Raw genomic sequence first — 144,179 nt, forward strand, 5'->3', positions numbered from 1 at the left:
TATATCAGTGTACTACATATCCCATTTGGAACTTTATAGAACGTGTCATTGATAAAACACACTTAAACGATTGTTTATCAATCTAAATTGTTGATTTCTAATCTCTGCGATGTAAAACTGATATTAGCGCTAGGAGGAGTCCAGGTCCTCGCGATGAGGGAAGAGGTGTTGACCCCAGATTTTTCTCTAAATTTACACTCTGGAATCCCCATCATGACCACCTACAGCCTTGACCACCCACAGTGTCACACTCACTTCAGATGCTTTCCATCTCTCTTTCTGCACTTTCAACTGTTCAACTCAAGGTATTTAATAACCAAACAAATCAACGTGCAATCTCATATGCTCCAATTTCTGGACTACAATTCCCCATCAGAAAACAGTTTAGTTATAAACTCTATTCTTACTTTTAATTGCCCAGTAAAGCTTGATTCTGAGCTTAGTGTGTGTCTTGTTTGGTGCCCCAGAGACAGCAGTAAAACAGCAGTTTTATGATCTAGTTTAGGTAACCACTTCTGAAGCGAGGCAAAAAATCGGTGACACCTCCAGACAAGTAAAGTCATTTTTTCCTTATCTTTTTCCCTTTGCATCTTCCATCGTGAGTTACAACTATTGCATTGAGAGATAGCCAGACGGACAAAAGAATCACTGGAAAGTATGAGAACTTGTGAACATGGGTGTAGTTCTCCCACAGCCACAAAAGCCTGCGAGAGGATGGTTATGGGAGAGGGCTGACAAAAGGGGGAGGAAAATTAGGCTGGCCAGCATTCTTCTCATTTAAAGCTGTAACTACACAAAAAAGCACTCACGCAGTCTGGGCTGGGTCTGCTTGCTGCTTACAAGGAGAGGTACTCTTGTACTCATGGTGGTGCAGTGATAACCTGAGTGATTTTAAATTTTCTTCTTTTCATCCTTTTTCCCCTTGCACAAGGAAGGCTCATGTCTTTTTTGTAGACATGATGGGCTCTGTGCATATAAGGACTTTCCTTTTTCTGGTAGTCTCCGTGGCTCAAGTTTTGATTGTTACAAGTCAAGATGTGAACAGTGGTAAGTGAACCCCTGTGCTGTCTCTTTTAACACAGAATTGCTGTTGAGTACAATGTGTGAAGGTGTCTGATGGTTGCCCTTTGAATGGACTGAATATTTTAGCTTGGACTTTTTCTTTGCGAAGAAGTGATGTTCTTCAATTCCCTTTTTTTTGGCAGTGTTTAACAACAGACAGTGCTTTATTAAGAACAGACAGTGGTTTAATAACATAAACTCCTTCAAGTGTGCTTTTGATTAAGGGACAAAGCATTTTTGCTCACTTGATATTGTTAATTTCCTGGATTTTTTTTAAATTGTGAATCCTCCTGGCACATGACCTAATTTGTTTTACTGAAAATGACTGCATGGAACAAGTATGTTAGATCCCTGGTGGGGATGATTGACACAAACATTGTGTGTTTATTGAAGATTATAGCTTAGAGAAGATTTTAAAGATACGAGATCAGTTCCAATGTGGATAATCTGCAATTGCCAAACAAGCCCCGTATGTCAGCAAACAGTCCTGTGGACATCTGTCAGTGATTGCAAGTGATGTCACCCTCAGGCACTGAAAATGTGCAGAGGGGGGAAATGAGCACCTTTTTGCGGTTTTGCATTACCCCTGCACTACCCCACCACTTTGGAACATTCATTAAGTGTTTCCACAACTATCTTTTTCCCTCGAGACTCCGTTGCACATCTGCGAAAAGCATTTCAGCACCAGAGCTTGCGCGCCTCTGAGGGAACACAGACTGCGTGTTAATTCAGGCCAGATGTGAGGAGACGCGAGAAGGTGGAGATGCTGTCGGGTTCTCTAAGTCACTCGGTGTTCTGCAGGACCGCCGGTGTCTTCCAACAGCTGGAACACCTGAGTGTTCTCGTTTTACTTGAACTGTGCTTCCCCCCCTTCTCTTTCAGCCGTGAGTGTTTGATCCCTTGTGTCGTCACGGGGGCCGTGTTGTTCCTACATATGATGTCATGGGGCCACAGTGAGCCCTGGAAAGTTAATTTGATGGGCCCCTGTGGATTTATGCAGTGCAGCACGGACAGTGCTGTTTATTTTATGTTTAAAGCAGTCTTTGCCTCTGGATGATTTAAGTTTTCCTTTTCATTCGGTCATTAACTGATATTAGTTTAGTCTTTAAGTTCAGTTTCACATGAAGCAGAGACAGTTGGGTGATAGCATGGCACCAGGTAGAGCGCCACCCTGTGGTGAATGCAACATAGGGCACACATTTGACAACATTGCAGTTAAAGTCTGTACTGTGGAGACTGCAAAAGAAGAAACAACTGCACCAAACTGTCTGCTGACATCAGGAGGGAATAAAAGGTTTTTTAAAAGTGGTTGAATGTTTGTTTTAAGTATGTCAGAGGCTCTAAGAAACTTGTCTTTGTTCATATGAAACAGCACAGTGATCGTGCAGGCTTCTTTTCCATGGAATAGTGGTGGGTGAGGCAATTGCCTTTTGACCAAATAAAAACAGTGGAAAGTTCATGGTTTTTGTAGACTGAGGGAAAATGTGGTTCACCAGCGCGTTGAGACAATGCACATGTGTGAAGGGTGGGGGGTTGGGTTGGGGGGGTTTCAAGGCTCGTTCCAAACAATGACCAGTTGGTATTGTATGCAATGGTTTTTAATGCCCAGATGTTTTTTGTTTGTTTTTTTGTTGCCATTCTACATTTCACTCTTTAACTCGGCTGAATAGAGAATATGCTCACCCTCTAATACGGTGCTGTGAGGCTCTTCACCTCAAAAACGAATAGCATGTAAAACCATAGCAGCACTGGGAGATCGCATACACCCATGGTTACAATTACCAGTGTTACACCATTTAATTGGGGCTTTTATATGAAAAATAAAACTGAAAAAATTGAGTGTGGTTGGATGTTGATGAAACTACGTAATTGCAAGCAAGTCTCATTCTCCATTTTGAAAGTATCTTCTGAAAAATAAGTCAGCAAGTCTATGTTGAGGCCATGGAGGTTATTGGAAAGATATCTGAGGGATCGCACTTTGTTGGAATTTGCAAAATCAAAGATGGTGCTATGAAGACTTAAAACATGTTTAAAGCAAATGTTGAATTTTTTTTTGTTTAAACATCCATACGGCTCAAAATTAAAGTCACATGGCTGGCTGCACATGTGCGGAAAGTTTGCAAAAAGAACATAAGTTGGCAAACGAGATCAAGGAGCAGACTTTCAGCTGGAAACGGTGACGCCAGTTTGGATTACCAGAGTGAAAGTATCGTACATTCCCCGTACAAAACCTGCAGCCTGTTTTGGAAGATCCAAAAGTGTTCAAATGGTATTTAGGGTAAGGTTTTAAGGGATGTGAACATGGAAAAAGGAAGAAAAACAGCAATGGATCACTCACTCCTTTTACAAAAAAATCACAGCCTGTGCCCACAGTTTGAATCATGCCTCTGCATGTGTGTGTGTGTGTGGATACCACTCCTCCCAGACACTGACATAGCTGTAAAACATCTTCAAAGATGCCACTTAGCGCCTTACATCAAAGAGTATATACACTCAGTCTTTGTGAAACCAGTGGATCACTTCAGTTTGGGAGCAGAGTTGCATTTGTCTCATCATAACCAGGCTTTTGATAGCCGTCGAGCAGAAAAGTAAAAATCCGGTTCTCCGAATCAACAAATCCTACATGAAGTCACTCTGCCTTCCAAATTGTTTCCAGTTGTTGTTGCCACATCACTGACGCTGTTTTCTACCAAAGCTGAATCGTCCAAACATGTGAATTCAACCAGGTCCACAGACGGACATGATTGGAAACACATGCTGCATTTTTGCGCAATGACTTAAGGGGGCCGGGCTCACCGGATTGTTCATTGTCTTGAGTTACACGTTGGAGGAAGACAACGTTTTTAACCGTCGTCTGAAATGTGGCATCTGGTGGTGAACCTGGAATGACTTTGGTGGCATAGACGATTGAGCTGAGAGATTTCCAATGCCGATAGTGCCATGTGAGGAGTGGGACTACTCCATGGGAACTACATAGAAACCAAATAATTTCAGTCAGCAAAATGGAGGCTTGAGTTGGGGGGGAATCACTTCCAGATGTAAAAATACTCTCTTTGGCAGTATTCGGAAAATATAAAACAAATAAAAACGTCTTTGCCTTGAGTTAGTAGGGGAGGATGGTAACTGGCTGATGTAAGACATAACGTGTCAATATTGGTTTAGGGGGACTTGAGCATGGATGGATGTGGGACTTACTCTCTGATGGTTTGCCTAAACAGTTACACTGAACACCTCGGCAGGTTCAAGTTAAAGTGGCTATTTGTTCAAAAGCTATGCAATTATGGCTCCGCTGACGGGCTTCCTGGCCCTTGAATGGCACTTAGTCACCGATCTGCCCTGTCATCCTGTCAGCCTGTCCCTGTGGGAGGATGACAGGACCGAGCCTAAACACACAACGGTTTGGATTCCATGAGTGCTACAATTGTCTTATTTCCATTCTAACAAGGTTCGTTTTTTTTTGTCAAAAGAAGTTGTACTCTTTTTTTTCCCCAAAGTTTGAGAATGATGATGTCATCAACGCTACCTGACCTTGGGCTACAGACTTATACTTTTTGTATTTGGACAGAAACTTGAAGTTGTGCATATGTGAGACAAGTAGGGTCTGAAGGAAGATTATATCCTGTTGCATCATGGGACATGTAGGATCAAGGTTGTTTGTAGCTTGAACCACAGTAAGGATACAAAAGATATGCTGCTTCAATTTTGACCATTCATGTCTCTCTTGTGGGTTTCCCAAGTTTATTGAAGTGCAGTACTAAATTGTTTAATTTAATTTAAATGTTCATAACAGTAGTGTTGATGTTACAAAGATTTTTTGTTAATTTAGGCAAACATGAGCTCATTTAAAAAGTAATATTGGCCATGCCCAAATGCCAGAAAAGCAAACATGGCCTTTGAGAAAGCCTGCTGTGGTACAGTGAGTGTTGATACAGCTGGTTGTAGTTCCTCCAGAATATCAGGGGGACGTTTGCCCTTTGGAGCTTATCCTCTGTGTGTTGGCAGGTCTTAGTGTAATACAGCACTCCCTCTGAACATGTTTTCTATCTCTGCACCGGTAACTATTTCAAAGGCTGCTGTAATTGCTTTAAATCTTCCAATTTCACGAGATGGTATATGTCCCATCTGGGAACCTCTCTCTCTCTGTGGCCAAGTGCTTCTGGCCAGGTAATGATTTGGCAAATTCAGATTAAGTTTGCTGTTGAGTGATTTTTTTTAGTGAAGCAAAGACAAGTGTCATTGTCATGATAACTACCTTGAGTCATCTTTTGTTGTTTCCACATCCTTTCAAAGAGCAATGAACTGTTACTAATTAAAGATATGCAGACATTGATATTGGAATGTTAAACAAACTTAAAAAAATATCCTAAACAAATAAAACGTACAATGCACAAGTCTCATAGTGGTAATAATAAAGTGTTGGTGACAAAGCAGTTGTCGAGGTCAGCAAAAATTACCACGGTCATGTCCAAATAGACAGATAATAGTTGCATAATTTGCTTTACATGTGATGCCATCTAAACAAGTTGCACAACACTTGTTTTCCCAATGTAATCTTTTCCTTGTAAATTCTTAAAAATGTGACAATACTGTCTTTCCGCTTCTGAAGCACTACTTGTTTAAGTCCCACAACATGGTGACCGTCGGCCATAATTGCAGGTCTTGGTCAGACCAAAATTCTAAGTTGTAGCTAGGTTGTGTATATTACAGCTGCAGAGGGTGAACAAGTGGAGATCATGGCTGACGAGAGTTAACAATGTGGTCGAAGTTATGTTCAGGCTCTTAACAACTCGGCGCACGGTTGATTGACTCAATGGTGAAATGGCTCTTTTTTTATCATTTTTCTACCCATGTGGTCTTCTTGTAGTGGAGCTGAAGCAAAGGCAATCACATTACTGCAGTGGGTTAAAAGTAATGACATCAGTCTTCTAGTTAAACAGTGGATTTATTTGACTTCATGTTGATTGTGTATGATGGATGTCTTGACTGAATTGGACTACATATTTTGGGACTCCACTATTCACTGTCACGACTTATGTACTCCTCATTTCTCCACCAGATCAATGGGAAAAAAGTCTTACAACAGAGAGGATCGCTGGCAGAAATCATCATTATAATGAATGTTCAACGGCCTTATATAGTAAAAATAGATTATCTCCAAGGGGCTCATGTTCAGAAGGAAAAAATATTAGGTTTAGTAGAGTTCCAACACACATAGTGCTGGAGTCTTTACCGTGCAACACTGCCAGAACTCAGCAGAGGAGAAGATGTTTCTCGAAACGTCACTTACTATTAAATTCAGTTTATTTGCAAAGTAGATGCATGAACAGCTTCAGTTCTGTGAAGCACAGAGACATTCAGAAGAGTTCTGAAAAGGAGATTCTAGGTACTGGATCATGGTCCGTTGCATCAAAATGGGCATTGCTCCTTCAGTCCTCCATTTGACAAACTCAAAAGATGTCCAGCAGAGAAGTAAGTCATACAGTAAAGAGAAGGGTGCATTCTTTTCACACAATGTGAGTCTGTGCTGTCCCTTGTCCACTGGCTGCAATGTCCAGTCAGGGTTTCCCCGAACAGAGTACGTCTCACACGGAGCCAGACCTATGAGATGTGGAAATGTCTGCTCGGAGCCGGTGACTCATGGCTACCGTTTAACCTCGGACCATTTCACCAAAGGGGGAAAAACCTGCTGCAGAGAAGTGACGGCCTTTGGAGAATAACATCAAGCGCCCTTTTACTGCTTTAAAATCCTATTCGTATGAATTCAATAAAATACATGATATGCACTTTTGTAAATATACTAGAATTAAAGCAAAGCCGCGGGTGTTTACCGAAAGAAAGAGCATCCTGCAGAATAACCTTGTCATTGCTGTGGGTCATGTCAGTCTTTATTTACCTGCACTGAATCAGAGCGGTTAATTATAGGCTTCTAGTCTTGATTTCCATTTAATCTCGTGCCCCCTCTTGTTTCTGAGCCGTTCACTGATGTGGCCTGTTATTCAGTGGGTTGAGCTTCAAACATAGGATAAGACCGGAAAGGAGGGAACTTCATTTAAAAAAAAAAAAAAGCACAGCCCTCAGAGAGGAGGGAGGGGGGTTGAAAGAGAAAGGAGGAGGAAGATGAGGACAGAGGAAGAGCATTAGAGCTGGAATCTATAAAGGAGGAGAAAAGGGAGAGAAAAAAAACCAAGAGCAAGAATGTGAAAGGGTGTGGAAGACGCTGCAATGGGGGAAGCCCAGAGGATTGTTTGGTCTTTAGTCTCATTCTCGACCCCCTGCTCATCGCAATACCCTCAAACTCAGGACACAGGAACAGAAACACAGGAAGTCATGCCACACTGGAATTTCCTCTGGAAAAGCATGTGGCTTTTTTTGATTCATGGTCAAAAGATAAGACCAACATGAGAATGCAACTTTTTAGTTTTTTTTAAAGATTTTTGAAATCTTTGAGTGTGAATGTTTGCCTTCTCCTTGTTCCCATAAGCAAGTATAAACAATACAAGTTCCCTAAAGACATGTAATGGGCATAGGCAAAGGAATTGTGTACTGCTCAAAGCGTAGATGTTGCTTTTCTAAGCCTCACCCAGCTGTTGATGACACGTTGAATAAAGTATGCATCTGTTACTGGTAGACGGGAGGAGTTTCAGCAAATCGACTGCAGCAGATCTGCCAAGACGAAATCCTCTGCTGGCCACTGCTGATATTGTAACAGCCTTCTCAAGGCGCTAGCAGCATCGCTTTGTTGGTTAATGCAGTTTGTTAGAGCGAGAGAGAGAGAGAGAGAGAGAGAGAGAGAGAGAGAGAGAGAGAGAGAGAGCGAGAATCAGAATCGACTAACATACACTAACCCGTTTAATGACCATCCAGCTGCTGGTGGAATTTGTTATCAGTGACAGCACGGTTCCATTGTTATTGCAAAGATGGCCAAAATAAACTTCTTTCCTCTTTTCAAGTACTAAAGTGTGCTTGTTATACTGAGCGGGACATGTTGCAGTTTGCAGAATAAACTTGAAAGGATTCACGGACTCATCAGTGGATATTCACCATCTGCGTACGGGCAAAAAAGGTGACAATCGCGACGGCCATGGTCCGATGTTGGAGTGAGTTTAACAGCAACAACCTTTTCAAAAGCGATCCGTGTGGCCGCTGCTTTGCTTGACCTCGGCGACCTCACTGTGCTAGACAGTACATCGTATCAGTGCCCTTCTGACCTCATTCCCTCTCTCTCTCTCTCTCTCTCTCTCTCTCTCTCTCTCTCTCTCTCTCTCTTTGCCTCCAGCATTTACTAAAAAGATTGCAGGCTGCTTCAAACTTCAAGGGCTCCATTCAGCAATAAAGAGAAAGTGATAAATTCTGTGCGTGTCCCTCCGGGGCTTTGGCCCGAAGTGATGTCCCCACAGTTAGGGAGGTGTTGACCCCCTCTTGAGCTCTTTTCTGTGCTCAGTTATTTTGCCAGTGTTAACCACGGCTATCTCTGGCTACTGGCCCGCAGTCACAGCTCAGTTCCTCTTTAAATAAGGATGAGTCTTCTACAACTAGGGACAGTCCCAGTGGGTTCCCAATCAGTGGAAAATGTTTAAGTTACGATCGGCAGACTTTAACCAACGTGTTGACTTTCCAAGCGGTGATAGTAGATGTCTGCGTGGAGTTTCTAACACGAACAGTTGATGCAGTTCACCTGGAATTGAGTCAAGGTTTCCATTCCTGAGATGATATTGGGCCAACGCCAGGGTCGAACACGTCTCAAAGTGTTTGGAGGAATCTTTGGCCTGAACATCTGCTCACCCACTGTTTGCTTTACAGATTCAGTCTGTGCTTCCAAAAGCCCATCCACAACATTGGCTTTGTGCGTTTGGGTTTCAGGCAGTACTGGATCCCATTTGTGAGATTGCATATCTGTAAATACAATCAACTTACATGACTTTAAAACAAGCATCTTCCAGCAGTGTTTAAAAGAAAGAAAGAAAACATTTGTTGTGGCATTAAACCCTGTATTCACTCCCCTCACCATTTATACCTTAAAATACCTTCAATTATTACAATTATTTATCATTATAATTTTCTTTTTCAATGATAGAATGTAAGGGACATGACATTAAGTTGACTGTGGGTTTAAGGCCTTTTTAAAGGCTGTTTAAGAGGACTTGATCCCATTGTGGTACTCATTGCTCAAAGTGAGAGATTATGGGACATTCACGGTTAAGAGCTCCAACTAAAATGTTAAACATAATTAATGTCAAGCTTTTCACCTCACTCTTTATTTTAAATATTTATGGGAAAACATCCTTTGGCCGAAGGCGCTGCACGTACACGATACAGCATACGCCGGTGTTGTGGCCTCGCGGCGAGGAGTGTGGAGGAAAAGTCCAAAAAGGGGGATAGTGTGCTTTGATAGGGATAAGGAGGAAGGGAGAAGGATAAGGAGGAAGGGAGGGAGATTGGAGCGCTTGACGGGGATATGAGAAAAAGCAGGCTAATGCGAGAGGAAAAGTGGGATTTAAAACCGAGCCCTCCGGCAGCCATTCGGTCTGAGGAGTGGAGGCAGCGTCCTCAAACCGCTGGAGCTGAGGTCAGACAAAATGTGGAGGCAATAAATGTCTCTTGCCTTTGGGGTTGCTCCTCACCACGGATTCAGGACGCCTCATAAAACAACTCAAAGTCCTTCCCAACCCGGAGAACGGGTGCACATGTATATTCCATCAGCGTTACGATCTATAGAAATGTTTCTGAATAATTTATTAAGGCCTCTGTTCGACTTGAAGTTGCAACCACAAGGCAACTATGTTGTCCGATGAGCGTGATGTTGCCGATGGTTGATTTAGGGACAAAAGCCACAAGGCTGAACAGAGGGAAATGGTTAGCAAGACATTGTGTTCATCGCCTGTGACTGCGTTCCTCTGCTCACATATTCAAAGTGAAAGAGGGAGAGAACAGGTAGACGTCTTTCTTTTGTGCCAGCACCTTCGGCCTGCACTTGAAAAGGCAAACAGATGTGATGTGATGGGAGTTGCAGACGGCGTGGCTCGCAGCGCCGAGCATTCGTTTTAATGATTTAAACTGTCGGTCAGCCCAGATGTTTTCTGATTCAGCCCGTGTTTCACCACTCGCGTCATTTCAGAATTCATGCTGAGGTTATGAGATGTGAATCTCTGAGATTACTGCCACCACCGTCAAAAGATGACATTTGAAAAGAAAAAAAGAAAAAAAAGCCGCTGTGATGTATTTCCAAAAGCAGTGTATCCATTTCTCCGGTTAATCTACAAATCACGGCGTCAGCAGTTTTCATATGGGTCTACGTCTTTGTTGGAAAGTAGCTCAAATGGAAACTGTTCACAGTGAGGTCTGTGGCTCATCAACAGTAACTTGGAGTTGTGTCTTTTATCTGATGTCATGTTTTGGGGGGGATTTAAATATGAGCAAAAAATGTAACTCAGCTGCATTTTAATTGGGGTTGCGGCAGATTTTTAAAGACTGATACCGTAAAATCAGTCAATTAGAAAGGGTGTGAGCTTATTTACCGCTAGCATAATATAAGCATTATAAAAAAAGGATGATTATTATAGTCACATTTTTTTCTTTATTTCTCAATTGAACATTTAGTCTATGAATATAAAGTAACAAAACTGATATATTTGCTACTAACAGAGTTTGAATGACTGTCTGGAGCACTTTCCCGAGGTACACGAGGTAGCCTGAGGAACACTAAGTGTAACTGCTGCGTCTAGTCTCCTCGATGGTGTTGTTTTGTTTTTGTTTTTTGTGCAATTTGTCATCAGCTTTAGCTGACTACGTTTAAAATTGAGAGTCATGATTTAAATTTGCACGCAGCATCACATAGCCAGCTGGAGGCAGATGGGGTACGTACGGGGAGTTAAGTAAATACAATTTCAGAAGTTAAAAAATGTTTCTTTATGTCGTCATGTATGAAATGACCCAAAATGAATACTGTAAGCGGAGTACTTAACTGTTATAAGGGAAATGTTTAAACAGCATTTGTATTGGAACGACTCAGTCCCAACCGTTCACAGTTCATATTTTATGACTTTATGACATTTTTTTTTGTGCTGAACTCTCAGTGGAACAAAGATAAGAACATAGATGGCGTGTTGAAATGGAACGTACCGTCCTGATAATGCCTGCATCATTTCACTCTCCATACATCGAAAGTGTGTTGCCATATTGTCTCCAGCCACATCAACAAATGTTATATTTCATTTCCATTTATTTTTTTAAACACAAAGGCCAGAAACCCTACTCTTCATTGTGTTTCTCTGTGTTTCAGCATATTGTGCTGAAAGCAGCTTTCCCCTGAGATCCTCTGCGTACAGAATCCACAGTTTATTCTTTCACATCTGGCTGTGTGCTCAGTTGATGTAAAACACCAGGGCGCTCTGACCCCGTGTATATATTAACGCTCTGCTCTGGGAAACTGGAATGTTTGACGTCACCCATTTTCCTTTGCTGCTTTTACTTGTACATGGACCGGTCCAAAAGTACTGACACAATATGTATAGTTATTGGAACCTGACAATAAGTCAGTGAAGATTAGATGATGACTGTGTGTGTTTCTGCTTTTGCAGTAAACAGTTTTATGTTTGAATATATGGCCAAGCCCTGAAGTTTAATGTGTATTATAGCAAATGTGCATGTTGTTGTTTTTGTCTATGAAGACTAAGTGGTCCTCATAAAGGAAAAGTTGGAGGAAAAGTGTAGCACATTGTTCACATTTAGAGTCAGTGTGTGTTATTTAGCTTGATCAATGCGTGCTGGATCCAGCTTGAGAGGATATGAAAACCAAATGTTTGACAGTTTACCAGAACTTTGCATGTGCTGGTGAAAATCAGAGCATTAGTATAGCAGCAAACAACTATTTGCTATGGAAAAAGAGGATACATGTCTTCCTGAGCAGAGAATGAAATCCTTGTCTCTCTTGGGTGTGTTGTAACTCAGCTACATCCAGCCGTGCGTGCATGTTAGTGCTTTAGAGCTGATTGCACTGTTAGCACCGTTAGCTGCTAGCCGCTTTAGTTCAGACGTCTCCATGTTGAGAGCCGTGTGGAGGTAACAGAAATGCTCTGGATTCGGCATTGAGCACCTCGAAGAATGCTTCACTGTAGATCTAGAACTATAACATAAGGGAACGATCTGTTGATGGTTTAAACACACACATGTTTACGTTCCACGTTTGTTATGATAAAGTACTGCAAAGTATATGCTATTTATTAAACAACCTCTGTACGCGCCATGTGTCTGCAACATTTGTGATGCAGGATGCAAACATAAAGAGCGGATGTGGTCACATTGCAGAACCTTCACATTGTAAAACTTAAAGGCACACAAAGAGGAATAATCCACATTAATTCAACACATGACCTTTTCTTGTCTGGAGTAGAGAGTTCTTCATATAAAGTTTAATGAAGTACATGTCATGCCCGACCAGAAAAAGATTGTCCCGGTGTTGAACTTTGACCCTGACCTTGGCAAAAGAAGGTCCGGCCCTCCGTGTTTGAAGAACATTCACTGTTTAGTCGTGTGTATTTTCATTTTTTAACATATTGCGTTTTCTAGCGCTCTCCAATTACAGCAAACTACTCATTTTAGAGCGCGCCATGTGTCGCACAACACACTATTGTATGACTACACGCTGTAAAAGGCATTTTCCATATGGCATCTAGACCCGTTTGATTGGTACATCAGTAAGAATCTCTCTTTCTGTTCCAATATATCCTGACACTGGCAGTGGGAGTTGCCTGAGAACAAGTGGCCACATGAATGATGCATCCGTTAACGGCTTGGTCCCTCGTTTACAGCTAATGTAATTGATCTCAGGAAAAGGTTATTTTGTAGATTTATAATGTGTCGATGACTCTGAGAGGCAGATTTAGACTTAAAGGACCAGTTGTGCTTTAATACATACAGCCATAAGAATGAGCTGACTCCAACCCAAGGCCACAGAAAGCAGCCAGAGAGATAAAGAGGCGAGGAGAGGGGATGAGTAATTTAGCAGGATCTCACCAGCCACGGCTGGACGTGGGATGGGAAAAGTGCGTCGTAGCTGTGGTCGCCTCTTTAAAGGAAGGCCCACTGGAGACGGGGCCTGATGATGGAAAAGCCGAGACATGTAATCAGCGGGCTACTTATTCATTTCAACTTTTCCTGGCCCGAGTTTCTTACCCCTCCCTCGAGATACAGAGCTTTTGTTTGTGGAAGCCGAGGTGCAGGGCGAGCGTGTTCAAACCAGAGCCTCAATTCAGATTTCCATACAGCAAATCCTCAATGCAGCAGAACATTAAAACAGACACGGGATGGGTGATATTGGGGTTGCTTCACTTTGAAGCGAAACACTGTGTTGACATGACCTCGACCCATTACTACGCAAGGCTTTTGGACTAACATATAAAAAGGCCTCCACTGATGTTTGTGGAGGTCACTTTGCAGAGGGAAGATTTATGTTTGGCCGATACACCAGGGGGTTTCAGAGCAGGAAAGAGCAGCTGCGGCAGAGCTACCCCTCAGCAGCTGTAACTCATTTGCATCTGGACTAGGAATCAGGCCGTACTCTCGTTACTCTCACTGCAGTGAAGAACTGGTTCAGACCAGGACTGGTAACTAACGTCAGGAGTGGTATGCTTTCGTGAACTGACCATCCAGTGGGAACTATCTCTCTGAAGATCGGGGGGCGGGTGTGTGGCCATAAGTTTGGGGGCCGCACTGGGAGACCCACTCGTCTTTTCTTTTCTTTTTTTCGAAAGGAAATGAGAGTTCCAGCTTTATGTGACTCATTGTTTCCATAAGGTCATTTTCTAACCCCTTCCACTTGTGGCTGCCATAGATTCTCCCCAAACACTGCATATTATGAGTGTTTCCATATTAGCCAAGGAAAATCCATAAATTATCTATTTTTATTTATTTATTGTCTCCTCACATTTACCAGCTACAAAACATTTGTGGCACTGCGGCATTGCCAGGTTCTTCTTTTTCTTCTTCTTGACGAGTGCCATGACTTCTTGTGGATTCTGTGTTATCTGTCTGATGTCTGGCGATGGCCACAGAGGACACAAATGAGTCATGTCGAAGAGCTCCAGACTCCCATGTCTCAAACCAAGAGGAGGAAACCGTCTGCCGCAGCTTCTGGCTGACTTGTGGAAAATCAAGCAGTCACCGTCGGAAGGGAGCATGCCTTTTCGCCGTTGTCACGGTTAAACTGTGTTTTTACGGCGTTTAAAGTGTGGAACCTGCAATGAATTAGCTGAGGAGGGGAAAAAGTGAACGTCTCTTTCCTCCTCCTCCTCCTCCTGGAGGACCTCCTTCTGTTCTCAAGGCTTGTGGTGTGTTTTTTGTGTGTGTTTTTAAGACCGCTCTAAAAACCCGACTTCTCTTCCAGTAAATTTCAAACGTTTGAAATACAGGAAAAATCTCCTTCCAGCTATGTGGCCGACAGCTCGGCCAGACATCCCTGGTGGCGTGACGCTTTTATGTCCCAGCCGTGAAAGGCCCTAAAGTTACGCACAGCTTAACTGCTGTACTCACCTGAATGAGATCCCAACAGATAATGTTTGAGGCTGCAGAAGCAATTTAAAGACATGTTCACAATAATTCAAATCCAGTCAGTGTTAAGTACTAAAGCAGAAGAGGACAGACACGCTTGTTCTTGTGAAACAAAAAAAAGAAGGAGGAAAAAAGAAACCAGATCATTTCAGTAAAAAAGAAAGAAAAAGTTTTCCTTCCAAAAATCAAGGTTTATGGTTAAAACGATTCCAAGCGTCTCCACAAATGAAGAGCGATGCACTCTGTGTTCCAGGACGTGCTGTTTTTCATTTGGAAAGGCCACAACCAGTGATATGTTACTGGCTGTTTAATCACAGGACATTTCAATGCTGGACTTTTTGATGGAACAAAGATCTCACGGAACCAAGATGGCTGTAAACATGTGCCTTTGGGTTGTATTTGGAGTATTGATCTTCTAAAATAGATAAAGAGATAAAGTCTGTGCCGCTATTGTGGTTTGTTTCTGTGTGAGTTCATATGTTCACGTGAGTCAGAGCTATAACTGACCTGTAGTCAGACCCCAATACTAGACTAATAAATATATAGATGATTTACCCAACATTGTGTAAACAGTCTTAATGAAGTTAAAACAGAAGTGCTGTTGTTAATCGTCATCATTAGGAGTATATTTAAAGTATTGACTTTTATACATAAGTCTTGACTTTTTAAACTATATTGCAAGATTGCATTACATATATTTACATGTGATTTTCATGATACTAGCATTCCTACAAATAGAATACATTTCATCATGAAAGATAAAAATGGAGAAAAAAAAAGAATAATCAAAACTAGTTGGGAAAAAGAAACAGTCTGTACTTTGTGTGTCTATGTTTCTTCCATGTCATTGTCTGAGGTATTAGACATTAGACTGTCTGATTACATGGTACAGCCTCAAAGCTTGGAGTAATTCTAGGTATTCCAGAGGTCCCAATGATGTCTTGTTAAGGCAAGATTAAATGCAATTTACCAGTCACGCCCTCCATCTATATGTTAGCCTTCTTTGATCTCGTACCAGGAGTCCCTTTGCATCCCACTGTACCTGTTTCATCACATTCTACAGAGGCGGCTCTCCACATTACATAGGAATAGTATTTATGTTGATGAGTGGCTGAAAATATGTTTTTGTTTCATAATCAATCGCTCAAAAACTGAAATGAAAGCAGCTACATGGAATTTAGCCATGATTCTTTAATATTTACACCTTTATTTACACCATTTCTATATATTGCCACTGTTAATGAATATGCATAATATATATATATATATATATATATATATATATATGTGTGTGTGTGTGCTGAGGCATTTCAGCTCAGAGCACTCGTTGTATTTGTATCTTCCTGTACATCTGTCCTGCACATCTGTCCTCTGTGTATATATTCCCAGCTTTGTCTGACACTAATATAAATATGTAAGGGAGACATGTTAAAACATGTTGCCTTTTACATAATGCCTCAGGAGGGGTAGGCCTGCACTTTTACCTGATAGTTCCTGCTCTTTGATTGTTTCCTGGAAACGTTTTTCTGGAACCATCCAGACTTTTTAGTGAGGTAGAATGAAGTCCTTAAATTAGCCTCTCTTGGAATGATACAGAACGGTATGAACACTCCAGCAGTACTCAGGGCTCCTCTCGGCATCTTCCTTTTCTCCTGCAGCTGGCTAACCTGACTTTACCTGCAGTCTGAGGCTCAGAGCTGCCGCCTGCTGTTTATATCAGGAACAGGTGAAGTCTCTGCAGACCTGAGAGAGGTGGGCTCAGATTACAGAGTCCTTCCAAACAGGCTCCGTGTTAAAGAGAGGTCACGACCCGCACACATGTAGTTGTCAATAAAGTATAAGGTACCACATAAGATATATGATGATCTATGTTGAGGTATTTGGGAAGCGCACATTAGAAATATAAAGTCAACTTTCAAAAGTGGGTAATAAGACATCTTAGGAGTTGCTTCATAGGAGGTTGCTGGTTGTTCCTCTTTTGAACACGAGTCAAGCTGCATCTGGAGGAAATGATGTCATGTCTAACGGCTGCAAAGGGGCATGTTACCCACAGCTTTATCTCTATGCCGGTGACCGCAGAGGATAGTGGAAAGCTTTGTTCCGTTTAACACCGTATAATGAATTTAACAGCATTTGTTCCCTTTCCATAATTACTTTTTTTTTTAAACTTTTTTTGTGTTGGATAAATTGTTCCCTGGCGCTGAGAGCAGCTGTTGAACAAGACAACCTGAGATCATGGTTTCATTAGCTTTTAAAATGTGTCATGATTTCTTTTGCAAATATAATCAAACCGGATAGTAACTCAGCTACTGCTCCCACTGAGACAGCCACTCCCAGGATGTAGAAATGCATTTCAGGCCTGATAGAAATAATGCTTCATGTGCTCAAAAGCATCAGGGTCTATGTGGTAGCACCACCCGGCCTCATGACCTTAAATGGAGGGACTGGATAACAGGATGGATCTAAATGGAAGTTCATTTTCTGCTTTCCTGGTTGAATGGGTGAAGAACATGGGAATTATTCCTTGTTATCTACTGTCTTCACTCGTAAAGAACATGTTTATTTTTCAGTTTGATTATTTTTCAAGATGTACACAATATATAAAACATGTTTATCCTGTCTTATCTTCAGTTTTGGGGTAAATGTCTCAAAACAACCGTGAATAAAAAGATTTTTCGCAAACCATCATTTGATGAATACAGGCCCACTTGCTTTTAATTTGACTGACACAAAGTTGATAAACTAACAGTCTCCGTCACCTCTGTGCGTCCCAGGAGATGACATGAGCTGCACGGCGGACGGCCAGGTGTACACCAACAGGGACATCTGGAAGCCAGAGCCATGCCGGATCTGCGTGTGTGACAACGGTCAGGTCCTCTGCGACGAGATCCAGTGCGATGAGCTGACCAACTGCGAGAAGATGGTCATCCCGGACGGGGAGTGCTGCCCGGTCTGTCAGTCGGACCCAGGGACCGGAGGAGGAGGCGGCGGCGGCGGCGGCGGCCAGGACACCTTTGGTGGTGAGCTGCTCTCTGGTGTTGTTTGTCTGGTTGAGAAGTGAAGAACACGTCAGTGTTTGGATGTGTTTTTATTTCATTTGCTACCTTATATTGTGGAGGGCACAATGACACAACCATGTTTCAACACTGGCAAAAAATGTATGATATATATATATATATATATATATATATATATATATATATATATATATATATATATATATATGCATACATATGTATATATATATTTGTATATATATATATGCATATGTATATATATATATATATATATATATATATATATATATATATATATATATATATATATATACACATGTATATATATATATATATATATATATATATATATATATATATATATATATATATATATACATATATATATACATTGAAGAGACCTAGTTAAGGACAAGAAAACAGGAGAAAACATGTTCATATTTGGAATCAATAATGATAAAATCACCATGAATTATGTTTTTGACAGGTCTCTGTGTTGCATGTGAAATATTCAATTCATCTGTCAGAAATAATCAACAAATTATTGCCGTTAACGAGCTGTTGCACGGGAAGAGACGTGTGCTCAGAATAAGTGTTAGTTGATCATGCCGCCTTTGTTTACTTTCTCCCCGGCATGGTGATGATATATGAGTCTCTTTAAGATGTGCTACGTCGCCGACTCAGCATTCTCCGCTTTCATACCAATTATTTTTTCCACACATATTCCTGACATGCAGTCCAAGATTCACAAATAATGTGATACTTTATGTCTTTTTCTTGTTGTAGGTGGAGAAAGGATCTACAAGGTAGGCTACAGTTTGGGCATGTTGTGCTGTTGCTACTTCATCTTATGTTTGCAGCATCCTGGAGTATGAGTTTGAAATGTTTTGTTGTTCATCTGTTTTTCAGGGTCCGAAGGGAGAACCCGGGGAGGTCCCACTTGTGAGTGTTTGCCAAATATAAACTTATTAAACAGGCCTACAGCATTTGTCCCAAAAGGCAGCGTCTCAATGCAGGTTATAAATAGTCTATTTGATATCTTCCCCGCAGATCACTGGTATCAGAGGCCGGCCTGGACCCATGGTGAGCACCTTGGTTGTTTGTTTCCCCCAAACCTCTTCTACAAACTGCATGTGTGTGTAAATGTTCAACTACCTGAGCTGACACTAGATGGCATAAGAGTACAGTAACCTCCTGCATAGCATCACCTTACAAGGACTTCTGCACAGCGGGGTAGTCCTCTAGTCGTATGAGTCACTGTGACATTTTAAGTCACCCTGTGGAAGGTGTTGTTGTGATGTGAATGCAATTGAATCACTCCCAGGACTTATATTGGTTCTCTCTGTTTGTCGCAACAGGGTCCTCCCGGCCATCCAGGAGACAGAGGATCTCGTGGAAACAAAGGAAGGCCTGTATGTCACATCTATAAGTCTCCACACACAAACACTAGGGCCCTGTGTTGGCTAGTGGTCTAATCTGTATTAATATGTATATGATGATGCACATACACTTGCTAAACTCTGATTAGAACTAATCTTAGATTAAATTAAACCTTATTGGTGCAACTCAGCCTTAGAGTACAACTCTGTACTTAATACTCTGAATATCGTACAATCCTAGTTTTGTGTCTCAATAAGGCTGCACGAATAGTTCAAGGCTGCATTCATAACGCTGACATTCACATTTTAAATGGACATTTTTTAGCAATTCTATTCATTGTGTTTAAACCGAGTTTGTCTGCACAGTCGCGGTTGCAGATCAAGCGACACTATTGTCATTGGTATTGTACTATTGGTGAAGTCAGATTCCAGTGGTGCCTGCGTAGGATTGTGTATGACCTGTGCGATCCAAACATTTCCAATAACTCCTGAGCTTTGTTCAGTCCGAAAGTCAAAATATAATGAAAAACGACAGATGTAATCATTTCAAAAGTCAAAGTTCACAGTATGTTTTTATATTCTGCTTCAACCATATTTTTGTATCGCTTTGCCTTTAAAAAAATGTCACTGCTGTCAAAAAAACGGTTTTCTGCACACAAAGAAAGGCTTACATTTGTATTACCGTGGTCTCACAGAATATTGGATTAGCCTGTTGCATGTTTTTATGTTGACTAAACTGACAAGTTACTTTGACTGGTGACCTTATTATTCAGACTGATACTTTGATATTTGTTTTTTCATATTTCTACTTAATGGCTTTGAATATATACATAATCCATTGATCGTTCATTCTGCTCTTTAAAACAGCATTCGCATGACATCTAGTCATGTGACTTCTTCTTGCTGGGGTCATGAGAATGACTCCTCATTATTCCATATTCTGTCAAAAAGTATTCAAAATAAAATTCAAAAATATAGACTGGAGTATAGACATTTTTTGGTTCAAGGGCAAGCGACTAACATTAAAAATATAATGTAATGTGCCAAGCAGTATATGTGCTTTGCAAGCAGAAATGTAGCAGGTTGATGAATGAATGTGCCCCTCTTGCTGGACTTACAATACAGTCCAGGACAGGAGGGTGATTTATTAGTACATAGCATATGGTGTTTCTCCTGTACTCACTTTACAGCTCATGATTCATAAACTAACACAAAGTAAACTGCATCAGCTATATCAAAATGTAAAGACATTTTAGCCCAAAGCTCCACTGATCAATTCAATCAATCTATATTTCAGTGTTTAGACACAACCCTCGGGGAAAAAAAACTATAAAATCAGAAAAGAAACGTATACACAATTTTTTCACAGCCACAAAATAATGACTCAATGTCAGATTGAGCATAGTTATGAAATGGTTTTCAAACGAGTGAATCAGCAACTCTCTCTCTTTCTCTTTACTCTCTAGGGACTGCGAGGCTCTCCGGGTTATGATGGAGAGCCTGGTATACCAGGTCAGCCTGGTGAACCTGGACCTCCCGGACCTCCGTCGCACCCAGGAGTGAGTTGTGCACTGAGGGCTCCCACATGTCATAAACACACATAACCTCAAGCATGTGCTAGCATGTACAGTCAGAGCATACAGGAGACAGATTACCTCAAAGTACTGCTCACACGCCTTAGAAACACATGCAGAATGAACCAATACTACATTTTAAACTCTGTTGTAATGTATTCATCTTCACTCATCCTGACATGAAGTTAGCACCCAACATTGCACATCAGCCGAAACTTAGAGCAAAACATCTGCTGGACCTTTTAGTGTAGATGGAGAGCAAACAATACGGTGAACATGGGGGCATATTCCTGCACAAGAGGACTTCAAACTTCATATACTTGTACTTTCACTCACCTCACTGGTGCAATTTAAATCAATTTGCCATAATTCTACCTGTCCCTCATGTGTGTATTGTTTGTATCCAGATTTCCTTTTTTGTTGTTGCCTAAACTGGAGGTTGTGTGCTTCCCATGCAGGGCCTGGGATCCCAGATGGCCGGAGTGATGGATGGGAAAAACGGACCTCAAGCCATGTTGAGTGGCTCAAGGGTAAGAGGATGCTATCAATATATAGTATGAACTAATCTAATCTGTCAATGTTTTGACCAATAAGCCAAAATGCAGACAGATGCACTATGTATCTTTCAAAATTAGATTTGATTCTGGATTGGAAGAAAACCCTTTTTCTGCTTGTAGCTGTGGTTGAGAATTTTTGCACTGGTTTACCAATACTTATTTGTGCATGAAGAGATCTGTTGCACTGATTGTGAAGCACTCTGAAACATTGCGACATAAATAAAGTTGAATTGATTTGACTAGTTTTTCAGTTGTTTAAAACCTGATATGATGGATTCTCTGCAGCTAACCTTCAGTCAGGATAAGTGGGTTCGGGTTGATGCAGGGCGGGAATTCCACAGTACCCATAGAGTCCAGTAGAGCAAAGAGCCTGTGTGAGTTAGAACAAAGGTTATAATAATAAACCCTAGTTCAATAAGCACAGGCGGAGCCCTCAACCAAGGGGACCCTGCCACTCTCACGCCGCTCGCTGAAGAGGGTACACTTGACAGCGATGTGTGCTGCCTTTTATACTGTGGGATCCAAACGTATTTGGGTAGGCACGCCCTGATTGGCCGGCAACACTTACGCACATTTTCAGGGGGATTGAAGGAAAATATTACCAATAGAGTCCAGTAGAGGGCTCTGCTTGTGCTTATAGTACAAGGGTTACAATATTTTAACCTCCTATTTGTTGAATGGAAACAGAATTTGTACAAGTCCATGGTCTCTATAAAGTAAGGGAACTTAAGAGAGACATTTTTTCTTTAAACAAAGGGCCAACATTTGTGCAGTAGTAGTATACCAAATATTTCCCATGATGCAAGTTGATAATTGTTTTGTTAATTCCTTCCTGTGTAAGCTCTTCTTTAATCATGAATATTATGCAATACATTTTTTTTATTTATTGTTGTTGTGATATTATTGTTCAATATGTTGTAGAAGTAGCTTCCTGCAAAATATTGGAATTATACATACAAACGCACCCTCTCAGACCTTTGAAGCCAATGACTTCAGATTAGGAAGTCTTTACTCTTATTTCAATTATAAAGTAGATTATACATGTTCAATAGCATGTAAACTAGCACACCACTAGCCTGTGCTTGTAATCTAATCAAATTTAAGTGACAATTTCTAAGCTTAAGGGTTTTATTTCTTAATGTGCTTGACCATTAATCAAGTGGGGAATGAACCAGTTACAATTACATAACTATTGTCTGTGCTTTGGCAGCCATTTGCACATGGGTTCATAGAGTTTCTCTATTAAATTTGAATCCATCAAATAAATCCACATTTCCAATGGCTGTGCAAGAGAGCGTAAATCAGTTTTGTTTGCCGGAAGTATTGGATAATTTTTGACTTGGAAGTCAACATTTTTCTTTCATAGGAATGAACGTGGCCCCGCCTCCAACTCAGTATCCATTTCTCTTCCTATATTATTGGATTAAGCTGATTTATGTTAATCATTTGACTGTGCATCATGTTTGTTATAGGGAGAGGCTGGAGCAAGAGGACCTCCTGGGCCAAGTGGGACACCTGTAAGTCCACGACAAGCTTTGACTCTCAATGTGCAGTGAACACTGATAATACTTCAATGGCATTTTATGATTTTGTTTTGTTCCCTGTTTATCTATAATCTAATTGTTTCATTGTTTCCCTCACTCCTCTAAGGGTCAATCTGGACCCCAAGGACCTCCTGGAGATCTCGGCGATTCAGGGCACATGGTATAACATCAATTATCTGTACAATTTGTGCATAAGGCCAAATCACCAAGACACATTGTCTGGTTTCACGTGGGATTTACATGGAATTGATGTTAATTTTGGTATGCTGCTTGCTTCAGCGGCACCCCAAAATTAACATCAAAACGTAGTGTTCATACACAGCTGCGTTGGCCTGGATACATAATAATTGAGCCCTGATGGGTTGTTCCTGGATGTTAACATTCTGGCTGTGACTTTTTCAGGGTCCAAGTGGGCAAAGGGGACCGGATGGCCCTCCAGGGAAACCAGGTGAAGATGTAAGTCGGCTCCGGGACAAAATCACATTGTGTCTAATTGAAGGATGCACCAGTTTTATGTCTGAGTTAAAGTGAAAGGCCACTCTACCAACATTCACTTTAACATGTATATTAGACTTTCTGTAACTCTGTGCATTCAGCTAGAGTAAGGCTAAAATCAGTAAGATGGTTGGAAAAAGGTGTAAATCTATAACAAAAATGGGTCATACAGTGAGATAGGCCTGGCTGCATTTATGATAATGTGAAAGTAGAAGAATCTGGAGAAACAAGGGGGTGGATAGCATACCCACAAGTGTTAATGGAACTGTCAAAGTGTTTTGTTTTATTACACACATTAGGCTATCATCAGTGAGTCCATTTTTTAAACATGTTTTTATAGCATTTTCTATGTTTTCTTTTCATCGGTTAGTATAACAAAATGAAAGACTATATTTTCCTGAAGATGTCTATGTTCCCAAACATCTTGATGAGTAAAAACAACACGATAAGAGAAAAAATAAATAAATCCCTATAACCAGCTCTGCATCTCAGTACAGTATACTTTCAGATGGTCCTTGTACAACACAAAATGTGAGAGAAGAAATGTGATGTGCGGATTTAGTGACATTCACTTTCACCACGAAATGTTTGGCACCCAAACAAGTTTGTAATATGTTAGTGTCATGTTCTCACACAGGGAGAAGCAGGCAAATCAGGAAATAGTGGGGAAGCAGGATTCACTGGATCACAGGTAAATGTTCAGTCCTTTATGCCTCCATCACTTAAATGCACACACTGCACACTCGTACTGTTAGTGCACCTCCAATAGATATAAATGCCAATGCTGTTCTATGTAACATATTTCAGGGAGGCAGAGGATTTCCAGGAACGCCTGGGCCTCCTGGTCTGAAGGGTAACAGGGTGAGTAAACCAAAGTTTACAAATTAAAAGTATTCTTATTCCAGAATACATTTCAACACATTTGTTAAGTGTTTTTCTTCTGTTTCACTAACAGGGCCATGTTGGAATAATTGGCCAAAAGGGTGAAATTGGAACAGTTGGATCCAAGGTAAGTTTGTATGATTGGTTGAAAAGCAATTCTACTATAGTTGGTGAAGTGAAACCTGTTTGACTCATTTACTATATGAATTAACTGCTTTGCTAAATGCCTGTGAAACACCTCGCCATCTTGCAATCATATTTCTAAATCAGTATTTATTGCTGTGGTTTTTGTAGGGTGCTACAGGACCTTCTGGTCCATTGGGAGGGCCTGGACCCATGGTAAGTTATGATCTAATGCTTACTTTTTTTTTAGAGAGGTAGTGAATTCCTAAGCAGGTCTGACACTTGGGAGTTTGTAGCAGCCCATACAGATTATATATTATGCAGAATGTACGTGGACTGCAGTACACAAACTTCTGCATTTTCTGTCTACCCCTATCTTGAATGGGGCAGGGCTATGTACCCGGTGCACTGTAAATAACCCTCTGAACGTAGTAGCTTTATACTTTTGCATTGAATGGAGGGCAGATGTAATTTATCACTGTCTTCGTATAACAGGGTCCTGCTGGGATGCCGGGAGAGAGAGGGCGCTCTGGACCTGGCGGTATAGCAGTAAGGATAATATTTCTTATCACCAGAAACATCTGCTACCATGATCATATGTTGTTGTTTCTGTCACAGATTTTAAAAGTAACTTGTGGTCGTACCGTACTGATATGTGTATCCTTTTTTTTGTCAGTGGCAGTTGTCTATAACCAAAGGGAGGGCCTTACATGAATGTATAACTGTGCTTTATAAGTCAGAGTGATACAATTTGTCTTTTAGGGTAAACGTGGTATGTCTGGTAACCTCGGAAAGCCTGGTCCATTGGTAAGTCAGCATTCACGATGTTGTATTATTGTGGATTTACTGTACACCTCAGTGGCTGTCTTACATAGCTTAGCATAAACATGCATGTACCATTTAGGTGGATGAGAGTGGAAAAAGCCACTCATCACCCTTTTAAAATGTGCATATTTCATTCAATGTGTTTGTACATTTTCTGTGTGGATGCACATTTCCAGCGTTTAGTACTTACGTCTAATTGCCATTATTGTTGGGTTAAAGGGTCCATTGGGTCTCAGTGGTCCAACTGGATATCCAGGAACACCAGGAATGAAGGTATGATCACTAAAACACTCCATATGCTCATGCTGAAGGGCTCTTTCATAACTTTCCGATGGAAAGTGAGTAATTGGTGTCTTACAAATCAATAATTCCTAAATTGTCTCATGCACTCGTACTGTTTTCTATTACATTACTTATTACAAGTACCTGTTTATTTTTGAGACCTATATATGGATGAAACTGATAGTAAATTGTCAATTGTACCAGTGTCAAATTTCTTAATATAAACTGTACTTAATGTAATGATCTTCAACAGGGACAAGCTGGCCCAACTGGAGTACGAGGTCCAGAGGGCCCACAGGGACAGAGAGGAGAGAGCGGCCATTTGGGCCGAGCGGGACCTGTTGGCCTCTCGGTTAATTTCTTACTTTACTTACACATCACAGTTCATCACTATACTTAACATGTCAACATGCTGCTCAGTGCACTGTTTTGATGATCTAATTGTTTTGTTCTAAGGGACCCCTGGGTACAGATGGTGGCCCGGGTAGCAAAGGACCAGTGGTATGTATTGTACAAAGTAATTTCTTTTTAACGATTTGTGATAAGGATATACAAAGGTTACATATCACATGGTTTGCTCTTCACAGGGTAATATTGGACCTCAAGGTCAAGGCGGCCATGCTGGACCATTTGGCCCACCGGGACCTCAAGGAAGCACTGGTCAGCCTGGTATCAAAGGACAACTGGTAAAGTGGTTTTATTTTATTCATTTAAAGATTCTTGCTTTTCATTGCTGGGATCTTATTATTATTTGTATACCAAATAACTAGGGTTGCTAGACATGCAGGAGACTCACATGTTTGCCTTTTGTGTTTCAGGGAGACATTGGTGTAGGAGGATTCAAAGGAGAGGCTGGACCCAAAGGAGAATCTGTAAGCTTCCACGACATCTCTATAGAATAAAACAAATGTTATGGCTGCTCTATGCGACACATTATCTGTATTAGAGTACAAAGGAGACATTAATGCTTGAATAAAACCAATACATGTTTTCCATTGGACATTTATAGACAATGATATGTTTTTAAACGTAAGTAAGGGAATAGGTATGATTTGGAATTACAGCATGTTCTGACTTGTGTATCAACGTTTTAGGGTCCCTCAGGTTCCCAAGGAGTGCTCGGACCTCAGGGTGAAGAAGGAAAGCGAGGACAACGTGGAGACTCTGGCACTCTCGGACCTATCGGTCCCGTCGGAGAGAGAGTGAGTCTGCATGTTGTGTCCTCCAGTAACATTGGTCAGTCAGAGAACTCCACTTTAAGGACAGGGGTCATCTCAGAAAATGTTAAACAGAAAAAGTATTAGGAACACAATCAATCACTTTTGGTAACATTGTCTTTAAAAAAAATGGATGAACAATGGTTTTGCTTTTACATTCTGTAGTATTGGTTTTCTAGAAACACACAGATGCAACCTTTTCTGTTTGGTGAACTTCCTTAAAAGTACAGAATTGATGTGCGCCATTCATCTGGTTATATACTAGTATTCCTCATCTTTTGTGTAAGACTAGCAATGTGAACATGACTAACTCATGATCTGTTTTTCAGGGAGCTCCTGGTAATAGGGGATTCCCCGGTGCTGATGGGTTGCCAGGACCAAAGGTACATAATTGTCTCCTACTGTATTATACTATACTATAGTAATGATTCAAACAAACCACATATACGCTATGTTGATAGTAGCTAATACCAGCAGCTCATTGACAGATTGTGGTGTGGGTGTTTTGCTTGGCATTCACATGTTTCAATCAGCTAACAGACTGACGTATCATTCTTTTTATAGGGTGCTGTAGGAGATCGTGGAACATCTGGCCCACCAGGGCCCAAAGCTTCTGTAGGAGACCCAGGGCGTACAGGAGAACCTGGTCTTCCAGGTGCAAGGGTAACACTGAAGAGCTCCAGTTATGATCCACTATATCATTACATTTACTATGTTTGTCTGTGTCCCACATTTCCATTGCTCATATTCTATTTTTCCTCATCAAAGGGTCTTACTGGTACCCCTGGAGTCCAGGGAGCAGAGGGAAAGCCAGGACCATTGGTAGGTTGAAATTCTCAACCACATTCAAAGTTAGATAACTGAAGTTAGCTTTCAGCTTATGAGAACTACTATGATAATAAGACATGTTTGAGTCAAAGTGTGATTTTCTTTTGTCAAGGGAGCTGCAGGTGAAGATGGTCGTCCAGGCCCCGCAGGGTCCATTGGAAACAGGGGCCCTGCAGGAATCATGGGAGGGCCAGGCCCCAAGGGCTTCAGTGTAAGTCACTCAAAACAGTGCAATAATAGTACTGTCAGGGCAGTCTTTTTATCTCCTGTTCTGTTTCTAATACAAAATATCTATTTTTACACTCAAAGGGTGACCCAGGAAAGACAGGGGAACAAGGATCTGCAGGAGTGTTAGGTCAAAGAGTGAGTACTATTTATGAATGAAAAGTTGCATTTGTTCTACAACGATCTACTTTACCATAGAAGTTAGTATGAAGTAAAAAAATAAATAATCATACAGGTAATCAATCAGTTTGTTAATCGTCTCTTTGCCTTCAGGGTCCTCCTGGAAAAGATGGAGAAGTTGGCCCTGCTGGCCCCGCTGGCCCATCTGTAAGTGTCTGATTATTCTTTGGTTATAATCATTTTGTTTTCTTTCACAATATCACAATTGTCTGAGACATTACTGTGTCCTCTCAAAGGGTGTCGCAGGAGAAAGAGGAGAACAGGGACCTCCTGGTGTAAATGGATTCCAGGTGCGTATTTGTTTTTAGGTGGTAGTGAGACGTGAGAAGTGACGCACACTGGCTGTAAGTGTGAGAATCTCTTGTTTGACTGTCTTGTGTTCGTAGGGTTTGCCCGGAAATCAAGGCCCTCCTGGAGAATCTGGAAAGCCAGGTGACCTAGTGAGTATGACAGATGCTATAAATTCTATTTCGGGCTAAATGACCTTGGACTGAAACACCTTTTGAATCCATTGTGTTACATAAGGAACTTGATCAGGATTCACATTAAACTCAACATAAATGATACCATTGTTTGTTTCCTTCAGGGTATTCCTGGAGAGCTTGGCGTTGTGGGTCAAATTGGACCAAGGGTAGGTGAATTTTCACTCTGCTAAATTATTCAGGCGGTCAGTGAAATTGAAAAGCTCAAACTGATGTTTTGTTCCTCCCCAGGGAGAACGTGGTATTCCTGGGGAGAGAGGAGAGCTGGGTACAACTGGTCTGCAGGGACCTAAGGGTATTCCTGGTGCACCTGGTCCAGATGGACCAAAGGTAATGTAGAGAGGCTTCACCTAAATGTAAAGGGCAGAACCATTCAAAACAATGTCAGACAAATAAGACAAATAAGCCATAAAGAGATATTTTCAAATTAAATGGCTTGTGAAGCTTTTACAGTGGATGGGTGCACTACTAATACAGTAAAACTGTATACTGTATAATTCAATACATGTTTTATTAATGCTCATACGCCATGAGCCTGCTGACATTGGTGTTTGTTTGTCTCTGAAGGGTAGTCCTGGACCCGCTGGTGCACTTGGTGACGCGGGTCCTCCAGGTCTTCAGGGAATGCCAGGAGAGAGGGGAATCTCTGGCGCTCCAGGGCCTAAAGGTGACAGAGTAAGTGCATCATTATCTTCTTTTTTATGCAATCAATACTATTATTATTATCATATGAATATATCTGGACAGCACAATGGTTTTTACAGTATGTGGGTGCAAAGACTGTAACCAATTAGTTCCAGTGGAAAAGTGCTGCAGTCATTTTTTTAATATATTAGGTGTTCATAAGTTACAATCAACTAATCTGTGTTGTCGGTCATATCTGTGTCTTAGTGAAATGAATGCCACTATAGGACATGTTACACTTGAGTGCTGACACCTTTTTTTGCTGTCTTATGTATAGGGATCACTTGGTGAGAAAGGATCAGAAGGTACAGCTGGAAATGATGGTGCAAGAGTAAGCAAAGTATCTTATATTTACAGTTGTGAGACGTAAAAACTCGATAATGTATAAGTGCACATTCTAGACTTGTCACAGCTTGTTCAATAAATGTGACGAGTGGAGTTACCCAAGCATATCTGTTTACTGTCAACAGGGACTCCCAGGTCCTGTTGGCCCGCTAGGACCCGCTGGAACCAGTGGTGAGAAGGTAGAGTCTTTGTCTTATTTCTAACACACATTAAGATGCTGTTACTTCCATCACTGTAATTCAAGGTGATGACACATTTTAGGAAAGCGTTGGTTCCCAGGATGCCGACTATCATACTGTATGTTCTCTGGGCTGCATCTAAGAGCATCTTCCAGTGAAGGACAGTCGTTGCCTCTGCAATCATAAAAATACATGATTTATGGGGCAACACAGGCTCAATCAATGGTTGTAAAAATGGTCAATTTGTAACATATTTGCAGGGAGAACCTGGACCCAAAGGACCACATGGACCCCCAGGATCCAGAGGAATGCCAGTGAGTAGACCTGGTCAAACTAGAAGTACAGGCCATGTTAAAACTGGTGATACAAAATGGGTGTACATCATTAGACCGCTTCAGTTTAATAATCTCTCATCTACAACAGGGATCAAGAGGTGACCCTGGCCCAATTGGTGCTGTTGGATTTGCTGGAACTCCTGTAAGTAGTCATTCATCGTTACATTGTTTATTTTATTTACAAAGAAATATTAAATAATGCTAATTCTGTAAATGTAATAACAGCTTAAACTTGTTTTGATGTATCCTTTGTAATATTACCGACAATTTACAGGGTCCTGATGGCCAACCTGGAGTCAAGGGAGAGCCTGGAGAACCAGGTCAAAAAGGAGATGCTGGATCATCAGGACCTCAAGGCTTATCTGGTGCTCACGGACCTCATGTGAGTTGCACATGTCAAGACAAAAAATTAGTAATACGCTTGAGAAATTAGTTTTTATGTGGTTGTGCAGTGGTATATTTATGCAGGTTACTCCTTGATATTGTAAACAGTATCATCAGTCGTCTTTGTACTTTTATATGGTCGACTTTGGAAGTTTTAATATATTAACTTCTGCAAAAAAACAATTTATCATGGGTGTACTGTGTATCTTTAAGGTTCTAGAGAGCCATGCTTTCACTTGCTGATAAATGCTTCTCTGTTTTCTTTTGAAGGGGCCAACTGGTGTTGCTGGACTGAAAGGCGGAAGAGGAACACAGGGTGCACCAGTAAGATTTTTTCATAATCACAGAAGTTATACAAAAAGGTGAAATTAGATGTAGAGTAGAAAGGATTTTATGAGCACAGGAAGTGTGTCAACCCTGATTCTTCAATTTCTTCAGAGTTTAAGGGTTTGAATAACAACTTCAGAAATGTTGTTCTCTTTGTTACTTCTCCAAAAAGAAGATATTGCAATCTGTTATGAAACTTGTAAAACAATATTTGAGGATCATGTATAACTTTCTGCTTTCAGGGCCCCACTGGTTTTCCTGGATCTGCAGGGCGAGTCGGCCCACCAGGCCCAACCGTAAGTACCGCCCTGAGTTTGTATAAAAAGACAGGTAACAAGATATTACATTATATTTGTCATATGAGTAAAATTGCAAGGCTCACCAATGTGTAATATATCAGAGTGTGATATGAATCCCTTCAACATGGAATAGTGAGGACGACGTTTGTACCTTGAGGTTTAAGTCTCGAATACTGTCATGAGATCTTGGTTGTGGAGGGGCTACAGCTTTTTAACTCTTCAAAACAGACAATCTAACAATCGGTAACACTTGAGGCAGCAGATGGCCAACTGTGAATGGTGTCTCACCCTACTTGGCCATTTTGGATATAGCAGTCGGACAGAATATCGTAAAAACCAGTTCTTGCTGAGACTTAAACTGCATGCATCTATCTTATGACCACTTCCAATCCTGTCAGGGTCCACTTGGAGAAGCCGGGCCCCTTGGACCTCCAGGGAAGGAGGGTCCTGCTGGCCTGCGTGGAGACCATGGATCCCCCGGAAGACAAGGAGAGCGAGGACCAGCAGGACCAACCGGCAGTTTAGGAGACAAAGGGGACTCTGGAGAAGACGGACCCACGGTAAACTCAAGTTATTGTTATGCAATTTTATATTTTAGTTGCATTGTTCATTAAAACAAATGTACAGATTCATATTAGTAATATGTCACTTTATAAACAGAAATCAGTTGCAACTATTTAAGTAATATTGGTAAAATTTCCTGTTGGGTTTGATCAATTCAAATAGTGTTATAATAAAAGCCAAACTTTGCCTCATAGCAATATCGTAGGCTCCTCTTAACACACTGATTTGAAATAAGTTGTGTGGTTGTTATTGTCAACCAGACATATTACACCAGGTAGGAATACACTGGAATCCCAATCAGTGTTTTACGTAAATGTTCTGTTTGTGTGGTGTTATGTGCTTTAGGGTCCCGATGGTCCTCCAGGCCCAGATGGAACTACAGGACAGAGAGGCATTGTGGGTCTTCCTGGTCAGAGAGGGGAGCGTGGGATGCCAGGGCTTCCAGGACCTGGGGTCTGTATTCTACACAATTGAACATGAATCATATTATACCTGTAAAATTGTCTTTAATCAGTAGGTTTTATTTCAGTGCTTCTACAATGAAGAGTTGATATGTATTTTGATCAGTGGGTGTTATGCGGCATCGTCCTTTTAGTGCTGCATTGTAAGTTGCCTGATTATTTTTTTAGGGTCCCCCAGGAAAACAGGGATCCACAGGAACATCTGGAGATAAAGGCCCCTCAGGTCGAGTTGGTTCTCCTGGTGCGAACGGACCTCGTGGTGATCCTGGTCCTGATGTGAGTTCAACTTTTAAATTGGTTGTGGCTCTCAAAGTATATCAGTGTGTCTGTAATGTTTACAGTTATCCTAATGTTCCATGTCTGGTCCTCAGGGTCCTGCAGGATCTGATGGCCCGCCAGGCAAAGATGGTGGTCTAGGACAAAGAGTAAGAGACCGACAGAATGGAAATGTTACCTGTTTTATTGTTTTACACATCGCAAGTGGTTGACGGCTTTTACTTTTCCAGGGAGACCGAGGAGATTCTGGTCCAGAAGGTTTGGTTGGTTCCCAGGGACTTCCGGGCACTCCAGGTCCTGTCGGTGCATCGGGTGATGCTGGAAGGAGAGGAGATGCTGTAAGTGGACTCCTAGAAGTGTTTGTTCTGTGTGTTAGTCCATCATGGAACAAGACTGTGATAACACACATGCTTACATTCTGGGGATAGATATTTTTTAAGCCCAGGGGGCGTGTTGGAACGTGTAGGAAGTTAATGCAACGTGATAGGAATGATGTGTTTGGGTATAACAAAGAGTTGGAGAGGTTTCAGTGCTGGCAGAAAGGTCTGTGTTCCCTTAGGGCCTTCTAATGATCTGGCTCATTTGCAGGGCTCAAGAGGACCTGTTGGTCCACCTGGCTCGGCTGGAAAGAGAGGATTAGGGGTGAGTGTCCAACTCGTATTTATACACTCCACCAACATACACATAATGCATTGTATATTTTTGGCAATGATACATTGATAAGAACCACAATGAAAAATGTACCCATTTCAAAACAATTATCATTAAATGTGTTTACATCTTTCTAATTCAGGGACCCCAAGGACCAAGAGGGGATAAGGGTGACCTGGGAGATCATGGAGAGAGAGGGCAGAAGGGACATCGAGGCTTCACAGGTTTACAGGGTCTTCCAGGACCTCCAGTAAGTTACAGTGGTGTTCAGTAATCTAATTGTGCTGCCTCAACTCGCTCACTTTAACCAACTGTGCATCAAATGCAAAATGTAGTTAATACGGCTTCTGGTTCCTTCAACATTGAAATTTAAACTAAAAGTTCTGGAGATTTAAAATCAGTAATGGAATATGATATTCAGGACAGTTATGGAGTACAGAGATTATGTCGACTAAATTTGTTTGCGAATAATAATCATAAGCATTTTTTAATTTGCGTATAATCACCTGAAACTATGAATCGTTGTGTTTTCGTTGCCTTAGTTAGCCGTTTATACCAACATGTGGAGTTGTTTCTCTCCCACAAAGTTTTTCATGTTGCGCTGCCATGTTTCTACGGAAGCGCCGAATTTACAAACCAAACACTAAGTCTAGAGAAGGCCATCCATTTTTTTTGTTTTGTTTTTTTACTTGAAGGTCATGGTAGTTCTCCAACATGCTTGGAAAGGGAGGGGTGAGTGGAGGGGTTTTTAGTTGCTTGGCGCTAGATCCTATACACTGGATATTTCACACCCAAAGACTGCTGGTCTGCATCACCGGGACTATGCTGGTGTGATTTAATCGATTTAAATTGACAGTGCTGGCAACATCAGTAAAACAGCTGTAATTTGATTAGAATCTAAGTGTTGCTAAATCCTGATTGGTGCAAATGGACAAACTGAAACACAGCTGTTTGTGTCACCTATTTTTAAAACTGAGCATGTTGCTTCTAAAATGGATCCGGATAAAAACATAAATATATTAAATATATGTTTAATATGGATTAGAAACAAAATCGGATTATACTGTAGTCCAGAATAGGCACTGTTTCTAACATGTAAGGACACTACTTGACTATCATTCAATGGGTAATAGTCATCAAGCACAGGTGAACCTGTGCATTGTGGGAGTTCTGGGAAAAATGTGAAATATAATGTGTAAATTATATGTACAAAGAGACTAATACATATTCACCTCTTGCTTTAAGGGTACAACAGGTGAGCAGGGAGCTTCAGGAATCGTTGGACCAAGCGGAGCAAGGGTAAACGCCACAGTTCAATTTGTTTCAAGAGGAAAACATCCATGAATTTTAATCTTTTGTAATAATATAAAGAGTTTAACATGGAGCAAACCCAGAATATACTTTACTGTAATGCTAGCAATCATTTTGGAATAAAGCAAAAATTAACTTTCTTTGATATGAACATGATTCAGGGGCCTCCTGGACCTGTTGGGCCTTCTGGAAAGGAAGGATACATTGGACAGCCAGGACCGATGGGACCTCCTGGAACCCGTGGAATCAGTGGAGAAATTGGACCAGAGGTATTTACTCATTGTGAAGAGCTTTACTGCATGCGAGTTGAAACTAGTAAATAACATTGCAGCAAATGTAGTTAAAACAGCCAGACGCACAGCAAGCTGTCAGGAAAGATCCCTCTGAATTTAAATTGTTGACCATCTTTGCAACAGATGTTCTGTGAGTCAGGAACGAGGGACTGCTATAAGTTTATTATAGCATATTTTTGTCTGTATTGAGTTCTGACCAAAACAGTAAAATACCATAATACTCCTAAATCCGCAGGGCCCTCCAGGAGAGGGTGGACCCGCAGGCCCACCTGGTCCCCCAGGACCTCCCATGGCCGCTATGGACGACCTCTTCGGCAATCAGGATTACGACTTCGGCCCCCCTCCTCCTCCTGAGTTCAACGAGGACGAGGCCATGCCCAACAGCAACTCCTCCACCATTGTGCCGGTGGACCCCGGCGTTCAGGCCACCCTGAAGGCCCTCAGCAGCCAGATCAACAGCATGAAGAGCCCTGACGGCAGCAGGAAGCACCCTGCCAGGACCTGTGACGACCTGAAGAGATGCTACCCCACGAAGAATAGTGGTGAGTGTCAGGGACAGGGCTGATGCAGTCCTTTAGTTTATCATTCTCCTATCTTACCTGTTATTTGTCCGGTTCATCAGTGTGTTTCTTCAACATTATAAACCTAGAAATACTGTCGGGGCTTGATGCAACTCGCTTGTACCCAATACAGCTCATCTGATTGTACCATTGCAGTTGTTTCAGCTGAAGAATATATCAGCGATGTGGTCAAAAGCTACGTGTCCAAAATTCCTGATCACTCTGTTGTGTAGGGGAGTACTGGGTGGATCCAAACCAAGGCAGCGTGGAGGACGCCATCAAAGTGCACTGCAACATGGACACCGGAGAGACCTGCATCTCTGCCAACCCTTCCAGCATACCTCGCAAAGTGTGGTGGAGCTCTTCCAGGAACAAACCTGTGTGGTTCGGAGCCGACATCAACCGTGGAACACATGTGAGCAGTTATATTTGAAAGACTTTTCTTCCCATTGTGTCTTGGATTATTGATGGATTTTTTGTTAAGGCTCTGCACTGACTGCTCTATTTATTTCTCTAGTTCACTTATGGCAACAAGGAACAGCCGGCCAACTCTGTCACTGTTCAGATGACTTTCATCCGCCTGCTCTCCAAAGAGGCATCTCAGACCATCACCTACAACTGCAAGAACTCTGTGGGCCACAAGGACGAGAAGACGGGCAACTATAAGAAAGCCGTAATCCTCAAGGGCTCCAACGACCTGGAGCTCAAAGCAGAGGGGAACAACCGCTTCAGATACACAGTGGTGGAGGACACCTGTGCAGTAAGTTCTCACAGATCAACAGTGGCTTTGCTCATTTTTATACATTCATTATTAACTGTATCATAGGATACAATTGTATCAACAAATCCCATGAAATGACCAAAACCAATAACAGTCACGTTTCCATTGATTGTCAAGTGAATTTCTTGCATGGGTAGCCTACTACTCATTGTTCAATCACCCCATTATTCCATAAACCCAAAACGTCTCACAGGACCGAAAGCCCATGTGTTTGACAGCGCATTACACCTGAATACAAATGCCAATTTCTACAAAAAACACACACTCTTCTTGCTACAAGCAGAAGTACATGGCTAATAATTATTCTGCCGAATGGCATCATCAGAACTTTTTTTCTTACTATGTCAAAGGCATGACCCCATCTACAAAAGAACAATGGTTCGAGGTCTTTAGGAAATTGTTTAAATTAGGCAAGATGTAATTGTTTTAGACAAAGAAAAAATAATGAAATGATTCTAATGCACAAGCAAGGACCACCAACAGTGGAAACAGACGATCAATCGTGTGAGATAAATATTCACAATGTCATACCTTATTGCGTTAATACTTTGCCAGGAATCCATTTAGTGCATCAACTAACAAAAAACACCTAAAGGCAAGCATAAAAAAATACTTATACTAATACCAAGTATAAATACTACAAATGTTCCATTTCCATACACTTTGTCTCCTGCAGGACTTCAAAATGTGCATAAGAAAATGTGAATATAAACTGTCTATTAGTCTGTCACTCGAGCATCTGCATTGTTTGGGTTTCATGACTCATTGGCATCGTTTCCATCCAAAAGATCTGATAAGACGGACAGAGTTAGCGTTAGCTGGTGAACATAGTGGAGCAGCAGCTAAAGATATGTTCTTCAAGATTTGGTGGAAACCAAAAATAGAGAATATTTTACATTCAACATAAACACAATTTAAATGAATGCTTTTCTTGCGTCTGCTGGATGTTTAAATAGGCAACTTTTTCATGACAACTTAAAAAGGTGACACCGTGTCAGTGTTGTGTTTAAAGCTTGTTTTGCTGCCCCCAAGTGGCAAAAGAAATCTAGTAAAGCTGCTTCAAGCAGAATTAAACAATGGCGTGTTTGGGACTATTTTCTGCCATAGAATAAAGCACATTTGGTGCGCTACTGAGCTGTTTTGGCAGGTATATCAGGCGTTGGATAGACAATCAATTCATTGTTTTTTTTTTGCTTTTCATGAAGTTTGTTCAAAAGAAAGAAAAAAAAAGATGTTGTCATAAAAGGCAACATCCAGAACAAGTCATTCACATACTTTGTACAGTTTCATTGAGCCGTATTGCTCATCATTGTCAAGAGCAATTATGTAACAGTAGTCACTGAACTTCTGTTTGTCAATCTTTTACAGAAAGCGAATGGCAAGTGGGGCAAGACAGTGTTTGAGTACAGGACACAGAAAACTGCAAGACTTCCTATTGTGGATATGGCCCCTGTGGACATTGGCGGCCCAGATCAAGAGTTCGGCATCGATATCGGGCCCGTGTGCTTCTTGTAAAATCGTCAGCAGGGATGCGTCGCGATGAATCCTGAGACTATTGAACTGACAGCTGACACGATCAGCCACATTGTACATACGAGTACTGAGGACTACTCTGGCCCTGTGGCAAGATATTTATTGTGCCTTTCAACCCAGTTCAACACTTCGAAGATTTGTAAGTTAGAATGAATATTTGGAATTTACTTAAACAATTGGTAAAAATCTGAATCATTCCTCTGTCTTCTTGTGCATGTTTGACTCCAAGCTTGATGAATTTCAAGGCTCACTGTGGTGTAGTTTGGTCCAAAGATATCGCCCTTTAATTTTATTTCACAAAACCTTATTGCCAAAGTTTTAAATCTCTAAAATTTTAATTTCAACTACTGTCTATAAGCCCAGAGGAGTTCCACGGAAGCTACATCAAATGTCCCTCCACTAGTATGTTTTACAGATTTGTCTACTCATTTTTTGTTTTAAATGTTTTGCATATACAACAACATTGTGGTGCTATTGAGGAAACAAAAACAGCCGACGATGCATTCACTGCGCAGGAATGTTCTTAAGACGGTTTTGATGAACCAATGTCTGTATCCAGTTCTTCCAAACTCTGTACCGACCATGTAGAACATTAAAGACACATTAAGACTGTTGATTCCTCAGTGTTAGCTACCTCGTCACCGAAACTGAGAAACCATGACACTACATGTAAATCTTCTTTCACAGGTGCTGTTTTGTAAGTAGTGTGGTCCGTGTGCACGTCTCCCGGCTGCACGGTACAGGGCAGGGTGTGGGGATACCAATAAAGATCTTTCCATCAACGATGGAGAGGTGAATGAGGTGTCGCGTGAGTGGTGTGTGGTGATTTGTAAAAAAAATATATATATTTACCCCTTTAAGTTCAATATCGTACAGTAAAAGGTAGCAGAGATTATTCTATTTTTTATGCATGCCAGTTCCCCCTTTTCAGTATCCTGGACTTGTATGCTTTTGAAATCCTTTTTATAACCAGTTTTATAGGATAAGGTGGCTGTGATGCCTGTTTGCTTTGTATTTCCTGCTATGCAACACATTAAACAAACTGCTTGTTAATCCCCCCCAAGCTCTTGTCCTATTGATTTAGGTAGTTAGGTCCTTCACACTTGACATTTTGCACACAAAGTCATTTTTTAGGCATATTTTTTAGTATTTAAAGCATTTATGTATTTAACGTAATGTCCGCAGTTGTTTATATTGTGAGCTGTCTTTTTTTTAAATTTCATGAATGTGCCTTTGAGTAAATCTATTGTGACCATTTGGTCTATATTTGAGTATATTTATTATACATTTGTAACATTTGCGAGGCTTGACTACTTGTCTGCTAACACCCCAGAGGCCAGGAGGAGGAGGAGGATGAGGAGGAGGAGGAGGAGAAGGAAGCTTCCACACTGCAAGCAGATGCGTTTCATCCTTGAAAATAAATATTGAAAATACTTCTCTTTGCCTGTTCTTGTTTGAGAAGAATTCAGTTGGTCCTTCGAGAGCGTTTTAAAATTCAGAGGCGAAAAAGACAGAGAAAAAGATGACCGGAACAGGTGGTGGAGAGGACGACACTGACAAATTATTGTCCATATTGGACAACCCGGGCCATCCTCTCCACCACGTACTGCAGGGACAGTGGAGCACTTTGTCCAAAACTCATCCAGCTCCGCGGTCACAAGGACCGTTACAGGAAAACATTCCTGCCCACGGCAATAAGACTTTACAAAGTCACCTCTGGCCAGATCCTCTGTAAATTAATTCATCAACATCAATAGCCCTTGCACCGTTCTTTGTTGTTTGTTACTCACTGTACATGTTTATGTTTATACACACTTCATATACACTATACATACTTTGCATTTTTGCACTTCCTCTATTGTTTAAATTTTATTTCCAAAATGAATACAATCTGCTGTTTCGTTGTTCATATTGTTTTGCTGTATATATTGAGTATCTTTCATCCCTGTTATTTTTATTTTTGTGTCTGTAAGCTGCTACTACAACAAAAAACACAGTTAAATTATATATCTATCTATCGATCGATCTCTAAAAGGTAAGAAAAAAGGGGATGTTGGACCACAAAATGAACATAGATGTAACTGCTACTGAGACAACATTACAGACAACACAAGCACCCACAACAAGAATAAGAGCCATAGTAGTATGTGTTGTGGCTGTATTCTTCTGGATCGATGATGATTAATATTTTTTTTAACCTGATGCTGTATACACTTAGTAGCTATCTCCTATCTGACTGCTGGTGAGAACTCAAGAATGGGACCTCAGTAATCGACCACCCACACAACACAAGAGAGGTTGGATCAGAGTTCAATTCACGTCGATATATTTGTAACACACAGATCACAAATAAACAGAGTTGGGTTCGGTATCAGCGGCAACAACGCCTATGACCACAACTGTTGAACAAACAAACGTTACTACTTATATCTGGTTACCAACTGTTATCACAGCAAATATACAACAATGCCCTTTTATAAGGGTTACATTCTGTCACTTAAGGCAACTGACTTTTCAATGGCAGAATATGCTGTTTTTCTCCAGGTGGTTAGACCTGATAATCAATGCAAGCAAGATTACATATGATTACATATTATGTTCATCACGATCGCCGGGTTTTTAATACCACCCTGATACACTGGCATTACTATTGGCCAATTTGTATCCATGGCTTCTCGTTTGGTTTGAATACAGTTATTTCATACCCTCGCTGTTTGCCTTGGCACCTTGCATTGAAATACACTGCAAAGCGGCCCTGGAGAGGCCTGCGTTCCATCTCTAGGAGTATGCGGGAGAGGGCTAGAAGCCCGCACGATTCATCCATCTTGACTGTGACTCTGGTTTCGGGCAAAGGTGTGGTCTTTGGAGGGCTGGGGGTGGGGGTGCTGGTCGTCTCGTTGACGCGTGCCATAATCTATGGTTTGGCTCTTCCCATTCCTCCCTCGAGCCTCATCATTCCTAGAAGAAGCACAATCCATCTCCACTCTGCCCTCATGGTTGGTCTGGATAGCCTCACTCCTTGTTTCTTTTCGCGTCTATGGTCGCCGTGGCTTTGCCTTGATGGTCTCCTTTCCTTTCTCGTGCTCTGGCCTTCCTTCAGGTGCTTCTGCCTTGGTGCAGTGTGTGAAGTGGAACCAGTGTGTATTTATAACGTAACATTGGGTTTAGGTGCGGCCCACCGTCCAGCCCCTTAGTACATCCCCGTACCTCATATTTCTCGAAACTAGTGCCCACACACCGTTCACGCCGGTTATCTTAAAGTAAGCAGCTGCTTCGCATATCTACCCGCTACTTTGTCATAATACCTCCCTGCTACTTGTCATAATATCTCGTCTCTTCCTTGCTAGCCCTTTGGTCTTCGGTTGCTAGCGACCCGCTGAAGGCTACAGCTCCATCTTTACTGGCCTCGCACTGGAATAGCGCCAGGTCACCGCGACTTTATCTGCTCCAGAATCTTTATCAGCTTCCTGTGTCTTCTCAACTGGTGACATCCCACATAAAGCTAGTCTTCTCAGGCTGACTATGCACTGTTTCTATGTGGGCCGCTTTCCATTCACATGAATGAAACTCATCACAACATGTCATGGATTGTTCTCTAAATTGTGCTCTAACCCGGTTCATGTCCGGGCAGATATGTGGTGTACATGACTTCACAGTTTTACTTAAGAATAAGATGTAAAACAATTTCCTTCCACATAGGCTACTATAATGCTAATGTCAGCATGGTAACATGCTTACAATGACCATGCTAACATGGTGATGTAAGGCAAGTGATATTTCCCGGTCTGCCATCTTGGTTTAGTGTCAGCATGCTAATATAAGCTATCCGAGCAGTAATCACAAAGGAATGGGAACGTGGGAATGTCATTAGTAATGTCATGTTTGCTATAGTCACCAAAGTATTTTAGCGAGGTTAGCATGCTAATATCTGATGATGAGAATGGCATTACCTTTGCACTTATTTGGGTCTTATGGATTGAAAAAAGAGGCGCTGGAGGAGGACAAGTCAGTAGGATTCATCATCTGGGAACCAAGAATGTCTGTAGGAGGTTTTTATGGCCATTGAGATATCTCAATCTGTACCAAAGTGTGCTAACTGTGCTAGTGTGAAATCCTAGAATGAAGAGAACACATTTAAAACACAAAATGACAGAAATAATATAAAATGACAATTTTTTTTGCAGTAAGACTTTCTTTAATATCTGTAACAGCAAAGTCAATGCAACCAAAAGTAAAAATAATGGAAAAGTACTGTATATGGACAGAGGCTGTCAAAAATGATGATAATTCAAATATATGAGAAGTAAATACTAAAAATGGCAACTGAAACCTGCGAAATAAAAAAAATAAAACTCAATGTCAAAAACAAAAGGTTAAAAGATTGGTAAGCCAAAAAAATAATAATCTGATTGTATGAATTAACTACATAATGTTAAGTAAAGCAACATGTGTTTTTATGGGCAAGCTGAAGCTTGTGTTAATGATACTGATTCCATTTATTTTCTTTGCCAGCTTGTGTTTGGCATACAAACAGGAATGTGTTAACAATACAACAATATAGTTCAAATGGTGCATACACACAAATTGTTTCATATGAAAATTCTGCCACAGAGTGTACCATTGGACATATTCGACTATTTACATCTCTCATTGCCTGTGCAAGCAAAAGTACTTCTCTTTCTTTTTACAAAAATAGTTCTTTTCTATAATGGATCTGGGTCTACCTTCAAATATTCCACAAAAAAAAAACAATCTAAATGCAAATGCATATAAACCTCAAGATGAAAACTGTGACATCTTGACTCAACCGTGGAGTGGATTTTGGCACTTCTTCATACAAACAAGTTAAAAGTACGCGACAAAGAGCATCTTCATGGCATCAGCAGCGGCTGTCTAGCGGGTCCAGAGCGAAGACGGTGCCCTCTAAGGTCAGTCCCATTTTGAACCCCTCCTGGAAGACAAGCCAGAGAACAGCTGTGACGCCCAGTGACACTGGTCTCTGTGAGGTCACATGTCCCCATTTAGTTGATAAACAGGAAGTCATGCTTAGATTCAAGGCGATGGGATGTCTCTAAACCAATGAGGGTGAAAAGGGGATGAAATTCTGCACAAAACGGAGATAACACGACTGTTGTGGCCACCATGCTTTTAAACATGCACTGTGTGCAGGATCTTAAACTCAGCACAAACAAGAAGGCATACAGCTAATGAGACGAGCGTCGGCGGAACTCATTTATATCAGATGAAGAAGTCCAAAGCTGGTAATTGTTTTAATGTGCTCTTTGATATATCATTTTAATTCAATGTGACATTTATTCCAAAAGCTATAGCACACTTGCAAGCAATTACTGGCTGGCAAAGCAACATCTTAGATAATAAAAAAGGTTGTTTGCTCATATTAATTAATAAGCCTCAGTCTGGCACCAGCGGCTCATTTACTGCAGAGCAAGAGAGCTGGGAAAACAAACTACTAATTAAAGACAATGAGGCTTGAGCCCAATCTACTAAAATCTCTACTGGGACAAAGAGGAACATTTCAGAGATGATGGAAGAGGTCAATTACATCACGTACATCACGTGGCGTGTGGGAGCATTCGACGTCCTCCACAGGCATGCAAGACAAAGACACAAGCACAGTCACAGCACGGGTAGAGAAGCAGAGCAAAGAGTACAAACCATCTCTGACGCTACAGGTGGAAAGGACAAGAGATGCATTAACTTGTTAGTAGTGAAGAAGAGGAAGACATTGAAGGAAATGTTAAGTGCACTGAAACAAAACAACAGGTGCCAGTGCAACGTCGCCTCCTACTGGCAATAACGTGCTGAAACTCAGCAGATCATTTCAAAAACACAATGACAAAAGTCATTACTTTCTAATCATACTGAGATTCAAAACCATAAACACAGCCCCAAAGAGAACATGGCTGATTGCTGTGGATATGGCCCAAACTGTATTTGTACTGTTTTTGTATTTGACGAGAAAAGAGAGAGCAGTGGTTCTCAAACGTGTTCCCATCCTCCCTTCAGAAGGAGGAAACATTGGCACACTCCCTAAATACCACTGGGAACACACTGGATTTGTCTCAACCATTAACCGTAATGTGAGAGCAGTTACGCATAAAACAGCATGACGGAATTTTGTTTTTTAATGAATAAAACTTATTTTACTTTAACACTTAAATTAAGTTTGATAATAACGCCAATAACATGACCTGCCTGATTCCATTCATGTTGAGATTAGATATTAGATAATCCTTTATTAGTCCTGCAGTGGGGAAATTGCAGGATTACAGCAGCAGACACAGACAGGTAAAGTGCACACAGACGGGTAAAGTGCATGTGGTTTTGTGTTGTTTTTGTGTGTTCCGACCACACAACATAGATTATCCAATTTAATTGTTTCTTTTGCTTTGCCTTGTGTCAATAGTGGATAATAAGCGAAACTCGGCTGTACATTTCTTGCTCCACCAGACCAGAAATATTCATAGAAATAATCATCTGTGATATGAAAATAACTTCCCTGAACACTGAGAATATTTTAATGTGTTGCCTCCATTGAAATGCATGAAGGAACACGGTATCAGAACAGAAGTGATACACAATATTCTTTTTTATTAAATCATTTTCTAAATGAATGTGTGACTGTTTTGATGAACCTAAATAGAGACGTTAGTCGTATTAATATTATATATAATAACCTCTTAATCTTATCCTCCTCAGCCTGTTCAGAAAGAAACAGGACGTCAACCTTCACATGTGCTTTTTCCATTGAACATAACAGTACATCAAACTTAATCTATTCAAACATTATTAATTTTAATAAACAGTGTGCAAGAGCTCGCCAATTAGCAGCCAAACTGTCCAGAAATGACTCAGCAGCGGTATCCACTAAAAAGCCTTTGATCACGTGACCCAAAATCCTCAAAGTGCTGATACAGGTAATAAGACCTGCAATTCTTCCCAACAAAGAGTTGTTCACTCACCTGCATCTCGTCCAGCTTCGACTGAATATCTGGAGGGAAGTCAGCTGACCCGCAGGTGAACGGATCAAACGGCTCCGAGCCGAACAGATCTTTCCCTGCCGACAAACACAGACAGCAGGTAAACTGTACATTCAACAGTGAATTCATGTCTTCTGTGCGTCATGCGACAGATATTAAGTGTCATATATATATAAAGTGTCAATGGCGAAAAAAAGGATGATTATTATGACGGAATCTTCTGATCCCAAAGCGACGGAGTGACTACTCACTTGTGTCTGGGGGTAATGTGGTCGGTGGTGGCGGCGGGCAGCCGTTACTCGCCATCTTGGGAACCAGCGGTGTCACGGCGGAGAAGGGAACCATGTCGAACATGTCCGTAGACAGCGGTTTCGTGGAGATGCTCCCTGCCTGCACGCAAAGTCGTGGAGATGGTTAAGCCGAGGTCACACTCGCGTACGCTCGCACGAGGACAAGCTTTTGGGTGGTTTTTTTTTCATACAAACGCAAGAGAAAAAATAGGGAAGTAAAGTAAAAAAGACAGGCAAAAGCAGGGGAAACAAAAGGACAGGGACACAGCACAGTGCAGACGGAAAGAAGAAGAAGAAGAAGCGTACGCGAGGCCGCGGGATGCTGCATCCCTCGGTAGGCTTAGGAGGAAGCGTAGCAGGTTTGGCAGGCGGAGGAGGAGGAGTTAGTAACCCGCTGGACAAGTTGGACTCCGGCGAGCTCATGGGGGTGAGCGTGATAGAGGAGATCTCCAGACAGGAGAGCGACTTGATGCTGTGGCACCAGAAGAGAGAGGAGGGCCTCTGCAGCATGTACGCTTCATTCGTGGCGTTTATGTGCAGTGGCTGAAAAGAGGAATCGCAGACAGAAAATGACCACAGAGGAACAATATCAGTCAGTCTCGGGGAGCAGGAGAGGTGTGGGTAATTGCATCTCCCTGTACTGGCATTTGGCCTGATAACTTGCAGAATGCATCCCATTCCTCATCAGACCAATCAAGTGTGTAATTGCTTTGCTTCAGACGCAGCTTAGACCCCCACAGATGGGTTTGGTCACCCTGAACTGGAGCTGGAGGCTCTTTCATCACACGAGCAATACATCCACAAATACAAACTCAGCTGTCATTAAAGATACTTGCAAGCTTAAATTTGATAAACTTTTCCTAATTAAAAAGATGGCCATGGCTGTGTACTTTCGACTGATGTGGAACATTTGGATCCCAAAGGATTCCTTGAGAGCCACGTTACATTCTGTCTGACATTGTTATCTGAGTCTGATGTATATAATATATATATATGTCTATATATATATAGATATATATATCTATATATAGATATATATATATATCTATATATATATATATATATATATATATATAGATATATATATATATATGGTATGACCAGTAGCTAATGTTAGCTATAACTTTGGTAACTTTCACTTAATTGTGGCCTGCTGTTCAGACAAAAGTTACATAGATCTTTAATATACAGAATCTAGATTTAGTTCGATCTCTAAACTGAAGGTGTGTGTGTGTGTGTGTGTGTGTGTGTGTGTGTGCCCTTACTGGTGGCACTATCATCAGCTGCTCTTCGAGATCTTGAAGCTGGTGCTTTAGCTCAGAGTTTTCCGTTTCCAGCTCCTGAATCTGCGTGACAAGCAGAGCAGAGGAGTCATTGGAGACGCCACCGTGCATTAAACGACCTGCAGCATGGTGTCTGACATCGAATCATCAACTTTCATAAACTCAAAAGCTACAGAGTTTCCCTGGTTGGCTTCTAGTTCGCTACTCTTACTTGATTTTCTCTGGGCTTTCAGTCTTATAAATTAGTCTTCATCATATTTGTTCGGACTTCTTGTCCGTGTTTGAAGTCTTAACATGTCTGAGCCGTCTTTAACTACTGGTGAAGACCGTGTGATAGAGTTGAAAGCCTCAGAAAATGCAAGTAAGTGAACCTTGCGTTAAGACTGTTATTTTTTTTTAAGTACTATTTCTAAGGTCAAGAGTGGAAGTTGTTAAACTGCCAAGTTTTCCATAGTCTTAAACTCAAAATATGTTTTTTAAAGCTTTTTTATAACAAATATTTTACACCAAATGGAAATCTTTTTAACAACCGTTTCAGAAATATCAGGAAATGAACCGTTAAAATACATTTCTCACTGGTGTTTAGCTCCCATTTACAAATGTTTGAATAAGTGGCCATTTAAAGAAAACCACTGGGCCAGCTCTACAGTTTCAGCCGGGTGAGCAATAATCCAGTTACAGTCTGGGTCTGTCACAACACAGCTCATTAACATTCATTACTGCCATTCTCTGTCAACGACTTAGCCTAATTGTCCACACTGCCTGCTTCCAACCAATCAATAGAAACACGCCATGCATTAATTAATACAAATATCAATGTGTCAGCATGGTGCGACCAGTTTTAAGTGAATTAAAGTTCACGTGGGAGCGAACCAGCGAGACGTACTCTCTTCTGCAGGGTCCCGATCTGTTTCCTGGTTTCCACGTCTTTACCTCCAGACTCCAGGAACTTCTTGTAGGCCAAGTCGAACGCCTGCCCGATGGTGAGCGTTATCTCTTCCGCCTGCAGCAAGGGGAGCAACAAAGACTTGCTCACGACGTACGGCTACATGTCTCACAGTTGAATTCATCATTGATAGTCAGCACAATGTCAAAAATGTAAAAAAAATATATCAAAGAAACGATCGAAATATAAAACATTTTTAATGATTCTGCATTTTGTGTTCGACGTTTCTTTCACCGTTAACATGAGGAAGACGAGGGCACTTACACACTTCTCACTGTCGAACACGTAGCAGAGGTGTTTGTTGGACTCGGAGTCTTTGCAGATGAAGGTAAATATCCTTTTATCAGTTTTGTCATCCGCACAGAAGGATATCCTGTGCAACTGACAGTTATGCTGCACATCCTGGAAAACAAACACAGTGCATTCGTTATTTATACCCATCATGTTGCATGCTGATCTCTCCGTTCTCTGCAGGGTGGTTGTTGTCAGTGGGAACTCCAGGTGTCAGGTACGTACACAAAGCATCTGATCTGTGGACTCACTTTTGTCTTGGTGTCTAGTATCTTCACGCCATAAATGGAGATCTGCAATTCCACTTTAGGGGTCTTCTGTCCCTCTGACTTCTTGATATGTCTCTGAAACTTCCAATGACAAACAGAAAGGGTTAGTCCATCCTACTAATGCATTGATATCCATAAGCACATGATATATACACGACACTACTAACTAAAGAGGGCTGGTAATGTACACGTCTTTACAGGTGTGAAGCAGAACAAGCTAGCCTATGTCAATAGCCTATGTACACAATCATTTGTTTGAGAAAATATATTAATTAATTACATTAAGATTAAGTGTTTAGGAGAAGACTAACATTAATAAATATGTTATTCATTCAGTGGGTAACTCTTTTAAGCACTGCCAAAAAACAAAAGTAGTTAATGGTTATATTGCCAACTGGCAAGATGCAGTTTAGGTCAATTACTAATGGAAATGTTATAAAAGACATAAACACTTCCAGTTAAGGAGACACTGTATCATTAAACATAAAGAACACTTGCAGGAACCACTACATTTGTTTTAATGTACTATACATACAGCTATACGGCATCCACTATCAGTGTTGGGCAAGTAAAGTAAAATGGAAATAGTAAGTTATGTAACAAATGAATTAAGTAAAGTTAAAGTAACAATATAACATTACGTAACAAGCATAACACTCAATGTACTTTAAGTGTCAGATGGAACACAAACAGAGGTTTCCTGGGTGAAAGTCCTGCGTTTAATTCAAAAGTTGCCATCATGTCATTAGTGGACAAAAATATCTGCAAATAAATTATATTATTTTCTACTTCTATTTTTAACCAACTTCAGTCCTGATCATATTCAGGTTTGAATTGCCAAATAATCAATTCAGTTTTAACCCTTCAAAAGGCCATTTTGTTTTCATAATAACACTGCTTGATAAGCAACAATAATAGTTTTGATACATTTCAAATAATGTTGTGCAAAAAACCATGACAATAGTATGTATTTAAATGAGTAAATGTCTCAATCTGTTTATTAAACAGTAAAAACTCCAGATTGAAAGCCTGATATAATAGATGCATGGTTGTATGCTGTGATGGACACCTTTGTCCATAATAATCTGAGTGTCTGTATTTTGGCTACAGAGTTAATTATAGACTCATTAAAGGAGCTGAGCGGAGTTCACTCTTGTGTAAAAAAAAGTATGCCATAAGCATTAATACAGCCAAAATTATAAAATGTAAAGCCAAATGGCCTAGCATCTCCCAACACTATGGCACTTTAAAGCTGACAGTAAAACGATGTATTCAGCTGTAATCAAGCCCTTGTAAGGACTTGAGTTAGGCTTCTATCATTGAAGACATTTTCCTTTCAGGGCCTGCAGACACAAATATGAACAGACTGGGCCAAAAGAAAAGTCATTGTGTGTTTCAAGGAGAGTCATCTTGCTTGAGTAAAACAAACCTGCATGAACTCATCTTAAGTGATGATGAGACTACGGCCATTGACCTAAACCTCGGACATATGTCTTCCAGGGCTGTCTCTCAGTTCCCCTCACATGATCTTTGGAGACAATGACCGAGTCTGTCCTAATGCTCAGTGTATCTGGGAGAGTAACCGTGGAGCCTTGGTCCCCAAACAGGCTTTCAAGATCAAATGTAATTTAACAATAGAGGTATGGGGTTTGGGAAAACAGTCCTCCCCTACAAGTGGCCTCACAGATTCAACTCTTGGCAGGGGAAGACAGAGGAGAGGCCAGCAGGCAGCGAGCACAGCCACACTACCAAGAAGCTGTGGGAAAGGAGAGGCTGTGCTGCACTATAACCTTAACCCTTAAAACCTCAGGCCTACACCCTCTCTAATTAAACTTGATTCAGCACTTAACTATCTGCTATTCCTCAAAGGTCCGGTATCCAAATGTCCAAAATAATAAATAAATAAACATAGTTTATCTAAGAATTGAGGGCACAAAAGCATACTTTGGATTAATTTGGTGTGTATTACTGCTGTATGAGGATGTATTGAACACCATTAGTGATACAAAGTGAAATAAATAGCGTGTTACATGAGAAGATAGATGCTCCATTTTGGAGATTCACCTAAACTTCTGTACTAAATTAATAACTACAAATATTTTACTTCACTTAATCAAAGTCAAACTTTGCAGAGATACTGTTAACATATTGTGCTATTTCATAGTAGAAAACAAAAGCTTTCATATGCATCATTTAAAAGCGGAAATTCATCCTGGAAGTCTTTTTTTTCTTCTCCCCCCCCCCCCCCCCCCCTGTGTAGACCTGATGATGTAAGATGGTGGGCATGAGCCATTCTTCTCTTCCCCAGCATTGCTCACTGTTGGCTGGTCCGGTCTCGATGGTGACCTTGTGTTTTCTTTCCTCACGAGTTGGTGGAGACCAAACCCGGAGCCATAAGTATCTATACTATCGACTTAATGATGCGAAGTGTCAATGTTGTGTTTATAGCTTGTTACTCTGCCCACAAATTACCAAAATAATCATTTAATGCAGGTTGGAAATAATGCGATAAGTAATTTTATGGCCACTTGCCAATTTACGTGATCATTCGCTGTGGGCTAGTGAACCCTTTCACTTGACAGATAGTTATTATAACCATTGTTACATATATGATATGTGCAGCTTTAATCAATGCATTAATTAACAAGCAAATGTGTGTACATGATTGGTATTAACAATATCAACATTATTCTATTGTTTCAATAAATCTATTTGTTCTCCATTAAAAATGCAAATTGGTTGTAGCACTGCAAATATTGGCTGTGACACAATATTAAACATCCGTGCACATTCATAAAGTGACTTATTTAGTGAAAACACTGTGTTGGTGTTTCAAGACAGAACATGTCACGGTTGAAGGATTCACGTTTAAGAAACTGCAGGTTTCATAGCTGGTAAATATCCCTTTTATTGAATTCTGCATCTGCCCGGTGGGAAGGTTGACTGAGCACACCGCTGTGCTTATCCAGCAGTTATAGGCATCCACACTCGGGAGCAGAACAACTCCAAGGGCACCTTGTGGTGACTGATGAGGGAGGGAAGTGGTTGTCACTCACTCACTCACTTCCTCCCTCCCTTCCTTCCTTCCTCCCTCCCAGTCTGCCGCCCAATCCGGTCACTCAAGAACTCTCCTCTGTGCTTCAGGCTACAGCTCACTCTGAGGACTGGCTTTACCTTCAGCTTCCTGACTGCATCCTTTACAACTTCTGTGCCTTTCGGGGCTTCGACCTCTGTGTTTCCGAGGAACTGGAAAGAGAGAGCAAAAAAAAAAAAGAAAGGCACACTGTGATATGACAGCAACACAACAACGACGCACACAGTATGCTGTACACCAGCAGGAGTTTGGTGCATTAACCGCCACATAAAGGAAAACAAAAAATGACTGGTTTTCAGAAGCCGCTTTCATTCGACACGATGAACAAATGAACAATTCAATAATAAATCAGACTGTGGAACAGTCCCTCAGGCATAAACTGTAGAATATCAGATTTCTATGTTCATAAATAATTAACTCCTCTCCATTAGGGTCCGAATCACTGGTGACATTTCAATCGACATCGTCTGGTATTTCTTTCTCGAAGATCAAATAAGTTTAGATAACATTTCTATCAATTCAGTTTAGAGACATATATTTACCACCTTGTACAAAATTATCTTGCTCAGGCACCAAGACGCAAGTACACAAATGCCAAAAAACACACACACGGACATACACACAGGAGCAGCAGTTCTGCCGTTCTCCAACAGATGGAGCCATTCCTCTTTGAGCCTGAACACAGTGTTTACCACTGGCAGCAGCAGCAGTAATTGTTCCAGTCACACACACACACACACACACACACACGCACGCACACACACACACACACACGCTTCAGTGCCTCCTGAGCCTAATGTGTATAGCCTGTTCCAATATCAGACTTCATAAACACTGGTGTCAGCCCCTTAAAGGTTGGGAGAAACTAAATAACAACGTCTCCCTCTGGAAGTGGCTCAGACAGACATGCGTTGTCTCGACGACACAACAGAGTCTGTGTTGAGCTTTCCGTGACTTTGGCTTCACTAATGTCCATTTAATGTCACAGCTCAGTTTACAGACACATTCTCACTGTTCATGTATGGATTGATGCTAGACTCTATGAGCAATTGTCCGTTTCGGGCATTAAATTAACTTGGACATTAGTTCTGATTTTTTTTCGCGAATCAGTGTGTTCATGCTAAAAAGTATTTTTAATGAGGAATTAAAGGTGCTTTATTGATTACCATTTTTTTCTAAATACTTGAATGTAAAATACATATATCTATGAATTGTAAGGGCCTGAGGGGAAGGGGAGCGGCTGGCATCGACAGTCCAGCCAGAAGGCTCCACCCACTCCTCGTCAGGAAAGCATTGAGATCAGGTGTGGGAAGAGACACACCTGATCCTGATCCCCTCGTCAGGGAGGTGGACAAAAAGAAAGGTGGGGGGAACGGAGCAGGGAGACATTGGAGAAGAGGAGAAGAGAGGCTTCGCCTCTTCACGACGCCTAGTTTAGTTAGTGTAGTGAATTGATAGAGCTCTGGACTGAGCTACGTTTTCAGTTCTTTTGTGTTTGTTTAATTAAAAACCTTTAAAACCTGCCGAACTGACTCTGCCTGTGATTTCTGCGCTGTGTCCTCTGTACCGTCCTGTTACAATGTGTGTGTGTGTGTGTGTGTGTGTGTGTGTGTGTGTGTGTGTGTGTGTGTGTGTGTGTGTGTGTGTATGTATGTATGTATGTATGTGTATATATATATATATATATGCTGATCAAACGTGAATCAAGATCTGCTTACGACGGCTTTGGCTATTTTTCTCATCTCAAATGTCTTCAGAAACATATTTGAGCCAAAACCAAGCACCGCCCACCTGCTCATTTTTCATTACTCAAAAAATTTGAGGCGAGAAAAAAGGAAATGCATTAACAGAATCTTGATTCTCCGCCTCCTGGTCCGATGGTGTGACCAGAGTTCACGCGTCATACTTCTCACTAAAAGCAAAGGAGGCAAGAGAGACGACATGGCATCCATCAATGATAGCAAGAATACAGATGTGGGCGTCACTCCACAGTGTCAGCACGCGGTGTGACGAACGTACGCTCGCGCGTTTAAGGGCACGTCTGAAAGTGCCACTGCCAGATGCCCGAAATAGAATGGAGAAGCACTTGTTCCTGACCAGCGCATTCTGGGCGTGCGACTGGGGAGGTTTCACATGGTAGACTGAGCTCGGAGGCTCATCCATCAACTGGCGCATGCAGCTGCAAGACGACCCCCTCTCACAATCATTTCCCACAGCGACCATTCACGCGTTAGCTTAGTGGACACTGTGCACAACAAAAGAAATCACAATATGCACTCAAATGTTTTTCCTCCATGGCAGTTTTGAAAAACTAATTGAGATGACACCACGAGGAGTGCAAACTGCCCTTGAGAGTTCCACCTCATCGTCTACACACGGCTCTGCCCTCCTGATTGAAGGGTTCCATCATTCTTTTGACACAATCTTGGAAAGGGCAGCGTCCGTGTCATGTGCAATTTGAACGACCTCTGAATGTGAGATGCTTGATGTTAGACGCTCTCATCCCACCTGCGTAGAAACCTCTCAGCGTTTACTCTCCTCCTGCAGTCGTCGGGTCAATGACACTTGTTGAACACAGAGGTCAGCGGGAAGTCACCAATAGCGGCTTTGATCTGAGAAGTGAACATCTCAGATCACATCTTCAGTTAATCCAATGATTATTTTTATTTTTTTAATATGAAATGTCTGTGAAACTATGAAAAGACCTCTTTAATTCCCACAGAAGGACTTCTTTAGCTCATTTTGAAGCGGCTGTGGCTCAGCAGGTAGAGCAGGTTGTCGCCGTGGGCAAGATACTGAACCCCAAATTGCTCCCGAAGGCTGTGCCATCGATGTGTGAATGAGCATTAGACAGCCGTTTGGGTAAGCTGTATATGTACCAGGTCTGAGTGCGTACTTATTGTGCACTTTACTGTCTATTGTTTCGTGTTTTAAACACTGCTCTCTGAAAAGAGTGGCCCTCGTATAGTCACCTTGTGTCATATGTTTTATTATATGTGAGATATGTCTTTATGATGTGCTAAATAAATACATTTTACTTAGATCATACAGGTGTGCTGCAACAATCAATCAATGTAAAGGTATCTAGGTATCTAAGTACAAAGTTGTGTCAAAATGACCCAAATCCCACCTGCTCAAATAAATATAAATATACACACACACATATACATATATATATATATATATATATATATATATATATATATATATATATATATATATATATATATATACACACACAGGACATTTCATTTTACATATCTGACATCTGTTAGTTTGATGTTAAATTGTGCTTTCAAGGTTTATTTACTGTTTAGTGTGAAACAATTATTTGATTTGTCGTCTTAAAACGTAGCTATTTTGATGATCCATCAAAGGCTGTGTACTTTTTTTAAGGACAGATGACAATCTGGTGCCAACTTCCCCAATGTGAGGATTTTTCCTTTTTCTTCTCTTTCTTTTTTTAATTAAATATCTCTGGACTGTTGGTCAACTAAACTAAATATTTCCAGACGTCACTTGCGGCAGATGAATACATGTGAAATTCATCAGTAATGAAACTAATAAAAAGCATTACTATTATTTCGTAACACGAGGATTGCAATGCCGTTTATACGACTAAAACTGTGGGTTCCAAATACTAAGTATCATCTTCGGTATAATTCCAGAAGGCCTGGAGGAAAACCTTCACAATCAATAGAAGGAGAAAACATCGCAGACATTTCAGTACTGCCATCACCTCACAATGTTCAATACACAGAGGCTTTTGTACGACCTTGTTGACTCAATTAATCAAATACTCAAAAAAAAAGAAAAGACAAATCTGTCTTTTTATGAAGGAATCTTTCTCTGATATAACGGGCTAGAAGACTGTGCAGTAAATTACTTAACAGAGCTCATTTTCAACCATTCTGAACGCCTTAAACCGGGGAGATTAGGCCACGCACAGTCTCTGACTCATTCCTTCCAATTCCTTCAGCGACGGGTGGCGTATTCAGTAGTTCAGCAAATCTAGCGAGACAGGCGACTCATCAGCGGAGGTCGACAATACGCAGACGGTACGGGACGCGACAATACTTTGACATTCGAGATCTGTCATCTGCCAGTTGCAGCCTGCCTCTTTGCCGCATGCGGTGAGGGAGCTCCGGCAGTTTGGGGGAGCGGGAGGAGGACACGGTGGTTTTGGAGCTCCACTTCAGATCCGTCATAACATTTCTGGAGCTGGGGACGTGGGCTGACAGATTCAGAGCCTCGGAAGAGCGTAACTCTTTGACAAAATGAAGCAGAAAAGCCCGTCTGACAGGAGAGTGCTCCCCAGGTTAGACGGGCCTCTTACAGCATGTGTTTCTCTGGATACTTGCACAAGTTTTTTCCCGCGTGTGGGCAGGACCGGGACAGAGGGAGGCTTGAGACACTTTGCAGAAAACACTCGTTAAAAATTAAACTAATCAAGATGGCTAAAACATTGAGAGAGACCTTGGAATTAAAGTTTGACGAGTACGACTTCCTCCCATCGCAGCACAGAGGGAAAGCAGAGGGAATCCACGCAACGTCATCCACCAATAAACATACAGATCATTGCCATCAACAAATTCCGAAACCCGATAACGTGAAAATCAAAACGGATGATGTGAAAAGGCGGTGACGGGGGTTGGGCGATACTGGTGGCTCCATCGGGCTCTCAGGAGAAATGCACCATGGGACACCGGGACTGAGCGATTGAAAGAGGAAGCGACAAAGGGAGGAGTTCTGTTTTGGTTTCAGTTTCATGATGGAACACTTTTTTTTTCTTTGCGTTTGCGTCACAAAAGCTCCTCAACAGTCCTGAGAGCTAGAAACGTACCTTGACATTGTAGGGTATGTAATGCTTGGCCAGCGCTTCCGGGGTGTGCATCCATGATTTATCTGAAAAAGACACAAACAGCTCACTTAATAAGGCATCGATGGTCTCGGGCCGATGAGATATGACAGAGGCACAATCATCCGCGTAAGTGGTGAGAATCTCACGCGAGGCAGATGTGCGAGCCGCGAGGAACGATTACCCGACACAAAGCACATACGCTTTGACTTAATCATCACAGAGACAGAGGAGCTGCACTAAAGAACAGAAATGTGTATTAAGTAGCGAGCTTCCAGAAGCAAAGAGAAAAGATCAAAACTGGGCCTGATCAAAGCATTATTTTTTCTTAACTGATATGTATTTTTAGTCTTCCAGTCTTTACTCAAACCGCGTTAGTTTCACAAGGAGCAATGGTATCTTCAGGAAACCGCTTCACACACATTTACTCTTAAAGGGGCGGCATAAACAAGGTCACATTAGGATCATTTGTCCAGCAGGATGGTAATTGCAGTAGACATGTTTTATTATTAATAAATTCTATTATTTCGTAAGACAAGCGTTTGCACATTTATGGGAATATCCGAAAAGACCCAGTAGACAGTGGAAACAGCGGATCAGACAGGTGAATTCAATGTGTGCTGTGTCCATAATCCCTGAAGCGCATCAACTTCTGTAAAAAAAAAAAAAAAGACCTTTGGTGAGCTTATAACTTTTTTGAGGAAGTTTTATCTTATTTTGCCGTTAAATACAGCTTTTTTAATGCGCTACTTCAAACCGGCTTACGAATATGAAATGATTGGCGAGAGATACTGAATATAAAGATAAGCAAAAGAGTTGTGCTTTGAACCAAAGCTGACAAAATGAAAAAAGGAGAAAGTTCTGTGATCAGTCAGAGCTGTGACAGGAACACACAGGGAGGTAGTTGTGCCGTATCAGGACAGTCTTTGAAGATCACACCGACGCAAAATGAGCGTCAGAGGTCGTCGATGATTTTTCCGCATTTCCTAATCAGCCGCTGATTGTACGCATCCATTTCCTTTCCATAAACGGCTCATCGGCCCGCTAATGAATCCTGTGACAAAAGATGCACGACTGTGACCTTCGGGGCTCTCGCCTCCTGTAGGTTGATTGCGTTAATCAACGCTTTGCGAGGCGCGAACGACTCGAGTCGCCTTTCCTCCGCGCGGGTATGCTAATGACTTTGTTTACATCGGTGTTGTTGGCTAAGTAGCTTGATGAATTCAAAGTCTATTCTAATTAGTGCTAATTTGGAGCTCCGCATTTGCTTAATTGTGATTGCTTACGTTTGCTAATCCCCTGTATTATTCACAAGGAAACCAAGGAAGTCCTCTTTAAATCGGTTTGACAGCAGGAGATGAGGATACGGGACGACGCTAACTTTGTTTCACTTTTCAGCCGCTGCACGGCGCACTGGAAGCCTCTATCCTCTACCTCCATTGTACTCCTTTAAAGTTTACCTAACAGCTGTGAAATGAGATTATCCCCACTCGCACCTTGCGACACTCTCCACCAAAGTGCAATCAATTCCCTCGTGGGACTCGAGAATGAAAGTTGATAGAAAGGATGATGTATCTCCTCCTATTCTCCTGCAGCTCAGGAGGCTTATGAGCGGTAAACTCCGAGAGAGAGAGAGAGAGAGAGAGGGAGGAAGGAAGGAGGAGAGTGGTGAGGGATGACACAGCGGTGCGGCAGGTAGGCCGACATTCTTGTTCACTGTTCTGATTAAAAGGAGGAGGGCTCCTCTCTCTCTCTCTCTCTCTCTCTCTCACTTCGCGGCGTGAAATGTCAACTACGCGGGCGCACTGACAGTGTGTGCAAAAGCTAAAAGGGCCGCCAGCCAGAAGGGGCGCTGGGATGAGCGGCGGCGTCTGGAGGTCACTCCGTGCGGTCGGGTTTGTGAGGTGTTGGATGAAGATGAGGAAAAAATGTGTTGACGGACTGAAACGTGACAATGACTCCCCGTCACGCTCCGTTGTACTTGTGTTATGCTACGGAGGCAGAGAGTGCACCGCCGATTCCTGCAGGGCCAGTTAGGGACGTGTGACAGCGTGAAAGGTCACATGTCCTTCAAGCGTGTTACACACACACTCCAGCAACTACTGTTACTAGTTAATGCTGCGTTTGTCTTCTGGGCTCCATGGCTCTATTAGTCAATGGGTATTTCAGCAGGGACAGCTTGCTCTATTGAGTCCGGACTCTGCTTAATTATCGCTTAAATGAGAAGATAAATGCAAAACAATCGGATTGTCCGAGGAATTTGAGTTAGTTTGTGATGTTTTTTTTTTATCAGTTTAGACATTGTGATTGCGATTCAGACGATGAATTATCGTATTGACTCATTGCCCAGCCCGACATTCTGGGATGTCGAACTAACACTAAATCTTTAGTTCTGTTGTGTGCGATCGCATCTCATATGTGTCCACTTTAGGAAAGGACGAGAGAGTGAATGCCATGTTTAAGTTAGAAAAGAAAAGAAAAAGTTGTATTAAAGTTCACAGTTACTGCCCACATGTTTCTTTAACAGTGTCATCGTCTCGTTGGGCTCAGTTTGGTCTGTGATCTATTTTAGAAAACACCCGACCCCTCTGATCTTTTTCACAAAATTTCACCCTGCAAATATCAGTGAGGTTGTGGCCGTGTAAGGTGCTCTTTCTTTCTCTCTGATCTGTTGGCAGGTCTGTGGACCGGAGCCTGCGCTGCTTCCCGTAGATACTCGCTCTAATTAAAAAGAGCAGACAGGTATAAATGCTTAATCGTTAATCGCCATGGGAGAAGCAGAAAGAAGAAGAAAAAGCAGCAACGTGTACCTTTAGTTAACAATAAAGGCTTATTTCTCAGCGATGCAATGCATAAAGGCTCTAGTGCAGAGACGGCTCTTATCTGCTTTAGCTGCAGATAACACAAAAGCTGCGACATTTGTGTTATCTTAAAATAAATTAAATGAAGCAATAACGCGTTGAAAACACTACAAATGTTGCCCTTGGTGCTGTTCCTTTTCAAAATCAGCAATCTATTTTCAGAGTGGAAAGCATATTTGTATTGTGGCGCAATCGAGGGAAAGAGACGAGTCAAGCACACACCCGTGGTAATGTGTGGATTTATGGACGGCTTGATCTGTTACACCTTTATCACAAACATTCCTTATCTAACAAGCTAACAGCTGTAATTCCCTTAATCTCACATTCCACTGTGAATCAGGCATTCAGGTGATAACGGCTCGTCACAGTCGTTGAGATATGCATCCCAAGAAAGTACTCCATTTTTCTAAAGTCCTTTGCTAAAGAATGATTTTTATATATATATATATATATATATATATATATATATATATATATATATATATATATATATATACATATACATACAAACAAAGATAATATTTCACTGGAAAAAAAACAAGAAAAACTATAAAATATGTGTCAAAGATCTGCCAACAAGAAGCTTTCAAAGACCAGAAGTAGTTCAGGAGCCGTGCTCCCAAAGCAGCTGCATGTTGCAACTAATTGCCGAAGGAAATTGCATCCTCCAAGTTCACCAAAGGATTGACGAAACAAAGGCAACAATGTTTTGTTTATTGTCTTACGTCTGTTCCACCTGTGCGGTTGCTTTCTTTGTCACTCTTTGCAATTTTGCACCACGCTATTGTAAAAAACAAGTTCAATGTATCTCATGAATAGACTATTATATTTATAATACTGATGAAAACAACAGCAGTGTAGAAAGTTACATCAAACACTATTGTTTTCTAGCTCATATGGTTAAGTGTCGTGACTACCCTCCTCTAGCGTTCTCCGAGCTCAGCTCTCACCTTTCAGAGCTTGAGTGCTGCGCTGTAAGTGCATGGGGTCAATTGAAGTGGGCCGGCAACAGTCTGATTCACCGCAGCGCTCAATCAATGACACACAATGAATATGCTGGGTATGCACAGTTCTCCATCACGCAGAAGACAACTTCAGAGGACCTGCACCACACGTCTACCGAGTCCCACCAGGACGGTGCTACTTTGGAGACGAAGCATTTGGGCACAAAGATCCATCTGGTTCCGTACGTCAACCACTGTTTAGCATAAAAGGGGTGAAATGCAAAATGTTGCAGTGACAGTCTGTCCTTTGAGAGAATGCCACTTGAGATTCGGTCTGCTACACATGCAGTACATTTTGGGGGAAATATCACGAGCAATCAAAGGCAATTCCATCCAACAGCGCTGTCATCTACATACACTGCCTGACACATTGAACTGAATCCTATTCAATTCAGACGGAAACATAACATGATATGTAAACAGTACAAATATCTAGAAATGTATCCGCCACCCATGAACACACCCAAAAAAAGCTGATATCAAAGCAGACCTTTATCTTTGGTCATTATCACCAATTACAACTAGCTAATTAATTATCTAGCTTTATAAACCAGCATGAGAGCAGACATTCAGGCAATGACTGTAAACTCTCCTTCTTACACCGGAGTGTCCTTCCTATCAGACGTGCATTCATTACATTCGTGGGGGAAAAACGCCCCACCATCATTGTATCTGGTTTCCAATCACATTACACACCATTATTTATGGCCAGTGCAATAATCGCTGGGTACATTTGTGAACAGAGCATCATCTAGACTGGTATTTATAGTGTCCAGCACGATCATGAGGAAATGAAAAAAGTGTGTGTGTGTTCTCAACATCTAATTGTAAAATGATGGGAATATCACAATTGAGATGCGACCTCAGCTCGATCAATCAGTTTAGTTGGTTTGATTTTACCGGCTATGATTTGGATATAGCTGCTGGCTTCTTATGCTTCTTGTGTGTCTGCAGCTTAAAACATAATTGGCTGTGTACTCCCCAGCATCTTTGAGCTTTACCACATCTCCACGCGGCGGAAAAGGTTTGATTCATTCTCAATGAAATCCCTTCTCGCTTCCAAAATAGCTCTTCACATCTGCATGCTCTGTGCTTTTACTGGTTGTATGAACGACTCCGTCACTTTAAGGTGTCACTTTAAGGGCAGTTGCCATCTGGATAAGCTATTGTATTCATTGCATGGCTTTTGCCATTCGTGCCGTTTGCGTGATTATAAGTTTTTGTTGCCGAGGCGCACCGAAACAAATTCCTTATCGGCCGGGGTCGAAGCGGCAATAGTTGAAGTGGATCTCGAATCCGAAATTAGTCACTCTTCAAAAGTGAGAAAAACAAACACGGAGCATCTGCCCTTTGTTTAGCTCCTGCAGTTGAACTCCACATAATTCAAGTTAGACTCACCGTGACTGTGTGTAATTATAAGTAGAGACTTGAGAAAATATGTGTCAGCGAAACACCTAAGTAGCTCTGGTTTGCTCCGGCTGTAAGAGAATCTAGGCCACTGTCCTCGCCTAATGTATAATCACAGCACATCATATGCCGGCCATTCGTCATGGATCATGACTTGATCTTCAGCTACCACCTGTTGGTGCGACACAGTAGTAAAATATGTATTCAATCAATCAGCTCTGCTGTGAGATGTATGTTCCCCTGACCTGCAGTCAAATAAATAATAAATAATAAATAATAAACCCCAACTTGTGCAGCTCAGACGAATGGAAAAAGGTGCGGACCGTCTGCATACATCACCCGGACATTGAGACATTATAAATGCAGTCGATGCTTCATGATCTTAACTGTTACGGCCCAAGATCTGCAGCTGCTCTGTAGAGTTTATATGCTGTGTGTCAGTGATTGATTATTTATTTTTTTAGATTTAAGAAATTGGCATTGGAAATGCATAACAAAAAGGATGTCATTTCAAACAAATTATGAATTTAATTTATACTAATAATAATAAATCCACAATAACATAGCTAAAACAGAACAGAACTGATGGAGGTGATTCTCGACGCATATCAAACATTGTATTATTGATATACATAGTATAATTGAACCCCTTCTTCTAAAATTAATGTGTTTTCCCTATCTTTATTGTCGGCCCTGTTCTCTGCATACTCGCCTCGGTGCAAAAACACAGAGCAGCCCTAATAGCCACACACACTTACAGTGAGAGTGTTAGCATCTTCAGAGAGTTGGTGGGAAATGAAGCGCAGGCATGTGATCATGGCATATTAAATCTCAATTATTATAATACTTTCCTTCTGTTTCGTTTAAATTCCTTGCCTGGATGGGGAATGTTGGTCTGGACCTGTAGCTCGCTCACCATCGCTCTGCCTACTGTGTTCTCCTGGGTACTCCTAGCTGCCACAAATGCAGCCTGATATTTTTAATAAATCCTCCTCTATGGAGGTTTTAATGTGCCTATTTATGCGAGTGAGGTTAGACTACCAACAGGACCACAAACTCCGAAGGGACCAAGCAAGTCAAATCAAGGCCTCTTTAAAGAAAAACTAAACATTAGAACCTCCACGAAGGTGGGATTTATTCAGGGTGCTCGTATCCGACCGTATTCATTTGAGGGAGGTGTACCTGCTAAACTAAATGTGAATAATACTGTCCAGTAATGGAGAGGTGAAATCCCTGTGAGGGGTTCAGAGGAGGTTACGCTGCTGGTACGGCGCTCACTTTTGTTGAAGGAGTTTTCTAAACTGCTGCTCCGTGGCTCCCCGGGACTCTTGATCCGACTATTCAGTGCAAGTCACGTCCGGGAGCACGGGGCAATAAACACGGGAGATAAAAATGATCAAGACCCCCCGTTGGCATTACCTGCAAGACGTGATCAAGTCCACAAAAACACTGCCAGACACGGAGATAAAGGGGGTGGGTAAATCAGTGGAGTGAGCCTGCTGTCAGTGCCAGCCTTCACTCTCAGCCAAGACGGGCAGAGGCAGTCAGGAGAGGTACAAAGACATAGACGTTTGGGACACATGCTGGACCGCTCTGTGGACCTTTGTCAGTGTAATTATTACAAATTAATACGGGAAAGAAAACAATGAGACAAGCTGGAACTATCCAGTAGGCTTCGTCCAAAATCAACGCAAAATAAATAAAGAAATGGACAAATGATGATGGAAGGGAGCAATCAGCAACACGAGGCAATTATCCTCCTTGGGAACTATTAAGAGTTCAGCAGAGACTGAATAAATTGATCTAATGTGAAACCACTGGCAAAGGAAACCGTCGCTCAGCCCGCGTGGGAGGTTGCCAGCTGCGAACGAGAAGTCGCACATCCGACGATATTTCCCACTGGGAGGGAACGTTCCGTCCACCACTGAAGTCCAATTTGGGGGAAGAAACTGGGAGAGAAAAAGAATTGTCTTCAAAGGCATCACATCATTACATGATGACGCAAGAAACAATCTGCCAGGCTGCAATCTAAATCTACTCTAATGTGATTCAAAGTCCGGCCCCGAGGAGCAATCATTGAGCCACGTATCTGCTCATCTTCCTCGACGTGGAAATCTTTTATGGGGAATGGTTCAAGATGCCGGTTAATTTAAACTCTAATTCAAACCTCATGTTGTGTCGTCTGTTGTTCAGATTTTTGCATTGAAATATCTTGGTGGGGGGGAAAACTTTGAGGTGACATTTAATAACAACAACTTTGTTTTGCACCAGGGAACCTGGAATGCCGAGGTCCATGGAGCGTGCATGCCAGGGGCTAAATATACCGCGCTGACACGGGAACGCTTGCAGATATTCTTTTGCCTATATTGCTCACACTTTTGCGCTCCGTCTGTCTGGGAGGGAAAGATCCATTGTGGACCTTTTTGGCACCGTGCCAAACCGTAACAACCGTAGCAGGAATGAAATCTAGAGAGAAGCCGAAAGTGTCCGGCATCTGTTGCCGTTTGGATATCACGGTGAGCGCTGGAGGTCAGGAAAAGATTGCCCTGCTCTTGGTGAAAAGGCTTCAACGCACTTTTAATGGCAGATGTGAGCTCTGCTCATCGCAGTTGGAAAGAGTTGGACAGCTCATCCGGGAGAATTTATTAAGGGAGCTGTTTACCGTCTGTTGAACTGTTTTTTTGGGTTGTATTTTATTAAAAAAATGTTTTGCAGGGGCCCTTATTATCAGTCTGCTACCAAAGCCATTGTTAAGGTTGTGCCTAGTTAAAAAAATGTAATGAGCTTTTCCCAAATTCCCCCACAGTGTGAGCACAGCCCAGGAATCAGCTGAAATGCACAGAAATTAAATCCTAGTTAAAATGAGGAGCCATTCCCCATTATATGCAATCAAAAGGGAAACTTAATGTGTGGGGAGAAGGGACTATCTGCCCCGCCTGATCACCATCCTTCCGCTCATGAAATGGAGAACGTAATAGTGAATTATAACACCCAGACATCATTAAAGCCCGATGCACCACCTGGGCCCAGGACACTTTCCCCAACAACGTCCAAGGCTTCTTCAGGTCGGTTGATTCACACCGGAGGGAGCGGAGCAGATGGTGGGGAAACACATCAAGCTGTTTCGGAAACCGCAGTCCCAAATATCCTCTCCTCTCTGCATTTGGGGCGGGGTCACCCCCAAGACTCAATGCAGTGCTGCAGAACCAGCCACACGGTCTCAGGGTTACTGGAGCGCACGGCAGGACGCGTGCGTTTAGATGGGTTTGTATTCCACCTGTATTTGTGTAGTTTTATGGAAACGAGCGATTTTATGTTTGGGCTGTTTCATTGTAACCAGTGTCGGACAAACAGCCTTTGGAGTTGCACAGCGCATGATTTTTATCTGGCCGATAAAATCGTTTCATCCGGCCAGAATTACAAACATCACAAAGTTTTGTTTTTTGTTTTGGAGCTTCCGAGTGTGAAGAGTTTATGGTCCTTTTGATATGTATGCACACAAGGATAAAAAACATGATCTTGATGAACATATAAGAAAACCGGCACTGCGTCCAATGAAGTTCTTTAGCCTCTTTTATCTCTTTGCATTGGCATGTCGAGAAACTTCACAAATGCATCATTTATGTGAGCAGAGGTTTAAAGAGGGATACTCTAGAATGGTCAAAACTCAACCGCACTGTTAGTATATAGTATGGGTCAAGCTTCAAAAACCCTAGATCCTACATTTCCCACAAGGCAACTGGACAACATATTTCAGACCCCAATGAATGAACGTATCTTATAAACCCCACACTCCTTTGCAACACAGACTTTCTGTTCAAAAGTGTAACCTATAGGTGACATTATCAGGGTTATTTTTTCACATTTGGGAATGCTCCTCCAGAGCCACAGAGGACATTATACAACTGTTTGCTGATTCGTAGTTCTTGTGACAGGTAAACTAACCAATGCCCCATTAAATTCTGCAATGACTACTTAATACAATTGGAACGCTACTGAAAGAATGGTGGAATAGGGATATGAGGTGATGGCATTACTTCATACATATGTATATGTATATATATATATATATATATATATGTATATATATATATATATATATGTATATATATATATATATATATATATATATATATATGTATATATATATATATATATATATATATATATATGTATATATACATATTTTTCCATTCAGGTATTTTCATGCACATATTTGAAACATTGGATCAGATATACTGTATGGAAACTACAAAATGCAATAAATAAAAAAAGTCAAGCTTGTTTGAGGGTTTTTTTGTGCCTAAATGCCTTTAAGGCAAATTCAAACTTCCGGAACATTTAATCACGTGACTCTGCTGTCAACGGCCCTTGACCGTGTGTTAGAACCATTGCATTAATATGTCTTTGTCTCCAGACAGCATGAAACATGGTCGGTACTAGCCGACATGAAAGAACAGTTAGAAACGACTTCCTGAAGACGCTTTCATCGAACATGAGTTAGATGGACAAGCGGACCCGTTTTGATTCCTGTTCGCAATCTGCACTTCTTCTACACTGTTCACAGGCTGATTACAGCCATCGACCACTGACCAAACTAGTTTATTCCTACTAAAACAGTAGCTGGAAACACACTCAATTCACACTTCTTGCTTGCAACACTTCAAAATATCACTCAAAACATGCTTGACATTTAAATGGAACGCATTTGAAAAGAGTCTAAAAGAGTATTGTGTTGTTGCAAAAAAAAGGTTCCAAGACAAAGAGGGATCTGTGCTTGTCCCACACAACAGTGCTCCCCTCTCAGCCGTCTAAAAGAGTCAGCGCAGCCTGCGGCAATATTGAAGCTAAATCAGGCAATGCCAAGCTCCATAAGCTAAATAAGCATTAGTTATTTCTGCTCACCTTTTTTCCTGTTGAAGGCGCGGTTCATAGTGGAAAATGTGCGTCTCCGATGTCCCTCCGGAGTGTCTGCTTATATTCCACCTGGAAAAGCAGCAGGGAGAAGGGAGTTAAAAATGGCTTTGACCTCAAACTTCATCTAAAAAGGCAGAAAGTAGAAGAAAAAAACATACAGTCTAATGTTGTTTTTTTTTCCTGCAAAAAAAAAATCCCCACCCTCAGAGTGAGGCAATGTTGAGCTGTCAGAATGTGTTCCCATTAAACTCCCGGACCATCTGCATTACAGTTGTTTACCACTGGGCCACATCATACTCATCATCTCTGGCTGGGGCTGTCATTCTAATTCAATAGTGTGGGCTCCGTAAAATGTAACATTGTTTGCTGTGATCCTCTGTCACATTATTTTTCTAATCTTTCCAACGGAACCAGGGCATATCTTTCCGTCAGGATGCTGCAAGGTCACCTATACGCATCCGGCTACGCACACAGCAAGAAGGCAAGGAAGCTGACACGAAACCCGTGAAGTCCAGTCGTCACGAGAGATGACCTTGAGTGTTTTCTCACGAAGCATCATCTCCAGATTGATGTCAGTAATAAAAACTGATCTCACAATAAACAACAACATTGTCTTCCATCATTATGCCACTTGTAGTGATTTAGTCTGGATAAAGACAGAGATGAATGTCAAAGTCATGTTTTACTTCCCTCATTGAAACATACTGTTGTTATAGCAGGGTAGCCCTTAACAGCACACAACTATTCATCACGATTGTGTCATTGATTTTAATGGAGAAAATATTTCCGTTGAAATGAACAGAGCACTGCTTTCACTTCCAGGTTGTGCAACATTTCTGCAAATGTACACATAAGGGCCGCTGGATATTGGAGAACATGAAATCTGCGATATGAAAAAAATGCAGGAATGTTCACTTGAACTTTTCGAAACTACATTTTAAAAAGTTAAATACATTGTGTTCTGCATTTTGAGAGCAAAATTAAAAAGGCAACGTCTATACAGGCACAACAAACAGACGTGTTTGTCGTGTGCTGGCTGTTAGTTTAAGCAATGCTTGATTTGATTTACAGCGAGGTTTCCCACGATCAGACCACAGGTTTTAAACAGCAATATTGCAGCTGAGCACGATCCCTTAATTGTAAGAAGCCAAAATTCTGATTGCGATTAATATTGGATTATTGGCGCAGCCCAGCTGTTGCTCTACCGGAGACACTGGTACAGTGCATTAACACAGCTACTTCACAGAAAAGGGGGAGCTGTGACTTTTACCAATGCAAACTGCCCGCCTCCTCAGCATCACTGAAATGTGACAACGCTTTGACCGCTTTCAGGCCTTTACATCAATTCCCCACAGGAGTGGAGTAGTCCAGAGTCACTCCAAGGACACACTGTCCAGGACTAGGACGCTGTCAGCCGGCTCCACAATCAATATTCTCCTCTTTTGCCATGAAAAGAATAGCAGCAAGGTCTGCCACACAACAGCTATCAATCTTTGTCTTTGAGAACCAATTAAGGTGTGCCTGGGCAATTTAGAAAATGAATTGAATTCTTCCATATTTGGTATTTTTCCATTTATCAAGGGAAGACATGAGCTCTTAAACATTTTCAGCAAAAGTGGAAAACAACTCCTGCTCATCGTCTTGTAGCCACGATAAACTGCTCCACTTTTTTTGAAAAGATGAAAACTGTGATAGAGCTCTCCATGAACATCCTAGAAGATGTAATGGATCAAGTACCGGTTGTCACATAACAAAAAAGAGTAAGTAGATATTTCTGTCTTTATTTATACTAACCTTTACATCTCAAGCTTAGTCTTCCACTTGTTGTTAGGTTGATTATTTTTAAACTCCTCGCATTTGAAATTGAGATCTATTCTAGTACATTGGTAGGTTTAAAAGCAAAAGCTTTAGAGAGAAAGAGATTAATCATGCATGCCGTTGTTCATCTCATATTTTGATAGGCAGTGCCTTCTCCATGTTTGGCTTGCATGCTAAATTGAAATGCACCATATGAGACCCCATTCTAGACACTCGGTGCTCTCAAGCCGTTTTGCTTCTCACAGTAAATCTTTGCATGTTGCATCATCGGCCCTGCAACAGACTCTGAAGAAGTGACTCTGCATAGTGGCTTTTACGCTGCCCGAACACCAATTATGAGTGACATAAATGGCGCCATTCATGAGAAAAATAAGCTGTTATATAAAAGGCATTACCAAACAATAGTCCTTGGGGCTGAGACATGAGGGTAAAACTGCAGATTGTGAAAACGAATCGATCTCTGTAACATGGGAGGTTAATGGGTCATTAGCTTTGACTGAGTAGCAGTGAGGAGCCACTGCAACATGATGGAGTGATGCTATTGAGTTAAATCTTCTCCTTTATAGTCTTAATGCAGAGGGGAGCTGGAGACCAACAAACAAACCATCCTTTAAAAAACATTTGTTTCTGATTTTGCATTAAACAGGCTGATAAAAGGAAAACCCCCTGAGCTGCAGACAGTAAATAACAAGGCACATAATGCTATATGGTGTGTAATTGAAGGAGATGTAGTTTTCGGATACAAATATACAATGTATGTGGGTTTCTCACAGTAAGGGGATATTTTACTGCAACAGAGGCCCCAGAAAGGGCTGGAGAAATGTTAAACGGAACAAGCTTCAGGGTGGGGACTGGGACATTCCTCAGTCGAGCAAAAACAGAATATCTTTTCTGCTGAAAAAGACAACTTGTGTTCCCTATTCAACTGGTCTCACATGCTGCTGTTGACATTGCATGGGCAGATGAACCAGGACACCGCTGTTGTTTACATTTCACCACAAGACAGGGAGGGTGGATTCTCCAGGACGCGGCACCAAACTGCTCTGCAGTATCTGGACTGACAGTATTATGACCGTGGCTTCAGCATTTTAGAGAACCAGCATTTTGTCTTCAAAGTAAGTTAGATATTATTAGCACTGAATTGAGAAGATCTGACTTCCCTTCAATGGGTCTTTCATATAGTGGCATAACGTTTTATTATTTTTATCAAATCTAGCGTGAGAGAGGCATCGCTGGGAATCTTTTGTGGCAGGAAGTATGGAGGGGAGCTTGACTGTCTCTCTTCATATCCATCATAACAAATATATATTTTTAAGCAAGTGCAGAGGTGTGGTACACTTGAGAATGTTGCAAAACAAGTTAAATAACTTCCACTGGAGCTGGCATTCTCGGAGTTAATTGGTTGGCGGCAAACAAAGGATTGGAAACTGATCTGGCTTTCCGTATCCGACCGCAATCCCGATCCTGTGCATTGGCTTAAGACGTCCTGAAAAGTCGCCAGTGAGCGCTTTAAAGTCCTTAAAGTGGAGACTGGTCTCATTTTGGCAACCACTGCAGACATGTCTGGCAGCGGACAAAGCCTGGCTACCTTTCTGTTTGTGTGTGACACACTGTGGTGTAATGCGAACACCTCCCCTGACACCTGACTGTGATGTCACTCATTTTGATTGGCAGCTGGCAGTGTTCGGCCTGTTTTAATAGCTTCCTGTCTGGTGAATCAACAGCACCCCCTTGGGAGAACTGTCGACCCCAAGGCGCACACACACACACACACACACACACACACAGACTTAACACTGGGCTGCAAACTCCCTCAGTCTCCCTTCGATGTTTGCCAGCTGCAGTGGAAGCACCCGGTTAGGTTAAGGCTCGCTTCTTCTCCAGAAGAGTGTGTGCATACGAGCAGACATGGTAAGACTCATGAGAAATGGGCTCACAGTCTCCCGACGGTCCATAAAGAGTCCGTTAACATGTAACATTTAGGTAAACAACCCTTTCCAAAAACACACAATATGCAGTCCAAAATGTGTTTCTGAACTTTTTGGAGAGGAAGAATCCGTAAAGCATCAGCAAACACTTCACATTCTTGGCATATCATCCTCTAAACAGCAAAGCAAAAGCCATGTCGAACCATTCACCTTCGGTGACTCAAATGTTAGGAATTTAGCTCCGGAGAGACTCTTTCTGGGAATGAGTGTGACCTACTTTGACCCTGTGGAGTCCTCTCTCTCTCAAGCCCGGACAGCAGATGAAAATGACTCCAGATGCAGAGGTTTGAGAAAAGTTCATGTTTAAGAAGGTTTGTAAAAAGAATAAATAAAATGAGAGCAAAGTTAACGTCCCATTTTTAAAAGCCTCTCAGCCAGTCACTAATCTGACCCATATGCGCTAAAAAGGCAGCAAGCTTTTAACATGGACTAGAAGCAGAGCACTGTGGTCCCAACATAATGCCTCAGAAAAGCAAATCAACAAAGATCCTTTGTTTTCTTCACTCTGCTCTCGCCCCGGCTCTGGCTAAGCGCAGCACACTAGACATCGCAACTCCAATATGTTTATAAATTTCGTCCCAGAATTCTTCAGTTGAATCACCCGTGCTGTCTTGGTGTCTAATCTAAAAGCCAGACTTGTTTCTCTCAAAGCCTGGCGCTTCAGCTCCTTCAGATCAAATGCAGCGCCCTGACATACTTTATCACACCGCTACAGAAGAAGCAAAAAAGAAAGATCTATGGAGAGAAACATGCAAACAACAACGGAGCTGAGATAAAAGCTACTTACTTGTCTTCAAACTGAGGAGGAATAGCGAGGAGGAAGTTCCAGCCGATCTTAATAGTTTTCAGCTGTGGGCCAGATGGTGGTGCACTAAAGACTGCAGCAAGGAGAATCGATGGGGTTTGCAAACTCAACAAGAAGTTTTTTTTTGCCTAGACACATGATACTTGACATTCAAACCCAACTTCCTCCGCCCACAGTTCGTCCGAAAGGAATCGTTTGGAGGTTTGTGCGAGGAAAAAAAAGGGGAAAAAAAGCAACGAGACCCCTTTCCACAGGAACTGTTCCACCTAGATGCACAGTGGCATAGCGGAGGCGACCTATGAAAGCCAACATGCAAGAGGTGGCAGTCTGACCCTTTCGCCGAAAGTAAGTGATTCATCATCCCACCATGTGCCCCTGGCCACCGCCTTAGGTCAACATCTTGGAATCAATCAAACCAGCGGCTTGGCCAAAACATCATGGAGTAAAAAGTCAAAACACTTCTCCGTCAAAAAGCCTTGAAAGCCCCCCTGTGGGATGATGTCAAAGTAATGATACCCTTTCCTTTTGCACAGCGCTCCAGAAACCTTCAGCGCTCCAAAGTGCCTCAAAAATGTTGTGAAACCACTTTCAAATCTGACACTCGACGGTCCTCATTTTATCACATAAGAGATGACTTGGTCCGGGGAAACCATCAAAGTGAAGACCGGAGGGGGGGGGGCAGAAAAACACCTGAATGTGAAGCCCGATTTCTCTGCTTATTGACAACATTGAAAAGAGCTGTGCAGCTTTTAGTTTTTTATCTCCACATCTAAAAAACTAATTTCCGATAGCCGGATCCTCGGGGTGTCATGAGATTGGAGGAAAAACATATCCCACAAAACTCAATCAGGCTTTGAGTAATGAGCTGGTGGCCATTGAGCCGGAGCACGGACCAATCAGGCTCAGGTGTGCGCGATATGATACAGAGGGGCCACTGTCCGTTCAACACAACTCAACAACAAGTTTGTGTAGACAGCATCAGTTATACGACACTGAAGGAAAATCGTTTCTTTTGCTCTTATCCCAATTGACTACATAAGAGTTTGATTGACAGATAGTCCATCCAATCACCTGCCACCTACTTTTTGAAAGCCTGCCCATTTCCAACGACTGCTTAACACATGGTCCTGTCTAACAAACCATTAGGCGGGTCAGGCTGGTTTCCTTGGGGTCTAATAGAGAAACTGTACATATGACACTGCGTTAGTCACACAGACTGTGTGTGTGTGTGTATATATAAATAAAAATAAGAAGTGAACGTATTCACCGTGACTTAACCCATCGGTTTGTGGACTGTGGGTTTGAAGCCTACATTTAGGTATCTTGGTTTTCGACCGTCACCATTTGGGGTTTTTTTGGAACCAGAAGTGATACGGGAGTGTGGAGCCAAGTACAACCAAATGCTGAATAATGATTTTTTCAGGCCACCAAAGAGGCTACAGTTAACTTTTAAGAAAAAACACATTGTGAAAGGGTCAAAGTTCAAGAAAAAAACAACAACAACACACACACACACCTTCCCGACCATAAGACACACGTGATAGCTTAAAAACAAAGGTGAGGGGTATTTTACTGACGTATTCTACGTCGTAGAACTAAACCTCAAAATATGTTAAGCTTGTGTTAACCACAGAACATATTTCAGGCATCTAACCAAAACCAAAACATTCAAAGTCTGGGTTTTAGGACTCCTGCAGCACGTCTATACAATCAGACGAATCACCCATTTTTGGTCATCATCGGAATGAATGCAAGTGGAGGGCACTTCCTCATTGGCTTCACAAAAAAACTACTGGAGGAAGGGCAACTGACTGCTTTTGGAAGTCCAAAAAATAATGCATGGGCATTTTCAACAACGTGACACTACAGAAGAACACATTTGTGGTAATGGTGAAAAGGATGTTATTAACATTATAACTACATTATACAGACGGCTCACATGTCTTCATAAAAATGTTGCAGAAGCCCAGCTCAAGCGAAAGAGGAATTTAAAATATTGGCCTCAAGCTCGTTCCACAACAATGGAGACATTCATCCAGATATGACGACCCAGATTAATTCATGACTGTGTTAGCATTGATGTGAAGACGTGAGTGACGAGCACGCTTTGCATTTTGCACACGGACTTCAAAGAGCTGCTGTCAAACTTTGTTGTGTGTGTGTGTGGCATGTTGCACCTCTGGCTTCAGAGAGTCTCTGTTTGGGAAATAATCAGCATTTCTTTAAAAAGACAAAGACGGTGACACACACTTGTGCGGGCAATTTGAAACGGTTGTACAAATGAGTGGAATACGTTTATTGTTCTTTACATGGTTTCTGGTTAGAGATTTCGCTTGGTCAGGGCCTTGAGTGTTTGTGCTGGCCGGCAGACCTTTTGGTTTCTGCCTGAGAGCATTTAAAACTGGGAGGGCCACAGGATTCGGGCTGTTCTGTTCACTTTATTTTCCGAGAGTTTTTCTTTTCACAGTATCATTCCATGTTTGCGTCTTGTATTAACAGCTGGTGTGGGGTAAGGGAAGTGGCCCAAACCCTTTCTGGGAAAGTGGGGCCCTTGATGCTGCACAGAAACTGATGAAGCTCAGGATGAAGGAAAAAGTAAAGGGGAAAAACTGCTTCATTGTAAAGCGAAGACTTTTAAAGCTATGATTGATATCATCACTTTTTTTTCTCACTAATGTGTCTTTGTATATCCAGGGTCTGACTGTGCGGTTTCCTCTATTACAGTGCATGTTCAATACAAACGCATCTAGGTCGACTGTCAAACAACACCAAATGAGTCATCATTTCAGACTTTGTTTAGTAACTAGGCTACGGATTCATACTTTATTTTTTTTTATTTTATGTTGAGCAACACAATTTACAAGGAGAAAAATCCAGTTTGACACTACAAAAGATGATTTCAAGCACTTTCATCTCGCGACCAACTACTTCAGACGCTAATGTTTACCGTCCTTATGGTTAACACATTTGCACAAGTTCGGGGTCCAATTATTTCAGGCCTCGCTCGGATCGTGTGGGAGCGGGGAGTGGGTGGAGAAGCAGGAATGTGCATCTCACTGAGAAGCATCTCAGAGGACTTGCATTGAGATTCGACGCCTCCCCACAATTTGGGTCCCACGCCGCCAGTGAAGCAAAGTAGTAACGCGTGGTACCAGTGATGTCGTTTAGGTTGGCGTTGCCCGGAAACGTCCCCGCACTACATTTACTGCACAAACCCTACGATGACTACAGCCAAGAGTGAATGCAATCACTTCCATCCGCTACTGGACAATCTTGACTGCATTAGCAGCTCAAGCTAAATTTGAGTTGAATTGACTGACATTGAACCTGCCTTTTTGATTGGAAGCCTTATAAAGCAGGTATGAAATACGTTTACAATCCTGGGTTTACTGTATTTCATTTTAAATGATGTGATTTGCCAATAACATGCCTTTAGCAGTTCTCCTTTTTCTTCTTTTACTTTGCAATCTATTTTTGTGGCTCAACTTCAAGAGCACTGTCCTGTTCCATTTATCAATGTCAACGCCAAATATGTAATGCAATAAAGGGTCAAATCAGCTGGCGCCCATAGACATTGTAGGCTTTTTATATATATATATATATATGTATATATATATATATATATATATATATATATATATATATATATATATATATATATATATATATAGAGTAAGCTGGCTACTTTATACCCTACATGCCTGCTCATGTTTATAAGTAAAATGCAATGTCACCTGGGGAGCACTGGATAGACTGAACTCTTGACACTTTACTGTACGTGTTCACATCTCAGTGTAAACTATGTATGAAGCTGTTAGTTGTTGGAAGGCAAAGTGCATTGACATTAATTTAAAAGAAGGAGCACATCACACTGAAATCAATTTTCCTTCAAACTGTCCAAGAGGAAAACTCAATAGGTCATGAACTGGCCTTTTTTGCTGAATCTACACCAGGAGGCTAATTAAAAGAGACAAGCCTTGCAATATCACAAGGTACAGAAAGGTGTCTCCGGCTAGTGTCCATCTTGTCACTGCGGAGCTGCACACTTGCTCTGCAGACAGCTCGAAAAGGTCATGTTATGTCTGCGGTGAGGCCGTACTGGGGGAATTAATGTATTAACTTATTTTTTTATTTAACTGTTTCTGTAATTCATCTTTTGTCTCCATCCACCAGGAATCTGGAGAAAACTAATTACACTCCTCAATGAAATCAGGCACAAAAAGACCCAACAGTACTATAGTCATTTTTTCTCCAAGCTCTACTCTATGTCATTAGCCATGGAGATGTGAAGCCTGTTGCATATATCTGCTGAACCGTCATTTCAGGAAGACGAATGTCCGCTATAAATGAACTGTAGGCTGTTTTGTCCTTTTTTTCCTTTCCTTCCTCTTTTTAACCGTTGGTGGGAGTGACTCAAGACTTAAAACCGTTAATATTGCAACAGTCAAAAAGAAACATTGAAAAGTGCAAAATTATAATTGTATTCTGAAAAATAATGATGTTTCGACATCTTTCACACAACATTATAGTTTTCCATAGCCGTAAACTCCGCTCTCATCGACTGGTCTTTGGAGGGCAGTTTAGAAACCTCACTTTGGTCATTTTGGCCGTCGTCATCTTGGTTTTGCAAGTGGCACAAGAAGGTGAAGCAAGAAGTACAACTGAAAGCTGAGTAAGTCAATTTTTAGCTGAACAAAATGTTGCACCTAACTTTTTAAGAACTGAAAGCTAACTGTAAACGGCTTATGGTTCTAAGGCAAAATCATGGACAACTCCTAGACGGGACAACGACCACCAGTAAGCCAGCTCGCTAAAGCATACCCTGCTCCATCAGCTATTGTACTGTAATTGGGACAATACTTTACTAAATGCACATCGTCCTGTATTGAAGAAGACGATCGGGACAATAAACTCATGTTTAATTTTTGCGTAATTGGGAACAGTATGACATTCTTTAAAACGTCTGTACAATCAGACCGAGTCGCCCTCTGAAGGCCATTAAAAAGAACTCAAGTTCAAGACAGTCCCACACTGGCTTCACCTGTCAGACACAGAAGTGGTGGCCTGGCTCTGATAAACACTGTACACTGCCAGCTCAGCACCAACCAGCACAGAGAAAGTTAGTGGTGCATTCAGCAGTTAAAGTGCCACATTACTGTCAGCCGGAAGCAGAGCTGTCAGCAGCTGTACAGTGTAGCTCAACTGATCGGAAATTATAGAGCCAAAATAAAGTACTGATTTGCTCCATAGATATGAGATTTCTACCAAACATGTCAATGCACTGTTCCAGGCTAGTGATTTAGTGAAGTACAACAATACAAACAGTCCAATCTTTTCTTCCTGTAAAGTTAACCACAGCCCTGGAAAATACTTCAGCAGTGTCCAGGTTTCCTTTGGCATTCATTAGCAACATTTCCTACAAGGAGGAAGGCAAACGTGCTTTTATTGTCACAAAAAAACAATTTGTTGTAGTTTACTTTGAATTTCAATCCCCCAAATACAGTGAGGACACTTGAGCTCATATAACAATGTTCCAAAAACAATGTTTCAAATACAAGATTGCGAGAAAATTAGGGATATACTGTTCCTAACATGAAGAAAACATTCCGAGAACATTATGTATATTAGGTTTCGAGAATAGATCAGAGAATGTTAAGAATAGAAGGTTTGAGAATGTTCCAAAACAATGTTCCCAGAATGTAAGAAAAATAAAAGTCAGAACGTTCCGAAAACTATGTTTCAAGACCATTAGGAATACAATGTTCCAATTACATTAGAAATACAATGTCCCAGGGAAGTGAGGAAAATCATGTTCTGAGAACATTCTAAAAATAAAAATTCAGAGAACATCCCTAAAACAATGTTGCAAAAATGTTAGGAATATTAAGTTATTTCTTTGATTTCTCCAGTGCATTCAACACCATCCAACCACTGCTGCTAAGTGGGTGGTGGGGAGAGACTTGTCCACCGTCTCCTGGATCACTGACTACCTGACAGGCAGACCACAGTTTGTCAGACTGGGCCGTGTGCTGTCGGATACGGTGGCCAGTGGTACTGGAGCTCCACAGGGAACTGTTCTCCCTTCCTGTTCACCCTGTACAAATTTGACTTCTAGTACAAGTAGGGGTCATGCCATCTGCAGAAGTTCTCTGATGACTCTGCACTGGCTGGGTGTATAAAGGACGGACGGGAGGAGGAGTACAGGCAGTAGTGGATGACTTTGTGGAGTGGTCAGGTAGAAATCACCTGCTTCTGAACGTGGCTAAGACCAGAGTGGTGGTCGATTTCAGGAGGAAGATGACGGCTCCACAACCGCTAAGAGTTCTGGGAGAGGATGTAGACATGGTGGAGGAATACACGTTCCTGAGACACCAACAAACTGGTTAAGGCCGGCTCCATCATTGGCTGAAAACTGGACATTCTGGAAAAGGTGGAGAGGAGGACACTGAAAAAAATATGATCCATATTGGATAACCCGGACCACCCTTTCAACGTTTCAAGAATGGTCCGAAAACATTGTTCAGTAAAAATCAATGTCCACCTACCAGAGCTCATCAAAGCCTCTTTTCCAACTTTAACATTACAGTTAAATCAGGTCAGTTCCGAGACTGTCTGGAAAACATCGTACCGAGAATGTACCGAAAAAAAGTTCAGAGAACATTAGTAAAACAATGTTCCTAGAATGTTTTGTAAGAAACATTCAGAGAACGTTCCAGAAGAAATGTTTTGAGAATGTTTGTAATAACGTTTTGAGACTTTTGGAATATAACGTTTCTGGGACGTTTGGACTGCAGCATTCCGAGAAGGTTTGGAGAATGCAAAGACTTTCATTTTCTAGCTTAGCCAACTCACATAATTAACATTTATGAAAATCAGCAGGCAATATTTATCATTTCAGCTGACATAATTAATAGTTAAATGAGTCCTGAATGTGAGATAAACATATTGTTTCAAAGGTATTTGCACAAGACGGGAAAAGATTATTTTGGATTTCAACAAAATCCTGTATATATTTACAAGACATTAACTTCAGTAATTCACAGTGCCGCCATGGTGTGAACAGCAAACCTGTATTCTAGACTTTTAAACAAGAACTTTCTATCAAGGCTGGACATACTGTATGACAATGTGTTTTGGTCTCAGTATAGTGGGTTAACTGGGTTAACTACTCTAACAAGGTCACATGTCTTTATAGAGCGCTGCACGATTCAGTTTTTTCACCAACCTTGAATGACAACATTTTTAATGTCACAGAACATTGTCAATTTAAATAGTATTTTCCATATTGTGATCTGAATGATGTAAAGGTACGGCAGTGGAGTGTAAGAGATCTGTTATATTTTTTAATGGAATCTCAAGCCTTTTTTAACGTGATAATGTAGCAACAAACCCTGAAGGATAATCTGTAATATTGTAATAATATGTAAAGGCCAGCTGAAACTGAAGGAGAACTGAAATTGACTATCTGTCCATATTACATTAATTTGGAGAAGTTATGATAAATAACATCGTTCCAAGTTCTGACCTTTTCATCGAGATGGCTCTTTTAAGCCTTTTACATTCAAGATTTTACATTAGAAGCAATATTAGATGGATAGACAGCCAAAGTCAAGGTCCAAATTGTGTACGTGTACATTGACCAGACAGAGACCTGCTTACGCCTGGCATTAACATGCGTCTTGACTGATGGGATCACAAATGGACAGCTCCATTTACAAAAGTAAATTAGCACAAACCACTTGCTGAGATTGCCTGGGGTGCATTCGACCACTTATCTTCTTTCGTGTAAATGCTAATGGGTCCTGATGCGTCCCTGACAAGGACGTAACAGGAAAATACAGCACAACCGTGGCTCTCCTTTTGTTCCTCCTTGTTCTCCTCTGCAGTGCTCAAATGAAATAAGCCTGCGTTGACCATGATGTCTGAAAAGGCAGGGAGATATTTTATTTATTCATTACATTACATTTCATTTAGCTGACGCTTTTATCCAAAGCGACTTACAATAAGTGCATTCAACCATGAGTGCAAACTCAGAACAACAAGAATCAAGAAAGTACAATTTCTTCAAGAAAGCCAAGCTGCAAAGTGCTGTAAGTAAGTGCCATTTAAGTGCTACTAAAGTGCTACTGTCTTTATTCAAGGAATAGTCGGAAAAGATGTTTTTAGTTTGCGGCGGTAGAGACTTTCTGCTGTCCTGATGTCAATGGGGAGCTTATTCCACCATTGAGGAGCCAGGACGGCAAACAGTCGTGACTTTATTGAGTGTTTAGTTCGCAGTGACGGAGCTACAAGCCGATTGGATGGGGTGTGAGGTTTGACCATGTCCTGGACGCAGACTGGACCCGATCTGTTTGCAGCACGGTACGCAAGTACCAATGTTTTGAAGCGGATGCGGGCGACCACCGGTAACCAGTGAAGGGAGCAGAGTAGTGTGGGTGAATTTCGGGAGGTTAAAGACCAGTCGAGCTGCTGCATTCTGGGTGAGCTGCAGAGGTCGGCTGGCACTAGCAGGTAGACCTGCCAGGAGGGAGTTACAGTAGTCAAGGCGCGAGATGATCAGAGCCGGGATGAGAACCTGTGCCGCCTTCTGGGTGAGAAGGGGACGCATTCTCCTCATGTTGTACAGCATGAACCTACAGGAACGTGTTGTTGCGGTAATGTTGGCAGTCAGGGAGAGTTGACTGTCGAGTGTCACACCGAGGTTCCTGGCAGTCAGATTGTTGAAGGCAATAGTGAGGACGTGGGTGGAAGAGCCTTTTCCTGGAAGGAAAAGTAGTTCAGTCTTGTCAGAGTTAATTTTCAGGTGGTGTGCGGACATCCACTGAGAGATGTCAGGCAGAGATTCATGCTGCTACCTGTGTTTCCGATTGTGGAAACGAGAGGATCAGTTGGGTGTCATCAGCATAGCTATGGTAGGAAAAGCCATGTGAGCAGATGACAGAGCCGAGAGAGTTTGCGAGTGTGTTGTCTACGTTGTTTTGATTTCTCCCCCCGATTTTTTGACTTCATTTTCAGCAGACTTAGCACAGGAAGTGAATTGTTGCCTCTTGCTGCTTAAAAACAAAGTGAGATCCTTTCGCAGGTTGTGTTCAGACCCGAACAATGCCATAGATGTGCGTAGACACACACACACATTTTAAAATTCCTCTAAATCTAGGCTAAACATACTGCCATCATCCTAATTTTGACAACTGAATTACCACGGAATACCTGTGACATCACAGTGACCTTGACCTTTAACCTTCAAAATCTATTAATCAATCTTCAAATCAGTTCACCCTTCAGTCCGGGTGGAGGTTTGTGTTCCCTCCGGTCATCCCTCCTTAGTGTTGGTATGTCTTAAAAATTGTAATGGTTTTTTTAAGGATGGAAAGCTATGAAGAGAGGAAAGTGTAGAGCACAATTTTAGTGAAACCAAGTTGGCAGTGATTCAGCTGAGAGTTCACACAAGTGAAGGACATTTTCTGTCTTGAGCAACACATTTCCCCCAAACTGTCGGGCCCCAACTGGCCATCGGGACCTGGCAAGCTGATTGGACCGGAGTGCCAGGCCAGTGTTTAAAATGCCTAATTAAATGTGTCTGTCATCGTGAAAACGACCTGCGGTGGCTGCAGTCACTCACATCTCACTTTACATCTCACTTTAAACCCGATGGCACGATCGCTGCATGTCATCAGGCGCGACCGTTTGCACGCACGCATCAACTCGTGAAACCAAAGAGACACTCGGCTGTTTGTATGTAGATATTGTGTGTAGAAGGAAAACCAATGAAACTACGATATGTTCCTAACAGTAAACAGAAGAGAAATACGGTTGCAGTCTGACGTCCCCCTGAGATTAAGACTTCAAAAGTCAAAACAAATTGCTTGAGGTACTCCACGGGGGAGGGGATGGAGTAGTGACATGCGTGGATGCTGCTTGCAGATGGGAGGTAAGTGGGTTTAAAGACAGTTCTGTGACAATATCGCACTTTTGCCTTGAGCGCTTGCGACATGCGGCGCCCTGATGTTCCCCGGTAAATGATACCCCTCTTCAGGACCAGTGACGTGCATGTCTGACATTCTTAACAGATAGCATGGAAAAGGTTGATGGAAAGGATCGGGGGGGTAAAAATATCTTTTGAATGGCGTGTATGAAATGTGTTTCGGGCCGTTCCGACTCTGATGTGTTTACCCCTTTGGGATGTCTACGGGAGAACTGACGGTAGGCTCTTTGGTTTTTAAGGGCTTCATGGCAGTTAGCGAGCGAGCAAAAGGGCTGTGACCCCTACTTCCTTTAGCCATGGAAACATCCCAAGGACCAAGCATTTCTGCATGTATTTTTTACTTTTTTTAAAACGAATGATCTTTTATACCCAGTATTTTTCACACTAGGTTCATCAGAATAACTCCAGTTGGACCAGACAGTGAAAATGACCACTCGTGTTTTATGTCACTCTCAGGTGTGATCTGAACTTGGGGCATATTTGAGTTCTTCTTGATAGCTGCTTGATAATTTAATGAAGCACGCAGGGATAGGCAGACATATCCTTTGGAATAAAAATACATACATATATGTTAAGAGGGAAGTTCGTTTGTCTCGCTCCGAATCACAATCAGAGGCTAAAAGGGGACACATAGTGCTTCGAAGATGAAAAGACACGTCCCCGAAGAATCCAGAGTATCTGCCACCAAAAACCCAATTAAGATAAGCACCTAAATCGAGACGGGGAACAGAAATATATATATAAAGAGGAAAAAAAGGAAGTAACCCTGAAGAAGGCTTCAAAAAGAGGAAATCCCATTACAATTAGACCTTTTCAGTGGTATGGTGTCCACTTTCAGAGCTTCCCCAGCGTAATAAGTGGAGTCTTAACTGTAATGCCAAACCTCAATCTAACTTGGCAATTACATGAAGCCAACTATTTCCTGAAATTTTCGACCAACGAATTAATACTAGCACCGCAGCTATAATTCCGTATGACGCAGGTTTCGTTAAACCTCATCACAATGTGAAACAGGACTTAGTTTAGCCTCATTGTGTTTGTAAAGCATTCAATTGATCAAACGTAAGCGGAGCTTTTTCTTGGCAAACGACAAGTCTTATCATCGCATTGATCGTGACAGATTTGGCACCACTGTGCCTGTGCAGGGACCAGAACCTTCATCCACATCTGCACTACAGCTGCAGGGAATAGTTGGTGCACATGATCTCCCCCGAAACAAATCTCTTTTTATTGTTGTGTAAATGAATCAGCTGAAGCGGCATTACTGGGTGCGATTTTGAACATTGCACGGCGCCAAGCAAACTTTTCCCCCCTGGTGCCCGTCTTTATGCTATGCTAAGCTAACCCCGCCATGACTCCAGCTCTGTATTTAACGAACAGACACCAGTTCGATATCGGTCGTCGTTGCTTACTCTTGTAGCGTGTGAGCATGTTTCCAAACACGTTAAATTGTGTCTCGAACTAATATCTATGGCGCTACTGAGCAGGGAGTTTAGGGAAAACATCAGACGGTTTAATTACGTATTATTAGTTTTAGGCTAAACTTGTTTACTGAAGTTGGTCAGGCGAATATTTAAGCTTTTACACTGGGAACCATTTTAAAAAGGGAATTAGCAATTTCAGCCAAAGTCCAGGTTCCTGACATTCATGTCAGCAGTCAATTTAATAAAGTGACTCATCACAGTCATTATTAGTGTCATGGTAGTTTCTTTCTTCTCTTCATTAAGCTCTGAGGGACAAGTCTGGTTCTGATTTCCTGGGGAGAGCATCAGCATATCTGTGGGTGTGTCTGGACCCGTCAAGGGAAATCATCTAAGGCCACGATGAATGGATTCTTACGCTGCATCTGAGACGCCAGTATGAATACGTAGTATGAATAACACACGCGACGTTAAAAGAAAACAATGTGCGATCAGAACAGTGGGATCTATATTTTCATTGACCACAGTCTTTGTGAGAACCAACATCACAGCACTATTTTCTATGAGGTCTGAGCCCCTCTGCCATGAATCGTTGTATGATAACTATTAATTAAAAATCAATGCAGTGTTTTTGAAAATGTGGTATCACACAACATAAGTGTCCACTGCCATCTCAAACCCAAGACTTATTTCTAAATGGTCCTTTGAAACTCTGTGACTCTTGAACTAAAAGGAAGTTTCAAGGTGGAATCAAGGTCATTTCATCAGCAAAAAAAAAAATCAAAAATCAAATCTTAGTACCAGTAAGACAAGAACCAAAAGAGTGATGGTGATGGCAGGTACCCCCATTGCATTTGCCTCTGGATTGTGGAGAATAGGGGAGAGAAAAAAAAGCTCCTTTAGCTGATGGAACACTCATGAATCTTAAAGAATGATTTCAATGGGCCATTTAAGAGCCAAAACTACCTCGCAATTTACTTTTAATCTACGCTCCGGGTTCTGCGTGATAAGGCTCGCCTTGGCTTTAACATGAAATCATGGCCATAGTATTTATACAAGACCATATTTAAAAAAAGGTCTGTTCGGGTCATGTTTACTCAGAGAAAGAGAGAGAGTGAGAGAGACAGACACCCGCTCAGACGGGAAGCACATGATAAAAAAAGACTCCCCGCTACGTTTTTAACGGCAAGCAAGGTGCTGCCCCAGGGGCACACCATTCATATGAAGTCTCGTCAGAAGAGAGAAAAAAAACTTCATATCACATTTACTTTGACAAAAAAAAACATCAAAGCCCCGAGTTTGCACCGTGCAGCCCCCGCCCCCCACTTCCTCCCTCCCTCCCCTTTTTCCTGCCACTTTATCACTCTCTGTCCTCAGAGTGCTCCTGTGGAATAATGCCTCAAATTGAAGAAGGCACACAGCACTGTGGAGTTTAGACCTTTCACCTGATAAAAGCCCGCCACGGCGAACTGGTACACAAAGAGTACGGAAGGTGTGTGATGTGTAATGTTTTCCTCCTCCATCGCTTAATTACCCGTCTAGTGATCGATCTTCAGCGAAGACGCTGCCAGAGTCCTACAGCCGCATAAAGGACGGGGGCCAACGGTGCCACCAGATTTATCAAAGAGAAACTCATTAAGTCCCGTTTTATAATACATTTTCAAACATCTCGAAAGATAAAAGGCCCGAGCGGTAAACACTGAAGCCGCCGTATTGAAAAACAGCTGCCTGTTGTCATAGTAACACGAAGGACTTTCTGTCGTACAGCTTTTCCAGGTGAATAGTGACTGACAGGAAAAGCGATGGAGAGACATGTCACTGTGCTCAAAGAAACGGCGACGTCTCAAAGTCTTCAACGCGGCCCGTCGGGGGGAAACTCCTCGTGGCGTCACGCGGAGAGGGGAAGCCGACAGCCGGGTGACGGGAAAGCAACGTTGGAGCTCGAGCGAGGCAGATCGCTCTGCAAGTGAATGTATAATGCTATGTGTGAGTTATTTCATCCAAAAAAAGGGAAAGTTCACCCCAAAATCAGATATACATAGCTGTCCCATGTAATGCTTTTATTCAATATAGATTGTTGGCAAAAGAAAAAACTAGGCAACTCACACCAAAACAAACACTGGTCTTTTAGTCAGGAGTATTTCACAATATTTTCCTGAACCTAACAAGGTAGTTTAGTTGCCTCAACCTAACCAAGTTGATTCCTGTGGAGCCAGAAGTAAAAGTATGCATTTAACAAGGCTGACTTTGACACGTGTTGCTGGCTTTCGTAGGTAAACACAGAAAAAGAGTAACTTATACGATATTATACGAACCGTATATTTGAATGCTATGAATTTGAATGCTGCTCTTTAAACTGGAGATCTTCTGAAGAAGATAAGCAGGACAGCATGGAAATGTCCCCTCATTCTCGTTTCGTGTCGCATCACGAAGCGAAAAGGGACAAGAACATGCACGGCTGAATGCGTGAGAGCTGCACCATATGCTGCTCGTTGCCTTTTGTTCCCATAATCACACAGAACAATCAGTGCGGATCTGGGCTGAGAGGGATTTAGAACCGTGTAATGATAATGATATATAATGACAGGCTCGCAGACGGCCGTGCAGAGAGTGACGGTAGATATGGAGCCTTACTGTTACTGCGGACTGTTGCTGTTCGGGTGTCTCTGTTGTGCGTTACTCCTCTACGGGCTGCTGGGAGCTCATCAGTGCTGCGTCTCCTGGGGGCGGGAAAAAGACAAGAAAAAGTCAAGTGTTTAGATATGAGCGAAACTGGAGGATTTTACGACGATCATTATTTTTTTGTACGTTTTTAAAGCTTTTTACGACTATACGTCGTAGTTTCCTGGTGTACACCCTTAGAAAGTACAGAATCGGAACTGTTTATTGCCAAGTATGTTTCACATACAAGGAATTTGTCATGGAGGCTGGTGCATAACATTAGACAATAAACACAGTACAAGAAATAGGAACAAATTCAATTTACAATAGAATATAAAATACAAATAAAGTGCACAGATAAACAGATAACAGTACTTTACACAAGTGTAATGTAGGTGTAATGCTAAAGTGACAAGTGTATTTAAATATGAAGTATGAAGGGATGTGCAGGGAGTGACCGGTAGGAAGTGTGTGGCTCAGACAACACAAAGTACACCAACACTGAGGAAACATAGTTTCAGGTTTGCGTGAAAAGTTTTAGCGGAGTGAAGAAATAAATACAACCGGAGAATGTATTCCACCAAAGTTATTACGTCGGCAGACGCACAGCTTGATGACCGAGGTGCTGACTCGGCTCTTTCCACTGGTAGCACATGAAAAATGTGTTTTACTCAAGCGCCAATGTGCCGCGCCTTCTGTCCATTACTATAAACCATTTCTACTCATATGCGCTATTGAATTTAGAGCGCGGTGTCAGCGGCGGAGATTTGTGAGCTGTCAGTGAATATTAATAGTTCAAAGAAAGCAAACAAACACATTGATCAATCACTCTCAAAAAAGCAATGTTGTGAAGAAAAATCAATGAAATGCTTCTCTGGCAAATCTGAAATCAAAAACCGTATGACAGCCAGATTCACTAGAATGCTTGATCTCCTTTTTCTTTATTTGGCCTGAAGTGTCAAGTTTTTTTCCTCACGAGACTTTTGGCTAAACTTATTAGAATTGAGGAAAAGTTGATTTTGTCACAGACAAACAAATTAAACTGGTCGGTATGTTATAAAGTTATGTATTGCCTTGTAGTATAGTTATCATGAAAGTACCTGTGGAAATGACAGTCAGAGCTGTAAAGGGCATACATGTGGAAGGTCCTGCTGAATTTAAGAAGATATGTAAAATCGCGAAAATGACCTTCGATGACCTTAGACCCCAAAGAGTTAATAAGAGCTCCTGTAGGCAAGATTATGTAGACATAAACTGTTGCAGACCATCCATGCAAATCCAAATTTAGAATTGTCCAAGTTGAGCATGTGGCCTTGGAGGCACTTGTAATATTGTAGGTGTATAAGTGAAGAGTATTCAAAGAGATTTCTTTTTCGACGCCCTACAGGTTCACAGTGCTGTTAAAAAAAGCACCGAAGTCCAACACATTAGCAAAGACCTGACATCCACATCCACAGAAAGAAAAGCAAAAACAAAGGATAGCCAGCATTGAAGGCTGCAGTTATCCAGCATAGAAAGAAAAGGGATTTAACAATTAAGAGATCTCAGCCCGGTCGCAAGTGACAAACGTTGCCATTGTACGTCTCTGCAAACCACAGATACGTTATTGCATCGTAGGTGCCATATTGCAACAAGAGATGCGTGGTATAATAGTGCGTAGAAAGGGTGAGAAAAGTCCACACGGGGCGGGATGGAGCTCTCGTGGATTGCTCAAACGGGGAGTTTATGTTTGTTACCCAAGGCTGTAATGCCTATTACGTAATGTTCCATAAGAAAGGACACCAGTTACATTGTTGGGATACAATGTGCGTTAATTATTTGAACACAAACCAAGAAGAAGTTACATTAGCTAAAACAAACCAATTGTTTGACAACGCTAACCACGTTCTAAACATATTCTTGGTTCAGAAACGTCCACATTCACCGTATCCCGTAGCTCAATGCCAACATTTCTTTTTTTCTGGCGACTGGGTTGTAGAAATTACAATGTGTTGAGTTAATCTGTTTAATTTAACCTAAAACACGAAGCCTGCTTTTACATTTTAGTTCTTGAGAATAAATATCCTGCATAATTTAAATCCTTCCCTTCCCAATAATATAATTTCCACCTCAACAAAAAAATAAACGAAGCTGGCATGATGAAATGTCTCGTGTCTGTCTCGAGCTGAGGAATAACCTCGAATGGGTTTCCTTCATCTTCCCTCTGGGGGTTACACGTGGGCACGCTACGATGACTCATGTGGAATAATAGATAAAGAAACCACTGTCACGTCTCATCTGCCCTCGAGCGACGGGTTTGGGAAATGTGGTTTTAGGTTATAGATCCCGTAGAACAACAAGACTCACCCACACTCCCGCCTGAGATATACTCAATAACGGCGTTTAGTTTCCACCTTCATCGGATCACATAGCACCTCAACAAGGAAACAGGTGTTCGGGATGCTGAGCATGACGCCATTACATGGTTATGTAGTTAACAATTCAATCAGCGGTCGTCTGAACACCGTAAGGAAAAGCCCGGTCTGTGGCGAGTGGGCAGGCCATCGAGCCTCCGATAAAAGGTTTATGCTCAGTTTATGTTGCACTACTCGGATTGTAATAACGGCACGTTGGGGGAACATGTGAAAGGGAATGGCAGAGGATCATTCAGCTGAAAATTAATTCACCCCGTTGCCCCTCATTAGTGGAAGTCAATCACCCGAAAATCATAATTAAGAGACACAGGCAATGAGAAGCTTGAAGTCCCGAGGATGGGGGATGGGGGAGTTTCGTGTCACGAAGGAGGGAGGTCTACTGGATTAATCTCTTTCGGCAGGTTTTGACAGCTCGGTAAGGAAAGTCGACTCTGAAACAAACTCAAAGGAGCGGGCCTTGATATGGCCTTCCAAGTCAAGTCCAAGTGTATTTGTATGATTCCGTATGAAACGTGTCTCGAAGGGATTTACAGGCAAAAAAACATGAACCCAGCTCAAGGTCTTCGGGACCAACGAAAAAAGACTTCCAGAAGAAAAGAAAGCTGGGGCTGCAGCGGACTAAGGAGGGGACATTTTAATTAGAAAAAAAAGAGAGAGTTGTCGCAGAAAATTGGATTACAATCCGACGAGAGGATTATAGCAGGTCTAATACTAATGTCGTGAATCCAATATAAGACATCTAACAAAGTTAGTCCGAGAAATAAGTCGAGGAGAGGGAGCGATTACGTAAGTGTCCAATAACACTGGAATCACTTCCTCCCCATGTGCTCCGGGCGCAGGTACTTATTAGTGAGGAATGTGTTCTAGTGGACCGAGGTCCTGGTTGTGGCAGCACCTTCCATCGCAATAATCCTCATTAAAAAAATAAACGTCCCCCCCCCCCCCGGAGATCTTGAACCCCTTTTCCTTTCCTACAGGCTCTGAAAGTTTCCCTGATAAGAAAAGCAGCATCATGTGGGCAGCGGCACAGATCCAGCCGCATGCTGGAAGTGGGAGATAAGAGACGCGCCGACAGCGCCGGACTGGCTATGAAACCCATTTTTTCCCTCCTCCGAGGTGCAGGACTCTGGTCGGGCTCACGTCAGGTTCCCTGTACAATGTTAGGGTACGAGCTGGCAAGGCCCTCTTAAAAAGCAGCGTCCTGACCTACACGTAGAGACAGTCAAAACGGTGTCGGCATGCGAGACGCTTGGGCAAACAAAAAGGGCTTGCAAAAATAATAATTTGCGGCGACCTCGTGAGTCCTGGGCGTTTCTAAACAGCTCATCCTTCACGGCACATTAGCGTTCTTATGCCGCTGAAAGGACAAGATGGTTTAAGTACACCACTGAGAACTGTAGCGTGCGTCATGGGCAATCGTGTACTGTTGATTTGAACCTAATATTACTTTATTATGCAAGTTGTTTGTTTTTGTCACTGATATTGTGGATGTTGTGAATCTCTTGCAGGAGTTCCCAACCTTTTGTGATTAAGAAGAAAAAGAAGGAAATCTAAGGACCATCCTAACTAAACGAGAAAAACAAAACGTAACCAAAAAAAAGGGAAATAATAAAGCATCTGTCGGCTGTTCCAATAAAAATTCATATTCTTGCCCACACCCGTCACTGCCTGCCATAATGAATCTTCAAATGTGATATATTCAGCTTTCGAACATGAACGACGCAGACGAGACGTCCTTAAAGTGCAAAAAAAAAAGAGATGGAATTAGAAATGAAAATCTCGTCTGTTGATGAAGATCACGTGAGATGACTGAAAGCTTAAGAACAGCTACTGAAAGCACCTTGTGGCAACATTGATCTAATTTATGATCTCAGCTGTCGTGTAGACGAGAAGATCCTCAGAAAACCCACAACAACAGAGCAAAGAGGAAAATCATGTTGTATGATTCAAAATGTACAAACAGCTACTAAATGGACTATGTGGACCTTCCATATATTATAAAATGATAAAGTCGTGTGTGTGTGTGATCAGCAGCCGGTATGTACAGTAATCATCTGCATATAATATAAACTACACCATAAACAACCAACAAGCATTATAAACATGCACTGGTTCCCTTTTTTTATTATCAGTAAATGGTTTAATATATGTATATATATTTGATTTTTGTGTTGACTTTTGTTATTCGCCCACATCCCCAGATCCCAGCAATAAAATTGTTGAGTAAAGTATTCCCAGAAAGATTGGCAAATAAACTTCTAAAATGAGATCCGGGGAGGAGAAAAAAAGTCATTTTCCATCGGCGGGGTTTGAAGCTGCGAGGCAGGCGTCCTTCAGAGCGCACGGGGAGGAGAAGATTGAGTCGGACATGTAATGAATAAAAGAAGGTCTATTGAAGGGAAAAAAACCTGAGAAATATGAGAGGTGCAAACTGTGTTTGTGCTCATGTCATAGACTGCATCTCAGAAGATTTGAAACTTTGCCAATAACACACACACACACACACACACACACACAGCAGAGGCTCTGATGCAGCAGAACTCTGCTGCATCTCCACTGGTGTGCTGAAGAAGCAAAAGGGCAACTTACCGCAGTTTTAATGTACAACCTGACCTACTTCAAACACTAACTGATATTCCATGTCAAGTCGACTTCAATCAAGCTGCGTTGAACTGTGACTCCAACGTGAGGGAAGCGAGAACCGCTGGCCGACCAGCAAAATGCAAACACGGGGATTTATATTATTGATGAAACGTTCCTTGATTTGGAACAAACACAGAAGCACATCCACACCTCTGGCTGTGCGGAGCCCGGCTCGCTGTGCGTTTCCCTTCAAAGTGTGCGAGCGAATGCTACCGTTTCCTCATGTGGGTCGGGAGTTTTGACAGAACCAGAATCCGATGCGCTTCCTAATGCAGTAAGTAGCCTTCAGGAGGTAAACTTGGAGCGAAAGCTGTCGCTCCAGCAACAGAGTGGCCCGTGGCCATGGGAAGGTCTGCAAGTGAGCACTGATCCCTGTAGAAGAGAGGTTTCTGTGTGGCAGTGACCCTGGTTGTTACGGGCTGATATAAGGAGCCGTTCACCCATCGAGGGCATTCTGTCTTCAGTCAACACGAGAAGCACTCCGAGCCACCATTACCGCCATCGACTGGAAATGACAGATTCACGAGTCACTGATTGATTCGGGACACGGCTACTCAGTCCAATCACGAGGCAAACTAAATCCACTCCAACCGCCCAGGATGTACAGTAATTGTCCATGTAGGTGCAAACTGCTGAAGGCTCGGGCTGTCCTTTGAGCTCTAGCAGGATTTAGAGCGTCTAGCTGAGGCAATTGAGTCCGGGAAAATCTCGTTAGTTTATCTTAAGCCCAATTCTTACTCGTCTTTCCAGCGGATGGAAACGTGAACATGTAATTTATCTCCAGTAGATTTAGATTGCTGCGATGTCCCCCACACCGTGCCACTGAGTTCATTCAGAATGCTGCAGCCGGAGTTTTTGAAAGAAGCGAAATTAGACCTCTGAGGACGTCGAACCTGTGATCCCTGGAGACTGGAACCAGAACAGAATCGCTCTTTGGCACCGTTTCGGGTGTTTATACGTCCGTGGAAGCACCGTGCACAGACCTGTACAGGCGTCTGAAAAGTTTTCCGACCCAATGGACTGAAAGTGGTCGTGTTTTTTTGTCAAAATCCCTCCATTCCACATTGCCTCCTGGGGCCCGGTTGCCAATCCTGCACCACAGGGGGCTCTACTCCAGTTGGTCCCTGCTTCCTGACTGTGCAGCTCACGTCCTGAAAAATACTCTGGAGCATTCCTCTGCAGCTCCCTCCTGCAACAAGCTCCCGGCCTAACAATTGTGATGTTATAATAGTGCCAATAAAGGTTGGTTGAATTACTAGTTCAATGGAAAAAATGTGACTGAAAATCAAAACATGGCCCAGAGACACCGAGGGAGGCGAGCTCCTTAGAAGCTGCATTGCAATATTGCACAATATACAGAAGGTAGAAGATGTGATCGGGCCCTTAAACTTGGTAAAAGGAAACTTTTAGGAAACTTTTACCAAGTGAAGAGGCGGAAACGTCCCCTGATGGTAGCTTCCTTCTTGGAAGCACTCAAGGAAAAATGTAGACATTGCTTGAAAAGCAGCTTTAATCTCGAGGTGAGTGAATGCCGTTCATTGTTTTCTCCTCAAGAAATATGTTCTTTGGACTCAATTCTGTGACATACTCTTTAAAAAAGTGAAAAATACAGTAAAGCAGCATTTTTTTTACATCTTCACCAGAGACCCATTTTTGTAGTAATTTTTAAAGGTGACAGGGGATCTTTAGAGGGAGATAGCAGGTCACCAGTGTATGCCACATACCGGCACGTGCACAGATAGACCCCTAGTGGTGCTCAAGCACCTGCCCTTTTGCCCTGGATGAGAAAAGTGCCCCTTCTGCTGGAGCCCAATTTTTTTCTTCAATCATCAGGATTTAAGAATAAAAATGACTCGCTGTCATCAATTCACCCCAAATGTGTTTTAATATCTGATGGGGCATTTATTTGAGTTCTTGTGAGAATTTCGCCCCTCCTCCTCGCAGTGCTGAGCGCCAAACGGGTGCAGTGTACTTCTCCTCTGACCCGCGGCATCAGACAAACAGGTAATGACGGTGTTTGTGCAATCCCCCGACGTTGTTTGGTGATAAATTAACCACAACATTAGCGCCGCTGAAAACATTACGTCGCAACTGGTCCGACGTTTCCTAAAAAAATAAACAAACAAAAAACTCACGAAATCTGTGATTTCAAAGCCTTGTCCAGCTGTTTACTGACGTTTGTCATGTTTAATGTCGCTCGCGGAGCCTTTTACGGGCCTTTGCATGGGCAAAAAAACAAACCCTGTGCTTTTATTTTGAAGGGAATTTTTAATGCAGCAGAGTGCCGTTTATTAAATTCCTGTCATATTCATGTAATGTAACTCTGTTACGTTATTCATTCTGGTCACATGACATCTATTGCTTCTGTCCATCCGGGGAGAGGAATCCTCCTCTGTTGCTCTCCTGAAGGCTTCTTCCTTTTTTGCAGGTAGAAAATCCACAGCCCGCCACTGTATAGTTACAACCGGCCCTTTGAGGGTGACCATGTTAATGATGTGGCCCGTGGTGAAAATGAGTTTGACACCCCTGCTTTAATTTATCCAGAGCAGAGTTTTGATAAGTTTTAAGTTAGAATATTTTTTGATTGCATTTGGTTATACGATATGGCCTTGTTTTGTCTGTTTTCGCCTGTTATTCATTTATTTATTCAGTTTGTTAACAAAAATAAACATATAAGTTGAAAATATCCTACTGTGTTTTTTATTTATTATAATTTTTAATTTCATAAATAATTTTGGCGATGGGTGCCCTTTTTTTGGTTTGAGCACCTGTCCCCCAAAACGTGCCTGGCCACATAGAGTAGATATCATCTGAAAGCCGGGAACCTGATTAATAATCTGAGAAGCAGCAGCCTTTTCAAATGTTGAAATGTTAGTGTATATGTATATACAACATTATGACGAAGTATATGACGGCCATACACAATCTCTTATATGTATCATATGCATTTTCAGCAATTCCTGGGATGATATCATGTATTACACAGATTTGGTGATAGATTAATGATTTCATACCAGAAAATGGCCAAAAATCCCTCTAAAATACCACATTAAGACACCAAGACTTTGAGGAACACCACTGAAAAAGTCATGGTTTCAAAAACTTTTGACATAATAGAATAAATTGAAGATTTTCCAGTCAGAATTGCATTTCCGGCGATTGAATGCCAAGCATTTCTCTCCAGGAACTTTTGGTTTGTGGATGTGAAGCTCCATGACGCAGTGTTTATTCTAGAGGTCATTTAATACAGTGATGTCTGGTTTAAAAAAATGTATCCCATTACAACAAAATGTTTAGCCCGGGGACTAACATCATCACATAAATTGGTCTGCGTGGATCCACAAGAGTCACCAGCTCTCTAGTCAAACCACATTTGCAATTCCAGGACTGTTTAGGGACCCCAGTATGCAGACAGCATTTTTAGAATCTGCAAGAATAACACATTTGTACCGCATGCTAAAAAGCTGCATGTTTTGTTGAGATTAGAAAGTAAAGGACTTGTGCCCATAGAACCCACTTCCATTCAATTATCTTCAGGTAAATATGTGAATATGGCCATTCCAGTTATTTCCTCGTCAAAATGCAACTGCATTATTTTGGTTCCAATGGATTTGTTAGGTTTCATCTAGTTCTGGTTGTTCTTGGGGTTCAGCTCAGCGGTGCCTTTTACTCCAGACCTTCAACATCTATTCTGGGAAAAAAAAGTGACCTTTCCGACGTGCCGAACTTTGAGAACATCTCGGCGGCTGTCATGTGTTGACAGCTGACTTCAATTTTGATTTTCAATCTCACAACACGTCCTGAGCCAGTGATCGGGAGTCATCACTTTTCATTAACTTTATTGCCAACAATTGATTGTTACATTGTTGTAAGTCCTCTCTCCTTTTCTTTCTATTGAACATTCACTTCATCCATTCAGGAGTCAAAAACCCCTCTCGGGATTTGTGTGCTTAAAATGAAAGTAAAACAGGCACCGTTTCACATTCCCTGTGTATATAAAATACATATATTGTGCATGAAATCACATATTTCAGTTTATAGCTTCCATTATCTCACTCCCTATGGAGGTTGTTTTGGGCTATGGAGATATTCTATAATGACTGCAATTTGTGGCACGGAATGAATTGCTTATATTTTTTTTGCACATTTTGCAGAATCCTTTTTGAGTATGATGTTTCCTGAAGTCAAAGAGCTGTTTTTTTCTCTCTCTATCACGAGTCAAGGCTAAATCACACTGTATCGCGATACCACTGCCCTGACGGTGATAGCGGTTAGCGCTTTTGGTTGCGCTCGTTGCTATACGTTATTTAAAAAAAAGGGTTTTGCTAGAAGTACCAGTCCATCAAAGGGGATTTAATGAACTTACATGGCGCGATTCAAACTTCACACGGCGTCGGTATATTCCCACCCAGCCCTTCTCCATTAAAGTTCCCTGAAGTGGATTCCAGTCCCACAAAAGCGAGGCGGACCTCGTGCCAACTTGAAAGTTCAATGCATGTGTGGGCCAGTGGCCAAAACAATCTGCCAAGGGGCAATCCTTCTTTGTCAGTGTACAGAGTGGCTGTGACAGGGGAAACAGGCCTCAGGGGTAACTAAGCAAACCAAACGCAATCTTCCAGCCTTTTTCCAGCTCATCTTGATAAAAAGAAAAGGGGGTCAGGATTCCTCAGTTCTTACACGAAGCTCAAACTCAAATGCTGGGCAGGAGCAGAGCATTTAAACCGAGTCATAAATATTGCTCCAGTGTTGAACAAGACAGCAAGCTCTCACTTGGAAACAAATTATCATCCCTTGCATATATATTGCATATCTTGGATGCGAGCCTTTTTGCACGCTGCAGGTGGGCCATAACTACATAATTCACTTTGAGATACAGTATTCATCACGCTCCAGATAACCTTGCCCCAGTCTGTGAAGAACAGCTTTCCCACTTAGAGCGTACAGTGAGAAATAAACAGTGCCCATAGTATTTATCTGCATCCTTTTCTTGCTCCAAACGGCTGCTGATCCCACAACGCAACGGCCTTCTACTGCTCATGAAGCTCGTGGACTACGATCAAATATTAATCAATATTCTGGAAAACTGCAATGCCTACTTTTTCCCCACTTCAAACTTCACTTCAAAAACGGATTCATATTTGATCAGCTCCGCCTAGTCGGACGGTTTGATCGGCGCTCGCAAACTTCCCATGGGAGACTCCTCCGCTCTGATTGGTTGTTTTTCTTCGGGGGACATTCAACTTAAAGAAACCTTGCCTCCTTTTTAGTCCGGTACAGTGCTGCTCCAATTCATATTCATTACTTGTCACTCGAGGTGAATCGGCCACAAGGAATAGAAAGAGGACAAATGACGGTGACACTTTTCCAAAAGGTGTCGATTGAATCAAGGCGAGGCTCCAGCGAGGAATGCGTTTCAGGTCAATGCGCTTCACTGCCTCGTCTGTAAACCTGGTCATCGTCAGACTCCACGAAGCCACCTGAAGAAAGACGAGATCCGGCGACTGTGCCACAGTTCACGGGGCCGGAGCCTCCTTCGTTTCTACACTAAATATTTGTCATGGCTGACCGTGACGCCGCACAAAGGCTGCAGGGAATAACCGTGCACTTCACGGCCCCGCAATATCCCATAATCCATTGTGGGCGGGTCAGTTGTTCAGGGGGGTATTCTGCTTTTCAAAAAGGCGGGGCTCTGTTTTGAAGAATTCTGTTGTCCTCACTTTTACCAAACGAATGATTGGGAAAGAAAAGTTTTTTCTGACGTTTTTGATGAAAATGTACCACCACTTAGGACATTATATATATATATATATGTATTTTCATGAATTCTATTCCACCAAGTTTCTTGAAGACGACAGCCATCACTCATCATTCCGAGGGGTTTGCTGTCCTTCACACGCTGACATGTGGGTGATTTCCATTAATGGCAAATTGCTTGAAATGTTTCCTGACAAAGGAATCCAGAAGCTCTTTACTGGAAATGGATTTCTAAAATGTTCCAAAGAAGCACTCAACACGCTTTTTGGGACTGTGGACAGGCTCGCTTCTGTCTGTGATTTTGCCAAAAAGGTAATATCAACAATGCTTTGTGAAACCAAACATGGCAGACGTACGTGTACTACCCTGCCAGAAATCATGCACTTCAACCAAACAATCCAAAAATTATGTTAGAAAATTGGTTTTGTGGATCGAATGGTTTAGTGGCACATTTTAATCAGCCGCCCAGAAATATTTCAAACCATTATTGTGAGCAAACAAACCACAGCAATGAAGGCAACAAAGCCATCTGAGCAAACAAACACGACGCGAGAACCTGCCCAGATCAAAGTGGTTATTGTCGAGGTAGCTTCGCCTGGAGACCACCATCCCCCTCCTGCACCTCATCTTTTAGCGAAGGAAATACATTTTTGGGACCACAAATGGAGATCAGATTGGATATTTCTGGCGGTCTCTGACTGTAAAGTGTTTCATTTCCTGCACTTTATAAACACAATATGAATAGCAGAGTAGATTAGAGGCCGGGGAAAGCTCACTTTGTACTTCACATCAGAGGGAGAAAGCAAAGAAAAGGTTTTTTGGTATTTGTACTTTGAGGAAATGATTTAGAAATGCAGGTATATTTCTTGTATATTTGACATTTTGACGTGCATATGAATAGAGCCTGAGCCCAACTATAGTGAGGTGCAGGTACACTGCAAACGCCGATGATGGGTCACTTGTTCATAGGCTGGAAGGGTGGTTGGAGGGGCAGGGGCGGTGAGCCTGGGCCGAGCTTGTGTACTAGGCGCTGGGGTGGACGGGCACACAGGAAAAGTGATTAGCATCCATCACTGTCAGGTTCCTCCCAGGCAGCGAGAGGGCCGTGACAGATGAATGAGGGACAATCAGGGCAGCAGCAGAGGATCGGCGGAAGAAAGAAGCCTGGGAGGGAAGAGGATGAGCCTGGCCCGCAGAAACAAATGACACTGTTGGGACATCGGCTTTAAAAAAATAAGGAAAAAGGTCAAGATAAGGAAAAAGACCACACAAAAAAAGCGTCTGTGCTTTGTGAAGGTGACGGAATAGCCGTTGTTTGTGTGTTGGGGAACGTCAGAGAAGAATTTACAATGCTAAATGCAACATAAAGCGTCTGAGTTATCTAAAAAATATAGCGATGCAAATTGAGGGTATTTGCACTTAGAGCTGCAGAGCGTGACCTTTCCCTACTCTCATACATAATTTTCACTCCTATTTGGTAGGTAGATAAATGTGTCGTTGTAATATTGATTCAGCAAAATGATGTCAACACCCAGGATTCTAAAAATGTATTGATTAATTAGTTTGTATTCTTGTCAGTCATCTTATCGATGTTCCTTTCTTGCTATAAAGACAGTATAATTTTTTCATCTTTAAAAAAGACAGAACATACATGGTTCAAATGATTTGCTTTTGCTTCATATCTGTAGTCCAAAAATGAATACATTCATGACGTTTGGTGGCCCCATGTTTAAAAAAATAAAATAATGCAGAAGTGCCCTCTTGGATTCCTCTATGGTAGATAAAACATGATAATCAACTGAAAACATGAGGGCATTGCCCTTTAGAAAGTATTAGAGATGGAGAAAAGGTGATGCAGGGCCCTCTAGAAAGCCCTTCCAAAGGATAGAAACATTATGCAGGGCCCTTTAAATTGCACTTGCCATGGTAAAAATGTGATGCAGAAAACTGCGAGTGTAAAAATATATTATGTACATTATGAGACTTTGAGGGGTAATTAGTTTGAAACGCTGACTCTCCGTGATGAGAAAAAACTAAATGCAATACAAAAGGAAGTTGACAGAGTGATTTGTCAGGTATTTGATATAAAATAACGGATAAGCAAATCCTGAAGGGAAAAGTCAAGCAGTTTCTTTACTTTTGGCATACTCAAAAATACAAATTGTGATATTTAAATTTGCACCAACTGCAGTCAAAACTGGTATCAGGAGGCGCCCTCCGCGTCTGAAAAGTAAAGCCAACGTAGCGATACCTTAAACAGGTATTCTGTCTCATAACCATCAGGGAGCGCCTCCTTATGGTTGGTCTGAATAGACGTTTAGCAGAAAACTTGTTGCTTGACTCATTACCTCAGTAATCGCTGGTTTCAAAGTTCCCTTCAATGCAGCACGCTGCTCATTTAGTACATTACAGATTGTACAGATCGTAAAGCCCCGTGAGTCAAGTTTGCAATTTCTGATATACGACTTAAATGATATTGACTTGAGTGTTCAGCCAGGCTCGCATCAACAGTCCCTGAGAAGTCCCCCTCCAGGTCTGTATCTCAGCTCGTGCACAAAGCGCTAACCCGGGCGGCTGTGAGTTCTGCAATTACACACTGGATTTCCTCGCTGGCCTCATTTTTTGGCCACGCTTCCAGACGAGCTTTCCAAGCAACCACCACCCAAGCTGGTGAGCTGGATAAAGCAAAGAAACAGCTGACGAGCTGACCCAAAACAATTTATGTTTGCCATGACGGTACGACGTCAAAGATATTCGTCAGTGCTTTTTTCAGAGAGGATTGCTAAAGGCGCCGTTTGTACTGAAGACCACACTGAAGAGGCATCGCCCCACTGCGGCTTCCTTCAGGCTCAACGGAGATTCAGAGTGTCTTTAAGCTTTTTGTTTTAGTTAATCGGCCTCCAAATTTACTGTTTTGGCTCATTCACTGCAGATTCAGCAGATCAGCAGTACAGAACCTGCTCAACACCGAGGGCCAGACAGACAAAGTAAGCGACGGACGGGAACGTGGTGGAGCTTTTAGAGCTAGAAAAGCTGGATTCTTCCTTAAAAGGAGTTGGGAGAGACCAACAGAGCTAAACGTAGAGCGACTGTAACACTTAGAACCATCAGTCGGACACAAACACGAGGCTAAATGAGTGCTTGTGTTGCGCCGTGTCTGCCGGACGTGTAAAGATGCAAAGATACAAGAAGGGAATACGTCTGTTGTGTGTACGCTTGTTTCGGCGGCTCCCTAGTGGCCAAACAAGTCTGTTACAATTCTGCTTCTGTAGCGGTTTGTGATGTTTGGGCTGGACAATATGGCCAAACATGTCATACCAAGGTTTTATTTGGTTTCATATTTGCATCCGTTTACTAAGGTTGGTTGCACATGTGCGTTATCAATGTTCACATATTTACATTCTCATAGTGACACAGGATGACAAAAACAAATGATGTAAGAGTATTCTCCTTAGTGCAGAACCATAACTATCATGTTACGTCTGTTTTTTAATATCTATTTTCTATCGTTGAGGATTGATCTCATATGTACAGTATATACAACACTTATTGTTGGCTACCTTACTGCTGCATGGCGATCAAGTCGGCTAACTTCTGGTTTAGCACTATGCTAACGAATGGGGGTTTAAATCATTCGCTCGTGCAGATTTTCCAGATGTTGACCGAATTGATCAAAGGTAGATCATGAAACATTTTGAGCATCACAAGGGGTTGTGATGCTCAAAATGATTTATCCACTCTTTGCTTAGTATATTTGTGCTTGTTGCCTTAGGAGGCGTGCACGATTATGTCGCATGACAAGCAGATGAGTCGGACCAGAGATCAACGACACAGGTTTATTATTGGTAATTAAAATCTCAGATGTTGTATCTTTCTCTCACAGTGTCCATGAATAAACCCCAATAATGTTGAAAACAGCGAGTTCCCTGAAACAGCCAAGTATATGCCATCGTGATGAAGAAGCTTTCGGTTGTAGTCAACTCGGAGCGTAAACAACGGCAACAATGAAATCCCGCCTGTGTTTGCACAGGGAGGCGGCGTCGTAACGAGCCCAAATAAATCTAATTAGTTTGAATGTGAATGATCTTTATGGAGGACGCTTGCAGGCCGATAGTGTAGAAGAAAAATAAATAATGTACTTGAGAAGGATAAGTATTTACTCCACAGACTGCAGCCTTGGCAAAACAACTACAACACATAAATAGCCACTGAGGCCTGCAAGGATGAGATATGCAGTATACTCAGAGAATGAGCAGAGAAATCAGCCTTCCGACCAAAGTGCTAAACAATGGCAATAAAATACACATAACTCCTGCCAATTCATTACCAGAAGGAGGATAATGCAGTCATGCTGTCTCTACTGGATAAAACAAAACACAAAAAACACACAAAAAATGCCAGCTGAGAAGCACTGAAGCCTGCCCCCCTGGAAATTAATAGCACTCATCAAGAAATAAAAGAGCCATAAAAAGCGGCCTGTTTTTTCGGCGGCCTGTTTTATTTTTGTTGGATGAGTTGGATCAAGGAGACGTGTCATACAGCATCGGCCAAATTGGAACGCCAACGCTGACGGTGTAAAGTCCGTCAGATTTGTTCGGATCCGTCGGCGCTGAACGCCGTTTGTCAGCTCCGTGAGTGCTGAACGCGGTCTGCGGCGGCCGTGATGAAATGCAGATATGTGAAGCCTTCATCGGCGCTGCGCTCTGCCGGTAATGAGACGGAAAAAAAACAAGAGACGCAGGACAGCGGCTGTTCTGACAAATCTCTACATGGTTGAGGGTAATGGTTGTATAAAAAAATGCATAATGCATCCGTCACCTACACAGCTCTTCGTTTGTAGCCGGTTCGCTGCGGCAGCCTTTGGGTTCCCTTCTTACATTGTGTTATGCAGATCTGTGCATCGGAGCAGAATATGTCCACATACTTTGATAGTGACCCCTGACATCGACCAGGGGCCCGATGTATTAACGATGTGTGCAATGTTAGCTGCAAGTCAGCGGCTCGGCCGACGCCATGTTGTGAGCCGCGTGGAGGCAATAGATATCTGCTCTGAATTCAAAATGATCTATCGCACCATTAAAAGTAAAATGTCTCTCTATTAAAGTGATGTTAATTGCAAAACAGCCGGTGATGCGCCAGAGCAAATGCCAATGAGTTCACTTGAAAACAAAAATGATGATTGGTGTGTTAACTGCATGCCAAATTAATCACAGCCCTACAAAGTTACCCCAAGTTAACATGTGACCGGTTTGCTGACAAGCAAAGTAGCATTTAAAAGTTTTGGTGACAAGAGTATTCAAATAGAGCATTTTGTTTAGGGAGGGGGGGGGGTGAGTGGATATTTTGTTAACATGAGTACCCCTGAATGGAGCAGTACAAATATGGAAAGGATTTATGTAAAAGGTCCGCACAAAGCCTCCAATAGCCGTCTTTGTTTGATGTCGTTTCAATGACTTCCATTCCAGTTTTTTTTCATTGAACGTTTGATCAAAGTGAAAGAGTGAAGTTGGGCTTTCTCGTCTGAGTGCATGGCTCATTCTGCACTACAGTGTGGGTGAGCCACCCAATAAGCTGCCACAGGGGCTTGAGCCAGCACAGAGCTGCAGGAATACGAATGTACTCCCGAGCGAACAATACGCGCTACCCCCTGTGGATTTAAACTTTTGAAATCCTTTCTGGCCCCCCGCAGACAGAAACGGCGTAGTTTAACAACTTGGATCTCCACAACACGTTAAAGGGTCCTCTCCTTTGAACGTCTGGGAGCTCGCTGCCGAGAGAAGATAGCCCAATGATTAAAAAAAACGCAAAACCGATTAGCATTTGGTCCTTGTCTCGTGAAAGTTACAGTCACTATGAAATGTTGATAGCTATGAGCGCTAATTGTGAGAAGCTGTGTTTCTCATGCCCTTACAAAAGGCAGAGGCCATCAGGAAATTAGATTGCAGAGAGACTTTCATTAGTCAGAATGTATAACCTTATCCATGCCTGAACTATGCCAAGCAATGCTCATTGACATTCTGCGGTGATCCAGCCTTCAATCACACAAAACAACAGGCATAAACAACGCCCAGGTATTTGCCAAAAGTTCAACATTACACTGCGTTAACACAAGTGCCCAAAAATAAGCAGTGGAATGAAGCACGACAAGAAAGCGTAGTAATAGCTAAACGTCTAAGATATGCGGGAATCCGGTCAGGTTTTCAGGGCATTTGGGCATTACAAAAGCCGTACAATGAATTCAGACAGGAAGGGTGGGAAAGTATAACAGAGGGAGACAGAAACAGCACCCAGCGCTGCACGCAGAGCCAAAAGAAGCAGGCCGCATAAATCAAATCAGCTGTTGTGATTCGCCTCAAATCAGAGGAAGTCTGGAGTCACAGTGTGAAGGCAATAATGTAATGAGGCTGATGGGAGCGTTCTCATCAGCACGCCTGCTCATTTACCTCCGTTATCGGCTTGCCACGTCTCAGCTGTGATTTACTTACAAGATTCATATCTGACCCGATCCCGGAGACGGTGAAAGGTGTTTTCTTCCGAATGTCAAAAGGGACTCTCGCATTCAGCTGTTTTTTTTCTTTTCTTGTCTCCTCAGCTAACGTTTACAAAAAGGATTCCTATAAACGTAACTCAAATATTGCCGCAACAAACTCTCAAATATCTCAAGACATATTTTTATCGCCCGAATGCTAGTTTGGGATACCCAACTAGGTCTGGGGGGCGATTCCTTGTCTTATCCTTCACGATCGATTGCAGGAATAAGTGGCTTTGCATAACGTGCGTCGGATGAATGGCTGCGCCCGGTCAAAGCATGGATTCCACCCGAGAACAAGTGTGGAAGTATTTTGGACAAAGACGCAACAATATAGCGCCCCGTAAATTCTACAAACTGGACATGGCTTTTTCACAGCAGCAGAAATGCGAACCCTTCCGAAAAATGGGGTTTTTTTAGAAGAAAATTAAACCAGGGGGCACGGAAATAATGAAACGTAGTTATATTTTGGTTAAGTCTCCGGCTGAAATAGCATCATCTACTATCAGTGGTTCTCAACCTTTTTGATGTATCCCCTAACCAGCGCAAAGCATTCTTGGTTGAAAAAAAGATGTAATACACGTCGCTGTGCCATTAGTGTCTGATTTAATACAAAAAATATATATAAACTTACACTTATATTGTATTAGATATTTATTAAATAACAATTTTTAAAAGGATTTTTGAATGGACATTACTTTTACATATATTTAAAAAAAATCTCACACACCCCCTGGAGTGCCTTCACGTCATTTGAGAACCACTGATCTACATAATCAGAGTATGCTAGCCATAATATATACGATTTCATCACTTTGGTTATTTCCAAAAATGAAAATGATTGTAACAGTCTCTTCATAGTTAGTATGGAAGTCATTATTATTAATTAAAAAGCCAAAGGATTGATAGATTAATCCTGAAGAAAAACAACTAAGGTGAACTACTAAGCTGAACTTCAAATGTATAATTTTACCAAAAAAACTCTTCTACACTCTTCTTCGCTAAATCTCCCAGCCATCAGCAGACTGAGTTTGCTCAGTAGTCATAGAGATCTTCCAGTTGCTATTAATGTGTCTGAAAGCTAGTAATGTCACGAATGGACCTTCAAGCTAAACTGTATCCGAAATATCTTCTGCATTTGAAATATACTGAGGTATTAAGAGAAAAAGGCCGATCACCACATAATTCTTTAGGCCAGTGTCACTGTCGCTTTGGTGTATTATTTACAGGTGAAAGAAAAACTATATGCCAATATTGATATAATTGCAATGAGTTCATATCAGCCGGCAGAGTTATTGGCCAGGCTCTTAACAACATTAGCACACATGATTTAAGAGCAATTAGTACTGTGCAGTATATGACTGCTGTTCTACCTCGGTGAGGTTTATTCCTTGTGACATCGTATATGCACGTTTCAACTTGTGCGTACTGGGAGGGCGACACAACTGAACCCACGCTGTAACACCCTGTGTATTCTGTGTGTCTTCCCAGTGTTTCCTGATTGTTTATTACATACACCTGCTCTCGTTCCAGACTCCTCCCTCCTTGGGTGCCTTTCCCCTGTGTGATTGTAAAGGCCCGCCCTAATTGTTTCCACCTGTGCCTCGTTGCCTGTCTTCCCCTGTTTATTTAGTGTGTCTTTCCCTTGTCAGTTGCAGGATGTTCATCTTTGTTGTATGTACTTTGCGGTCGAGCTGTAGTTCCCTTGTTGTGTAACATTGAGTAAGTAAAGTACTTTTTAATTTCCCCCTCCACCTGGCCTCCTGTCTGTTTCCTCTGCTCCTGAGTCTCTGCCTCTCACACTCGGTCGTGACACACGCCTTCAATGTTTCTATAGGTTTTGTTGTGAAAAGGCACCAGAATGACGACGCTTAACCTTCCTTTTTTCCTTCCACTTATAGAGAACAATAACACACTCTATGGTGAAGAGATTCCTTGTGTCACTGGGCATAGTTCAGAAATATCATGAGGGTGAAATCCCACGGGTTTGGCAACGAGCCACACTTGCACAGAGGCCTTGTAATTACACCTTACGAGTTGAAAGGCTTAGCATCTTATTGTAGAAGCACATATTACTTAAAATAGACTGTAAGGTCACATACAGGTCCCCCACATTACAAATGATAGTCTTCATCAGGCACATGTGGAGGCTTGTGCACAACAGCTGTGGTAAAGAAAAGGTCTGGGCCGACTGACCTATTGTTTCCAACAGCAGCGCTGCCCTCGACAATTCAGTTTGCTATCTCAGCGTATTTCAACTTTGACCATTTACAGCTGACCTGTCAAAGTACGACCAATGAAACAGACGCTCTCTCTTGCATAAGCAGGCACTGTGAATGAAGCGATACGCTCTTCCTCTTGTGTTTGTTTGTGTGTCCGATGTATGAGACCATAACCCTGAATAGCGTATTCCTAACCTTGGGAGAAACATTGTGTGACATGTTGTCAAACTGCACCAATGTGAGGCAGTACAGTACGGGATGTGTGTGTTTTTTTTTAATAGAGAAGCCATTTCCATCTTGGTCTGTAATGTTGCATCCGAAGAGCAGGGCCAATATTATGGTTCATTTATCACGCTGAAGGTTTTCATTAGGGCCGGAACCTTGTTGCGTTCACTTATTTGGCAGATTTATTTCCCCTTGGCTCGTTCCGCTTTTTAAGGGGAGCGGGCACAACTGCTATAAAACAAAAAAATATAAAAATGTGTCCAGACAAGAAAAGGTCTATAATAATCGGCTTGGCTTTTTTTTTTTTTTTTTTGTCATTGTTTTTGTTTTACGCATATGTTATCGAGTCCCATTATGATGGTGGACATGATTCTATTACATCGACCTCCACAAGCCAGTTGTTGCTTGCTGTGGTAAAGTCGTGTGTGGGCTGCACTTTGTCCAACACAAGGGTGTCCGTGACATCATCAGTTCTTCTGACCCAAGTCAGTGATGGATCCATCCCGAGAACCAGACTAACTCAAGACTATACCGAACTATACTGTGTTCTAAACTTACACTTTTCTATGAAATGTTTCAGTTGCAATATTCCAGAGCCTATGGTGACGTCATCATATTGCTTGTTTTTGTGCAACGAATGGTCGAGAAAACCAAAGATAATCAGTTTGCTGCGACATAAAGAAAGAAAGGCAGCGAGTTGTTCACATTTAGAAGCTTGATTTAGTGAATCTACAATCTGAATTGCTTGTTATTCAATGACAAATAAAAAAATAAACTCATTTTGATCAGCAGATCAATTAATTAAGACACGGATTGGATGCAACCATCTCATATGCCGCACTGGAATGAGCGCCGATGCTGACCTACTTAAAAGGAAAATTAGAACATTGTCGTGATGTGTTTGAACGTAATCTTGTGAAATTGTGTTTTTGATGAGAAACTTGAGGCGGATCATCAAGGATTAATAATACATTTGCATAACCAGTCGGGAAAGGAGTGCCAGTTGAGATTTGAAGAATTATCGGAATTGGTATTTATTGGTATTGACAACCTTATGTCTATGTTTAAGGTGTAGTATGGTAAGCCTTTATGTTAATGACCCACACATCTAAAAGTCAATAAACAGAAGAATTAAGATTAATGTATACAGTCATAACTGCACCTTGTTGTATTGCAATACAACTGAAACTATTATCCACACATTATTACACTGCCTTCTGGGTTTACTTTGTGGGCCTTTTCAAATTATTTATGCGGCAGAAAGTGGCACAAAAGTGTTTTTTCCATCTCAAACATCAAAAGCACAGAGAGTAAAATACACCTTTTCAAGTTCCAGGATCTTCAGCTGTATTCATATTTTTTTTTTTTCTCCTAGTGCATCTTAATACTCTTCCAGGATGACACATATGAACAACAACAAAAAGATCCATTAGCACTGGAGAGGAGCTTTGTCAACACAACAATACCGGGCCAGCGTGACTCAGGAGTTGGCACAGCTGTTTATAAACGTAAGTCCGAGGTGTGATCACAGCTCCCCCCTAGAGAGCGTGTCCAGGTGTCCTGAGCAAGACACCGCGAACACCAGACCCCCTCCCGATAAACAGGTAGCCATCTTGTATGGCAGCCAATCGTGAAAGGTAGTTTTATGGTGCTCTGGGTGGCCAGGGAACTAGAACCACTTTGTAAAAGCACCGTGTATGAACCAGTCTCATCCAGGTAGCGAGAGGGACAAAATAAGTGTGGAAAGCAGGCGGTTACATGCATGGACCCAAATTCACCTCAGCTGTCTCGTTTGCAAAAGCCCATGACTGATTGAGATGCCGAGCGGATTAATTAAAAAAACAAAGGCTTTGACATTTGTAGTGAGTCGACCTCATCGCCCAGGACTACACAAATCAATTGTCCTGACTTAGGCAAAAATCACTGGTGGTGTTTTCATAGCCCACACACGGAGGAGTCTGTTTTGACGTGGACACGACGACGTTAGGAGCCAGTAATAAGCAGCCGCGTAATCATCCTGCTCACATTTGATTCCCGAGGTAAGAGCCGCAGTCGTCACGCCGGATGAGAGGCTGTCTGATGTTTCCCACCGAGGAAAGAGGCTTTTCTCAGCGATCTGACAACAAAACGGCTCGAGGTGGAAAGATGAACTTGTTGTTAATAGAGTGGGTTTTTTTGCCAACGGTGACGGATGGCGAGCGCGGACAGTAATGATGTCATCAGTCACTGTGTGATCTTGCTCGGAGAGATGAAGTGCGCTAACCCTTCTGAGGTCAGGGCGGCAAGCGCTACACATGAGTGATGTCGACATCGGACGCGTCCCTTTTCCGAACCAAACCACCAAATGTGCCGTGAGATGTGGTGATGGTCAAATTGTGTGTAATATGTCACTGTAATAATCCCAATCTCTGTATTCTGCAAACATTTTACGAGAGTTGTGTTTAGGGCCGCTCCAAGATGACTGGGATTGGTTTCAACATGATGCAAATGAGTAGGGCTGCAACTAACGACTATTTTAATAATCGATTAATCGGTTGATTATTTTTTCGATGAATCGGATAAAAAAATGTTTTTATCAAAAAAGCGTTAATTTCCAACCCTTTATTCAAAAATAGAAGTGACAGTGCAAAACATCTTCAGAAAGTGCACAAACAGGTTGCTCCTTGAACATCCCTGAGCTGTTAATTAAAACAACAAAATGGACTAACACTAAAAACATACACATCTATGCTTTACATCTGCCAAATGTGAGCCCTTTTTACTGTAATTGATCCCTCCAGAGGCTGCATTTAGCGTACCCTGCTTTATCAATATGTATGAAATACTGGGACAGAGCGATGCTTCCATTAAAAACAAGTTTGAAGAACATGAAGACGCTGATTGGCCAAGACTCGACACGTCAAAGATCTTCTATTTTTGAGAACATCACAACCTCAGCTTTTCTCGTGTCTCACGCCAATCTCAGAAACGCTGGCCGGCCAGTTGCTCTGCTGCGCTCTTTTTTTCTTCTCCGCGACTTATTGCCCGACGTAATAATTGCGCGACACAACGAATCGATAATGAAATTCATTGCCAACACTTTTGATAATCGATTTTAATCGATTCTTTGTTGCAGCCCTACAAATGAGCCAAAGGTTTTGTTGCCCTCTTTAGCAGAATCATGTGTGGAGCCAGATCTTTAGCCCTATGGAGATGGATAGATGTATATTCTGTATATGGCGAGGCCCGTCATGTAAACTCTGTTATCGACTTATCATACGAAAGGACCTCGTTCATTTTTGCTGACCTGCTCGTGGCCCCGTTGTGTTTGTTTACATCAGGATGTCTCCAACGTGTTTGCTGACATGATTCAAGAAGAAACCGCAGGGTTTCCCCCTCCTATTATAAGACCTGGGCACAGCGCCGAAGCATTTTTTTCTTCTTTTTTTTTCTTTACGAATGAAGAGAAATAAATAAAATATATGTATATATATATATATAATAAATAAAAAACTGTCATTTCTGGTCGCGCCGCTTCGATCTCCTCGTTTGCTCTGCGTGGGAGGGGACAGGGCTGAGACGTCTCTTCCACGCGCGCACACACACAGCTAAAGTAGGTGTTTTTTCCCAGACAACTTCTGAACAGCCAAAGATTGGAAGAATAAACCGCACTCCAGAGTCTTGGTGTGGTAACGATTTGGGCTAAAACCCCACTCTATTTATTGTTTTGGTTGTGTGGATATTTTATGGATCCACATTCCAATTCCAATGTCTGAACATCTTTTAAGAGTTCAAAAAACATTATTCTATTACATAATCCTTATGTAAGTGGCGTTAAAATGACAATAATAATGTTTATCGCCATTATTTTTTGGGACAGTATGTCGTACAACAAAAGTAGTTGATGGTAATATTGACAGGTACAGGCATTTCTGTATTTTTACAGTTATTGAGCCAAAAAGCAGCAGTGTGATTACGTAATCACGGTATACTTCCACACAAGAGGACCTCACACATGTTGAGGCTGGGGTCAGCGCAACACACACTGGTCATGGTTTTTTTGTTTGGCCATTATTCTGGCTATTCATTTAGCAATACGGTGGACCATCGTAACCATAAAATGTCAATTTTACAATAACAGGCGAGCAAAGAAATGCAGCGAATTGTCCTCCCACCCTTAATGGCACCGATCAGGAGTTACGATCACGGTTTTTGCTTAATTATCTACGATGGCAATAAAGGCTTTCTGTTATCTTATCTTTTTTTCATATATATATTTCTGTCGATCAACTGATGGATGAGTCGACGACTCATTTCTGCGGTACATTGATGACACGGTTGAAGTACAAACTCTGCGTGGCCTTCCAGGTTGTTGTGACCAAGATGTAAAGAATCGTAGGCTTACAAAAAAGTCCTTCCATGGCAACCTTCTACTTCCTGTTTACATCATCCAAAGCATTTTGTCATTTCACAAGAAAAGGCAGCTGTGTCTTTTTTTTCTTCTGTACTGTGAGAACATTTTGGGCTACCTAGAGGCACATGGTGTCTCAAAATGGCTCTTATATAACATTGACACTGACTTCATTCATTCATATGCAGCCATTTTAACATTTGTTGAAAACCTTTGGACAAAAACATTTTTTGTAGATAATTATTTTACATCCGAGAACTAAAAACATGACATGGCTGAAAACAACAATATGCTCATTTCAGATATGGTGCCACTGAAGAAATATTGCATTTAAGATATTCTGCAACAGCTTTTTTTTTTATTATTTATTTTTTTACAGCTTCTTAAAGCATTCCCAACTTTTCTAACATTGTCAGCAATTTGTAATTACTACTACTATGGACACTGTCAGGAAGAACGTTTTAGTTTCAATGCACCTGGACTGGTGGCATTTGGACATGAAACGACAGCAGAATGTAAAACAAAAAGACAATACAATCACACTGCTGGTATATTTCAACCCCACTTGGTGAGCTCATCCAACGCAGTAAAACACAAGCAAACACTTTTTCATTACATTCAAATGACCTTTACTAAACTCTGCTCAGAATCAGATTCACAAGATCACCTTGCTCTACTACTAGGGCCATGAAAATTAAAAAAAATACATTAAAAAAACACTGTCCTGAATTGCAATGTGTAGTAGCCTCAGGGATAATCCACGCCCGATATTCACAGCATAAATCATGAGCCACTTGGAGAGCAGCAATTCAATTACTGCTACCGGGCGGCCATGCAAAACCCCCGGAGCTCGCCCAATGCAAGTCACGCCATCAACCTGTTCAAATGGCACACAGCAGATGGGGGGGCGAAATAATGGTCATATTGCTGACTTCAACTAGTCTCCCGAAGACCTCTTTTTCACAACCAAAAGGGGGAAATAAAAAATGACTCCTCAACCATGAAATGAGAACCGTGGAACAGAAGAAAAAAAACAACAGAAGTGCCGCACAGTCAGATGCTTATCCATCATCAAAGCAAAGGTTTGTATACATCCATTACTTAAGTTATTAATAGCTCACAGCACACAATGGAACACAGTTTGCAAAGCCATATTGTCGGTGCTGAGGTTCCTCCTGAAAAACAATCGACAGGGCGGGATGTCTGAGGACTGGAGATAAAAGGTGCATGATATTTAATGGATCCTTGTTCATTCTGGAGGCTGAGAGTCACTCCTCCCTCCACCTCCCCCTGTATAATGACAGCAATGCTCTCAACATCCACAAAGCCTCAGTCTCCATCTCTCTCACACACACACACACACACAATAAGAGCAAAATTCTTAAAAAAATAGTGCCTTCATAAAGATATTTGACATTTGCTCACAACCCTAAGAATAGATATGTCCGAGGGACAGCAACTTAACCGGAGTCGTGTGTGTGTGTGTGTGTGTGTGTGTGTGTGTGTGTGTGTGTGTGTGTGTGTGTGTGTGTGTGTGTGTGTGCGCGCGCGCGCCATCATTAACAACAGTGCAACGACAGGCGCTACACATCAAAAGCAAACCAGCACACTGCACACAAACCGTCAGTAGCCACTGTTCTCGTTTGGGAAACTGTCAAAAATAAAGAGGGTCAAACCGAGGAGACGACACGGATATTCGACGTGTTTTTCGCTTCAAGGTGGCAACTAGTAAAAAACAACAAGAAAAAACACGAAAGAGAGGCAAGAAAAAACTCGAGTCCACCTTGCACGGACCTGCGCAACAAAAGTTTCCCCGTTAGGTCCGGAGTGTGTATTTAATACGGACACACAGAGTGGGGCCACATTCCTTGACGAGATGAAACAAAAAGGGTGAAAAACACACGCTATAAGTAGTCCAACAGCAGCAATGTCAACTTGGACTTTTGGTGGCAGAGAAAACGTCTCGCGGAGGCGAAACGTGTGCACCGATACGCGGAAGGTTGTCGAGAAACTCTCGGCAGATAACTCCGAAACAGCCAGTGAGGGAATCTCGGTTTCTCGAAACCAAGGGGGGTAAGGGGGGACAAAACAAATGAGACCGCCTTTTACTTACACCGAAACAAGGAGAGGTCCGAAACAGTCCCGTAGTAAAAAGAAAAGAAAGAAGAAAAAAAAAAAAGCCCACGGTGCTCGGCGCTCCACGGTCTGAGCTCCACATCCAGCAGCCTCATTCCCTCATCTCCTCAGACCTCGGCTCCTCTACAGCTGCCGGAGAAGTTTGCTGACGTCAACAAGCACTCCCGTCTCTCAACCCGCGGAGCTCTTTGGTCGCAACTTGAATAATACATGGGGGGTGGGGAGGGAGGAGGAAAGGGGGGATGGAGGAAAGGGGGGGTAGCGTGGGGGGGGGGGGGGGGGACCGGAAAGAATCGGGGAGGCAGGCACCACATAAAGAAATATCGAGGTCTGCCCTTTCACGACAATATTCATTAACGGAAACGAAGAGGAAGAAGACATGTTCCCTCGGACATAATGTCTGAATAAAACATTTGGAAATAGCTACACATCAAGTGGCCTATATGTCAAGTGCTGCACTTTTGCTTCGCTGGAAGGAAGTTGTGAAGCCTGTGCAGAGGAGGCATGAGGTGCTCGGAGGGGTTTTTGCACTAGCATTCTGGGTACGAAAATGTCAAAGAATGGACGCCTGCTTGTATACCCACCGAAAGCAAAGACAGTGGCACAAACAGCCGGCAAAGTAAAGTCATTTAAACACAGCATCAAGCCTAAAGTTGTATCAGCCTATTAGCTGAATTTGGTCCATTAAGTAGTTTCCAGTGGTCGTTAGTCTAATCTTCGCTGTAATGGGGCACCGTAATTGGACAAATTGCTCATTAACGTTCACTAGTTTAATAACTGGTTAACGAAAGTAAGCCAGTATTTCTTATCTCAAAACCTTAAGCTAATAAACTACTTATAATGTTGTACTACTTTGCTTTTTCAAAATTGGATTCATAGACGAACTAAGAGGCAGTTAGTTATAGTATATTATTTTTTAGTAGTGTTTTATGGGGTTTCCAAAATAAAATGAAAGTAACGTAGCCTCACAACTTTGATACAAATTGGTGCACTGCTTCCTAGATCCAGCCTTCCAAGTTTAGCAACCGAGGCATAAGAAGGCCTCTATGGTCGCCATCTTTACAGCAGTGAAAGCAATTGCATGTGACAGAAAGCCAAAGTAGCTCCAAAGGGGTTGTGAATAATTGCTGTGTTCAAATTAACTAATGTGTTAAAAGCATTCTGTAGCATTTCAAATATTCAGGTCCAATAGTCAAGTAATTGGGGAAGATGGCCCAAATCGACTGGGGGAGCCTGTCCATCTGGATATGAGCATAATCATGATTATGAAGAAAAAAAATGCTGATCCGGCGGTGTTGTAATACATTTCAAATTAGATTTTGCATTGAGTTAAACCATTGCATATGACGGAAGAGGGGCGGCGCAGTGTGGAGCGTGTGTTCTCATTTTGTATTTGCTCTTCTGGTGCCAAGTTCCTCTCTCCAAACAACTCGAGATGCAAGTTCCCCAATCAGTTAAACACATTGTGCGTTATGGAAATCACTTGTCATGGAGTCATCTGTATCTGTTAAAAAACACGGCTACCAGAGGCATTTTCTGGAAGCCATAATGCCCCTACTGTATCATGTTCTGTTTAATCTTTGTGTAGAATTTGAAAGACAAAGATATTAAAACTTATAAAAAATTACACTGTGGCAGACAGCAAGATGCACCACTTTTAGCTGCTCTAAAATCCTCGTGGCCTTTTGTGGTTTATCGATTCATTTTCCAGGAAGAAACAGGACGTGTATGTTTTAAATGCCATATCGTCTTAAAGGGATCAGACACGTCATCTGCTACAGTGCACTTTGGGGCTTAATAAAAACAATATTTTGAAAGAGTGGTGACTATTAGTATCTGACTTTCAAGGCAGCATGTGCTCTAGAACGATGACTATAAGCTGTCTTGTTTTCTTTCTCCCAGCTCACATCCTGCCCCCTGTGATCACCTACAGTGTTTTAGTTACAGTCATTCATACTTAGTATGTCCCCGTTTCCGTTGCTAGACAATGGAACTGTGAGTTATTACTATGCGTCTTCAAATCATTCCCAGGCTGCAGTGCTGATCAAATTCTTCTGTGTGATGCCATCTTACATGATGTATATCCAGGTAAGTGACAATATCTGTGTCTTATATCCCTTTGCTGCCACACATCCTCTCTCCGTGTCGTTTTGCAAACGTTCAGTGTTCCCTGAGCACACTGAAGCAGCAACTCACCTACAAAATCTCTGTTTCTGTTGACTGTGGAGCAAAAGATTTCTTTTTAAAATATACAAGTTACAATGTATACAAAAGTTTGACAACTGGAAGTCCTGACTCATGAAATGACAAAAAAAAAAAATCGAGCAACTGGTGTAGTTACTGTCAGCAAATATATTAGTCTCTGCAGCTTTACAATGATCACTTAGCGCCGTGTGTTTTATTCATGCTGTTAATGTTTATGATGCTAACTTAACTGACGTGTTGAAGGCATTATTGGACGGTCCAAGTGCCACACAAGCCGTTGTTGCCGAAGAGCGAGCAGACTCGGCAGTCTGCGGTTTTCCCTTCATCTCTGGTTACTTCTATATTATAATTGTATGGTAAAAATTGTTTTAACAAATCCCATTGTATTAACTGAAGCATGGGGCATCTCTAAATGTCACACAAAGGTCACTAAAATGTCCAGAAGAGGCTGTGCCTGTATCTGGCAGTGATTTAGCATACCCAACTAAAACACCATATATAACTTATTACTTCATTACTTGATTTATGTCAGAATGATGCAGTAGGGAGAATGTTTGATCATGAAAACAATCAATGATTCCAGGCCTTCAGGAAAGCAAAAAGACAACTTCTCGCAAGGATAAGTGGCACATCACATCACTTTGAATTATATGCCCACATCTTAAGGATTCAAAGGAGAACCAAAACAAATTCCAAATAGGTCCGTCACCGTATCCTTGATAGTGGAGATGTTTGCTTTTTCATTACGTTAGCTCTCGTCAAAATCTTTTGCCAGAGAATGACGTTCATTTCATGGTACCCCTGGTTTGGTTTATATATTTCAGAGGATTACAGAGCCTGACCTCAAAGGAGCTGGCAGACAATCGCCTTCAGATGACTTTCCCTCATCTACAGTTTGCTAAAAATGTACCAATATCACAGGAGAATCACCCCAGGTGCTGTCACAGTATTTACAGTCTGTCCTTTTCTGGCCAACTTCAGAGACCCTTTTGATGACATTGCAGATACAGCGTGTGTCTCGGCTTCCACATTTCAGGCCGACACTGTACTCCACAATGATGGATTAAACCGTCCTTGATGATACATAATATGAATATTTGAATTATATTTTTTTAGATAACCTTCCCTCAGTAATGAGCATTCCTATCTTGTATTATTCCCCATGTTAAATCTGCAGGCCCTTCCTTCAGATGCACAGTCTGGTTTTAATCCCCAGTGATAACACAAATCAATCTGATAGGCAAATATGTGCAATTTAATTGTCTGGATTATGGTCAGTGGCAACATTTTTTTTTCAGTTAAATTGGGTTTGGCTACAAAAGCACTCCAATGGAAATACCAAAAAACAACAAAAAAGTAATTGCCAAAGCCTATTACCTTATTGTTCTGTGCCGAGAACAATTTAAAAAACATTATTGAGCCACACTGCTGCCGAAAATGGCGACCAACAAATGTGCTATTTATTACTGTTATCACAGCATTTTCTAAAAGCTGCAGTTCCCAAAAACTCTTTAAAAAAAAGAATCCCTCTCAATCATCACTTATGAGCCACTGCAAGTGACCCTGCCCTCTGCCTGGATTTCCATATTTGCTCAGTTTGGGACATTTCTGGGCAGCAACCTCTATAAAAAACCTAGTGATCAGGGGCCAGATTATAAGGACTCATCCAAGAGGAATTAATGAAAATGGCAGACACGAATATAGCAAAGCCAAACGCCAAGCTGACAAAGCTCGATACAAAACTAGAGTGAATCTGGGATTGGCTCTCATGTGATAAGGCACTGTGACCTTCGTTGAGTCGGGTATTAGGGGCCAACTTTGCATGTTGAATGTGCAACCGACAACTCCACCTTATTACTTATTAATACAGAACCCTCCGGTTCTGCTGAATGCAACCAATGCAGAAGTGTCTCAAAACATGCACTATCTCTAATGGCCAGCAGGGGGCAACTCCTATTTATTACCTCAGTGAACAATGTAAACATGAGTTTATGGTCTCAATCGGTTGTTCCAGTCTTCTTCAATACAGCATGATGTTGATTTAGTAAATTATGGTCCCATTTAGAGAATATTAGAGTATTAAAAAGAGTATTGCCATCCTCATTCTTTAAGATCAGGCGAGGGGATAGTCTGTTTTAGGAAAATGTTGTCTCTGCTGTCTTTTTCAATATTTAATCAAAACCATGTCCTTTCTCCATAACACATAAACCAAGTGCTCCGAGCTTCTCAACAGGGTCTTAGAACATGTGAGCAGTACATATATTTCAAGATATCTTGTGGAGAATATAATAAACAAAAATGAAAAAAGAACATTGAATGTGACACAGCAATGTTTTGCAACTGGGCAGTTATGTTTATTTAAGCATAAATTTCCTCTCAGTGTTAAGTCAAATGAAAACAAATTCAGGCGACATTACACTCTTTCTTCTCATAATGCAAATTAGAATGATATAAAGAACATTTCTGGGAGACTGCGTTGAATAACAAGCTTTAGTCCTGCTCAAGTGCCTTTGATCCAGAAAAAAAAATACATTTCTTTGAAGATGGAGGGTAATCATGAAAAAGCTAACGAAACAAGATCATTGTTTTTTTTTTTTTATACATATTAGTGACTCTTTATAACAATGTTCAAAGTATATTTGTTTGATTGTGAAATGAAAAATCTAATCTCCTTTGTTGCCTGTTACAATATATTCCTGGAACAAATCCCAGAGGCAGGCAAATACAAAACTACGTTAGGTATGTAAATTAAAGATCCGGTTCATTTGGCAGGTTGCACCGGTGGCAAGGTTATACACTGCTGTAGATCTACTGATGTTAGAAAAAAAAATGGCCTCATCCAATTCCTCCCAATTTACTGTTCTTTCCATCAACTAGCTTCCCTGTTTCACAGTGCACAGAAGAGGAAAAAAAAGCTTTTTCAAAGGGCTCCCTGTATTAGAGATGCTGTCTCCTCTGAATGTTAGAGCCTGCTGATTCTAACCGCCCGCCGCGCATTGTTGGTTGATTGTTTTTTACATGTTTTAGTGTATAGTCAGCATCACAGCTATTTCCAGGCAAATAGTAAATATTCTTACCACCTCCACCATGCAGATTACCTCATTCATTCTGCCATTTGCAATCCCATTCTCGGCCCATAACGGGCGTTCTCTTTTCAGAAAATACCCATCATCAACAAATCCATATCATCATCTCTGAGACGAGGCTGCACAGCTAAAGGCAGATCTGCAAATACAACATCTTTGCACTTTCCACGCTATCAGCTACTGAAACCTCAATTCGACAGCTTTAATTCTATATATTGCAGACTCTATTTATGTCTCTTTGTAAAATGAGCTCGCTTTATTTGTCATCTTTACATTTTTTGAGGTTTTGAAGTTTGCATACTAAATAGCAGTGGCGGGCCGTGGATTTGGTACCTACGGCTGCTGCTGTTTAACGGCTGATCGCTTGTTGGGAGGGGGTGTCAATGGATACTCGTCGCCTGATTGGTGTCCTTTCAAAATGAAAGCTTAGGCAAACTGACAAACAACTCTCGTGACAAACGACTCATGTGAACAATCGAATCACAATACTAACGAGTCAAGTGACATATTGACTTCACGTAACTAATGTGTCACATGATGATCACACGGGGCTCCTAACTGAAAGTCCTGTGTTTGTTCGACCAAAGGTACTCTATAACAAAGTCGCTGAAGAACAAGCAACCCCAACGGTTTGAAATGGTAATCCCTCCACCTCATTTGAAAGTATTGTTAACTTTGTGTATGGATGAAAGCAGATTGGAGTTATATTTGCATAATGTGTATATATGTGTTCGCGAACATAATTGGGAATTGTCTGTCGCAAAAATGGCACTTTAGAATGAGAATGTTTGGACGATATTTGGCTTGGAAAAATTGGGTCCAATGGTTCCGCGGAGCGAAACAATCGTCCACAGGTTCCCCTCTCCCATTGGAGTTAATAGGCTCAGTTCAAAGTCCTTGAAGTTCTCCCATTATAATACCGTCGAAGGCCGGCTTTCCATACAAAAGCCATACAGTAAGCAGTCACGCTCAACAAACAAATGTGGTATTAACCCTTTAAAAAGTGAAACAAAGAATGTAATTATTGTGACGCGTAGAGGTGCACCATGTCCACTCTCTCTATTTTAATGCACGGGGTATTTCAAACCCAGCTGCCCTGTGATCCGCTGCGACAATAATTGGATTTGAAATCCATGCAGTGGCCTTGTGAGCTGGGGGTCGTTTCAAAAGCAATCCCAATGCGACGATGACAGTATCGATGTCACATGAGGCGGGCCATTAAAGAGCTGTGATTCGGCAGCCTTTATCCCTCTTTGTGCGACGTTATTAGCGACAAAAAAAAAATCTTGCACCAATTACTCCTTGCTCTCTTTTCCCTCACTGGGTGTTCCGGATCCAGGCAAGAAGGGCAAATCTCAAATTGGTATATTACCATCTCAAAATATGATAATTAGTCAAACGTGACTCTCAATATGAATGGATTTATCTTTCAACGATACCTTTGCTGTGTGGAGGAAGGCTGCAGGCGAGGTTTCACCCTGCGTTGTACATTCGCTGATTGGAGTTGTTGTTTAAATTAGAGCCGGTAATATTATTCTCTTTATGCAGACAAGAGCAGAGCTACATGCCCAGCCTGGTGGCAAGATCGTAATAGCTTCAGTAGGCAAAGAAACGGCCTCTCATGAATCATAGAGGAAGAGGGGAGTTTCAACACAGTGGCAGCAGCAAAGCAGAACACTGAGGAGATTTGATGGAAGCAAGACACTAAATCAGGATATGCATCATCATCATAAAGCTCTCGGTTCAGCCGGCAGGCTTCTTGAATTCGTGTCACAATCAGTCTCGTGTGAACGCGTCGTTTCGATGATGCAACGCCATCATTGTGGTTAACTGGTCGTCATTATCAGCTATTTTCACTTCTGTTTTTCTCTCTAATGGTTTAACCGAATCCAACGGAAATGGGCACGTGTTTCAGGGGTCCATTAAGACTGCCAAAAAAAATAAAAAAGACGCCGTGTTGAAGCTGTCTCAGGTGAGGGAAGTGAGGGTGTTAAAGCGTGCAGAAACAACCCTGTCTTGGGGAAATTCCATTTATATAGAACTCATTTTTAACAGCAAGTACGTCTTGAAGGGAATGTAATGCAAACCGGATTCTGTTTTCTATTAACACGACGGGGGAAATGTTTTTAAACCAGCTTATCTCGCATGGCGTACAAATGTTGATGCTGAATGTGTCACTTTTAAATGTTTACTAACAAAGTATTTCATATGCACACACCCTCCTCCCTCCACCCAAATGTTTTCGGTTGTACATCAATATTGTGTGACTGTTGCATTATTAGATTTCACAGTCTGGTTTAGTACAGAAACAAAGTCTGCCCTGACTCGAGACACAATGGATCTCATTCACAGACAGTTTATGGGAACACATCTGGAATTATTCAATATCTTCTATCATGAATTTGTTTACTTTGTTTACTCTACGAACAAATTCATAACTTCCTCAAAAAAATGGAGGCCTGCTTGTCTTACAAATTTCATAACACACACCTTTATACTAAATGTTTAGCATTTTAAAACTGCATGCATAAAATATAAAGTTTAACAGACAATCTATAGTCAAAACCATTAATTTACCAATGCATCGGTGAAATGTGTGAAATAGCTAAGAAAGCCATGCCCTTTCTTCCTCATGAATCCTTGTCATAATCAGAATATTCAACTTTAACAGTCCCAGCTCATACAGAAATGCAACCGTTTTTGTCTTTCATAGCTTTTCGTTGACTTGGCCTGTAATGATCAGCTTTAATGACCCACCATGAGTCCCATGAATCAAGCACATGTAGCAAACGTTCAGTTGTGAAATCTGTGTGCTTTTTCTTTCTCGCTTCAGGGTCCATACTTCTCTCTGACAGCTTCACCTCTTTCCCCGTGATACACCTCGAGGCAAACGTGTCTCATTATGTGGAGACATGGGAGCGTGGCAGTTTGCTGATTTTGAATAGCGGGCACGCACCTATCAATTTAGAATGATTCTGATTCACTCACCTGCGTGCAGGGAGGAGAACAAAATTGACCAGAGTGCATGTGTCATGAATCTAACAGTAATTTTGCGTTCACACCTCTTTTGGCCCAACGTGCTTATTACCATTTAACCTAACATTATTCTATTTTTATCCAAAGCACTGATTGCATTTTGCTACCGAAACCGGACCACAAATGGGAGTCTGACTACCTTTCATGTGAGTCTGGTGTCGTACACATGTGGCGCTTCATTCACTCACAAAAAACCATGTAGTTTCAATTAAACCAAGTTGGAACTATAGAAAAAGTCATGGTTTGGATTCAACTAAGTACTATGATTAAAAAGAAACACTGACTGTCTGTCAGGAGGTCCAATCTGTGGTCTTCCAAACCAAATCGTTGTGGCTCTATAACTGTGTTACACATGTCCTCCTTTGATGTCAGGAGTCATCATTCTAACGGCCGCTAGATGGCTTTGTCACTTAAACTTCAACATTTGTCATTTGCTGGAGCAACTGATGCTGCAGGATCTACCGGGTGTTATAAAAAAAGTTCCCGTCAACCAGTGTTTGGGTGAGGGATGGACTTTTATTGATTTTCTTTATTGTCAAAAGGTGTTGGTCCGTTAGTCTTTCTTGATTTCCTTTGGCAGAGTGACGCGTGTTGCACTGGTTGTGTTTTTTGCATCTTAGGCCACAAAATCAAAGCGTTTCAAATGAGTCAAATGAATCAAAGTCACCAAAGAGGACAGTGCAGTATTCAGGTACAGGCCATTCTAACTGTATATTTCATTATTGGTATGGTGTCCTGGTAAAAGCTGTGGACACTACTCTACAGTTGGAAGGGCAGTATTCTCATATTCACACACTGCAAGTCGGTCTCTGCAGAGTTTAGGATGTTCCAAAGCGGGTCTACAGTCTTCAGTTGTTCAATATCAAATCATCCACATATTTTCAATTCTGATCTCGGGCTCATCTCAGATTTGCGACATCCAAGCTAATAAAAAAAATTAAAAAAGAGTGACCTAGTTTTTCCTCACTCTTAATGATCTCATACTGCAAATGAAACAAATATGGTCCCTTCTGTGTATTTGATACATGCTATATATTGTTAATTGAAACTGACAGCCAACCAAAAATATACACACGCACACTTGGAACGGAGCATGAAAGCTTTGAGCGTGATTACAGCCTCGGGCAGATACCAGTAAATCAAATCACCATTAGCATGTTGAAGAGTTCATGTGTATTTTTGACCAGGACCTGTCCTTTGGCTCCCACGTGAAACAGATCTCAAGGACCGCCTTTTTTCACCTACGGAACATCTCAAAGATCCGGCACATCCTGTCTCAACGCGATGCAGAAACATTGATCCACGCATTTGTTACCTCAAGACTGGATTACTGTAACTCCGTCTTATCAGGCTGCCCTGGTAAATCCCTTGGATCTCTCCAACTGATCCAGAATGCTGCAGCTCGTGTACTAACGAGGACGCGGAAGAGAGATCACATTACTCCTGTACTAGCTGCTCTCCACTGGCTTCCTGTAAGATCGAGAATCATATTTAAAATCCTTCTCCTTACCTACAAAGCCTTAATTGGTGATGCACCATCATATCTTAAGGACCTTTATAGTGCCATATTACCCCACGAGAGCATTACGCTCACTGAATGCAGGGTTACTTGTGGTTCCCAGAGTGTTAAAAAGTAGGTTGGGGGCTAGAGCTTTCAGTTATCGGGCTCCTCTTCTGTGGAATCAGCTTCCACTTTCAGTTCGGGGGGCAGGCACGGTCACCTCATTTAAGAGTAGACTTAAGACTTTCCTCTTTGATGGCGCTTATAGTTAGGGCTGTTTCAGGCTTATAGTTAGGGCTGGCTCAGGTTTGCCCTGGTCCAGCCCCTAGATATGCTGCTATAGGCCTAGACTGCTGGGGGACATTTTAGGATACACTGAGCTCCTCCTTTCCTTCTCTTCCTCTTTTCGCTCCTCCTCTTCACCTCTTCTTTCTCTCCTTCTGGATAAATGATTGTCTCTTCAATGCATATTACTAACTCTACTTTCTTTTTCCATGGATTCGTGGCTGCCTGGAGCCAGGGGGAGGACCCCGGTCCTCCCTCTGGCCCTGCTGATACAACCATGGCCCTGCTGATGCAACTGGCCTGGAGCCGTCCTGCCAGCTGCCATGGCCCTGCTTTCTCCTCCCACTGCCCCTGGGATGCTCCTCCTCTCTACCTCCTTCTGCTTAATGGATCGTGGCTATCTGGATCATGGACCATGCATACCACTCATTATATGAATCATTTCTGTCACATTCATTGAATGTGCTGTAACTCCGTTACGTGATTCATTCTGGCCACATGACATCTATTGCTTCTGTCCATCCGGGGAGAGGGATCCTCCTCTGTTGCTCTCCCTCAGGTTTCTTCCCCTTTTTTTCCCTGTGAAAGTGTTTTTACTATCTTTTTGGGGGAGTTTTTCCTGATCCGATGTGAGGTCCCGGGACAGGGATGTCATGTGTACAGATTGTAAAGCCCTCCGAGGCAAACTTGTATTTGTGATGTTGGGCTATACAAAATAAACTGAATTGAATGTGTTGCAGATGTTATTGCCCTCATTATCATGCTCCTCGGTGGGACACAAAAGAGAAGGAGCCGGTGCTTGTGAGCCTTCATATCCTGTCCGAGGTGATGGATAAAGACAACTTATCGGATATTTAAACAGGAAATTGTGAAAATTTACTGTCCTGGACAAAGGCTAACAACCCTGTAACTCCAATTTAAAATGTTTTTTTTAACACCCCTTGAACTTTTTGTTTTAAACCATATCTGACAGATTTATGTCCAATGCTATTTCCCCCCCATCACATTTTTCAGCTGTCTTTAGTGGGGATATTGTACACCAGTGGTTCTCAAATGTGTACCCCTGGGGGTACGTGAAGGTACTCCAGTTCATGAATTGAATTTTATATATATTCTGTATTAAATCAGACACGGATGGCACAGTGCTTTATTACATATTTCTTTCAACCAGAAAGTCATTGTGCTGGTTAGGGGGTACATCACTGAAAAAAGGTTGAGAACCACTGTTCTACACAAATGAATCACCATTACACATTCAGCAAAAGACATCAGTCAAATGACAAGCCATGCAGAGACTTTTTTAGAACACCCATCCGTTTAATTTTAATCGACTCTCTTTAAAGACGCTGCCAATTTGTGTTCTTGTTATCAGAGGCCTGCAGGCCCACGGATTCCCTCCGCACAGTAACAGTTCTCCGTCACTCAGCGAGATAATCCTGGGAATAAAAGCCTGCACGTAATAAGCAAATCTAAGATCATCCCAAACATGCAATACATTTAGAGGAGAGATTATGTCACTGAATGGAAAACAGATTTACTCCCCACCTGTAACGGGGATGTAATGCTGCAATGTCTAGTGGGAACGAGGAGGAGACGGTGAGAAAAAACTGTTCAATCAGAACCCTCGCTGTGAGAGTTATTTGTTTTAATAGCTTATTTCTTCACATAAAATGTATCTTCTGACATGTATTTTATTGTGTAAAGCCTTCATATATCTCGTTTATGTTTTTTCAATTTAGTTTTTTTAATTTAGTTTTTCTCATTATATTGAAGGGAGGTCCATTATATAAGCATGTGGCTTCTTGACCAATCCTGTCAAACATCTTATTTTTGTCATTATCCAGATGCCCCATGTGTGTGCAAATGAAATAAAATGACAAATAAAATACATGCACCAAAAAGAGGACACCAGAGATAGTATAAACAGCTTAATACCACGAAAAAAAAGGCTCACAAAGCTGTCACTGAATACAGTGCTGTCTGCATATCCCTCTTTTATTATCACATTATGATAATACGATGTTCTTCAAATTCTATTCAGTACATTTCAGCGGTTGGCTACTGTGCCTGCTGAATCAGGTGTTCTGGCGAGCGACGTACCTCGGCTAAAAGCGGGCAAGTTGCCTTTAGTAGAGGTGGATTAGAGCAGCGGATTAGAGGTGCTCGCTGTCATTTTGCTTCAGTGCATGTGCCAGCTCTCCTGTTCTTGATCCCGACAGCAACAGCTCTGAGTCTTCCAGCTCGGTGTGGCCGTGTGGTTCACCCTCGTGAAGAACTGAAGCATCCAGCTGTGACCGCATATTTAAAGAGTTTGTTTGGAGAAACCTTTTAGCGCAAGCTATTCTCCGGAGTGTGATAAAATGAGCTAATTGCTGGGGTCTGGAATAAAATAAAAAAATAAAAACATTGCGAGCCAAGAAACTTGCATTGTCAAGTAAAATCCTTGAAATCCCTGTGTTGAAAAAAAGCATCCTCTGCTCCAGTTTTTCTGAGTCAGCCCACAGTTTGATGTTGCTACCGTGTGTGACATGCTTTTGCTATTGTCAGATAAAATTAATTCAGCGTTACTAATAACTTAACATTGGTTCCCCGTCAATGTAAGCCTGTTTCTAGGTCAAACTTAAACAGTATAATGTATGGATATTAGAAGCTTCAACATGTTTTTGGGGCTTCGCATAGCAAGACATGATATCAGCAGTGCTAATAAAGAATGGATGTTATCGATGTCAGTGTCTAGCATTTCAGGGATCTATTATCATAAAGGAAAAGTACTATTTCTGATATGTTTTCGTGAGTGTATAATCAGCAGAAACTAATATGTTTTTTATGTTTCCCATAGCTTCCTGTTTCGTTAAACACAGGCAGACAGGAAAAAACTTTTCTCTGAGTGTAACCCTACCCGATTTCTTCCGCACCCTTGTGCCCTGCCCTTGCGACATAACAGCTATGCAACCATAGTTCTGCTCCCAATATAAACCTGCATTTCTCAAACTGGCATAGTTGGAGCCAGAGGTGCCCACAGCTTAGAGGGATACTCATAGAATCTGGAGTTACAATAGGTAACTAACGTTCTATATTGATTAGGCTTTGCTCTGTAAGAGTGGTTACGATTGGTTTAAGGGGAGAAGCTGAGTTTTTGCCCCACTTTGACAACAACGTCCACAAGCAGCCACGCATAATAAGGCAGGGAGGCACCGACTGTGCCACGGTTAACGCCATGTCAGCCCTGTGTGGGGAAAAAGTGTCAGTGTCCGGCAACGCTTCGTTTGCTGTCCAGCGCAATTAACATTGAGTGAGTCGGGGACAACTTGGATACATCTCGCATATATAAATGGATGATATACCGTCATCCCTCTAAGGAGGGTCGTGGATGAGGACGAAGTTCTCGTGGAGAGTGCCCGGACTCCGAGGCGAGGCTCCACTCGTGCTGCACTGTTAGCTTGTGTAATTGCGTCACACAGTCCGAGAGGCTACCGCAGCTTTTTTGAATGGACGTATGCGTACAACATACTGAGACAAAGCGCCCACTGGGCCGAGAAGGAGACACACTCCTTCTGGAGGGAAGAACCGGCGGGGCCGACACAGCCATACCAAAGCACTTTGTTTGCCGGGGTCCGAAAGATCCCAAAAGCTGCCTCCGTGAAGGGCCAGAGTTCTGGGAAGTAGAAAATATCTTCATGACTGGCGAAGTGAGAAGCTAAGCTCATCACTTCCTGGCTCTAGCTAACGCATACACATCTGCGAGGTACGATTATGTGGTTGTGGACTTATGCAGTAGGCTAAGTGTCAGAGTAAAAAGGCAGTTATAACTTTGCAACACAGATGCGTTTATGAAATGCACAAATTTATGTTGGTGTGTGATTGTGGGTGGAGTGGGTTGAATTCCCTGTCAACTGTGACTGGTTGCCTGCTCATTTTAACCCGTTTCTTGTGATATTCAGCAGTGAAATATGTTTTTTCTTCTTCTTTTGATTCTTAGTGTGGTAGTTAAACTCCGGATTCATGGCTGCTGGATAATAATTGCTGTGACCACTGTCAGAGGCATCACAATCAAACCTGGCTCAAGACCTAGCAGAGCTTCAAGGTGACTTTAAAACCACAACAAGTCCTGGCTCTACTTGCAGAGCCATAATAACTGAGAGAACACATGGTGTAAAACTTCCGTAAATCACTTTCTCGGATTTTACCCATAAACATCAGTCTAAAGATCTGGCTACAAACTCAAAATGCCTCGAAGGGACTATGGGAACATTTCCAATTTTGCCTTTTTTTTTGCTTTAATGTGGAAAATGTATGGGATGAAAAACTTGAATATAATATTGCTTCACCGCTATCGCACTTTCCTAGACTTTTCCAGACTGTTATACTGTCCATTCTAAAGAATAAAGAACTCCACTGGGATCACCCTGAGGGGCATCATGGTCCGTTGCCTTATGACAGTGTATGAATTTCCACAGTACTGCTCAGTCCATAAATGTCCACTTACTGTCATCCATGGCATCCCTATCTAATGCACACAGCTATTTTAACACGGCAGTGGCCATGACGCAATCTGAATTATCTCAACTGTAATGTATAAAATGTCTTTCCACATGGCTTAATTCCACTAACAAGGTCACACGGGGAGCCCAGCAATGACCTTGGGGATGATTTATACCCATATACAGTCACAGATCCATCGGTCAAACCAAGTTTCACTTGTCTCAGCTCAGCTGGGGCCTTCCTGCTTTTAAAATTGAATTGTTGAATCCATGTAGAGATACATTATTCAGGAATGTTGTGACGCTGACTCATTATCCAGCTCTGTGCACCGACAGGGTGCAGAGAAATGGAAGATCAAAGGCCACAAAGAGACGACTTTTCATCATGGTAATGGTGAGTAGCTGCTACACATTGTGTGTGTGTGTGTGTGTGTGTGTGTGTGTGTGTGTGTGTGTGTGTGTGTGTGTGTGTGTGCATCCGCAGGTCCTTGCATGGTTTATTTTTGCCCTGGAATGCCTTAAATAAAATATAAGAGTGTAAGGTTTACAGTTGTAGGCAACCGTAGAATCAATGATTTAGATGCAACATTTAGCACTTAGTTCTAGGGGACAGCACAGAAGAGAGGTTCACGTGTGTGTGTGTGTGTGTGTGTGTGTGTGTGTGTGTGTGTGTGTGTGTGTGTGTGTGTGGGCGGGGTATTCCATTTATGGCTTTCATTAAATGTATTGATACCCCCATTAGCAAATTATACATTTAGTAATGACTGTATTCAGACAATAAACCAAATGCAGCCCTCCCAGTCAGTGGTGGACTCAGGCTGTCTGAGGGGCGGGGATGAAAGAAATATAAAGGGTGCCAGCACACAGAAGGTTGGTATAGCAGTTCCAACCTAACACATTTTTTTCATTATTTTTTCATTATTAAACTCATGTTTCAAACTTGTTACATCATGATGTTTTTTTCTGTTACTATTGTCCAGTATGTTGTCCACTGTATTCCCAACGTTTTTCAATATGTGCTCCTCTCATAATGCAAAATGTGGGTTCTTTCGCAATTAAAGCTGCTCTTATTTAGTTTTTTACATTAACAATGGATCAAATGACTACAGACCTGCAATGTCCCCTAACTCTGCAGTTCTCCTCAGCACTGTGGAGGCTTTTAAGGTCTTTTAGCTCACTGTTGTGGTTTTACAGTCTGCAACGTTACTGTGGGGTTCAGTCCCATATTGCAGCAGCAGCATGTCATGAACTTAAACTTGCTTTTGCAGCTAAATAACCATATATTGTTCTCTTTAGTTTTGTTTTAGAGACCAGAGCAGCGATAAATCGCACTTTAGTATGAATGCTCTGAGTGTGTAATAAGGAAGTGGACGTGTTTACTTTAGAGGTAGTTGCAAGCACTGACCATGTTGCAGTAGTTGACGACGGGTTGAATATGTCAGTGTTGCGTTTACATATTTTTTCGCTGTTCCAAAGGGAAAGAAAACCGCATTAAATACAATCGTGAGGTTCTGCACAAAATGTAAACATTACATAGGATTAAAAAAAAAAAAGGCGCTTCAAGGAGTTCCTGACACACGCCATTTTAATTGCAATGACACAATAGGATCAGTGGGCGAAATACCTGGTGGCAATTGATGGGGGTCTCTATAGCACTCTGAAAATTCTCCAGGAGTGTGATGACTTAGAATAAACCTGGAAACAATTCACACACAGTTGGTGGGAGATGGGTGAAATAAATAGGAGTTAAAACTAAGAGACTTGTGTAAAAGTTATGTAGAAGTATATTATTATGCATATTTTCCCTACTTAGGTTTTGTTGTTTACGTCCATGTAGTTATTTTAAGTTTTTCCCATGTAGTTATTTTAAGTTTTTCCTGAACCTAACTGACTGGTTTTATTTGCATTCATTGAGTTAACCTCGTGTTTACTGTGACTACGCGCTGGTCTATCGGGCATTAAAAAGCAACACCAAGGGTTCTGACAAAGTGTCAGTATGTAATATGTCACAACATCAGAGGCTAAATGTCCCAAAATATTTTATCTTATTTAAAAAAAATAAGCACAAGTAACGGACTTTGTTTTTTCGTTGACTTATAGTGTGCAAAAATGTAATATCGCTTATGCATCTTAAACAGGAGGCGTATTAGATAAGTTTGTGTGACATGTACAAGCACATTTCTACATTTGTTTGTGTCTGCTGACTGTTAAAGGTAATGCATATCCGTGTGTGTAGGTGTCCCCTGTTTAGATGTGCATTTTGGCTGTGTACATGTGCCGACTGGAAATGATTGCATTCGTGAACTAGGGGACTGTTTTGAGCCTTAAATCTCTCTTAGTGGGCGATGACCAAAAAGGTGATCACCGCCCACATGCAGAGAACACATGGAATTGAAAATCCCATTAAAAACGGTCCAGCTGATAAGAGAGATGAGTAGCCTACGTAGCGCTCCGAGTGATTCCCAATGTCACACCTCAATATTTGTCTCCTTTCTCCGGGGGCCAGGATGAGGTGCAGTTGGAAAAGTGAAGAGAAGGTGCATGTGCAAACGCAACGAATCCTATTTTGAAACTCTGCAGATAAATGCAAAAATATTGCACCAGAATAAAACCTTGCCAGCATTCACCCTCCCACTTGTTGGCGGCTTTGTCAGGTCCAAGTGGGAGCCAAAGGCAGGTGATTTGTTCGCCCATCATCGCTGCTCTCCACAAACTGTCCAAACCAAAGGATCACAGCCAAGACTCACCCTTGTAGTTATGAATTGCTTTCTGCTGTGCAGTGGGTGATGCTCGCTGTTTGGCTCGCGTTCTATGGATGAGCTGTGTGCCGCATTGTCTGTGCCTTTTGTATGATGGAGCTTTAAAAGCATTTGAATTCATTGAAATGTTATGATGTGAGCTTCCTACCTGCTACAATGCTGAGTGCCCCATTTTACAAGCTTTGCAGTTCACTGATGTTTATGCAAAACCAAAGATTACATTAAATCCCTCAGCATGTAGCGCCACGAGGCGATTACACAATGGTTCAAACTTTAATAAAATGAATAAATAATGATAGTTTCCTGTGTCCCATTAGGGGGAGAGCTTCACCGAATCAACATCACACTCACGTTGGACAAATCAGAGCCTTTGCTTTCTTCATGCATCTTGCTGACAGTGCAACTTTGACATTCATTTGGAGTTGTGTTTCCGTCCACCCAGCGGGAGCAATTTCAATATTCAGTCTGTGATCTCTGTTTTGTCTCCACCCACTCCTGAGGGAACTATTTGGCTTCAGCTGCTGTGTTCACGCGCTAGTCACTAACTTCAGTGGGAGTGAAAATACAGTGGGTTTATCAGAGCTTTCTTTGTGAAAACAGCAGCTTTCTGCTGCTGGAAACCAAGGTTGATCTGAACAAATACAGCAAAGTTGCATCCCTGAAGCCAGAACAATGTGCTGAAAGACAGCAAAACGTTCTGTAGAACTGAGGGGAACTACAGAGTCGGGAAAGTATTATCATGGGTTTGTCACCGACAAGAAGTTATTTGACTCAAGCTGTAAGGTTCAGTATCTGCAGTACTGAGGTTATGAGTTGTGTTTATGGGTGATTGGCCATGTCTTCCACTACAACACCATTTATACAAATGTCCATTCTCATATCGGAGGAAGGTGATGTCAGAGTATCTGAAAAGAGATCTCACATCACCAAAAGGGCCAAAGCAGTTCAATGCCTCTTTTCTACTGTGTCATATCATCTCTGAAATGTTTTGATAATGCCTTTTATTCGGAATATAGTCAGAAACATATTTATGAGTGAAATAAAAAAACATCTAACATGAAGTAGAAATCAATTTAGTTAAGTTGGGTCTCATTGCATTAAAATGCGGTGAGGTAAATTCAAAGTGTGTCCAACAAATGGAAGAAGAAACAAAGGAAATTGTCATGAAAGTTATGTACAATAAAAATGTACATTTTCTTCAATAAAATATAAATAAATATATGGCTAACAGTAATCTCTCCTGATGAAACCGCAGAACCGGCTACTTGCTTTACTTTCACAGCATATGAAGCTAAAGGGGTTGGTAATATTCTTTAAAAGCTTTTTTGTTATACTTGTTGAAATTCTCATTACATCCCAACTGCAATCAACAAATGGCATGCTCTGACAAGCTGCCATCTTAACAGCTGTGAGTACGAGCATGTGTTGGTTGTTTGTGTTCGTGATGATGAGTTTTGGCTTTGGATAGAGGCCTGAAGGGACGGGCTGTCAGTGTTGGCGACTTTCTTGATAAATGTAGCTACTTTTGGAGCTAGTGCTGCTAGCTACTTTCTTTGGAAAGAGTTTTTCTTTTAATCTAGTTTAATATTTTCTCAGGATTACCAACCGCAGTTTTGAATTATATCCCCAAATCCACAATTCACCCAACACTTAATTCAATTCAATTCAGTTTATTTTATATTGCCCAACATCACAAATACAAGTTTGCCTCTGAGGGCTTTACAATCTGTACACATAACATCCTTGTCCCGGGACCTCACATCGGATCAGAAAAAACTCCCCCAATAAAGATAGTAAAAACCCACACAGGGCAGCTACTCACAGGGAAATAAGGCGAAAAAACCTGAGGGAGAGCAACAGAGGAGGATCCCTCTCCCCAGATGGACAGAAGCAATAGATGTCATGTGGCCAGAATGAATAACGTAGCAGAGTTACAGCACTTGCTTGGTCTTCACATCCCCACGACAAAAATGAATAAATACAATCAGTCAAACAAGTTGAGAATATGTCTTAGAAAAATATGTTCTCCTCTTGTCATTTGTGAAACTTTTCCAGCTTAACCGCAAAGGAAATGATGAATGGCGCTGTGAGCAAAAAATAATTTGTCCAAAATCAGGAAGTGGAAGCAATGGGGAGCATGCTGTATTGATAAGGATGTCATGGCGAGAGTGTTCTAAAGGGGTTGAATTATGGCTCATCCGTGAGAAGTGAAATTGTTTTCCAGCACATTATTTGGAGTCTCTCAGTGCCGCTGCACAGTGGTGGTGCCAGCGCACATGCTGCTGACGGCCAATAGGAATTCATTACTTAGCTTAGCCATTGATTTCCCTCCTGCCTCGAAAGATGCGCCAGAGAAAATATGAACAGCTTTCAAGATTAATTGCCAGCGTTCAGAGGGAATTTGAAGGACATTTTATCATGACAACACCGCGCTCAGAGGCGAATAGAGTCGGCTCTCTCGAACACTGCTGGCCTAAATATGCCGCTCTTTGTTTATTTCAATGAAGCTGAAAGCAAATGTCAAGTGTTTTCGCCTTGATTGAAACAGCTGCGATAAATACCATGGGGTTTCCACGAATACAAAATACCCCAAAAAAAGCTCACGAATCTTGCGCAATTCTGCTTTTTGAGAATCTATCCGCACGCCAGCCGCCACGGTGAAATCTCAGAATGCATCGCAGCTTAATCAATCACACGGCTCACAGAGTTCAGAGGAGTCGTATCGCGTTGGTCTCCAACGAGGTGAGAGCCAACGTTAGCGTTGCCACATTAGCGCCCATCAGCACTATCATGAGCAGCATTTTACAGCAAGGTGCTAGCAGATTGGCTCATTAAGAGTAATCACGTCCTATAAGGCTTCATCAAAAAGATATTTACACCAGACCATTAAGATCCCCTCTGGGGCACAAAAACACGAAGCGGATTTTCACTGAACCCCGTTTACAGTCAGATCCGGTCCCCGTGCCCGCTGCCGTTAGAAACACTCGACAGGAAACGAAATCGGCATAGTGAAATCACGTCATATTTCCCACCTGTCACCCAGTTTATGGAGTGTGATGGAGCAGCCAGAATGTTTGTTTGGCGCATATTAATTCGGTCAATGGGCGTGTGACGTATGTGTGGCGTGTGTGTGTGTGTGTGTGTGTGTGTGTGTGTGTGTGTGTGTGTGTGTGTGTGTGTGTGTGTGTGTGTGTGTGCTGATTCATTTTCTCCAGCACATTTAAAGCACTGTCAGCAGGGAGAGGAAGACCACCGTGGGGAAACGGGCTATTTCCTTTGCCAAATGTTGTTGAAATATTGATGCTTCGAAAAGTGGGTGAAGAGCAACCGCTTTGTTGGCCACACAACACACTGCTCAGTCAGATTTTCTTTTCACAACAGAGACAACTTCATGACAGCTAATAAGGCCATTGGAAAGCCAACCCAAGCTGTTGGTGTGTAGGAACGACCCGCGGCAATATCACACAGCCCAGCAGAAACTCATCTTTTATTAAAAGGACAATACAGTGGGAGAAGAAGGAATCTATAGATATTTCTCAACATATTTCCTCACAGAATATGCCAGCCCCTGAAAAAAAATTGTAAAAGTGGTGAAGGAACACCCTCCCATGTGTGGTAAGCTGCTAAGTGGCAGCTATGGAGGTATATCACCATGGCTACCTAATTTCCCAGCCTCACTTAAGGGACCACCAAGGGCAATTGTCTGCTCTATCAATACTCCCTAGGTAAGTGCTGAGGCCACATCCTTTGGCCTAGGTGTCACAGACCGTGTTGGCTGCAAAGACAGACAGAGACTAAGGACTAAGAGAGACAGAGGGGAATAATCGTGAAAAACAAACAAACCTGCTAATGTCCAAACGAATGAGAGAATGTGGATCAGGGCTTTAAATGAATCTTGGCAATCCACCAGCCGAGCATGTCCCCACTGGAACGACCCACTAACGGGACAAAAGAGCGCTGGTTTGTCCGCTTCCTTCTCTCCAAAGCCGTCCGGTCCGGTGGAGGGACTGGTTTTGAGGCCAACACGGTTCGGGTGAATGAAGCGTTCAGGGTTTTTTCGCAAATCAGCCGCTCTCCACGCCTCGAGTGAGAAGCACAGTGCTTATTATCAGTGTGCACGGCTGGAAACGATGCACAGGGCAAGCAAGGCCGCTCATTAGAGAGCTCCACGTGGAGACGAGATGCAGCTCATCGCTTTGTGAGACGTGATTAATGTGGTTCAAAACGCACATGGTATCATTCTTGGATCAAAACGCTGGTGATGTTCTGAATTCTTTTTTTTTTCTTCTTCTTCTATCTTTATCTTATTATTAAATCTAATTAAAAAAATAAACACGCTAACAATGACTCCATCCCACTACACTTCAGTGTGTCTGTCTATCAACAGCATGATCTTATCATTATTCCTCTGTGCCGGAGCACAAAAGAGACGCATCAATGAGTCACATGGCATGCTGTAGTTTGTTTGGAGTCAACCTCACAAACACCAACAATCTGCTCTAAATACTCACCACAGCTGAAAGAGATCACGATGAATGCCCTGTTAATATTAATGGAAAAAAACAATGTATCCTTGTCCTACACATGTCCAGATGTATGTCTTCAATATGAATGACTGCACTTGGTGCCAGTCAGACTTCATCAGCCAGCATTGAGAGACAGACTGATGGTTTTGGTATTTTAATGGGTTTGTAGTCAAGAACAAATAACATAGAATATTACCGGCCTGATCCTTGACTATGTTAACACGGTTGAAATTTGGCCCTTTCTCAACTGTGATGTAACAGCCAAGACTTTGGAGAAACCAAAAATGTGCTGCCATCATGGTCTAGTTCTAGTCGAAATACCTTGTGTTTCATTCACCAGTGAGAAAACACCTGACATTATCGTAACGCAAGCAAACAACAAGCTTGGCTACTGTAAGTACTCACAGATGTCTAGCTAGTGGCTTGTGGACGACTCCAGCCGTTACACAGACTGGAAGGCCTTCCTAGGGCTCATTTAAGTGATTGTATTGGCTTTTTTACTGTCCTGTGACAGACAAAGTTAACATTCTTTTTTTGTCAGAGCATTTGATTCATTGATTACCGTGAGAATGTAAAGACAATTTCAACAAATATTTAAATATAAGCTTCTAAATATTACTCATGTTTTGTTCCTTCTTTTTTTCTAAGAATCTGATGTACTATTTCAATGCAGCTAAGAAAACTTTTCACTTCAAAATGAACGCAGAGTTCGAAGACTGGTGCGGTCCAAGGTAGGGTGCTGAAAGCAGAGTATAGGAAGTCAGTCTCCAGATGTATTCTTCTATACAGTAATGTATTCTGCTTTTTTGGGGGGCATTCCTGCACTGAAAATCTATCTAAACCCATGGGTAATAGTTAAACTAGACTGGAGTCCAATGCACCTGATATCCTCCTATATATAAAACAGTACCTACCTGCAGCCGGCCTGCAGAGCCAACAGACTCCAGCAGCATCTGCTAAGATATCTCTGCCAAGTGTTTTTTCCCCTTCTACGTCTCTATCTTGCCTTGGGCAGCGGGTATGTTGGCGTACTGCACAGAAACACAGCGCATGTACGCCATGACATCTCCTATTGTTCGTCTCTGTCACAAGAGTGCATTGTATCCTGAGCTGGCATGCAGACATTGAAACTGTTCTGGGGAACCACTTGGGGCACACCCTAGTTCCAAACAGATTCTTCTGAGGGAATAAGGTCTGTACTCTGTTGTTCCTGACAAGCCAGACACAGCAGTTTTTTTGTTTTTCTTCTCGCTTGATGTATGATGTATGAATGAAACAAGACATATGAGGAGAGCTTTCAATGTTACCTTTAGGGACTTCAAAGATAAATATACATTATGTGCACTCCGATGCCATGCAAAGGCAAGTAACTCCCTTTGGTGTGTTGTTAAAAGCTAATCTTATGACTGATGGTGTGGATTTTATAGAGACACACAGCACGCATGCTGCAGAGAAGCATGCGTGAGATCTGGCTGCACACATCAGGATTTAATAATGGAACTAAGAGACTCTCTTGGCTGCAACGAGTGAGTGGTGATGCCATCATTCTTCTTTTCTTTTCAAAAACTACACACACACACACAAACACTACTGACCCACCACCACCAAGCCATAAACACAACAGAATCCACCCGCAGGCTGACTGGGATTGCCCACAGCTTTTACAAGATGAATGTTGGACTGAAAACCTGGCAGGATATGGGATTCTAGCTTTAGACATGAAGGTAGACACGTGGGCGCTACACAAAGTGCAGATTACAACTTGCGGTTATGTGTGGAGAAATAACTCAACATTGTCACCTGGATTTTGAAATGTCCAAACGTTGGCGCCCCCCAGTGGTAGTGCCGGCCCAAAAAAGAGAAATCTACACCTGGTAGCCTAATGGAAATAAGTTTCATTCAATCCATTACCTTTTTCACCAACGTCAACGTTACAAATGTGATACTACTTTCTCAGTAGTTTTTCCTCTCGTGTATGGAATAAAAGCTATATGTTGCAACTTTAAAATGATATGGACACTTTAAAATAATCAAAAGACACATGCTAAACCAACATGTATTTCTGGTCTTCAGCCCACAAATAACTGTAGTGGTGATGGAAATATTGTGATGAGTATGGTAGCAAAAAGGCAGTTGATTTAAGACACATTTCTGAAACAAAATGTGGCATTTAAAATATTACATTATTTTTATATTAATATATAAAGAAATAAAGTGTCAATGCCCATTCACCTCTCTGAACTCCACCTGGGCCTATTGCATCCTTCATCTCCCCATGCATGAACGACTTCATTTCTACTTTAGGACACCACGCTCGTATTATGAAGACATATATTGCACAGTGTTATTAATGCTGCTCTCTGATCAGTTGCCCTCTGTTTGATTTATCGCATTTCTTAAGTGTTTAATAGTTATATCGCGGGCATCCGAACGCTATGCACTGGTGCACTGGCTCCTCAGCCATTAATGACCTATGTCGTGTTCTGTCAGTCTCATTTGCAGCTGTTACTTTTATAGTCAGTGAGAGCCGGCTGCCAGTGGGCCGGTTATTGATGATCCAGATTCTAGCCAAATATCCAGCAGGAGCCTTGAGGCCAGGACAGCTGCAAAGAGGCAGCTTGTTAATTCATACCTGCGGTGCTTTAACCTATTGGAAAGGTTTATTTTCAGTGGAGAGAAGTATAAGACAATATAACAAAAGATTCAAGAGCACATAACAATGCAGATAGAGATCATTTGGAAGTGGACATGCTCATTTCCCTAAAGGAGCCCACATCTCCTCTATTGCTAGAGGCTTGCTGGCCTGTGCACCAAGCTAACGTGTTCCGCACCAGTCACTGCACTGAAGAACGAGAGACGATAAAACTCCTGCTATGACAGCAACGTAGTACTGGGATTACTACATTTTGTATTGTAATCCCTTAAAATACCAGCAAATATAGCAGAGAGGTAATGAGGTGAGTTTAGCATAGAGACCAGAAGCTCTAAAACACGACAAAACTTTACTCCCGCCAAAATTCTATATATATATATATATAGACACACTCAACTCATTACCTCTGTGCTATCTTTTCTGGTAATCCAAGTATATATAAATAAATAAATATAAATATCAGTGGCGGGCCATCAAGGCCTGCTAAGCCTTCTCTGCTGGCCTAAACAGAATCAAAAAGTTACATTTTTTATAATGTTTTTTATATTTATACATAAACTCACCTCATTTGCTCTGTGCTATCTTTTCTGGTATTTTAAGGCATTACAATTTAAAAAAATCAGCAATCCAAGTATATATATATGAAGACATGAATTGAATATAGATGTTTAGTTGTTTTTAATAAGTGCTTATGTGCATGTAATAATGTATTGTTAAGGGATTGCGTTAGTGACATATCTACATACAAGCGACTGTTGCCATACTGTTTTTCTTCCTTTTTTCTCATGTATGTTATACATATAACCCATCTGTCTGCAGTGCTCACTGTAGCACTGTGCTCTGGCAGACCATGCAAATCTGACCTTTTTCTTATGTGTACTGTAATTAAGCAAATAAACCGTTCATGTCCTCTGTCTTGACCTTAATCTGTGATCAAATTTGTCCTCTTTGAAGGTCAAATTGTGAGTCAGAAACGGTGAGAGAGGGAGAGATAACTGTTTCAACAATTAAGCCTCAAATCATTTATCATACCTCATGGAATAAAAGGAATGACACTCCATCAAGGACATGAGTGAATATGATTATCAATCAAACAGGAGGTCCGAACTTTTCAGCGGAGCGCCCACATAGTCTGTCTGATTGGTCTGGAGCATCAGGCGTGGTGTGATGTAAGTCATGTCCTAATCCACAGGGCGAGACAGAGCTGTGGTGACCTGCAGGAGGTCTGCGTTTAATTTTTCATTCAGCAGCTTCATCATCATCTCCTCCAGAGTTTTATAATTGAATGTTCAAATAAAGTGAGCTGGAAATGAGTCATACCCTCCTTTGTGTTGAAGGATAAAGCTGGTGATTATCAATTTGTTTTCTTCATTTTGTCTGAAAATCCAATGAAAAGACCAAAAGCAGGCAATAATTAATCCTGCTAATATGTATTGCCTGTGTACCCACAGTCTGATACTGGAATTTATTTTGAATCAGTTCCATATGAAGTATGGATACACCTGTTTGAGAGTAAGGTTTGCTAACAACTACAGTGCCCTGCTGTTTTTAGGAAATAACTGAGCCTCTTTTTTTATGAAGCAATATATTTCGCTCATTTTAAAGATTGTCTCGAGGAACCAATAACGGGTGACAGACGGGGGAAGAAAGTCAGAAAGTGTTGACAAAATGATCTGTTGGAAAATAAGAAAAATATAGAATGAGTCCAGCCTTATCCTTTAAAGCCGTGAAACACAACGCGGTTAAAGATTAGAGGATCAGGGTAGGTGGGAATCTATGCATTTTTGGACCAGCGGCGAAATATGTGATTTTTGGCTTCAACTTGAATTGGGTCTTTTCAGTCAGTTACAGGAAGGGAGATAAATCCATTTCCTGCAAAAAAATAGTGGAACAGAAAATGTGTCGACTGCATTTCGACTGTCACTGGAGGCATCAACAGTGTCAGGATGCTACTTTTGTGACAACTTCCCCATTGTTTTGAATAACACGCTCGCATATCTTCTGGGCGCTGCCGTATAGCGAAAGTTCCCTCAAAGCGCTCGACGGCACACGTTCACACTGCTGACTGTGGAGCCGCTTGAGAGCTTAAGCAATGTAGACGTAACGGACTCCAAATTGATCCAAATTACCGGCATACTTGAAGGAGAATGAAGCAGAATTGTGAAAACGTGAAACACGGGTTCGGGCAGGTGTGTGTGTCGGCAGCTTCGTTCCTGTGAGGGATTATTAGTGCTGGCGTACAGTAAGACCTGACCCGGGGTTTAACACTCAGCAGACCCTGTAAGGCTCACTGTAGCGTGGGAGCGTGTGGAGTGCATACGGTATGTAATTGAAAAAAGCCGTACTGAACTAGCAGCTCAAGCTGAGTGGTCAGACTGGAAATTGAGAGCGCGCTCTGTGGAGATTGGCTGCTGGGGGATTTATGTCCACATCAGTTACCAGGTTACTCAATAATGACAAATTTGTCTTTTCTCGAAGGCACCCCAATATGGGGGAAAAAATGTGGAAAGCTAACAACCGCTTTTTCAAATTAAATCTGACAAGCATTAATTTTCCTCGGAGCTGAATCACCAGGTTGCTACATGATTCAAACTTAGGGACGATTGCTCCAGAGACAGATTTGGGATTGTAAAGGAGCTGATAGCTATTGTAGACTGCTATGAGATTTACTCTGGAGTCCTCAGCTCACTTCCATATCATCACTTCACTTTGTCATGTTTTCTTTTAATGGTGCCCATTGTGTACGGTGGAATTCAATTTTAACAGAAGTCGACATTTCCACAGCACACAAGTGTTTTTTGTACCAACATTCAGTTCCACTTCAGGAAGTAGCGTGTTCATGAACCACACCATTTGTCACTTATTTCCCTAAACTCAAGCATACCGCTATAGTCACGTGTAGAAAGACGTCATTTGAAAATGAAGAATCTACACTTTCAGCATTTTAACACAATTCTAAAATGCTGATGTTTAGCGGGGATCTTGTCATGTCCCCAATCTTTTGTTGGAGGGCCCATGTCAGCATGCTATGCTAGATGCTCGATTAGAAGGCCTCCGAAGGTCATTGGGATACGTGGTCTTGGAAACAGGAATGCTTGTGAAGAATGTAGTGCCAAGCCATTTAGATGTTGAGATATCTTAGTGGAAGCTCCAAACACTGCTGCTCGGCTCAATAGCACAACTAATAGTGCAAAAAGGCCCGCAGGGAACCTTTGACCACATCCTCTGGTTCTTTGACGTTTTAGCGTGGCTTCTTGGGGCTCCGATCGTTAAGACGACTGATTTACATGCGATATCACGCTTTGCAAATGTACAGCATCAAGACACAGCGGACGGGAAACAAATGGGATGGAAACCCTGCTGCACTGGCGAATGGTTTCTCTTAAATTGGGAGAAATGAAACTCGGATGGAAACCAGATAACGTGTCCTCCTCTTTGCTTTTGAGCTCATTACTCATAGCGATAGCAAATCTTCATATTTACAGGATGAAAAAGTTGCACAGACGAATGATAGCAGGGCTCAGTTCTGATAGGACTTGTTCACTGTGTCTAAAATATGAGAATAAATAAGTACAGCGAGTATGTTTGCCGGGTCACCAGCCTTATGGTTTTGTTTTTATACAGATTTTTTTCTCTCTATTTCATTATCTTAAAGTACATCCATTTGTAATACGTGCCGACGGAATGCATCCCAAAATGAAAACATAATGTAATGAAAAAAAAGCATATTTTTCAAGATGCCTGAGTGTAACTTGTTTACAAGCATGGCCCTCAAATGGAATACGTGTGGATGCAGCCTCGCCGATCAATTGTGCTTTTTTAATTATTTCAGTGGCATACTGACATTTGAATGTGCAATCACTCAGTTTCTGTGGAAGTGCTCGCCAGAAGTGGAGAAACAGAATATCACAGCGTTAAGGCTCGGCACCGTCAGCGGCAATAATGTTGATGTCACTGTTGGAGTAATTAGGAAATCTGGCTTTGTCGGCTCCAAGGTGCTCATCAACCACAGAGGCAACCTTCGCCACATGGAGGGCATTTAACACAGACTGTAGATCTCTATTGAATAAAGTAATACCTTGTGTTGTTGCCTGGCCTACAACAAACACTGCCACTATTAAAGACTCAATGATTGACTTATTTACTGCATCTATCTGATGAGACGGCACCAGGATAAAAGGTGTGTGTTGTATCTTAAAAAACCCAGACATGAGGTGCTCCCTTCTCTCCTGCTCCCTAAAATGATCAATTAAATCAAAGTTCAAGCTCAAGGATCCAGTTTCTGTATTTTTTTTAATCTTCACGGTTTAATCAGGATGAGCTACGCCAAGAACAAGAACCCCGAGGCCCCAGGAAGAGTGCTGGGCTCGGAAGCAAATTGGAATTACAAATCTCAAAAGTTGTAAAAATTAACTAATAGACAATTCCTGGAAGCCAATTGGTTTCCGCACTGACCCCTGTGATTGCAGGTGTCCCCAATTTCCGACAAGCCAAAGACCTTTGTTGCATTTCAATCTCTTTCTCTCTCCTCATTCCCTGCCAGCATACCACAATAGTGTTTCATGATATACAACAAAGCTGTCACGAAGGCCTCTTCCTTCCTGGCAAACTGTTTTACAAACAAATACAACACAGCTGGAAAAAAAAGGCAGGTATTACACACGTTTATTTCCCCAGATATTGTACGCTTGTTTTCATTTACATCATGGCCTTCTTTAGCAGATGACTTGCATCCCTTTTCACCATCGTCCTTCACCAAGATTCGCTATGAGAAGGAGACAGTGACAGATATTCTATACATCGGTCACGTGATGGCAACTAAACCATCTCCATGACAAGCAAACAACCTGGCTTTGAAGGCCACAGGGTGCTGTACGAAGCCTGTGGAAATATGCTCTCGTAGTTCATCATGTGTACGCTTCATGTGGCTTTTGGTGACTTCATTCTCCCTGACTGTCCCGTTCTTTGTCTCATCGAACACGGAGAGGTTGTGCCCCTTCAGCGTTCCATCCCAAATCCTCGCCTAGGCATCACCCGCCTTTTGTAGAAATACAATAGACATTTTTCACAAAGGAAGACATCCCACTCTCTTTTTATTTCAATAATTATGTGGTTTTGCATAATTAGTTGAGCTCATTCTTTGAGCAAGAGGTCATTTCATTTGAAAGCCTCTGGAAATCCGCTGGTTACGGTCATACTTTACGTAACCGGCCTATTTTATGCAGTTTGTAAAAACAACTATTCCATACTTGTTTCTGTTGGAGCATTCTGTTGTTTCAACACACAATATTTCACTACCTCTTTAGTCATTTTAATTTGGGCTTTTTGACTAATCTTGTTTCTTTTATTGCCTTGTATTATGCTATGAAATGTGCTAAATAAACAGTTTTTTTCTTATCTTATTCTCCCAGTACAGATCTTTTTCACAGCACTTTGGCTCGTCGTAGGAGCAAACAAAGGTGTAACTAATGGCATTAACGACGGCTGTGCTCCATTTGCGTGTTCCCCTAAGCAGCGACAGGCGAGCCAGCACAGCGGGACCCTTGACGAGTCAAAATCTGCTCATGTTCCAAATTGACAGCATTAAGCTGCCTAATATCTTTCTATAAAAGCACTAGTTTTACAACTACAATCGGTCAATTCACTATAAGAGACTCTCTTTGACGTGAAGGTTTACATCAACCATTGTTGCGTGAAAGACTTATTCCTGAAGTCAGAGTAAATGCGTCGGCCCCGAGGTTACGAGACTCCCGACTTTGAGTGGCGTTCTATTTAACGTCTGATTTCTCTGGAACTCGGCATAGCAGGGAAGTCTACCTGTGGTAACAGTTGGCAATCAAACAGTTAAAGCTGCTTGCAAGTCAACACACACACACACACACACACACACGCCAAGCAAGTGAGATAGAAATACAGCACTAGCGGCAGTGATCTGCATATGCAAAATAAACAAACCACACACGACTGCCACAACTAGGCAAATAAGATGTTTTTTGTTTTTTTTACTATAAAACGTTTACATAGTAGCTATAAAAATAAAATAAAAAAGTACATTCTGCCACAAAAAAGTGTTGAGCGCACGTCACTCCTACTGGAGTCATGCATATGGAAGAGGCTTTCCATGCATACCGATGGTGTTCTCCCCTCAGGGGACAGGATGGGTTCAGGGTAGCGCTGGAGATACGGGGAATCGATACGAGTGAGACGTTGACTCATGCTGATGCGTTAGAAAGGTCCCCATCTGCACACTTTATAAAACCGTACGACCCTTTCCAATTGTATTCTCCGTAACTAAACAATATCGTTTTAATTTCTATCACTAAATACATTGCAGTTTTCATAAATGCTGGACTAACATGCACCCGATATGAAGGTCACGCGACGGCGTATCTGTACTGCTCGTCATCTGCACGATCCTGTGATGCAGCCTCTCCTCACAGATGTTCAAGAAACCTCAGACGTTAGAGCGGCTTGGCCTCCGTTTGAAAGGGCAGCGCAAATATGCCGTGACCCAGGAGATTTACATAGTGAAGAGACGGTCCTTTCAACAGTTGCCATCAACAATCATATGTATGGCAGGAAGCGAGCGTGCACTTGTTATTCAAAGGAAGTACATTATTGGACGCAGATGTGAAACCGTCCTGCGTCTGCCTGCCAAATGCAACACTCGGCGTGACACCGAAAGCAACAAAAGGGGCCTTATTTTATTAACACGCCAGCATGCGGTGTGGCGACATATTCTTGTTAAAGAACAGGAATCACTATTGCGATCGGTGTCCATTAACGTGTGGCATATTTATTACATTCTGGTCCGTGAGGATTTGAATTAGGAGATGGTGGTTAATATTACCTGCCAGATGGTTTGATACACAGAACCATATGAGAAGATGTCATTGGAAACGGTTTGGAAAAGAGCAAGCAATTTAAAGGAACCATCTGTCAATCAAGCTCTTGCTGAAGTCGGTCTGAAGAAGAGCGAAAGATCTTTTTCGTGAGAAAAGCCTTCAGTGTATTTCTGTGCTCCTATGTGAATGAATACATCCTCTCCAGTTCTGATGTATCTGATGCTCTTGCAGCCGCTGCCATTGTTGTTTTGAACGAATAGTTGGGTCTTGCGCACGGCACCGACCAGACCCACTCCATCTGTTCATACCTTTCACAATAAAAGCCCACTATTTGTAGGCGTGTTGTTTATTTGTTACGCCTCTGTGTGTAAAGGCTTTTAAATGTTTTAACTGAATTTAGAGGAAATCAGCAAAAGAAAACCACCCGCTGCTGTTATGTGAATATTGGGAGTGCGTGAGTCAAGATATACGAAAACCATTAAGCCATTTCAGAAGAAGAGGCTGCAACAAGGTGACGTGATCAAAAGAGCAGCAGTCAAACGAATGGCAACAATGTCGGAAACGTGATTGAAAATATGGCATTTATGTTTTTCACAGTTCAATTTGAGGATGGTTACAGATCTGATGTTCTCATCTGTCGGCAACTTTAAGTGTCTGTTCCCATTGCAAGTTGTCTCATTTAGTTTCTATCGATACGCCCCCTTTTCCAATTATGCCAAGTTTTTTTTTTTTTAAGACTACGTTTCTCTTTTGTGCAAATTAAAAAATGCTCATGGATATAGGAGGGTTGGAAGCACACACTTGATGAAATACATGAGTAAAGTGCCATAATGAGCTCGTGGTTCAGCATCACTTCAGTCATTTGTGACCGGAGAGAGGACTGTGCTGTAGAGTCGGTCTTTCCCTTCATGCGTTAATCACATGCATGATCAGGTGGCGTTGGTGATCGGACTCTGATTAAACCCATTGCGCATGTCGGAGGCCAAATTTTGGTCGTTAGTCAGTCTGACACCTCTGATTGAATTTGAACAGGCCTCGTCGTCAACAGTGCGTTCCAAATGACGATGACTGGCGACCTTAAGAGTCGCCACAGGTATGCGGTGGAGTTTATAATCGGTTCCTGACTGGCTGTGATGGATGGGGGCGGCTTTGTTCATGGACCACATGACCACATCCTGATATTGTTCGGATGCTGTATGTCCTGGATTCAACGGGGAAGCAGAAGAAAACTACCTCATGTAAATTTAGTAAGTAGTTATTTTGATTAACCTAATAGTGCTATCGTGTTGTCTGTTTCTATTTTCTATTACCCACTCTGATTACAAGACCATGATGGGAAATTCTTGCAATTAGGGATCTCGTTCGTACATTTAAGTGGATGTATTTCGTGCCAGTTCACAGGAGGACGACCGCTCTGAAGTTCACCATCAGCGTATTCTTTGTCCTGGTTGTGCTCATACAATTAAAGGATGATTCGGCCTCATAACAGAGTGGATTTTATGTTAATGCTTTGGCCATCATTTCTGTGTGCTGAGCTCAGTATCCTTAGGAATTAAGTACTGATGCAGGAATGCTGGAATGTGGTGTCCCGATATTTCCCATAACCGTAATCATACCATAGTTGACTAAAGGAAAATGTTGTAGAATGTAGGATTGTAAAAACGTAAGCCTAACTGACCAAATATTGATGTTTTCATTACTAGCAATAGGCTTGCATCAAGTTCAAATCAAAGTCAAGTTTCACAAGTTGTTTGCTTTCGTCAGAGTTTACAGACCAACTTGCTGAGCACAACACACAAGATTATTACGAACATGTTAGGTTCTCTCTCTTTTGCATTGAAATAAATGGTTATATATAATAAACTGATTATATCGTGGCTTGTTTACTGGTTGCCTGGTCGTCTGACTGCTTTTCTCTTGCCCTGTTGGTCTTCATTGCAGCAATGTTATCATTACCAATAGCAATGATGGCAATACGTACAAAACTGAGACTCACTCTGTAATCAACCCGGTACAACCCCTAAAAATGTCGGCAAACTGACTGCAAATGCTTTTATTCCACATTTTAATCTAATGACACATGGGGCTACAAAATGCATTCTAAATGTGTCATTTTTTAGTAATTTATCTGAAGCCATTAGTTTTAGGCTTTCAGAGACTCATTTGCTTTTTAAATTGTCCGATGACGAAGGGTGAATTCCTGGTTAATGAGGTGACACACTCGGGCTAAGTTGCTAAGCAAAATGCCTCACACACGCAAAAGAAAATGCCTGGAAATGCGTTGCAGCTGCTGAGAACGCGGCACTTTGAGCGAGGAAACCAGCGTGACAATCCCGGCCCAGTGACGTAGCGTTGGGCCACACGTAGCGCCATGTGCACGTATTCCTCAG

The 144,179-nt window shown here is 41.9% G+C and overlaps 2 protein-coding genes across 2 annotated transcripts; one reads left to right on the forward strand and one right to left on the reverse strand.

Moving 5' to 3' along the window:
• Positions 1–847: 847 nt before the first annotated feature.
• Positions 848–38,258, forward strand: col5a2a (collagen, type V, alpha 2a). The gene is made up of 54 exons (XM_079230766.1): positions 848–1,047; positions 17,382–17,627; positions 18,411–18,430; positions 18,534–18,566; positions 18,675–18,707; positions 18,983–19,036; positions 20,470–20,562; positions 21,036–21,107; positions 22,607–22,651; positions 22,785–22,838; positions 23,081–23,134; positions 23,811–23,864; positions 23,981–24,034; positions 24,129–24,182; positions 24,350–24,394; positions 24,674–24,727; positions 24,941–24,985; positions 25,223–25,276; positions 25,539–25,637; positions 25,742–25,786; positions 25,873–25,971; positions 26,104–26,157; positions 26,380–26,487; positions 26,832–26,885; positions 27,067–27,165; positions 27,271–27,324; positions 27,443–27,541; positions 27,640–27,693; positions 27,829–27,882; positions 27,972–28,025; positions 28,122–28,175; positions 28,322–28,366; positions 28,449–28,547; positions 28,785–28,892; positions 29,179–29,232; positions 29,372–29,425; positions 29,686–29,739; positions 29,849–29,902; positions 30,035–30,142; positions 30,415–30,468; positions 30,714–30,767; positions 31,169–31,330; positions 31,680–31,787; positions 31,964–32,071; positions 32,167–32,220; positions 32,302–32,409; positions 32,660–32,713; positions 32,865–32,972; positions 33,968–34,021; positions 34,195–34,302; positions 34,562–34,868; positions 35,120–35,301; positions 35,404–35,646; positions 37,036–38,258. Exons 1-54 carry the CDS (start codon positions 957–959, stop codon positions 37,180–37,182), a joined length of 4,509 nt encoding a protein of 1,502 aa, XP_079086892.1. The 5' UTR covers positions 848–956; the 3' UTR covers positions 37,183–38,258.
• Positions 38,259–41,386: 3,128 nt separating this feature from the next.
• gulp1a (GULP PTB domain containing engulfment adaptor 1a) lies at positions 41,387–84,158 on the reverse strand. The gene is made up of 11 exons (XM_079230652.1): positions 84,073–84,158; positions 65,410–65,490; positions 55,218–55,279; positions 50,455–50,526; positions 47,263–47,361; positions 46,985–47,122; positions 46,661–46,777; positions 45,757–45,837; positions 44,453–44,591; positions 44,184–44,278; positions 41,387–42,151 (listed from the first exon to the last, which is right to left on the reverse strand). The coding sequence occupies exons 2-11, from the start codon at positions 65,435–65,437 to the stop codon at positions 42,080–42,082; spliced, it is 903 nt and encodes a 300-aa protein (XP_079086778.1). The 5' UTR covers positions 65,438–65,490; positions 84,073–84,158; the 3' UTR covers positions 41,387–42,079.
• Positions 84,159–144,179: the final 60,021 nt, after the last annotated feature.

This window comes from Taurulus bubalis (assembly GCF_910589615.1).
Source record: "Taurulus bubalis genome assembly, chromosome: 15".
NCBI lineage: Eukaryota > Metazoa > Chordata > Actinopteri > Perciformes > Cottidae > Taurulus > Taurulus bubalis.

Bases quoted from the DNA above. Each gene is read 5' to 3' on its own strand.
- col5a2a (XM_079230766.1), top strand. From the start codon at position 957: ATGATGGGCTCTGTGCATATAAGGACTTTCCTTTTTCTGGTAGTCTCC. The intron at 21,108-22,606 runs GTAAGAGGATGC...TGTTTGTTATAG, and splicing joins CCATGTTGAGTGGCTCAAGG to GGAGAGGCTGGAGCAAGAGG. The intron at 27,166-27,270 runs GTAACACTGAAG...TCCTCATCAAAG, and splicing joins CTGGTCTTCCAGGTGCAAGG to GGTCTTACTGGTACCCCTGG.
- gulp1a (XM_079230652.1), bottom strand. From the start codon at position 65,437: ATGAACCGCGCCTTCAACAGGAAAAAAG. The intron at 46,778-46,984 runs GTAAGTGCCCTC...CCCTTGCTGCAG, and splicing joins TGTTCGACAGTGAGAAGTGT to GCGGAAGAGATAACGCTCAC. The intron at 42,152-44,183 runs GTGAGTGAACAA...CTTGTCTTCCAG, and splicing joins CGAAGCTGGACGAGATGCAG to GAGGGGTTCAAAATGGGACT.